General features: G+C 42.4%; 1 protein-coding gene across 6 annotated transcripts; it reads right to left on the reverse strand.

Moving 5' to 3' along the window:
* Positions 1-44649: 44649 nt before the first annotated feature.
* Positions 44650-115776, reverse strand: FGFR2 (fibroblast growth factor receptor 2; the record flags this gene model as incomplete). Of its 6 annotated transcripts, none has more annotated exons than XM_079536340.1 (17): positions 44650-44814; positions 48031-48136; positions 48977-49114; positions 50777-50847; positions 52076-52198; positions 55636-55826; positions 56578-56688; positions 57250-57371; positions 60319-60470; positions 68113-68309; positions 70330-70474; positions 72577-72767; positions 87156-87279; positions 93055-93224; positions 100477-100551; positions 101225-101491; positions 115602-115776. In XM_079536340.1, 17 exons carry the CDS (start codon positions 115774-115776, stop codon positions 44650-44652), a joined length of 2523 nt encoding a protein of 840 aa, XP_079392466.1. The 6 variants fall into 6 exon arrangements, with proteins under 6 accessions (XP_079392466.1, XP_079392465.1, XP_079392467.1 ...); XM_079536339.1 differs by lacking the exon at positions 70330-70474 and adding an exon at positions 71776-71923; XM_079536341.1 differs by lacking the exon at positions 101225-101491 and having other exon boundaries at positions 115602-115719.
* Between the last annotated feature and the right edge of the window lie 28403 nt (positions 115777-144179).

Consider the following 144179-nt stretch of genomic DNA (forward strand, 5'->3'; position numbering starts at 1 on the left):
TAGATACTGACTTGCTTTATGCATGAATTTGATCCATCCTAATCTGTGTATCTATTATATGCTCCTGCATATAATAGCTCTCATTCTATCACATCTAAAATAAACTTTTCTAATGAATTCAAGGGAATGAGAATATTTGCTTTGGCATCATGGGCATACACATTTCACAGACTTAGTCCATTCTGACATAATCAACAGCAGGAGAACACATTAACTTATCCTCAGTCTTCCTAACCTCAGCAAGCTTGACAGCCAAGCGAAAGTCAGGCAGTCCAGATAATTATTTAGAAAAACAAGAATCAAAGTCTCAAGAGAATCTTATAAGATTCTAATCTGTACAAAGAATAGTTAAATATGGATAATGTTTGATCTAGCAAAGCACTGGCCTAGGAAGAGTCCTTTCATCAATTTCTGTACTCATCGTATTTGCTTATCAAAGTAAGGACAAGTGATTAAGATTTCATAACAGCACAATGAAAAAAAGAAATAAAAAAAACTGGAAAAGACTTATAATTTGTGGCAAATATAATGTTCAGGTGCTGATGGTACAAATAATGCTGAAGAGTTTGTATGTTGGCATAGAGTGCACAGCAGCTTCATATTTTGGAAACTCAGATTTCTAGCAGCTGTTGATGACTGGACGATAGAATCATGTGAAATGCCTTATGCTTCGAGAGGTAAATTATCAGAAACATCTGTGTTAGGATCCACTTGAGGAGTTGAACCATCTAAATCCCAATGAAATGGATCTGAGCTGCAAATCATCTTTACAGTGCTTCCTGGATCTCCTACAAAAGGCAGCAAAGCAAAGTTGCAAGATCTCAGTGTATCTCACTCAAGCTGGAGTCTCCCTAAAAAACAATAATGCAGCAAATGAAAATATTAATTTAGATCTCCTTAGGTCTATAGGCACATAGTGCTTAATGAAATGCTTAATGAAGGCTTATTAAGAGTCTCATTAAGGATATTAAAACTCACTAGCAGTGCAGTACTACAGTGCTTTCTGATTTTCTGTAAGTTCACCTGGGGACAACTCAAAGTTGTCTGCGCTGGGATCTGTCCTCTTGGATGTCTATGACATGCTGAGTCACAAAGACACTTTTATATCCCTAGCATTCAGAATCTTGATGTTAACTGCGACATTAAGACATCACTTCTGTTCATTTTTTTTAATTATTTTCTTCTCCTGTATGAAAACTGTTAGAGGCAAAAATTTGGCTTGGAGCAACATGGTATTTTGTCTCTTCTGCTTGGTCTCTTTGATGCCAAGCAATTTGTTTTTGTGTCAAAGACCCAAGTGTCTCCCAGCATCAACAGAATTCCCTGCTACAGTTTTAGCCTTTGCCATTACATGGAAGCCCAGTCCATAACTTAGCACAGAATTCAGTTGCCTAAACATAAGCACCCTATGCTATGTAAGACATTCCAGAGCATGAGACACCTGCACAGAATGTGGAAATAAAACATAAGACATCTGGGAGACAAAGATCTTTAACAACTCAAAGCTAGAATACTCTAAAGTATCTCAAAAGGCAGTTTACGTCCACTTTAAGCAACTGAATCTACATTCGATCTGACAGAATATCAAGATGGGAGCATATTCTCAAACTTTTATTTTCATAACTATTGGTCAGATAAACTTTGACAAATATCAAGGATGGCACTCCTGGATTTAATATCAAATATGCAGTAACTCCTGATGAAGTATTTCTCTATTGTGGCACCTCCTTTCTCTTTTTCTCTCTTTTCAAGTTTTTAAAGTCTTCACTGTCACACATGGAAATACTATATTTGTGTCTCTTTGAAATCTCCTCTTCTTTGTCAAGTTTTTTATCCGGGTTTGTCTCAAACTTAAAAAGTATTTCACACTCAAACCTCTGATATGGCTTTAAATAGATACAACATAACACACACATAAAGCATCAAGACAGCTTGCTTAGATCATCAAAAGAAATTATTCCACAAAGAGGCCAGCATTAATTTAAGCCGAGATAGGGTCTTCAGCTATTCCTTCTTTACATTTGAATGAATTAGTAGTGGGGATTATTTCACTGCTGGTTTTCAATGGGGGGGGTTTCTGCTGCTATTTTCAGCAGTTGGTTGTCAAAAGTTTTTCTGGAAAGCATTGATGACAAAAGCAATCTACAAATCTAATCTGGTAGTAGCCTCGTCTTTAATTAAACTTAGTGTGTCTGCATATTGAGGAGTGTTTTCAGCCCTTGAATTCACATAGAAAGCCAAACTCAGGTTTTCCTGGAAACACTTCTCTGGGGAAAAATACCATATTTCAAGCAGTTGACACACAAGCAAATAAAAAGCTCAACTATTCTGGGAAGTACCATATAATGGATTTAAAAGATGAGCAAAATTTCAGTGTTTATTCAGTCTAATGGATAAAAAGGACAAACTCATTGCCTTATCACAGTGGTTGATTGTACAGGAAGCTGAAATTGGCTGTTTCTGACAGACACTGAAAAAGAAAAGCATTTGTGCCCATAAAAAAAAAAAAGTCAACTCAACTCATTTGGTATTCCATATGGAAAAGCCAGTATGAGGCCTCAGCCAAACTTACTTTTTCTTTTCTTTTCATCTCTAAACTATCTTGATTTATTCTTTATTTGAAGTTCTCAAAATGAAACTTTCAATCTCCTTCTCAATAAAAATAAACTTGCCTTTGTTAATTAGTAGGCAGCTGACAAAGAAAAATTGAGCATTCACTTGTTATGGGAAGGACCATCTGGGAGTGAATTTTTCACATAGCAGAAAGAAGATGTGAAGAGTCTGCAGATTATTACTAATAAATAAAGCTGATTTTTGAAATTGATTCCCCAAATCTGCCCACATTGAGAAAACTCAACGTTATTACTGGAAAAATTCTCACTTCATTTTATATATTCCTAGTTACTTATTAACACCTGAATGTCTCTATTCACCCTTTATAATAAAGCTTTCCCTTTCCACTGCAGTATTTCTTCTTTAAATTTAAATTGTACATTGTGAGAAACTCCAATAAAGCATGGGTTGTTTGCATAGTTATCTCAGTTTATTAATTTACTGTCATTCACGTACAGACACCTCTTGCCTGTGGGTAAGGACAGTATTTGCCTTTTAAACTATATGACCTATCCTCTACCAACTGAAATAATGTTTTAGCAGTTATTCTGTTAGCAGGATAGCTGTGGGCTGCATTATTTATCTGTTGCTAGTCTGTCAATGCATTCCTACTTTTCTCACTGGATAGGTGAGATCCTTCAAAATTTTCTGGAAGCAAAAATAGGGACTGTCATATCCCAGCATGAGGAATGTAGGATAGGGTTTGAAGTCTGGACTCCAGACTGAACAGAAGAGAATATAAAATATCTTTCCTCATTCCAAGCTTCAAAAAATAGTCCAAATTCTGTCAGAAATGGTTTTTGTTACCTGACTGCTCTGGGACTAGATGAACTCTTCCAGTCCTCATTTACTCTCAAGTTAGTAAGAATTTCCACAACAGAAATCCACTGCATAAATAAATGCATACAGCATTGCTAATTCAAACATCTTTTGCACAGTTGGTACTGGAGTCAGATTAGGGTAACCAATGCTCTCATGCCTGGATGTTGGTTCCTGAGCTACACATAAAGACATCCCTGAACTAGCGATGCACGTAACCTCTGCCTGGAAAGGCATTCATGATAATGAATTAATGACTTGCAGGGCAGAAGAAAGAAAGAAAGTTCAGAGGGTCATTCATAAGAGAAGAGACTCCCATCCCTCTGCTCCCGTGTTGAAAAGATCACACCTGAGCAACTACACGGACTTTACTTTGAAAGACAGTCTGTTCTAGAACAAAACCAATTCACTACTGTGCCATGTAACTATCCTCCTCCCAGATAATTGCTTTCTTCATATTTATCCTTCTGTCCCTTAATTTTTTAGTTTATTTTTCTTCCTTTTTTTTTTTTTTTAAAAAAAAGATCCTATCACAAACAAAAATTTGGAAAACAAATTCTTAATCTTGCCAACGTAATTCCTTTTGATTTATTTTAGCTTCATAGTAGTGTTTTGGGTTTGCATGATTGCCAGCTCTCACAATATAATATATTCTTTGCAATCAGATATATAACTTGCAAACATTTTCTGTATCTTAATCAATTTACTTTAGGATACACTCTTAATCCAAAAACTATTCAAGTTTGGAAGTGAAAAGTGAAAAGTTTGCAATCCATTGGATTATCCCTTGTACTTAAGCCTTGTCCTCACCACTCCCGCACACAGCTCCACAATCTTTGAAAGAGCCTCAAGGGACTATTTAGCTCAGAACTTCACAAGGCAGACTATGAGAAGGAAAGATAGAGAATTTAAGAGCAAATGTTCAAATAGTTCTGTGCAGCAGTTGCTTAAGTGTTAGCATGGACATTTTTAGACCAATAAAAATCAACAGCTGCTGAAAGTTCTTTAAGCCTCAGAACTGGGATAAATGCCCATTGCAAACTGCATCAGAGAAGGTGGAAGTTGCCTTGCTTTGAATGCATACTAAATTAAAAAACATAAGGAAACTATTGTGCTTGCATTCTGCAGAACCAAGTACGTGTTACAGAATATATTCTTCAATAATTCAAACTTTAAAAGATGCAGCATTTCAAACCTTAAAATAACAAAGTTATAACCTCTTGTAGGGGGTTATACCACACAGAGGTGTTCATTTCCCTTTGTCTTAGTTGCATAAACTCAAATCAACCCCATACAGTAAATGATGTCTGCCCTATTGTCTTATGTAAACACTCTTTTGTTATTCTTCAGTGAAAAGCCGTGTTTAAAGAAAGCTCTGTATGAATTCCAATAAAAAAACTAGTATAAGAAAACTGGATTCATAAAATGAATTAGAACAGCTCTACTGTTTCATCGACTGGTGCTGGAAAGCCGGCAAAGTCAGATAATATTTTATTTGGAGCTGAAATGAACTGTTGTGAACTCTGACAAAGTAGCACTTCAAAGCATTCTGAACATACTGCCACCAGCATACGGAAATTTATCGTGACTGAGAGACTGACTCTGACCCTGTTTACATCATCATTACTCTGCTGACTTCAGCTGGATGGAAGATCAGAATTAAGTCATTCTGTGCTATCTCTGTTCTCCATGATTAACGAAACATTAAAAAAAAGAAGGAAAGAAAGGAGATCACGCTTGATACATCTCTTCTTCTTTCAACAAAGACCAGTTTAGAAAAAAATCAGACACAATGCTAAGCTACACCAGGGAATCTTCACGGGTGGCCCATGCAGGAATCGAGTGAACTGATGAAAAGTAAGATGTCAGCTCTGGTGATATTGCTGAATCTTCAGAAATTCGTGCTTTCTGGGAACAGGATAGAGCCCACTGCAACGCAGTCCACGTGATCCCATTATTTTTACCGAGCCTTGAGAATACATCAACATAGCTACATAATAATAATAGTAAAAGTATTTTAAAACTTCAAGATATGTATTTTTACAACCTCGAGCTTACTATGAATTTCAAGGAGATGAACATGTAGCAATCTGACATTATTACAGCAATAATTCATTAATGATTTGTATGTGCTCCTTCTGGTTCTCTTGGGATGACATCAAGACTTATCTGTGCTATGTATTTCACAGACAAAGAAGAGGCTTTTTTGTCCTCACAAATCAACAGAATAACGCAATTGCTGAATGTACATAAAAGTCAACATATAAGAGGGTTGTTATACAGCAGGGTATAAATTGTATTGCTAGATATCCCTAAGCGTTCCCTTTATGTATACATCTTTTAATCTATCCTGTATGTAAGTCTTCAGACACAGAAAACATTTGAAAACTTGTGAAATTCCTCAATGGCGTACAAGTGAATTAATAGTAAATATAGCATAGCCACTGAGACGAATTCAAAGGGCTTTGATTCTTTAGATCTGGTGTATAATTTATCTGACACATGGCACGTGAAACTTAACGTAAAGTAATGCAAATTGGTTACAGAAATGCAATTCAGAAGTAAAAAGTGAAAGGGGAAAAAACACAGAGAGACTTAATAACACTGGACACCCAATAAAACAATCATAGAAACTGGCCTGCTGCCAGCACAGTACAAATATACATGTCCATGAAACTGAAAGAGCAAAAATCCCACCACCACTCCCCAGGGGAGTAGATTTAATGTTAGCCATAGCTATGATGTCATCAAAAGCTATTATTTCAATCCTGCTCCCCCCCCCCCCCCCCAAAAAAAAAAAAAGAACCCAGCCAAGCAAGACAAATGAGATTTCTCTCCCTGCAATAACACATGCCAAGAGTGTGTGGTGGCTGGAACACAGATTTAGGTGAAAACAATGCAATTTTTAGGAACGTATCAACATTTTGAACATTTCAACAGAATAATCCATTACAGTTTTGGGCAACCAATCAAGACTGGGGAGACCATCTTTGCTGTGTATTATCACATCATATTATCACATCATCCCTGTACAGAAGACAGCCATAAAGCCTATGTACTGCTCATCTCCTACTCATAATTATTTAAACGTGTACATAGTGATTAGTTTTATCTTTGATGCATTTCTTCAAGCCAGCATTACCTTCCCATCCCAGAAACTGGCAGGAAGAAAGAAGTGTGTGAAATTTTCTCTCTACAAAATTGTAACTTGTTGGAGTTAGTCATTCACTTAAAATATCTTTTTCAAATTGCCCTGAGGTTTATATTTTTTTAATCACTTCCAAGTCCCTTCAAATTCCATCAGATACTGTCTTTTAGTGGGATTTCACAAAATACCATTGTCTCTCTGCCATTTTGTGAATTTTCTCTGACAAAATACTTTATAATTTCTTGCAGTCCTCCTATCTTCTAAACATTCAGAACAGACTGTGACGCCAAAAACAGCAGAGACTTTTTCATTTGTACATCAATAAGAGATAACAGCTTAACCCTGCTTCTTTGCAATTAGAGCTTTGCAATGTGGCCGTTGCCTTGGTAGTGTAAAAGTTCCTTTCCCTGACATACTACAGCAAAGCAGTTTTGCAAATCTCTTGATGAATCCCAGGTCAGCAGAACTGTTCAATTACGGCTTTATCCTAACCCTAGTAGCTAAGCATTAACGTTAGCAGCCTCCCACATCCTAATCCTGTAACAGTTGACACTGACCCACTCAGTCCCAAATGATGTGTACATTAGCATAAAGCCAGGCAAACAACATATTAATCAGAAATGCACCACGAAAGTGAAAGACGTATAAGACAGCAGTAGCATTTGTTCCAGCAAAAAGAAAGATGCCACTCTCCCCAGACATAAAAATGGTTCTTAGAGGCTTAAATACAGCTGATGAGATTGCATAATAAAGTATGCAAATGTGTTGAATTTTTGCAAATCTTGTACCTAAGCCTATTAGAAGGTGTCTTGATCATGGCTTAAAACAAGAGGGAAATCTAGTCTGAGATCAGATTGAAAGAATTAGATGCAGACTTGGAAAATGGAAAGTCTTTTATGTGTGATAGACTCCCATCCTCTGTAATTCACTGCAGATTGGGTAAACGATTCCTTCAGATCTGCTGCTGACAGCTTAATATTCCCAATGATAATGTTGTCAGGTGATAACACAGAGCCAGCCCATGGGCTTTGATCTGAATGGAAAGTTTGCATTGACTGCACTAGTTGGAGAGAGATTCTGTTTGGAAAAGAATCACTGAAACGTTACCTAAGGAGCGTGCGATTGTGGATAGAAGTGCATCAACATCAAAAAGGTCCAGGCTGCCTTCCCTGAACAAATCTCAACCGTGACTGAAACTCCCTCTCCAAAACCTATTACTGAGGCAGCCAGAGGCACGCAAGAGCTATCCTAAAGAACATACTCTGTTTTTAAAATGAGTGCTGTTGTCAAATGTATTCTCTCAAATTTCAGGAACATGAATGCATGGATTGTACAAGTCCTCCTCTACACGTCTCTCTGTATCTTTCCTTAGCTAACCACAAAACCAAGGAAATTCCTCTAAGTTTCTGCATACATACATCTAAATATGCTTCCAATTATTTCCCTGGCATAGTTAAAGAAGAATTTTCATAGACTAAGGCCTTTATGTCAAGATAATAAAAATGTGTCTTTTCAAATGACATTGATACTATTCTGTTGCTGAGTGCCTGATTCAGTGACTGCAATAGTGAAAAGCTGGATTGTCCCTGTGGGTACTTAAGGGAGGGGAGGAGCAGCATTCCCCATCCTCCGCAGGCATTAAAGACCATCGTTCCCCATCTGCAGGCAAATAGCACAGAAAGAGAGAGGAGAATAAAGAGGTGTAGGGGTGTGATTCTTCTCTTCAACCACATACCAACCTTTGGAGGAGGTAACTCTGCCACCAGTGCAGGGAAACTTGCAGAATAGTTCTTAAGAGGGATGAAATTTCTCCATTATCTAGTGAGCTTTACTGTTTAATAGGAAAAGCCAAGGAGGAGTGGCCAGAGACTGAACCCAAAACCAACCTATTCATGTCTTCAGTAGCTCTCTTGTGATGAAGAAAAGCCTTGAAGGCTTTCAGTCCAGTGAAGCTTATTTAATCTGAATCAATAGCCAGGGATGTTGGCTAACAGGAAAGCGAGGAGAGGGTTTCTCCTCACCTCATCAGCCAATAGCTGATGCATATTCTGCACCAGGGACTGCAACCAAATAGACTTAACAGACTTCAGTGCCCGGAGAGGCAAAGAATTGCCAGTTGTTTTTGATATCCTGAATGTATTTGGCTTTACAATACCTTTTGTACCTGCGAAGTTCATTGCCATATCTGTTGTAAACCCGCTAGGCACAATGGTCTTGGACATCCCTAAGATCCCCTACAGTAAGACATAGCAAATATTACACGTGGAGTTCTGCAGACAGACCTGCTATGTCTTCAGGCTTCTGCTTCAAATACATATAGGTCAATCTGTTATCATATTCCAGATTCCCACATCACATTTCAGTTTCCAGTATGAGGTACACTCTGACAGCTTGCTCAGAAAATTATAACCTTATCAATACAGCACACTTAGAACATGAGGAAACAAGGATTTGAACTTGTGGGCAAAGTGGTACTAATGATTAAAAACCACCAACACCAACTGGAAATTGGATTTGGAAAATAACCTGATGGTTTTGGAGACTACTACACATTAGAACTCAGGAATTAACCTGAAAATTGCTATCAGATATTACGTTTACTATAATTGCTTTCCTACTTTGATTGAATTGCAGAGTTATTACCACCTACCACACGCAGTAGATAAGCTGTAACACTTGTAACTTGAGTATTATTCGTATCATATGGATTTCATTAAGAGCTTCCATGTGATACTGCTCTGTTTGCATGCACGCACACGTGCCCCATTGGTCTGTGTGTGTATCATCAAATTACTTTTTCTTATTTCAAAACTAAGGATGTCCTTCTGCTTAATACAGGGATACTGGAGCTATCACTGGACAAAGAGCAGTGCAAGAATAAGGGCAGCTAGGTCTCCTGACACTCAAGGTATGCTGGCAGTGATTTGTACATACTGCTACCACCGCTGTTTTCAGTATCTGCTTTTGGCAGTGTAAAAGAATACACTCCTTGTTAGACCATAACATCTTAACTGCAAGCCTAGTACACAAAACTGATGGTTTGTGTTGTTTAAGAACTGCAGCTTCATTCATTCAGGAAGGAGTGAAGAGTTGGTGCAGCTGGAGTCACGATTAACTTCCACATAGTATTCACCTTTAGAGTTCCAGAATAAAACAAGCAAAGTTTCTTCCACTCTTCTTAGATACCACGTTTTAGAGTATCTGACTGTACTGACCTCCATGGGCAGCAGGACTCAGCATGCAGAAAGGCAACAACAAGAACATAAAGTGGCAGCTGTCAACAAGTCCTGGTGGAAACCCTATCTGAAAGAGGCATTCAATCCATTCAGACTGCCCCGCAGATTGCCACTGCAATTCCTCATTACCTTCAGCTACTTTGCCTGGATGTATATTTGCTTTCATTTCTCCTGTCAGCTATACAAAGTTCTTGAAGTCCTGGAAAGCAGCATATTTTGTCTGATTTGACCCAGCAATGCCCTAAAGGTGGATGACTACACATTATTACCAGCCCACTGGGGAGTGCTACATAAAAGGCTACAAAGATAGAGCTATCAAGTCCACATGAACTTGGCTCAAACGTGTTTCTTTCATGTAAGAATGATAAAAGGTGTGTAGAGTGAGAGTAGGTCATGCATCACCAGAAAGAACAGATGAAAGTTGTCCTTTGCACAGTTCTCCCCTTTGGCAGTCCATTCTTTATCATAAGTACACTTCATGTCACTACCTATGTCACTGCCACTAACCTGCTTGTGTTAATATAAAACAGACTGACACAATGCTGTTCTCAGATTCATGGAGAAAACATCTACTGATTTCACAGTTGTCCCTGGCTGCTACAGTGCTGTTGGCTTAACTATTAACATACAAGTGCTGTGCTGCCACAGGTTGTTAGAATCTTCTCAAAGGAGTTTTTCCCCCACATGGTCTTCTCTTAAAATTCCTGGTGTACAAAGGCATTTTCCCAGCCCTTATTAAATTCCCATCTAACTCACTAAATGAAGTGATATCTGTGCCTTCTGAGCATCAGCAAATGTCACATGCCGTTACTAGGTGCTAGAAGTGCAGTAAAATGGAAAGCAAAGAAATCACTCTAGACAACAAGAAAAACCTTTCCTGCCTTCTCCCTGACTTTGCTTTTCTTTATAAATTCTATATTACCTAAAAAACAAATAAAAGCTCCTAAAAGTTACGTGCAGGTTTAATACACCTGTGTGTAACACACCATAAATGTTCATGCTAATGAATGATTAAAAAAAGGAAGACATCACTTTACATTTTCTAGTTAATATACTTAATTACTTGCTTTTATTTAGAAGTGTTTCTTAATTTATTCTTCTTATGGACTTCTGTTATGTGCATTGACATTACTGAGTGAAGCAGTGAGTAGTTTCTCTTACACAATAAGCTTTAACACTGGAATACCAATCATACATATAACCTGCACCTAAAACTGACAAATACAGACATGCAGTGCATGAGCTTCGATGCACATCATACTTGTGCAATCAGACAGATTAAAAAGAAAACAACACTTCTGAAGATACTCTCAATTTCAAGCCAGTTGCACTACTTCCTACTGTACCAGTATAAGAGTGAGAAATGCAGGGAAGAAAATTATTTTTCCTCAAACCAATTGTGCAACCTATTCTTGGAAATCCAACAACTCCTCCTGTCACTTCATTTCTTCTTTAAGGCCCGTGGATATTTGCCTTTCCCTTAAAACGTACCCACAGGGTTTTGGAAAAGTTTCTGTTCCTGGCAGAAATACCAATCTCTGGTGGCAACTTCTGCATGGGCACAGATCCCCTGCAGAGAAATGTCAACATTTCTCCTTTCCCAGAGTATTTTCTACCCTTACCGTTGTGCTCAGTGTGTGGTTCCTGGCCCAGAGAGATTTTCTCCCATGCGGCATAAGCTTGAGCTGTTTTCCTGCTAATCATGACATTAGTGTTAAAAATAATGTCAACATTCAGAATTTACAAAACAAAAGCCACAGAGATTAGGTCTTTTAATTAATCCTTCAAAGAGAGATACCATTTTTATTTAGGAAAAAACAAAACATTTAACTTTCCTGAATATTTCCAATAGCTAAAAGCTGAGTAGCTACAAAACCCCATGAAGCTTGAGGTCCCTTCCAACCCAAGCCATTGATTCTATGAACCTCCTGGTGCTCTTCAAGGCACTGACATTGCTATGGGTGTTGAAGCAGCAGCTGCTCAGGCCAACCCTAACTTTAATAACTAAGGTGCATCTTTCCATCCTGATACAGGGAGTTATGATAAGCACATGGTAAGCACCCCCCCAAATTCAGGAGATGAAGCACATCACACACAGGGGATGTTTCCCATGACCATGCCAGCTAGGTGCAGCTTGGAGTCTTTCTTCTTTTGTGAGGGTTGAAGTGGGTCTTTTTTTCACCTATAGCTTGATGACTTGCTATGAGTAAGAACATTACATCTTCCTTTAAGTGTATTCAGTCACTGTTGACTTTTCCAATATTAGTGCCAGCATTTCTCATCTCATTGGAAAAATTAAAAACACACAGAGAAGACCCAGGCGGTGCTAGAAAGGAGGTTTCATGGTTGTCAGAATCCTAAAACTATTGTGTGTTCCTCTAAAATATGTGCTTGGGAGTGCTAAAACACTGACTTCACCCACAAGTAGTTCAGCTTTTTACTGAGTTCCACTTCCCTGCCTTCAGGGGTTTTCTATCTTAAATTACAAAACCAATAGAAGTAAAAAGAGCAGAGCAGAAAAAAATATTAAAAATAGAAAAAAGGAAACTTCCATTGTTCCATTTTTGTCAGTAGTTGTAAACAACTTTTATTATGACAGTAAATTATCTAGCACAACTATGAAAGCACTGAAGAACTTCTCTCACAGGAGAAGGTCCAACTTTGACTTTCCGCATCATCTTCAGTGGGAGAGCTCAGCCCCACGGCTCTCTTATGATACAAATGGAACTGCTGCCCAGAAAGGCAGCAGCCCCAGCTTTCGACTCAGAATGGCTGACTGTAGAACTGGAAATGAACATGGGCATAAAAGTCAAAAAAAAAAAGCTGGGGAGTGCCATACAGCCCCAGTGCACTGCTAGACTGAAAGGGTTTTGCTCTTATCAAGATTAAGAATGCAAATAAATAACAACAGCTGTTTTCAAACTAATATTAAGAACAGCACTTTGCTGGATGAAGAGTATGGAAATCCCAAAGATCTTGTATTTGTTTCTTAAAATAAGAGCATTTATGAGGGTAAGCATAAAAAGTAGTGATGTGATTTTATTAGCAACTAGGAACGAGTTTTCTATTTAGAATGCATAGAAGATGTAAGTTGGGAAAAAAATGATTCAAAGGTTACAAAGGCAGAGTGTGGCAGTAACAACTCAGCACATCCAAACCTCAGTTCCTGGGAGAAGCCCAGCATTCAGACAGCAGATCTACTACTGTGGATAGCTGAGTATAAATGCCACAGTGGTCCAGGCAGGAGCCTGGGCTGTCCTTTGCTCTCTGACTCAGAACAGTAAGATTTGAGAGTATTTTTCCACTCCAAAAAAACACAGAATGACAACAGAGAGGCCCAACTTTCAAGTCAACTTATAAACACCAGCACTTGGTTTTGAAGCTCGTGGTCCTGAAAACCTTACATTTTATTTTCAAACAGCGTGCCCCCTGCCAAGTAGTTACATTTTTTCCCCTCTTTAAACAAGCAGCTAGGGTAATGGCATGATGAACAAATTTCACTTCTTTCTGCTACGTTTTTTCCATCTTTAATACAGCCTCCAGCAGGCCAGATGGCACCAATGCAATTGCTAGTAAGTCAATACATCTGGCTGCATTCCTGAAATGACAAATCTGATGGATAGAGCCCCGGCTCCTATACAAAGCCCCTTTTCAGAACGCTCTCCCTGGTACTTGTCTGCTCTAAACAAAACCTAATGTGTGAAAACAAAATAAAAATTGAGCTCTTCCACCACCCCACGCTAACGTTTCGTTCGCAGGGTTTTCCTCTGCCCTGCTCTGAGATCTCTGCCCTCAGCACCAGATGGGCTCTGCTGCCATCCTGTACTCTGCCTGTGCCAGAGCCACCAAAAGATCAATGCAGGTTTACAATAGATGCTCAGTGCTTTTCTCTTTAAAAGTAGTGAAATTGTTTCCTCAAAGAGGGGCATGTCCTCAAAGAGGGGCAAAGCAGAAATGAAGCAATTGCTTCTTTTGACCTCTGTAATCTCTCACTGGCAGATTATGCGTTGGAAATACACGTGACCTCTTCCCACTGTCAGAGCAGCAATTAGTCAGCACAGCACTGCACTAACATTGATGCCTCATAGGTAAAGCACCCACTTAAGGTGCCCCAGCCTCTACAACCTTGCATGGGATTGCTGAATTATTTACAAACTCCGCAATAATAATTTGCTAAGGGCAACTGGTCTGACCAGCAAAAGGATGGTGGTAGAGCTACAGGCTGCTGCATACCAAGTGCTAGCCAGCTCTAAAACAACAATTAGTATCAACAGTATTCTGTTTTAATATGAATTTGTGGAAGCAATCAGCACCAGATAAAACACGAAATTACAAAGTACGACGTCATTCCTGCTTTACTCCATAAATACTTTGCAAAATAGAGCACCACGTGAGGTGCCTCTCTCCTAGCTCATGCTGGGCCATGTTAACTCACCACTGATGCACAACAGAAAGTATTTCTATGGTCATACAATCACTGCCACAATAAATATCAAATAACTGACAGTTTCAAGTCGCTAAATCCAAGGTACTTAAGTGGCTGCAACTCTGCTCTCCAGGAGAGGCCCGTGAAGATTTCACCCTTTAAAAGGAGTGCTCTGCCTCCTGTATAAGCTGCTGTGGTCACAAAGAGAGTTCAAGGAGTGATGGTATTTCAAGAATCAAAAAGCAAAATAAAGAAACTAAATTCTGTAAATACGAATCAATAAGAGATACACAATATACACGATATCCAGGTGGTTAACGTGAAAGGGTCCTCCCCCAATTACAAATCATGCTTTTGATTCTCAGCAACCCCACCACAAGCATTTCTGTCTGCAACCTGTGCTGAGCACGGTCTCTAGCCAGAAAGTTATGAGTGCAGCAGACAAATTTCTGATTTATTTGGTACAGACTTTGGGCATAAAAACAAAGATGACGACAGCAAAACTTCTCCAACCTTCCTACCCTGCACCCTAACTGTGACTCCTTCAGAACTGGATTTTCTTCTTAAAGGGGCAAAGCAACCCAGGCTCAGCATTTCTAACACACCTGCTGCAACTCTGCTGTCCTGTCTGAGGAAAAGCATTGGGTATCCAGGGGCAGATCCTCTTTAAGTACCCCTTCTCTGTTCTGGTAAGCAGCATGCAGGATTTGTTCTGCTTCAGCTCGGTCCTACCTGGGGAATTAAGCTACTTGCACTAGAATTTTTTGCACAGTCCAGTATTATCAACATTAAAACTCTGCTCCAGTTGAGATCTCATTGCATCAAATTTTTCTACAAATAATAAAACCAAAAGTGATTGCAGTCAGGATCAAGTATGGAAATAGCATCCACCCCTTCAATCCTCCGACCACGGGTTGGCAAAAAGTATCACAGCATACCAGGTCCGTTTCTTGTATGGGGAGGATGGGAGCAGATTTGTTTGCTTTTTAATTTCCCACCAGATAATGCAAGTAGGTCCAAAGGATTCACATTTTTCACATTTCTCAGCAAGCAGTGAGAATAAGATCCTTGGCCTTATCAGTAATTTATGCGTAAACAACGAGCATTACTCTAAAAATGGCAGTGCAGAGAATACTTCAAATACTTCAAATATCTGCAGCTAGTAATAAAAAGAACCAAACATCTTTATTATACAAGCTGAAATACAAATACCTATATACAAATATACACGGGTAAACATCAAGTCAGTGGGTTGCTGGGCACTTTTTTTCAGATATTGAGAGGATATCATTAGAAGAGGAGCCACTGCAGACACTTCACTGCCCCATTTCCTGCAGTGAAGACTTCCAGAACCTTGTATGCTCACCTTTTTGGGTTCCACTCCCTGATCCTGACCTGACAAGGCTCCCACTTGGGCATTGCTGTCATATGCCTGCAGCAGGCTTCTAGCTTTCATCTCTTCAGTAGAGCTTATTAAAAGGTTACTGGGATTTTCTGCTGCTTGTGAAGCATCCAACAGTGCAACCAGTAAAAGTCACACCTGCACAACCTTCCCTTCTGACGAAGGAAGTACACTGCCTCTGTGATACAGTACTGTGCTGAGGTTATTCCAAATGCAAAGTAAAAAAGTATGATTATTCTCTGAATGCTTTGCAGTGATTAAGGAGAGCGTTTAGAAAAGGGAATAATCAGGAAGTACTATTGGAGAGAATCATAGATGAGATGATCTAGGAATGGAAGAATGAAACTACATTAAAAAAGCCTTATTTCTCATGACTTTGCACAACACATCTCACTATTTGTTGACCTCATTATTTCATCTTTACAGTCTATTATGATCATTAATTCCTCGACTTTTAGATTCCTTAAGTCTCTCCAGACTGCTACTCAGGAGATACGAAATGTGAATATATTTTCCCCCATTCATATCAAATTATGTTTTTCCTTGCTTTATTCTTCTACACAATTTTCACTTACTACTGTATTTGCTCTATACACTAAACCATGTAGCATTAGTGCACTCAAGAACAGCACTAATTATCTGTATAACTAAAAAAGAAAACATTTCTGAAATGTTTCAGTTATGAAGAGTCCAAATATACTCAATTAAATGGTGGATGTGTTGTATAACCAGGCAGCAATTTCTCAGCACCACCTTCACACTGCACTGCCTCACCATACGTTCTACTTTGATCTGAACTCAAAACTTCCCTGGCCTCATCAGCCCATTTAAACAACCCAGTGAAAACACATTGAGAAATTGCTTTGTTTTTGAATATTTATCTGTTGAGTCATGTGCTGAAGCTTAGAGAATAATGATGGACTCTCAATCAACAGATTGAGTCACCTTTCATGATTTGGCACAGATCAGGCAGAAAAGGACAGCACATTAGCTCCTTTGGTTTTTTGGGGGTTATTTTTTGAACCTCTTTCACAACAACAAAAGCCATCACAGTCTAAATAGCAAGATGAGCATGAAAATCAATGTTTTATAGGCACTTAAATCCCTTTAAAGCTTTCCTTAAATCTCTCCTTAAACATTAGGATGTTTGGAACTGTAAATCAGATGGTATCCAGCCCTTGGGGCTCTAGTTACTGGAAAATCAGCATAGCTGAAAATGATAAAATGGAGGTGAATGTTTACTGTACATTACAGATTGAACATTATTCAAAATAATAAACAATACATTGAAAAAGATTATTGTCTGATTAAGTAATTCAGCAGGAACTCAAGAGAGCATTGCTGCTCATTCCAGATCTAACACAGACACTTTTTGTTCCTTAGTTTGCTTAATATGCCAGGCACTACAGAGGGTGATGCAGCCCATCTCAGCTGGAACACTAATATTGCCATAACATTATTGTTGATAGAACAGAAATGAGCCTCAGCTATACCACCAACATATGAGTATCTGAACTTTGAACAGTTTGTAGTAGGATTTGATGCCATTGTGGAAAAAAAGCTTCACACTAATCCATTCCCAAGAAATTTAATTAGGTAGACTGATGTGCATGCTGATACTTCATGATTAGCATATCAGAGGGATTCAACATCATTAGGAAAGGTAATTACTATTTTGCCACACAAGATCTACTCGCTTCAAAAACTTCACATTCTGTTTGCTAGTCTGCACTGAGTTAGGAGAGTTCTGAGAGAGTGGATGTGACTTGGAAGTTAGCTTAATAAATGTTTGTAACTGTACTCAACCATACGCACAGATATCACTGGTGCAGATTTCTCTCTTTAAATCTCAAGTCTGACTCACTAGTCTTTATTTCAACAGAGGAAACGCTGCAGAAATCAGACTTTGGTTTGGTTGCTGGGCTGCTTTTCTTAAAGCCCTGGGCTTAAGGACTTCTATCCTTGCATTTCAGCAAGTAATGCAAGGCAGATAACTAGCTCTGACTCTCATAGAGGCTGATATTTTGATCATTTCTGAGCTCTTTGTGTAGCAAAACATAGTGAGCACAAGAATGTTATCTCTTGCTCCCTCTACACCTCCACATGCGCAGAGTAAGTGCCCTGGACTCAGATGTCCTCTTCCATGAAATGTGCTTCTTGCCACCTGAAACCCTTGGGTGTCTGCGTAATGGATATCTTGTTATCAGCCCTGCTCAGCATAAAGAGGTCCATTGTTTTTGGCATAAAGAAAGCATGTGTATGTGTGTATACATATATATAAAGAGGTTGTAAAAATAAATAGTAGTATATATGAGCATCATAACCAAGTATGTGGCCCATTATTTTGGGTTTTGTTTCAAGAAAAAAAACTGGAGATAATATCTAGACAAGAGCAACCTGTGGCAATTATAAAAAAGGGGCTTTTCAGGGTCCATTAAGCACTAATCATGCCTTAGAATAAGGGGAGAAGGGAGAACCACAGGGCTAAAATCATTTGAGGGGTAGATTTCATACCATTAAGAAATTTAAGACAGAGCCAGGTCAAGCTGAGTTTTATTTAATTTAAAAGATACTCATCTGTTAATTCTCAGTCAGAAGTCTCAGGGTACTGTGTGCCTTTCTTGTAACTGCACACAGGAAAGCGAGGGGGGGAAAAAACAACCAGGAGAAGCACAAGGAATACGGTCCCGATTAAGGCCTGGTTTCTTCCAATCACCTCCCAGCTCCCCTTCAAACCGTTAATTAATAATCAAATTCACAGGTTGCTCATCCAAAACACACAGTTGAGACACATTTAACCTCCCCTAACTTGCCAGTTGACTTATGTCAACAGACAAGACACACTGAGGAAGCATTTACTTGAAATATCTGTACTCTGGAAAGCCCTCCTGACTTAAACAGCACATCTTAATTCTGGCTCTTGGGGAAAGGCAGTGATGGTACAGTTTGCGTTAATGTTCTGTGCTAGCCCTCTGCAGAAGAAAGGCCCTTTTCTTCCTTGACTCTCCCCAGAGGGAAGAACTGTTACCCAAGTTCAGATTTATGAGAGACAAGTAGTTACGTTCATGTGCCTATGTGATGTTATACTGGGGCAATTTGTGCTGCTCTGCAATAGTATTTTTCTTACACATCAGCTCCCATAGCTCAGGCAGTGGCCATCTGCATAAGCAGATCAATGCGTACATATGTTACAGTGATCTGCTCCCCAAGGCATCCAGATATCAGATGCAACACTACATCACTGAAGCATTTCTTCCTACTGAAACCCTCCTACTACAGTACGCAGTTTCCAGTGAGTAAAATTTGAAATATTTTACAGTGCCAGAGCTCTTTTATCATATTTTCTCAATTAAGATGAGCAAGAAAAACATTAGCATCAGCAGGAAGGATCTAATGATTTAGGCTGGCAGCCTTTCCAGAGCAGCAGGTTACACAAGGGCTATGGGCCTCCCAAGCCAACTGGCACCCTTGTCCCAACCTCAGCACCAAGCATTGCCATAATCAGTCCTCTCACTTGGATACCAACCCACACCACCTCTGCCGTCATCAGAGTACTTCAGGGCCTGATCCAAACCCAAGCAGACTCACAGTCCTCTCTCCTCACTCCAACTATGCTTGACAGGCTCTGCTGCTGTGACACTTACCAACTCCCTCCTTCTCTGTAACAACCCCGCCGACACGTACCAGTGCTGGACAATTACAGCTTTCTGCTCTGTGGGCTGGTTGAAATTATCTCAGCACAAGGTCAGAGAAGAAAATGTCACCTCTGAAATGAGAGGAGGTTTCTGTAGCACATTATCACGTAATATAAACAACAATGACACCAGAGACAGCAAAAGTTTGCAGCTGTATTATAAACTTTCTTCCATCCCCCTCTGCCTAAGAATAAGTCATCCAAACAAGTCCTGGCACTTTTGACTGCTCAAGAAACTTTATGGCTGAGAGCTGCACAGATGATTTACTGCTAGGTCCCCATTTTCCCTTCAGCTTGCATTAAACTAGAAATTCACAATTGTTTAATGTACGACAGCATACTCGCCTTTTTACTCCCCTCCCCCTCCTCTCATGAGAAAACTTGTTTTATGGTGGCTTGTGAAAGAATTTGTGGTACCCGATTACAACACAGAGCTATAAATTCAAGTCTTAAAAAAAGGCTGTCTTTTTTTTTTTGAGCTCAGCAGTAACACACTCATTTTAATGAGCCAATCGTCTAGGTATGAGAACACACAACTGCCGGGAAAGAGAAGATAAGGCAAACCATGCTGCTGTATCCCCACTGTCTGTGATAGATGCTGCTCTAGCAAAGCACACAGCTGATGCTGAGCTGTTGCTAATCTTTGGGCGAGCTCATCTCTGCTCACCTTACCTTCTGTAGGTAGCCTGCACTACTACCTCACCACCTCCTCTGTAAAGAAAAAGAACAAACCACCTTTTTCTTATATGCAGTCTATACCCCCCTCTTTACATTTGAAACCATTTCCCCTTCTTCTATCAAGGAGGTACAAAATGTCAAGAACAGAAGTTCACTGCTTTCAGTAATGAGATTTAAGTTAAAAAAAATCTTGTAACATTTCTATAATCGCTCATTTAGTGAATATACAGGAAAAAAACCCACTTCTGTGCTGGCCTGAGTAGAAGGCAGCATCAGAGGAGACACAACTGTTACTTTTAGGGAAAAAGGCATAAAAAGTGACAAACAAGAGAGCACTAACAGCCACCTAAAAGGCAGATCTACAGTGTGCATGAACACCAGCAGGTATAGACTGTCACATTGGCAATCTTCTGCAGTGAGCACTGCCATGGAGACCAACAGACACCAGCAGCTCTACTGGATCACATAGAACCAAGCAAAGGAGTGGGACCAATATTTAACACCATCCACTACACACCTTAGCTTTCCTAATAATACTTCAATAAAAAAAAAAAAAAATCAGTCAAAATAATACTTAGCAATAAGAGTTGGAAGGGGAAAAGAAAACGTCTTCCTCCTCTGCCATACAAAAGAAAACCTGGAAACTGAATATTAAAGCTGTAGCTGCAATGGTAGAAGTCCATGAGTAGGGGAAACATCTACAACCCAAGGTTTTTTTTTGTTTTTTTTTTTTTTTTTTTTTTTTTTTTAAGTGCAATGAAATGAAGTACTACTTTCAACTTTTTATCAATATAGATTTATTTTAGTTACTTAGCCCACCCAATTGCCAGGAAACAGCATCAAAGTAGTGGTAGCCCCAGTCTAAAACTCTTCACAGATGTACATGATAGTGCACAGACAGGGGCATCCCACAGTCTTTCACATTTCCACTTTCAGAAATATGTATGTGTGAGAGTTATAAGTAGTAAAGGAATATGCTCAAAAAAAAAAAAAAAAAAAAAAAAAGAGATGGTCAAATGGAAGTTCTATGTCTTGCAAAGTGTTTTTCTGTGCCAGGACAGAAAGAAAATAAGAAAGAACTGCTGTACTCATAGCATACAGAGCTGCAGAAGGAAGAGATTGACCAACACCTAGAGATCTACTTGGGGAGTTTTTCCTTCATTTTCACTTAACAAAACACTTCAATTTCTGCTCAAAATATTTCAGCTCAGTTTCTAAGAACTGAACAACGTTATTATTCCCTATTATTCTTCTGGTTATGGCTTTCCCTCTTTCCTACTTCTTTCCCTGTCCAGAAAGGATGAGGGAAAATGAGAAATCAGAAATATAAGGGAAGCCATATTTTTCCCATAAGATTTTTAAGCTAGAACAAAAAGGGAAATATTAAATTAGCATAAAATTGATATTTAATAAAGCTATTTTTAACGCTTAATCTCTCAATTAGAGAGTATGGAGTGCTTTTTCTGTTTTACTTAAATTCAAGTACTCCTTGGCTACAAGCTACCTCTCAGAAAAATATAATCTCTATAGAAGAATAGCATTACCATAACAACAATCAAATGGATTAATCTAGTGAATGAATATTCCTTGCAGATCTAAATGGGACAGAGATCTTGGGGGATCTACTTGTTTATTCCTCCATTCATTGTAACAAATACTTGACTCCACCGCAGTTGTTGCTGTTAATATCAATTATTTACATTTCAGATACATATGCTGCTGCTTTAGGAACAGTGGGGCCAACCTTTCCAGTTGAAAACTATCAGTAAAATATTAATGTCTATTTACTCAGTAGAGAAACAGCCTTGACCCTACCTAGCTTCACTTTATATGGAGCAGGACATCAGCAGTTGTTCATACACAGCATTCAGCTTTAAGAAATGTAAGTGTAAATCAAAGTTTATGAGCTTTATTTGGAGGAAAAACTCCTTACACCATTTGTATGATATCTGTTAAACCAGAGGTCTTCCAAAAATCAGCTTTTCAATGGCATTTTTAGCAGCATCTGAATAGAGCTCCAAGAAAGTCTGCCTTCAAGCATCGACAAAAATCACAAGCTATTTCACTGTAACAGCATTAAGATTAAATCACAGTGACATTTGATGGGATTCTGAACTGAGGCTTCTTGCTTGGTGACTCTAAAATTCAGTTTGGTTCCTGCTGTCATGTGTACTAAGGAGGGATGTAAAACAACTGCATGAAATGCATGTTCATGCATTTTCAATCACTTTCATCACCACCTTGGCCCCGTGTAGCTTTGAAGAGCAGTGAGATGTTCAGAGCAGACAGTAAGCACCTCAGAGCTGGGAGGGGGAACACCCCCAGTGATAGCACCATAATAGGTTGCTGTCCTGTCACAGACGAACCATTGGAGGTCACATATACGTACAAGTTCGAATTCACATTCAGATTGGGTTTTGGCCACAGTACCCTGTATTTGCCACATGTAGCTGTGATGCACAGTGATGCTGTGTCTCATACCTGCAGCATCATCAGACATCATACTTTGCTTTTACAGTTTTATTCCTCATACACATGCACACATATATCCGGACTACTAATCTCCCAGCTGCGTATGAAGCCTTCTACATACAAAGTCTTTTAGCATTAGCTACAATAAAATCTAGGAGTTAAACCATTCTTCTCAAAACAATCTCAAAGAAAACAAGTATTTGAGGAAACAGAAATAGTCACTTTTAGAAATGTTAGAAAAGGAAGGAGAATTGTTGAGGGTTGGAACACACAGCATGCCTATTAGGAAGGAAAACCATTAAAGTAAATAAGATACTCTCATTACAAAAGTATTTGAACAATGGTTAGTTTCATTTTAGCTGCTGATTATAATGCTGATCATTTTAGCAGACTGGCTGTACTAACACAAGGTGTACCAGCCTTAAAAAGCCATCCATTAAACAAGGGAAGCTCAGCATTTTTGCATTTGCTAGTTGAGATTTTGTACTTCAGGCGCATGCTTTTGAATCCGAACGTCTCATAAATGTTTTTAGTCCACATATAATTTCCTGCATCCCACCACTACCATCCCCCACACCTCCTGCTTTCATAACATACACTTCTCTTTGACTTGCACAAATACACTGCAGCACACATTTCTGGCTCCCAAAGAAAACATTAGGGAGTGGGTGTGCTTCCTTAAGATTGTATTGTGCCTAAAGATAAGCCAAGCAGAAAACAAAGAACACATTATAAGCAACTGGAATAGTGGCTTCTGAGGTTTCCAACACTTAAAAATGTTTAAAGTAGAGTGGATATTGATGACAAACAGCCACCTTCTAGTCTGAGAACCATACCATTGCTTTTTAGTGGATGAATCAGCTGAGGACAGATATTGGATAACAATACATTTGGCCAAGGCTGTACTTACAATACTATGCAGAGAGGTCAAAGTCAGTGAGACTGTAATGCATGGCTGCTGTAGGAAATGCAACCCAGGATAGGGACATACAGGAACATTTAGCTTGGCAAAGGGGACACTGAGTATGTTACTTTTCAAAGCTCCACAAAGCCATCCATGAAGCAGGTCCATTGGGATGGAACAGTTGGTAGATGAGATGCTAGGCAGGATGCAGTCTAAGTGGGAGCCTGCCATTGAAATCATAAAGGAGCCTAACAAGCTATAAAAATAAGTAAAAACCTCTGGCATTTTCAAAGGTTTGACAGTTGTAACTCAGAGATGCTCTACGCCAAAAAGAACTTTCATCTCAAATTGTTTTCAGTTCACTTTGATATGAAATTTTAAAAATCCCAATTTCCTTCCTTGAGTCTGCCAAAATAACAATTAAATGCCAAAGTGGCTGATTAAAGCCCCAAAGGAACACAAATTTTGGTATGACTTCGACCCTAAGTGATAGACTTCGCTAGTTAAACCATTTGTTTTAAATTCCATTATCTGGAATAAATTGCCTAAGAATTGTTTGTAACACAGAGGACTCTGCACCTATTAAGACTACATTCAGATTTGCTGCTTGGGAAAAGCAAGAAGATACCTTGCAGTGCTAGAAAGACTCTTAGAACTTTGCTAAGAGGATACGTAGGAGAATACGTCATGTAAATATTCATACATTGCATGTAGACTCTATTTTGACCATATTACAGAGATAATATTATCACAAGAATGATTGAGAACAACTGACACGGGGTAATACATGGTTCTTTGCAGGCTGCTGATACTCAAAACTGGGAGAAAAAAATACATTCAGAATTAATGTTATATGAATATGACATGGTACAGAACATGGCTGGATTTGGTCGGGTTTCAAGCTTTCTATAACCCAATGAATTTCATTCTTTCACATCTGGAAATATTGTTTCTAACTTCATCCTTTTAGGTGACATCTCATACTCCTCATTCTAATCCATGTTTGGTATTTTCTTCCCCAGAATTTAAAGTGATCATAAAAGAACATTAGCCTATCTTAGAAGGTAGTTTTCTGCTGCATGCTCTTCCAAAAAGCTTCAAAAAAACACACATTGTAAAGATCCCAAATGCAGTTTTCAAGTATAATAAAAAGGATCTCAGACTTTAGTGTGTCTAGCACATAACTAAATATAGAGACAGGGAAGATGGAACAAACGTTTTATATACTCAGGTTGAACTACAGCAGTGAACTACAGGACTCATTTTGATCCTCAGAGCAAATAACATGACTGCCTTGCACATAATGCCACAACATCGTGTCATGGCAAAATAAATATTGCCCTTTCATAAGTACCCCTACTGGAAACACAGAAGAACTGAACTGACTGTAAAACAATTAGGTATTTAAATGTAGTGTTTTGGCATTGGACTTGTCAATAATAATTGCTCTGAGCTACTGGAAAATCTGGATTAGAAACCGGATATGGAAGGAAAAGTATTTCACGAACAGCAGCCAGGATGGGATTTGCCACAGCTTGAAACTAACTAAAATGTTTCCAAAACTCACCTTGAAAGAAAACTGAGATCCAACTGAGTAAAACTGTTGGCCTGCTTACTAAGCACAGCCCAAATACTCACTCTACTTCCCTTTATATTTTCCTGCAACAGAAACAGCAATGCAGACCCCAGACAGCACTGGGTAACAGTCATTCCCATTTCCCTTCAGTAGAGTTAGTTAGGGTCTTGCATCATCCAGGAGATCTACAGACAAGTTCCGGTCAGCTTCCTGAACAACCCTGGCCTGATTCAGCAGAGATTATAAAGGCATGGCATGTGTGCAACTCTTCTGCACAGAAAAAATTTGTTGCTCAAAGCTTGCTGCCTCTTCTTCCTCTCCTCAATTGCCTTTGAGTCGCTTTGAGTTATGGTGTATGTGTTCTTTGCTTGCTTCTTCCACTTTGTATCTGTATGGCTGTAAGCTACTCATCTAATAATGAGACCTGTATTAGAATGTGACATCTTGATTCCTGGTATCTATGGTCCTGCAATGCAAAGTATAGCTATAAGCATGCTACATTTGGTTTACAGCGTTGTCTTATTTCCTAGAACAAAAGCACTAAGAGCTTAGTATCCCTTTTTTTTTTTTTTGCCTTAATCTATGGGTTTCTTTTCACTATTTATTTCACATCCCAACATAACATGAACTGTTGAAAAGAAGATATTGCAATTTGAACCCATGTATGGAAAGGGAAGTTGGAAGCAAGATTGGCTCAGGTGATGCTCTCAGGAAGCACAACAAAATGATCAAAGTATGCAACTTCTTCAAGATTTGGTTTGTTAATCCTACCACATGTTTGTGAATGCAAGGTATTAAAAGGACATAACTCTTTTTAACATGTGAACAGATTCCAGGCAAAACTATCCCAACTGAGCCTCTGCACATAGCAGGCCTCACATCTTTAAAGCCTCTCCTTAACTGTCATTGCAATAATTTTTTATGGCTCACAGTGACAGAAGTCCCTATCCACATTTTCAGCTTTTCACAAAGTGAATTAGAGAGAATGACACTTCCAAATTTCCACTGCAGAAGAATTTTAGGAGTTTCTAACAAATATGTGTCCCAAGAAGTCTGACAGTTTAATTTGCCTCATCCATTGGGAAGGGAAAGGAAAAGGGGAAAGGTCCCAGATGTTTCAGAGGTCTCAACAGCTCCTGAGCTTTCCAAAAACACTAGACGTGAAAGACACGGATTACAGAAATAGCTCACATACTTTATTTGCCTACACTAACTACAGACCACAGGAGCAAGTTGAAACCCTGCTTTTTCTTTGCCCAATTATTGAAGCGAAGCAAAAATTCTCTCTGCAAGGTGAATAAACTTAAGCCATAAGTAAAGTCCTGCTTAAATATTGACATAGAACAGTATATTCTCTACTACCCACTGTTTAGTTAGCAATTAAAGTATTAGATAACAAGGCACATGTACACAGCTGGATGAAGAAACCTCAAATTTCTGAGCTGTGTTCCAGATTCAAGTGTCGGCATAGAGTCAAAATGACTTCTATCTTGCCAGTGTTAACAAATTTAGATTAAGTATACAGATACCAAATTTCTTGCATGATTTATTGACTATGTAATGCTAATTTTTGTACCCATACAATTTGTAAAGTCTCATTTTACTAGGTACTGTATAAAGAAACACGTCAAGCATATGACAATACTAGATATGAAAAGGGATGTTGGTTTATTCCTTATTTCTCCCAAGCCCCAGAAGTAACCTGTGTTTTGCCCAGTTGCCATGGCATTCACCTTGCAGACTAGATAGGCAGGGGACCTGACCAAGACATTGCCTAATATTGCTTAAGACTGAGGTCTTGGTCCCCAGGTATCTGCAAAGATCAAAGCCCTTTCAAAAGGATTCAACACACACAAACCTTCCCTACACTCCTGTTCACTGCTCATCACTTACACTGCTGCAGCAACATATGATATAAACTATCAGCTGTGCTTCTCAGTGATAAGTTACAAACAAGAAAAAGGTGGAAGTATTGTATAGAGTTTTCAGTAGAATAGAATTCTCAGAGAACCCTGACAGGACAGAGGTGATTCTGCATTACTCAAATGCAAAAGGAGCCATTTGTCAGCTGACCCGATGCCTCATTACAGTGTAAGAACTTTCATTTCAGAATAGATCACCCAACCCTCTCAGCCTTGCAATATTTGAGAATGAACATTAGACTACAAATACTGAAACTCTATTTCATGGGGTATTATTATATTTCATGGGATATTACTCAAAGAACGACAGCAAAGCTTAGTTAAAAATGACATATTTAACCATGTTCACATTGATTAGGACAGAGAGCCATAAACAATATTTATGCCCTGTCAAAAGTGAAGTTCTTGCAGTTCAATTGAGAAGGCTTTCTTGCTAGCTTGCCACTTGGAACATACTGTGTCTCCAACTCATTCCTGTGAAAACTCAGAATGTTATTTTAAAAATTAACCAAACACAGGTTTGTATAAAAGAAATCATTGAACTATACATTTCACTGAGTACAGCTGTGAGGTCAGACAGTCCCACTCACTTCCCTGGCTAGGTATTGAAAATATTATTAGCAAATTACACAGTGAACCAAGCACGTAAGATAACTGATAACTGTTGAGCATTGCAACAGATCTATTAGGTTTAATAGGACCACACAAGTTTCACAATACAACGAGAAGCTGAGAGATGAGCTCGACATGGTGGCATGGTACGCATCCCTCCAATCTAAGGGATGGATTTAGGGGACAAGATGACCAACGGCATGGGTCTTGTTGTCTGCCAGAAAAGCATCTGGTCCTAAGGAGAACATGAATTTGTTTCTGCAACTTTCACATCCATTTGTCACTGCAAAAAGTGAACACAGGTTCCTTCAAGTGCAGTTCAAAGTTACGTGGACCAATTAGAGTGTAGAGGAGTCATTATTTTAATTCTCTGAACTCCATGTTCACTTAGATAATTTGTGAGGAAGATCCATCACAAAACAAGTTAGGGTTTATGGCCCTATTTCACAGCATGTCTTCCTTCACTTAGGATGCATTTCACAAAGCAGCACTTAAATGCAATCAATAAACAGATTAAAGAGAGCAGGATCAAAACCAGGGTTCTTCAGGAAGGAATTAAATTCTTAGTTCTGATGCATCTCACAGAAAGCGTGAACTGAAGAGAGCGTCCCACAGGGACAGCAGAAGCACCTCTCATAGGCACTACGGACATATTTTGGACCTGCCCCACTAGTAGCCCTGGAGCTCAGGGGCAGCTCTTGCATGGCTTGATCACCCTTAATCATCCTTCAACGTGGCAGCAGTGCTTATTACATTTAATTAAAATCACCTACAAGCTCTGTGTGTAGTCAGAGAAGATTTTTCAAAGCTCTGCGTGAGTTCCTTTTTGGCAAAACCCTCAGGGCCAAATGATATGTTGGCCTGTAGCTCCTCACAAGAGGACAACTCTGAGAGCAGTGTTGCTCCCTTGCCTCCATGACAAGGACCTGTGCCTTCTGAGCACTACCTACAAGCAAAACTGGCTCAATTAAGCCATCCTGCACATGCCTGAGTAGCAGCACTACCCTGCTCACAGTATTCCACCAACACTGTTTGCAGATAGGTACCAGATACATCCCCAGTCCTCCCTGCCCCTTGTACCTCTTTTTTCTAGCCAGCCCAGCACAGGAGCTGAAATAGGAACACAATTGGAAAGCAACAGTAAAGTCAGGATCAGGCTGGCAGAACACAAGCACAAGAGAAATAAAGTCTAACATGACTCTTTTTACACATGCATGGCACTCATGTCTGGATGCTCTGACCTGTGAAAACAAGTATTTGTATGTATTCTTAGAAAGCTCATCACAGAAATAGTCATAAGCTTATAACAGAATGCAGCATAAATTAAAGAGACTGGTAGAAATCTGACTCAGCAAACAAGTCCAACCAATGCCTCCTAACTTGTGAGCGCTAACTAGCTGGAGAGATGCAGCAATATTAACATCCACAGGTCCATTCCTCAGAAACAGATCAAATGAACTGTCCTGTAGGGAGCCAGAATACTTTGGTGACACTGCAGGAGCACACAGCTGCCACAGTGCCCAGCCCTCAGTTTTTCATCAGCTTAAGTTAAAGGAACAAACCGATACACACTTAGAAATGCAACTCTACTGCATTGCAACAGAAGATCTATATTTATATAGCTTTCATAAGAAAATCATACATAAGTTTTCATCACAGAGAAAGAACTGGCAGGAGAGGGTTCAGTCACTTCACCATTAGAAGAAGTTATCAGCTGTTACAATTTTTACCGTCCACAGCCCAAAGTGCATATTTTTACCATCCACAGCCCAGGGCCTCAGCACTATCTCGCACTTCACAGAAACAAACACTTCTGCACAACACTTCAAAGGTCCTTCCCAACAGGCGCCATGAAACCCAGCTGCACGGTGCCCCAAACACAGCCACTGCCAGCGCCTGCCTGGTGCCAACAGAGCAACATGGGATAAAAAAACATCACAGCGCTGGGCCGGCAGCCAGCACAAGGAGCACCCTATGCAAACACTGACCGAGCTCTCAAGAGCTGAAGCACTGCCCCGACAATGCAGAGACTGACAGCACGTTCACACAGGGGTCCGTGGAGCCGTGGGCACTCACCTCAGGGCAGGTGGATGTGGCACAGTGTGAAGCAGCTCCCCCACCCTGCTGCTCTGCTCCCATCCCCATCAACAGGCAGCCAGCACGTGCCTGACCTTCCAGACCACAAGGGCAAGTCTGTTCTTCTGTTAAAGAGAAGAGATAATAATAACAACAAAAATGGCAACAGAGACAAATCAGCTCATGGAGAAAGAACAAGGCTGGAGTGACTGCAGGAAATGGAGGCCCTTGCTGTTAGCATGGGCCAACAGCCACAGCCCATGCTACATGCACTGCCACAGCACATACCCCTTGCTCAGCCCCTTTCCTTCTTCACCACATCGCAGTGCAGTTGCAGTGGCCTAACATATATTGCAGCATCCTAGCACATACTGCAGCATCATCCTCAGAGTGAGGAACACAGCCATGCACACCTTCCAGCCCATGAGGATGTACACCCAGCTTACACAGCTGCTTCTGATGCACTTCTCACACTGTAGGTTCACACAGCAAGAGCAGGCAGAAAAGCAGAACTGCAACCAAAAAAGAAGAGCCAGCCGCTTCAGGAAAACAGAGGTTTTCCTACTCTTCCTCATAGCATTTCTCCAGGCAAACAATTCAACAGAAGCCCCTCCTGGTGTGGACCTGGGTGCAGCCTTACCTGCTCCCTTGCTAGGCTGCATCTCTGGAAACCTCACACAGCCTCAGCCGAAGACACATCTCACACTCACCAATATTCCCCAGAAATGCTGCAACTACACTTTACTTGGTGTATTCCCACACCATAGTGAAGTAATCCCACCATGGAGGCCCCCTGAGCCAGCAGCAACCCAGCTGCAGCCCCTCTACAATTACCAAACCACTCAACTCCTTGCACCTGCTGAACCTGATCACCGAAATGCATAGCAAGAGGTGGCTGCTTTCTGCAGGGGTTCTTCATAACCCCCAGATTCCATAAGCATTTCAGCCTTCAGAGTATTGCTTTGGAAATCTCACTATCATTGGGAAATATCAAAGAATTGGGATGACCATGAAGTTAAATGGAGTGTGAGATATACTGTTAGTCCTTATAGAGCCACACTAACTTCTGTAACTGTTAAATGAGATGTTTTAAATATCCTTTGTCTTCTTCATCTTATGATTGTTAAGAAAACAGCAAAGGAAATGCTCCCCCTGAATAAGAAATGAAGTAAAAGCAGATTTCTCTGTTGCTCTCTGGCATTTCAAGTTCCTCACAGGAAAGTATTTCTACTCAAAAAAAGAACTTACCAACCCCTAAACAGCGATAATTACACAAGAGACTCTACTAAAGACACTAAGCACAAACATCCGCCCTAAAATCCACCTAATCCTACCTCCATCAAATACTTTTGGTGTTTGTGTTGCTTTGGAGCAGCATACTGAGCAGGTGTTTCTCATCTGACTTACAGTAATTAAGATAACACTTTTAGCATGGGAAAGACATGCAAATGGGAGAAAAATCTAATAACAAGGATAAATAAAGGGGTATGGCAAGGAGGTCACAGAATCATTTGTAACAGTGGTTTAATGCTTGTAGGAAATATTATCAACTGCTACAGCATACCATAAACTCAATGACTACTGCTATAGCCCTTGAGTTTACAGTATTGCTTTGGAGAATATTGACTCAAATGGCACTTGAAACCTGTAATACCTCCTAGAAAACATCAGTAGATTGGCACTTTTAGCTTTTTTATTCCTAATTAGACATATCCAGAAAAGACATTAACGTCATTTTGCTCACATAATCATAGATGCCAGGAAGACTTCACATGTAGCCCAGAACTGGTAGGTGTTGAGCAGTTCCTCAAACACTACACTTCCAAAAGTTAATTTAAAAATAGCTCTAAAAGCAATAATCTTGCCTCTCCTGAGCTATTGCATAACATACATGCCCCCTACTATGCTGTCTTCCAACATCCATTAGAGCAGATTTTAGAACCTGTTATGCTAAAGGCTATACTCAGAATGATGAAATGGAGGTTTGCTGATTACTTGATACCTTCACAACAGAGGAAAGCTCTGAACACCAAATACACCATTTGTGTTAAAGACTGCTTTTGTTAGAACAGAGTTAGTTTGTAATCAAATAGCCACAACCAGAAACCATAACAGCAACTTAATCCTGCTTTAGAAACACGATGTAGGAAGGTTCCACTGGTACAGAATGAAGTCCAATTCACAGACTCTCTGTGTGTGTATGGATGCAAACATCCTCACTATTAGCTTATATTACTATGTTCATTGACACTTGCTGATGCTCTCATTTATCTTGCCAATGCAAACACATTACTTGGTCAGGTCCTTCTGAGGCCCCTTCCAACCCCAGCTACTCTGAGAGTCCTTACTCTAACATTTAATACAACCTCAAGAAAAAACTCCGTGCCTTGAACGTATCATGGCTGATCAACCCAATGATGACATGGCACCTGAATCCCAAAAACAGTTTGTTCATTAGCCTTAAGATATATGTGGTAAAATATTTTTTTTTCCCAATTTCTGTCCTGGGGAAGATAAACCATCTCTGGGACTGTGAATCTGGCTACTCCAGAAGGATAAAGGAAAGCAGGTTTACCAGACTTCATTGGGAGCTCACCTTTCAACAATTTGACAGTTAACTAGATCTCAAAACTGTGAGTGTCTGTCTGTTGCTTTATGTGCTTATTTAGGATTTGAATAAACTCCCTGATTGCCCTAACTAACATCTAATATAATATTTGACAGATTTAGTTCAGCTGAATGCAGAGAATCCACAGACATATTACATCCCAACTAGATGCTGCTGTTATTAAACACAGGCCAGGACTTCTGTCCTGACATTCTCCTTTCTCCCTTTCATTCACCATTCAAATGCTCAGAGAACTGCTGGATGCCCTGTGCTAAAGCCACATCATCTGACACCTATTAATAAATACATAGCTGCTCCTCACCCCACTTCCCCAAGGGTATTTCCATCCTGCTACCACATCTTTTGCCCCATTCAGACCAAAACTTCACATTCAGCAAAAGGAAGACCAACTGTATTTCCCTATACCTTTTTTCTTCCTAAAATTAAGCTTACACTATGCTTATGAGATAGAATTATCAACATTAACTCTATAGTCATTAACATTGCTACAGTCAACCAGAAGCACCGCACTTGCTTTTTCCCTCTCTTCCTTTCAGAGACCTGGCATAGCAATTGGACAGATTAATATGATGGGAAAAGCATTACAACAGAGATGTGATGACAAAAAGCCTGGCACAATAAGAACGTACTATAAAGGAAGGGAAGGTGATTGCTCACCTGTACCAGAAGATTCTAGGTTCACATGAGAAAGCTTCACCAAGGAGGGATCTCCAGAAAGAGAACCTTCCCCAGTGGCAGTCAGCCCTTAAATAGGGTCTAAGAGAGGTGCAGCCAGGCTCCAGCCCTTCTGGTCACACAGCTGAATTGCTTTCACCTGTGCTCCCAGGGCTGACCAGGTCCTTTCCCCAGCTGCTCAATCAGTGGTTCAGACTCAGCAGTTACCATCCACCTGGGCAAGCACCTCTGATGCAAACAAAGAAAACACAGAATGTAGCTTCTGCTGAAGCCAATGATTTTAAAGGTTGTTTTTCTAAATGTCCAGAGATAGTAAGAATTCAGGACTCATCATGCGAGAGCACCAAAGAAGAGAGAATGAGGCCAAAGTGAATTCTGTTCAAAATCCAAACAAATATTCAAATATTTTGGTAAATACTTGCCAGAATCTCTACAGTCCAGTTCATATCTACATTTGACTTGTGACCCTCTCATACGGCCAAATGAATGAGAGACTCCTGCTGTCCTCAGCACTGTCCAGAAAGGCAACTTCTCAATACAGAGTTTGGAAGCTGGATGAACCTGCTTTGGCAGGGGGGTTGGACTCAGTGATCTCTAGAGGTCCCTTCCAACCCCTACAATTCTGTGATTCTGTGAAAAAAAAAAAAAGAAAAAAAAAAGTTAATAGTTGCCAGCTATTAAAATGGACTTGTTTATATTTGCTATGGAGTTTCTCCTCCTCTGGGCAACTTTGGCCCTAGCAAAGGTGATCAGTGGTAGGCAGTGCAGAGTTCTGGGATGTCCTACTTGCACCAGACATGCTCCTGTCTGTGAGGGGACAGCTGCTTTGTCACTGTGAGCTGATCTTGCTTGACATGAAGCAGTCAAGACACCTAAAACCCCTTCCCCACAGGTCATCGCCATCTCCATCCACTTACAAAACACTGCAATAATACCATTGGTAAAGAATAAGCAAAAGCAATACATATAAAGAGAGCATGAGTTATACTCTAATAAACTATTTATGGCATTGTAAAGGTGTAGTGGCCCAGAGTGACAGGAGATATCCTTTCCCCTTCTGCTTTAAAACATTCTGCCTCCAGTTCTCCTTATTCTCATAGCAGTAATTGTCTTAAAATAATTATGTGGTTCTGTAGTAGTTCAAGCAAGGACAATTCCTTCAAGCTGAAAGTCTGCTTTATATCCTTAACCATTTACACTGCTTTGCAATCACAGTCAGCTGGTTAGGACCACCTGATCTCAGTTTTCATGCCACGTTATCAAAAACCAAAATAAAACAAAAGACCTGTCAGCAGCATTAAGATTGCAGTCATGGCTAAATGCCTTTTGATGCCTTTTTAAACTTCCAAAGCACTCAGTAGATTTGCTGCATTGCTGCTGGTAGGGCTGAGCCCTCCTCCAGAAGCAGGGACTGCCTCCTTTCTGACCCATGAGGCTGCTGATATTCTCGCTGTGTGATGAGCTAAGTTTGTATCTTTGTATCTGTAATTTTGGAAAATGCCATACACGTCCCAACAGCTTGCTTGTTGTAACCTAAAAGCAAACATCCAAATTGAAGAATTTATCCAAAAGCTGCTCCGATGCATTTGCATTAATTTAAGGATATTCTTTTTTCCCACATGTCCCTCCTACAGCATCAGTGTTGAAACTACATTTTTCATAAATTTGTTCTCCTCTTTATCTGAACCAAAATGTTCTGATCAAATTGAAGAGCCAGTGTTTCCAACTATAAACAAGATGCTGCTATGCGGCATGTAAATATTCACTCTCCTGGGCAATGGCAATGCCTCCAGGCATTTAATTCCATCCTTATCAATTTGTTCTTGAGGTGGAAGGAATTTTATCTAGCAGAAATTGAACAGGGAACTGGTTCTGAAAACTTACAGCATTTTGCCAGTTGAACTCATAGCAGGAATATCACTGTGAATATACAGGATTTGAAACCGTTTGGATAACTGACCTAGTGTAAATAAAACACAGCACAAATTGTCTAGGAAGTTCATGAATGTTTATATTAATTTAATTAGATCTCAGTTTTAGGGCGAAACTAAGAGCCAGACAAGATAAAGGATAAATACAACTCCTCCAATTAACAAGTTATCCATAATCTTTTTTTTACATCATACCTTCTAGTAAGTCTCATTAGAGGTGCTGAGAAGAAATTAACTACTTTACTAAAGTCATTATTCAGAGCTGGCAGTAACGATGTTTTGGCACATGTTCATGAGCACCCTTTGTGGAGCTTAGGAAAAGATACAGCCTTTTATTTGTGCTCTCTGGCTATCTGCAAATCTAAGTGACAGATGTGACAGCAGCATACGATAATGGTCAAAGAAGGCTGAACCCAAGTGGGTGCTTTGCATTGCCTGCCAAAATGCAGCAGCCTTGAAACGTTCCTGTAGGAAGAGGAAGATTTAGAAGTGTCTCTCTGATTCCTGCTGTTCCAGCTGTGTCTCAGACTTATGGCTTCAAACTACAATCCAGCTGCTGGTGTTTTCATTCCAATTAAGTTTTGAGTGTTTTTTAAACAAAATATTTTCGTAGAGTGACTATTAAGAGATTTCATCATGGTTTGATTTCAAGCAGCAAATGTGTACTGAATCACCAAGGCTGAATCTGAGAGATGAAGAAACGTGTGTTTGGAGATTATAAAAATGCTAAAGGCTTTAACTTGGCAAGCAGAATCCAGAGAGCTAAATTTGACTCAAGGGATGCCAAAGTATTGAGGGCTGTGATAAACAGTAACCCAGACCTCCTCTGTAAGCTGTCCATTAATATGGGACCTGAGGGACGCATTATAAAATTAATAATTGGCAAAATCAAAACACATCCAAAATCTAGAGTGCAGTGTCCAGGTTATACAGTCAGTGCAGTAGCTGTCTCTAGGAGATCATATTGCAGAAGCTCTGGAAGGTGGTTATTTGTTCTAAAGCAAAATTGAGATTCATTTTTAAGGAGGTCAAGTGGCAGCCAAAGCAGCCAGGATGAAAGCTGCTTGCTCCTGCAGCCAGCAGTGTTGACGTGGATCAGGTACACGTGATCTGCAGAGCTTCAGCAAAGATGGGGGGCCCTTCTGGGGAAGAAAGCAAACGGGGAAGAATGCACTTTTACCCCATATGCTGCTGCTTCTTCTGATAGTGCTGTTGTAGGAAGAGCAGCCTGGAGAGCAGAGAAGGTGACTCTCATACAGCATTCTTCTCAGGGACTTAGTTTTGGACTTACAGTGCCTTTTCTCCAAAGCAGCCCTTCAGTGGAGAGGCAGTAGACGTGCTCACCATGTCTTCCCAGCTTCCCAGCTTCCACAAGATTCTGGGGGGAAACCAACATTTTTCTGTTAGATCTGGGAAGCAATGATCACTGCAGCAAGGCAGCTCCAATTGGTAACTGCTGACTGCCAGGCCCATGGCCACATGAGATAGGAAATAGCACACCTGCCAGAGTATCTGCCATGCAGCTGTGGTTCTGTATGGCTGGCTGGTGGTTTAGAAGAAGTAAACACATTCCTTTTATGTGAAGCTTCTCTCTAGCAAATTATTGTAATGAAATGGCCAAGTACATGGACAATAAGTACACAGTAGTAGTCCCCTTCAGATTGCAGAATCACAGAATCACCAAGGTTGGAAAAGGCCTTCAAGATCATCCAGTCCAACCATCCACCTGTCACCAACAGTACTCGCTAAACCATGTCCCTCAACACAAAATCCAACTGATGGCCTCAGCATTCAAAATGCTGGCACTTACTTAGACATACACGGACAGCCCTACTTCAGCAGAAGCTTACTAGTCAGTGATGCACATTTCTCAAAATGGTATGCTAAAAACAAGCATTGCACCTTTCAATATTTGCCTCTTAAACAACAGCTCAGAGCAGCGATTTATAGAAGGAGGCAACTTCCTCACTGCACTGCTCTGACACCATGAGAAACTTAACCACAACATTAGTAGCAAAAGGATGGTTCTCAGTGGCAGCAAACGCACCAAGACTTTGCTGAGGACCCTTGTTACTACTCAAAGTTGAGCCTTAGTTGCTGGCTCCATAGTAGAGTCAAAACAGAAGTTCAGATAAAGATAGCAGTATAATTTATAATAAATTTATGACAATTATTACTGCCCTTTCATAACTATTAACCACAGAACTAGGGCACGTAGGTGCCAGGAATACCAAAAGATTTAAGTGACTTAACACATGGACAAAGCAAAAAGAGAAACCTGTGGGGTTTTTTTGCTTGTTTGTTTAACTTGTTTATCTCTTTGGAAGTTGAGTCTCATCTTTCATCATCAGAAAAATGTTGGGTTATTTCCACTGGGTTAAAATATGCCGGGACATCCTCCTCCACTGAGTGCAGGAATATACTCTTCATCCCCAAATGAGAATCAACTCAATATGTAGCCAGCATAAGGAGCACAGGCACTAATATTTCAGCATCTTTCCCTTTTGCAACTAAATGAGGAGCACATTTTAATCATACATGCTTCTAGCAGCAACAGATATAGCAACAACATTATTGCCACTGCATTTGTCAATGCGCCTAACCTCAAGGAATACCAAGCGTTTCTTTCTCAAAAGATATAAAATGGATGGAAGACGAAAACCTCAAAATGTCTGGGACTCATTACACAGCTATTGCCCTCAATTTGAGGAAAAACAATTGCATTCAGTAGTAATAATAGTTACTTATACTGCTTGCTATTTTTCTGGAAGTCAGTTGCTGGGGTATGGGTGTGCTGAGAAACAACGTGGAGAAGAAGAAACCCAAAGGTATTTAAGAAAGTGTTTACAAATTCAGCATGCAGCTTGGCTATGTTGGGATCATATCTTTGCTATGAATTAACTAAGTGGGAATGTTCCCCCCAATAGGAACATGTCATTCATGCCTGCTGCTCCACTTGGACTGAAAGTAGACATCGTGCCTGCAGAAACCAAAAAAACCCTCTGACTTCCCACTCTGTCATTCGGTGTTCCTTTTGCTCCTACTTCTGCCCCACAGGTGAAAGCAAAGCCCTAAGTCTGAAATGGCAAAGGGACTCCCAGGTCCTTACTGCTTACAAAAATGCTTTCAGAACATTTGGTGGCTTTTTTAAAGCGACTTAAAAAGAATCAGGAAAACCTTTCATCCTTTGTTTTCACTCCATGCTTGTCGAAGCCTCAGCTCGAGTGATGTTTGCAAAAGATTTCACTAGCAGTATCTGGCAACTCCAGCTGAACTGAGCGATTGCGTTTAATTGCATTTTGGTTTCATAAACTTGATGTCATAAATCTACCGACTGTCAAACAGAGGGGGTTGATTAATGGAGCAATGGCTGTCCTCAGTTGAGTTACAAAGAAATCGGAACAAACGCGCACATCTTTGAGGCCGTATGCTGTCTAACCAGCGATGTGACGTGTGCTCCAGGCCATGGGTGTGAGGGCAGGAGATGTGGGAAGCTTCAGCAGGAGCAGCAGTGGAGCCAGGCCATGGAAAGCAGCTCTCACTTCTCGTCTGCCAGCAACCAGGGAAAGAAGGCATAAGGAAACCCAGAGTAGATTCTGTCTTCTTGTTTATTGTCCTATCACGAAACTGCAGAGACAGCAGAAAAATAAGGATTGTAGGCTTTAGATGGGCCCAGAAAGTGATGATTTCTGCAAGTTTGGATCCAAGTTGGATCCTTCATCTTTGGGACAGTTGGGTCAGAAAGGCAGACTGGGCATGAAATTCTTGGGGTGATTTTAAGACTTGCTGGAACCACCCTGGATGTGATTGTTGTTTCCCAATTGCTGAACCAGATGAGAATCTGCAGAGTATTTGTGAACAATGAAGCAAAAAGTCAAATGAGAGGATCGAGCAAGCACTGCCAAATACTGAGGGAAAAGCTGCTTTTTACTTACATAATAAAAACATTTCTCCCTTAGAATTTCTTCTGGTTTGTAACAGTTTTATTGAATCTTCCAAAACTCTGTCATGACTACATCTATTATATGACTACTGAACATTTATATGACATTAGCCTCAGGATTTAGCAATTCGTAGGGCTGGACCTACAAGAATTCTTGTACAGATCCAATCTTTACAGATAATGAGAGATAAACATTTTATTTTTACTGAAAAATCACCCCCAAAAGGCTACTGAGCATTAACAAACCAGTGGATCATAATTCACTGACTGCTAATAAGTAGAATATTACATCTCCTCTCCTGTGAATTGTGTCTTGGATTACATCAGCTGAAGAAGCCCATCATTTGGCACAAAAGCTGTCAGGAATAAGAACTGTGGAAATTTTAAATGATAGGAAAAAGTTTACATTTAGATTTTTTTTTTTATTTATTTACAACTCCCTAGCACTATACTTGGTTTATTTCCCTAAAATCTGTGATCTGAAAAATGCAAATTCTTCTTCAAATATCTTAATGAAAGTAAATAAGAATAGCTAAGGAAGCTGGTAAGGAGAGGGAGTGTTCATGAAGGAAAATGCTTCAGAAAAGCTGGATGCAGCAGGCATGTTGCATGACGGCTGTTTTATTCCAAGCCTATTGGCAGCTCCTGAGGAGATGAGCACACACACACGTCTTCAGAAGCTGGTGGCTTCCTGGAGCTGGTGAGGAGAAAATGAGCAGTTTCCCAAGGAAACGCTTTGAATTAAGAGCCAGTACCAGCTGGGAAGGATCCTCCCCTCCAATTTATTGCTTGGATCATCACTCTCCATTCAGCTGAAGCCCTCTGTATGAATCTTCTGCACCACCAGCAGGAAGGCAGCCCCCAAAATCCTTCATCTGTGAACTAGCTGCGCATAGGTGGACCTTGCACACTGCAAGCCTTGTCCTGTCCTCTGCAAAACTGGCAGTACCCCTCTTAACTGTGGTGGGAGGAGCAGGCGGCTGTAATGGAGAAAGCTGCTACAGAAAGCTTAGATGGAACAACTTTACTAGAAGTCAATGAATGCGTTATGTGTGAAGTTCTGTCCACTGTCAAGGAGAGCAAGGAACAACAATGTGCTCATGCCACCACACTTGGTGGCTCGCCAGAAAACCCCACTGCAGGCCACAGGCCTTGGCCAGGGCTTCCCCAGGTGCATGGGCACGGGGACTCTGCAGCAACAAGCTGCTCCCAAGCACAGCTGGTACTTGAGCCTTAGCACATCACACCTGGGCTCCTTCTGAAGGATCATCAGAAATGATGCAAGAAGATGCAATGCCATTTTCTCCAGCCATGTCACAGCTGCTCTTACAGACCAGGACACAGCCTGCTGTTCTGCACGCTCCCCAGCACCGCTCCCATCTCAGATCCCTCATCTACTGAATTTAGCAGTATTGAGCTTTCAGTTTGTGCATCGCTGTGGCAGCAAGCTTTTGGAAAAGAAAGGGATGCATGCTACTGAATACACTTAAAATTATAGCTGTGCCAGGGAAACGTGCCTTGGCACAACACTGCACCTTGGCTACTTTCTTCTTTGAGATGTGTTAAAAATCAGGGATTTTTAACAAATCAGGGACTGCCAGGGACTGTTCTATTTTCCATAAATTTTAATTCATTTGGGTTCCAGTATATCAAATCAGAGATTTCTCTATAAAGCACCAGGGCTTTCATTCACTGTCCTGTGCCTTCAGTCTCTCCTTGTTGCCTCAGACAATGCTAAGGCATGATACCATAGCAGAGGAGATGAGTTCCTCCACTGCCACTGGCAAATATTAGTCCTCCTTTGGAATCCTGTGAGGCTTTGGAACAGTTTGTCCCATCCTTTAGCTCTGTCAGACTCCTCAGAATCCCAGTCGCCAGCCCTGCCTTCGCTCACGGCAGCCTGGGCAGGGGCAGTGGGCTTTGTGCCACAGCTGGTTCATCAGAAATTTCATCAAGAAATTCTTGGAAAATCAAACAAACAAACAAAACAAAACCTGATTTTCAATCTGAACTGAAAAGAAAGCATTTTAAAAATGAAACTATTTGCAGGACTTTTGAGCTTGCAGGACTTTGTGCCACTTTGAGTTAGGCTAATCGTTCTGTTTGGACAAAAATCAACGTATTCCATTTTGACTTTATATATTATCTCCCACTATGAAATAAACTCAACGTAAAATGACTTCATTTCCTTCTGACAAGATAACTCTGATAGGGTCACGCCACTCTGATAAGGTCAAAATACTTTATCTTCTGCAAGGCACTCGTGCTTTAGAGTTTTTTGACAAAACAGGGCTTTTCACTGCATAATTATTCAAAGTCAGAAAGGCTTTGGCAGCCATAATAATCAGAGGCAAGCCAGGACCTGGTTCTTAAAATCCAAATGTCTTAATAGAGAGGAATCTGTCTCGTTAAATGCATCACTGAACTGAATTTACTGAACAATACATCCCACTGACAAATTTAACATGAGCCAGCTTCCCTTTGGCCAATAATGCAGATTTGCAGGATCATAGAAATTGTCAGCTGGAAAGGACCCTGGAGATGATCTTGGCCAGCCTTGTGTTGAAGTAGGGCCTCAGATGAGGATACCAAACACTGCCAAGCCAAGTCTTGACTATCTACAGTGAGACAGACTCCAGTGTTTCTCCAGGCAGCTTATCCTAATGTCATGTTGCTCTCACTGTCAATCATTTGTTGTTTTTTTTCTATGCAGATAGAAATTCCCTGAAACAACTGATGGCTCTCATCCTTATTCTGGTGCTCTTTTCTGGAAATCCTTTCAACAGACACAGAAAGTACTTTCTGCAGTTTTGCTCACGTTATTGCTGAAATAAGATTAGTAAACCTACTCATCCTTGGACAACTGTGAAATGCACAACGCAATTCAATGCTTCCATTTTGTAAAAGCATAACAGAACAGATACCAAATGACATCAACAGATAAAATGACAAAAGTTATCTTCTTGTCTGCTGTATAAAGCCCACACTACTTGCTGAATTACATTAAATTTTGAAAAACAAAATATGCAACATCTTATTCATGTATTTCAGCCACAGTAACCTGGCTTCTACATCCGTGTTTTCTCACACACTGCAGAGTTGATTTGAATCAATACTTCAATGGAAGACAAGACAATTAGATGCTGCAGGAAACAGTGATTATACACAGAGCATAAATCTCATTACTCACATCAATATAAATTCGTTTTCTGGCATAGGGCTACTCTTCATTATTGCTCCTACTTTATCAATGGTGATTTTATTTTCAGATGAGATAGCAATTTAAATTCCTAACCCCTCCTTCTCATTGTAAGAGCCCAAGGTACTGTGTCAATAAAGGACATGCCCTCTTTGAACAAATTCTAGGCTTTATTTCCTGCTCTCTAGTCTCCTCTTGCAATTCCACATGCACTTTTCTGCCTTTCCACCAAAAACGGAGTGCTTCTGTGTCCTACTCTATATAAACAGTATACTCGAAGAAAAGAAAATCTTCAGACAACAGAAAATAATAAAACCTTAATCCAGGAGGCACACTATAAAACTGGGAAAAGGAAAGTGGCACAATCTACTCCAGTTTGTAAAGTTGTGCTCCATCTCCAACGTCCAGATCTTTATCTTTGTGAGTTAAAAGAGATAAATGAACACAGAAATGGCCAAAAAACCACAACAACCTAGAACAAAAACATATTAAATACACAATCCTACATTCTTAAATGGCTCCTTTCCATTATATTGATCAGGCTTGACACACTTCTGTAGTATGTGGAAAAGACCCTTCTCTGAGTAAGCTGCAAGAGTAGCATGACCGGAATGTTCCCTCACTCAAGTGGCGTGAGCTACTTTAGTCAATCTTCCTTTTATTCATTTTCAAGAAAAAAAGAAAGGAAAATATATATATATATATTCTTTCCACGAGGACTGTCTTTCCATCAGTTGTTACTTTTTTTGTTTAAATCTCCCAGAGAAACCATCCACCAAGCTCTCCCATATGAATGACTCACTAGATAAAAGATACAGACTGAATAAATGAAAAAAAGGAATATATTTTGCCTACACTACGGACACTTCAAACCATTTTCCAGCATAGCATCTCATCCCACAAACAGCAGAGGTTGTTTGTGTATCTACTCAAATGAGCCACGTTATTCATGAGCCAATATTCTACAAGGCAGAAGCAAAAATACTATTCCTGAAGGAACTGCTTGGGGATGCAGTATTCTGTGATAAGGGCAGAAGGAAGTGCTTCTGGATGCGTTCCATCACTTGATGTTCAGGAAACCATTTTGTATGACACAAAGGATTAGGAAAAATAAGCTGCATGACATTTATTTTGTAATTTTAACATTAATATCTGTAGAAACATTTTATTGTCAGTACAAAAGTTAACAGATTTTAATACTTCTTTTACCCAATTTAAAAAAAAAAACACACACACATAGAACAGTGTAATTTGCATTCATATTGCATGGCCGTATCAGTGTGAGGGTTCTGAAAGTACAAACACGAGACTTCCGTACAAAGATACAAACAACAGTGATATTTTAGCAGAGGCCAGTGCTATACCTACTGTTATGGAATGAATCAGAAGGAAATACTGGAGTCAGCATGAATTAATCCTTTAAAAAGATGCTGATATTCCTATGGCAAACTGTCATTATAAACAACCTCTCTCTTTTGAAACTTAAGTTACAATAGAGGGATAGTCTGAAAGGCAAAAGATCCAGGCCAAAAGATCTGGAACCTATTACCCAACCCAGTGTAGAGAAATCTATTTAATCTGTTGCATGTGCAACCCGGGGTAGAAGCTCAGCTCCTTTTAGAGCAGTATGTCCTGCTATGGTTAGAGACAAGGTAATGACTTGCCTTACTTTAGGAATCCATTCTAATTTTTTCTTTCTTTCTTTCTTGGTGGAATGATTGGTTTTCCACCATGGGAAACATTGCCTCAAGAGTTCAGTTGTTCAAGTGACAAGTATTGAGAATAAAAGGCATTCTTGTTAAAGGATTTGGTTTTGATAAGAATAATCATCTGACACTGCAGTTTTCAAACACAAATAAATCAAAAGTTTAATTCCCCCAAATTAGTTATATACTGTAAATATTTCTTTTTAAAAAAAAAGATCTGAAAACTAGTAAAGTCTGAGCAATATATCTACTAGTTCTCTGTGCTGCCTGCATAGAAATGCCATTTAAATTACAAAAACACAACAACCCTATAAACGATTAATTGTTTTGTACATTACCAATTAGTTAATAAATTAATGATATACCATTTTCCCTGAAAGCAAAGTATTTTCCACCCGTGGATGGTGAAAATTAAGAAATTCTGTGTAAGAACAGCATTTAGCAAATAGCTGTTAAAAAAGAGACTAATTTGCTAGGTGGATTGGGACATCCATTTTTAAAATCAATACAAAAAATAATTCATTGTAAATATATATAATATATATTTATACATATTTTGAATATATTTACATACATCCAGCACCTATATACTGCATTTGTGCTCTGTAAGTGTGTGCCAACATATATTTTCTCCAAATATTACAAAATAAACAAGAAAGGCAGACCCAGAGTTTGCCTCAAGTCCAACTGGTCCATTGTACAAACAAAGTCTGTCGCAGCTGAGGGTAAGCCAGAAAACTGATAGTGATGGGTATCTGGACACAGCTCATAAACATTCTTCTTCGTTGGAAAATTTAATAAAAGTTGCACATTATGAGATCTTTAATGTACGATCTGACTGCTTTCCTCCAAGTTTTCTTTTTTTTTTTTTTCCCCCTTTTTTTTTTTTTTTCCTCCCATATTTCATATGTACAAGCAGAATCTTTAGGGTCCTGGAGAAACCATGTTGTTTTGTATGCTGTAGGTAGCTTGATGTTCTTGCTTCTTTTCATGTTTTAACGCTTCCATTCATGTGTTGGTACTTGGGAAGACAAGGTTCATAAGGCATTGGATCAGGAGAAAAAACAGAGTCATCACCTGAAGAACACGAACTCCTGGTGTCAGGGTAGCTAGGTGAATACTGCTCCAGAGGTCCGCTGAGGTCCAGATACTCCTGTGACAAAAGAAATAGACTGAGTTTTTAACCAGCGAGTAAAACTGGCAATAGCATGTTCCAACTGCTCTGATTTGGCTCAATCATGCAGTGGGTAAAAGAACAGTTTAAAAACAACACTCATTTCCCTAATGCAATTGCATTCTAAACTGCCTGTAGCTCAAATATCTCATAAAACAAGGAGCCTGAATAAAGAAAGGAAAGCCAAGCCAATAACACAGTACTTTTGTGAAGTCCAACAGCATCCACATTAGCCGTGTCAGTGGAAATAAACATGCCAACCACATCAAAAGAGGACTTTTCACTTACAATGATAAAAATGAAATTTCATCCTAAATAGAACCATTTTTCTTCAGCACGTGGTAATGATTTGGAGAGGGAAAGATACTTCCAACTTTGTATTCCTTCGGTCAATTTAGATGTCTGTTTTATATTCTGTGATATTAACTTTGTGTTTAAACATGCAGTGGCAGACATACGTGCAAAAAAACAACTGAAAGAAAATTAAATTCACTTGATTGGGTTCTTTATACTACATTTTCTTCTCTGTGTGTCTGTGCTCATGCCTGCATGCCCCAGAGTAGCCATGACCAAAGCAGTCATTAAAAAAGGAAATAATATCTGCTGAATCCAAGTTTTGGGTTAAGGCTCTTTTGCTAGAAACAACAGTTTTGGCAGGAGAAGAAAGTTATTTTCTCCCTTGAAATGTTCCTTCTCTTTCAACTTCTAAAGGCAGCTGCATTCATTTAAATGCAATCTCTTCATTTGCTAAACCACAAGTTATGATCACACTGACGAGACAAGTCCTCCACCTCAGTCAGTGCTTTATGCTGCTGTGCTTTGGGTTGGGGTAATTTCATTCTTTGGTTGACTTTTTTTTTTTTCCTAAGCCAGAAATCTGATCGTTGCCATGTTATTGCTTAAAAAATGGTCACCATTTTAAAAAGGAGGAAAATATAAGCTTTTAAATAGGCAGCAAGGGGATGCAGTTTGGATCAATGATTACTTTCTATCTTACTCCCTAGGTGTTCAGAAGATCCACAGGGACAATCCTGGCATGTAATTTATGTATAAGCAATACAGCCCTACGTGACCAGAAACGATCAAGCACTTTCTAGACAAATGAGAAAAGTCTTCCAGCATTTGAAGCTTTCTTGTGGAACTGCAGACGCAGCTTGTCATATTGAAAGCTTGATATAATTCAGCTATGAGCCCAGAACTGAAGGTGGGATTCTTATCTCTTCTCCAGTCTCTTTGCTCAGCATAAAGGGCCACAGTCATGTAGGGGCATAAAGTCTCCAGCACTGGGATTTCAATGAATAAAAAAAAAAGAGGGTGGCTTAGGCAAAAATAATCACTTACACAAATGCAGAACATATTGTTGGCTGGTCAATTTTGGAGCTGCTGGGCAAAGCAGGTTGACCCTTTATCAACAGTTGCATGTGTGAGAAAGCCAAGGTACCAGGGTGGAGTGGATGAGCAAAAGTACGGTCAGACTGAAGCATGGAGGAGCTGTGCTTCAGCAAAACTGCACAGCTTACTTGAAATCAGGTCTTGAAACCACATGCAGTGTCAGAAGATGGGACACATGACCTCATAGACAAGAGAAGTAACTTGCTTTCTTAAGATACTGCTTTTGCCCTGGATTAAGCTGAAGGCTTAGATATTAGGAAAAGCCTTCAAGAGCTAAAGGTAACAAAACAGAGCAATGGGTTGTTGTGGGGCAATGTAGAAATGCAGCAGTGGAGACCTTCAAGGACAAAGTTACACAAACACATCAGGCATCATAAATGTACAGTAGATCCTGCTGCAGGCTGATCAGATTGACTGGATGTGTTCCTGAGGTTTTTCCAGGCTTTTTTCCCTACAATTTGAACCTAAAGTCATTTACATAACCCTAAAGGCCTTTTCAGGTTACCTTTGAGATCCTTCCAGGCCCATGAGCGCTACACAACTGGAAGGCAAGATGCTTAAACATACAAGAAGAGAAAGAAATATCCTCTTCCAGGCTTAGAATTACAGCCCAGAGTTTCCCTCTAGACTTTGCAAATGCAGATGCAATCCAAGCCACCAAGCACTCTGTGATGGCAGCCAGCCTGCCGCCAACCACCCTTGTGAAATCGTGTGCAAATGATGCACGAAAGGATTCAGTTAGTGTTGGATGGGGGGGAAACTGTAATGGTACACAGAGCTATGCTGCTGGCTTAGTTGGGAGCACACATTCCTGCCCCATTCCCAAACCATTCCTGAAGGTGCCATGTTTTGGAGAAGAGTAATTCAGATAAATTTATAGCTGCTACTGAAGCCAAAGAATCTTCTCAACTGGAAATGTAAACCTACTCTACTAGACAAATGGTGTCCGTAAAAAAAATAGCATTTCTTGCTTAAGAAAAATAAATCTGAGAATTCTGAAAAATTAGAAAGTAATGGTGACACATATAACACGATCCAAACCTTTTTTCTACATTTTCTCTCAAAGTTTCCACCAAAAGAACCAATATTTCCATTACTCATGATCTTCCTCTAAAGTACATGTGATAAGTAAGAACTGATTCCTGTGTGGATACACTAATCAGTGTGTTTCTTGCTAGAACTAATCATATTTCAGTCCTCTGAAAGAATGCTGTTCAAATGAAACCCTTTTGCATTCATATAGCCCAACCTGAAGCAGTGGTAGGCAGGACCTTTGGATAATTGGATGGCTGCTCACGTGCTCCCAGTGGGCCCTTCTTCCCTCCACTGAGAGCTACTTCAGTGAACCTAATTCACTCTCAGACACAATCTGAAATCTACTATTGACAATTTCTCCTTTTCTGACCTAGATATCATGGCTGGAAATCAAACTGAGCTGATAAATGAAAAACATCATGAACTCTCCTACACTCCTCTACACGAAACTCATGCTGAAATATAAACATTGCCTCTCAGTTTGCCATGTGTATTTTCTCAGTAACACTATGCTAAAAACATAAAAAAAATACGAAGGGAAATTAACAAAAACATTTTAAAAATGTGTTTGTTTTGTTACATAAACCAAGACATAATGACAAGAAACCGAGGATTTCATAGGATACATAGTTAAGCTGCTTCTAACTTCAGAGGATGGTGACAAACATAATGAGAACTTGAATAGGATTTCATAACTGTATAATTTCCATCTGCTTCCTGAACCATTCATCCTGATTGGTAGCTTATGGAAGTAAACAATCTACCTACCTCATTAGTTGTGAGAATAAGGATCCGATCCAAGTCTTCTACCAACTGTTTAAAAGTTGGTCTTTGTGAAGGCACAGCCTGCCAGCAATCTCTCATCATCATATAGCTGTAAGAAATGCACGTTTTCCTGGGTTAATTAAAATCACACATCCTTCTGATAAGCCTTTTCATACACAGCCAATATTCTTCATCACAAATAAAGCAGTGAGCACTCCAAAGCTTTATACGTGGACCAATGTTGTTGCCCAAACCATAAAATGCTGTCACTTCCCTCAAAGGTTCATTTCTATTTCTGTATCTCTGCTTGCCCAGCATCTAAATTTCCTCTTTGTGGACCTGAGTCTGCATTCTTCTGTGGCATTTCAGCAGTATTAAATTACATGTGCTTAAACATTTTATCATGTAAGAGACTGCAGCCTTTGTGAAGAAATTAAAATGGGGGATAAAAGCAAAAAAGTATCAAGAGCAATACTGAAGCATCAGAAAGGGAAAGCACTGTTCCACTATCACTGGTAGATAATGCTGTGTTAATGCAAAAGTTCCCAAATACACTTTTTTGTGTACAAAACCAGCTGGGTGTAGCTTATACAGGATAAGAGCCTGTGTGTGGTATGGCTATGTGTGCCATTTATGAATTTTCATGTTTAATGGACCAAAACTGAGAAAATAAGGGTGTAAAAGCACTGACAAAGACTGGTCTACAGATGATCTCATCCATTTTCAAAGGGATCACAGCAGGGTGTGTAAAGTGTCCTCCACCAAACATTTCCTGGAGACCTTTCCATAGCGTTTCCATACGCATCTATATGCATACACATCCACTATTTTAGAGCCAACAATTCTGAAAATGCTACATTCTGCTGGGGTAGCATTAACCATGCGATGGGCCCCTTCCAAGTTGGGATATTCTATGATTCCAATGCAGTTTGCAGCCCTCGGTCCTTACAGTTCATTGGTGCAGTTGGCAGGTTTATCCATTCGGTGCCCTTCTTTAAGCAGCTTAAAAAGTTCCTCCACTGGGATTCCTGGGTAGGGAGATCCTCCTAAGGTGAAGATCTCCCACATTAGCACACCAAACGACCATCTGCAAAACAAAGAGAAAGCTGCATTAGTAAAATTGCCTTACTGCTGTGAACAGAGATGTTTTTGCAGGTGGATGCACACCAGAGCCATTACAAAATAAAACTAATTTTAAATGAACTAATGAAATGAAACTAATCTTCACAGTTTAGTTATTTACAGAACATCCACACCACTGAGCTGGCTTGCAAGTATATGGGGGGATATTTTGGAAGCAAAAAGAAAGGCTGTTCAAAACAAAAATAGTTTGAATCATTCTGCTCCTTTTGGTATCTTTTTTTTTAATTATTATTTTTTTTGTAAGGAAATGAAGGAGGGAAAACTTCAGCCAGTTTTCCTGCCTGCTCCCCACTTCCAGAGCTGCCTTGCCACGTCCCGCTGGCAGCCACAGGCCCACTGCCAGGCTGCTCTGCCAGGTGAGCAACAGCACAGAGCCTGCCCTGGCCCCGAGCTGCTCTGCAGTTCTGCTAGCTTTGCAGCAATGTATTTTAGTAAACTGTTTGCACAAACTTATAATAATATTATCCAAAGGCACCACGGGGCCAAAAAGCCTCCCAGTTCCAACACTGAAATGCCTGTGCTCCGTGCTTGTCGGGAGCTCACAATGACTTCCAGCTCTAAACCAGCCAAGCCATTTACTTCACATTCACTTAAATATTTTGTCAAGATGTTATTTTAAAGCAAAAGTTGGCTCCACCCTTAACCTGTGTATATAATTTCCTTCATAAATAACATAAAGATGGCAGGAAAGGCCTCAGTAAATGCTTTTCTTACGGAGAGAACAACTTGGGGTGAGCATCCAAGTTAAAGGAGGAGGAGGCACCTCTTAATTTTCTCCACCCTGCTCCTTTCTATTTTAACTCTGCACTGTCATGCGTAAGCTTTTACACCTGTGCTGGGAAGCATCCAGCCTTTTAAGGCTAACATCTTCTCTTGGAGAAATAAAAAACATAAGATCTCCATCTGCACGGAGTAAAAAATACACATCTACTTCGAGCTCAATGCATGCGAGCGCTGAAGATCTTTACACAGGGAACTTTAATAGGAAGCAGAATTATGGGAGCTGTTGCATCAGCCAGCTACACCACGCACATTACAAGATCCTCAAGTGCCAGAGTCCAATGATTTCCTTCTGTATGTGAAACACTGCTGGGAAGCAACAATATCTCTAAAATCAGGGAAAACACCTCTGGTATATCCAGGCTATATTTTATTGTACATAACCACAGCACAAACTTTGACAAGGTTCTTTTTTTTTTTTTTTTTTCGTTCTTCTTCTTTCCTTCTTTCTTTTCACTGTTGTTTTTTTTTTTAAACGTGAAGGAAGTGCAGAGTATGTGGAAAGCCAAGCACATTAGATAGACTCTTTGTAGCTGCACATCCGTAAATAAGTTCAAGGGGGGAAACTTCCGCACTGACAGAAGGAGGTTAGCATTTTCCACCTTTCATGTGCTTTGAAGCCAGGCAGATTAGTAACAGAGCGCTGGTTAGCAGTCTACCATAAAATCCTCACTTTCTAAGGGCAAGTCCTGTTCCATCTATTAATACGTGAAACAAACTGAAAACGCTTAAAGGGAAAGGACAGCAGGAAAATACATTTCAAAGTATCCCAAACTTTAAGGAAGGTGAACCAGTTTCCAGATTACACAAAAATAAAGTCACTTACACATCGCTTTGGTGTGTGTAAACTCTGTCAAACAGAGCTTCTGGAGCCATCCACTTTACTGGAAGCCGTCCCTGTATATTTGGGGGGGAAGGAAAGAGAAATGAAAATGGAAGACATTGGCTGGATGATTTGAATACTGATTTTTGCTTCAAGTAAATCCGTTCTCAGAGATCAGTCCTATAATGCAAACACGTAGTTTATTTTGAAAACTTTCATTAAAAAAATATTAATAAAATGGATGAAAGGAGGAAGGTTATTAAGAAAAAATAGATATGAACACTGAAGATAAAATTTAAAATGTGTAGGGCTCCAAAAAAAATGCTGCTTGTAAGTACACGTAGGGTAAGCAAATCTAAGTGGAAAAAGATTATTTCACTTCAGGTTTTTAAAGAGTAGAAATAAGAAACAAAAAAAATTTCTTAAAATCGGGTCTGCTTGCACAGAGTTCATCACTGACAGGAATTTTGTTTTCCTTTCCCCAGAGCTTGCAGCCACAACTGCCTGTAGCTTTACACAAAAGCTCTGCTTTGCTCGAGCCAAGGAGTTGTACCAAATTTGATATGAAATGTGTTCAGATCCCCTCCAGTGCCAACAAATCCCCACCTGGCTGCTCTGCCTTTTGGAACTATGCAGAACTCTGATAATTACTGTTCAAATGCCATTCATCACTCAGTGCTTTATTTTTGTAAATGAGCCAGGCAGTGTGATTAATTAATATTTTGTATGAATCTATTTAGTATTAACAGAGTCTGAAGAACTGAAAGAATTCTGCAAAGTTCCCATCTTGATTCAGGACAGCTTTAACAGCAAAACAACAACAGGTACAGAAAATCCATTTTCTCAAGCTCAGTCTAACTTCAATACTACAGTTATTTACATCCGAGCAAAGGCAAAATGCATAATCCTGTATTGTGGCACTACCTCACAAACAGGATTTTTATTATGGTTACTGCTATCACTGTTTATGCAGTGTTTTTTGTGATCTTAATACTGGTTCAAAACGAGCTAGAATCAAGTTTCCATGTATTTCAAATGATTGGAGTCAAGGACACACAACATGGATAGTTATATTGTAGCAGTTATAATAAATCATAAAAAATAGAGCCTATTTGTTTATCTTTTTAAACTAAATGTCAGTGTAAGAGGGGGAAAGAATTGCTTATGTCCTTGATGTCTGTTTTCTGTCTGATTAAAAGCAAGTCTCCTGGACAAGAAGCCTGTTAAGATTATAACCATAGTTTTGAAGTGAAACATTGAAAGAAACACTTGTTTCCAGAGATAAGAAAACCATCCACTTACATTAGTAGTCTTTTTATAATAATCTATATTGTTGATGTCTCTGGCTAAACCGAAGTCTGCTATTTTCATGACATTATTTTCAGTTACCAAAACATTTCTTGCAGCTAGGTCTCGGTGGATACACTGGAGAGAAAGACAAGACAAAAACACCCACTGAAATACACCGTTGCAAAAAAATGGAATTATTTCTAACCATACTTAAGTCTCCTTTAAAGACTTTAACCCAAATCCTTAGGTTGTAAAGCCACAGGTTTACTCCGAGTCCGTGCAGTAAGATTGCTGTAGTTACCCTGTTGCAACCTATTCAGGTCCAGCCAGGTGCTTCCAGGTTGAACAGCTGCCCAAAAGTCCCTTTGAAAAGCCTCCCTTTGAAGCCTTGTATTTTGCCAAGGATGAGAACTCAAACGTTCTAAGATGTTTGTGACCCACTCTTTGTTACACAAACCCCAGATACAGGTAACACAACATTTTCATTGCAAATGTCTGTTAACGAGTGTCACTGTGTTGCTTCTCTTACATTAAGTTGGATCAACTGGACTAAAACCTGACAGTCCGGATCAGTGCAACCTTCTTTAGTATAAAAGGTCTTCTTAAGAGATGCATCTCTAGTAAATCATTTTTAGCCAGATGTCTAGGGTGTGTATGTTTACTTCAACCATGAGACTACAGCAATTTCACTTTGGAAAAAAAAGGCAATTTGGGCTCGGCTGTTTGCTTTTCAAACAGCTCTGATACTGAAACTCCAACCAGTATTTCCTCAGACTTTTTCTTTCTTCATGCAGCATTATCCTGAAAACTTGGAGTTGATATTCCTGACACTGAAAGGAAGTTGTGGCAGCTCTGGATATTATTCCTACATTTAAGGAACATTTTTGGGGTTTATACAGAGTGGCAGTAGGGTCATGGTATTCAGTGTTGCATTTAGAGTCCTCCCAGGATATTCAACTACTTCTTAAGTCAACTAGTTGTGTTTCTTCTTCTTTTCCTGCTCAATTTCAGTTTACTTTGTGTTGTCCACCTTATTTCAGCCTGTGCATGGACATGCTGGACAGAACCACTACAAAACAATTAGTAAGGGCCCACATCTTTTCTTGCATCATAATTTGTCCCAGCGGTTTTCTGAGATCTCTCATCCTGCACGTGCAAAATGAGTTTACGAAGTTTCTGCTCCTCACAGGGTCAACTATGGGGAGCTGCAAGGAAAAACTGCACCAGCAGTGCCTTCACACAGATGAGACTAGACAAGAGTACACCTTCATAGTCAAATCAGGCTTCTAACTCAGCATCAGCAATGCCACAGTAGCAGAAATAACATAGGCAGCCTTCCTACCCTGCCCTTGTCCTCGAACCCTACAAGAACCTGCTACGATGAGACAGAACTCAAGGCACTTGCCCAAGTACACATTGCTAATGTTCACTGATAAGGCAAGGTGCCTTAATGACTGTGGCACAGGATCTAGAGCAGATGTTTCTGCCATTCTAGAACAGCAAGCCAGTGGGCAGAACATTTCAAACAGCAGGCAGCACCTCCAGGTGAATCCAGCAAGTGAATAAAATCCCACTACCTTCTCTCAGGGTTTTTCTGCTCTCGCATACCCTGCAATTTTGCTATTTCAAAGTGGTGCCATGACTCACAGCCATGTCTGCCAGGCTTCACAGCCAGCTCTCTGGCCCCAGTGATTTGCTGTCCCTTTGAAGTGACTGGGGCTACCCCCTGCAGCTCTTGTGCTATACTGGCACATCAGAGAGAGGACACATCAACAGAATTCTTAAAAGTATTTATCCAGCTTGGAACCAAAGTACAATTGCTTGTAAGGCAAAAACTAAAACTGATACCCGAGTACCTTCCTTACTTATTAAAATCATATTCTATATATATTCCATTAAGTCTCTGTGAGCCATTTATTAGACTGAAATAACAAGAATACTGGCTCTCTCACAGTGCCTGCATGGTGAAAATACCATGAGAAGACTAGATCTCTTATTATTCCAGCTCAGTAAAGGGATCCCAAAGGGGAAAAGAATTGGAGAAATACAAACAGAAATGGTGGGATGTCTGAAGAATGGGAATGTACAGTTTTTACTATGTGCTGACTTTGTTTTTCTTCTTCCCTGTGCCTCATGCAATGCTTTGCATTCAGTCAAGTTCAGCACAGCACTGATAAGTGTTTTTGCAAAGGAACTGGACCACAGAAGAAACGATGCTGCTGTGTACATCTGTGTGAGTGCACACTTTCTTGCAGTATCCTGCAGCAGCGTATCAGAGCTTTTCAAGATTTGCCAACCAAAAGATTTATTTTTTTCCTTTCACAATGGTCCTTTTTTTCTTGGGCTGTGGCTCATTGCCAGGCAAATGTTTCATTAATCTTACAAAAGGGATATTCTAAGGTGCTTTACCTAATACAATACTCATGCTCACTCTATAGATTTCGTCCTACTGTCATGCGTGTCTCCCTGTCTACTCTACTGAACTAAGAATTACTATTTTCAAACAAAAGAATAAATGCAAAATTAGACTTCAATTCCTGCTCCCCTCCCCTCTCTCTACAATTGCAGAGAAGCAATAAAATCCCGTAACTCTATACAATAGGACTGGAGGTTCAAACTCAGCTCTGAACTTTGGTTAAAACCAGCTCCATAGTTGGGAGTGGTCTGAACTGGAAATTGGTATAAATCCCACTAAGCACTCCATGCTTTCCTGGGGGTACTCAGCATCAGTATCTGGTGCTCTGGTTTAGACACTGGGTCTAAAGAGTGCCCAGAATACCCATGATTGCCTTCATATTAAGGCACAACATGTTTACGGAGTCCACTATACAGGGCTAGTTAAGGTTCCATAACTGTAATTTAACTGAGGTACAGCCTGAGAAAATCTGTCCAAAGAAAAGCTGAAGAAATAAGAGTCTAGAGACATCCCATGATGCATAACTTATTTCAACATGCTTGTTGGTCTACCAAAGGCAAGTTTCAAGCACAGTACTTAATTTACAGTGACTAGTGAACTCCATTTACCTTTATTTTTAACTCTTTTGTTCACAATTTCTGCCCTTGTGATGTTCTCCACACTACCCTTTCAGTAACTGAATTCATTTATTTTACATCACTGTCACAGAATCATTAAGGTTGGAAATGACCTCTAAGATCATTTAGTTCAACCATCCACCTACCACCAATAGTGTCCACTAAACCATATCCCTAAGTGCATCTACTCTTTCCTTAAATACCTACAGGGACAGTGACTCCATCACTTTCCTGCGCAACCTGTTCCAATGCCTAACCACTCCTTCTGAGAAGAAATTCTCCCTAATATCCAATACCTGAACCAATTTTGGTAAGACTGACTAGAAACAGAAGGCAAATGATGACTTGCTGTCTCGTGGGTGAAATAATGAGACTTGTATAATCACGTGATCACCTGTGCTTATTCAAAGTACAGATAGGTGTGCAGAAAAGCCATTCTCCCAATGCATTATTGACCATAAATAACACAAGAACCAAACATAACCTACAACCAAATATGTACCAAACGCTTTGTGTAGTATTTGCTGAGTTCTACCTACTTTTTGTGAAGCCAAGTACTCCATGCCTCTTGCCAACTGGTACGTGCAAGATACCAAGTCCTTGAATGTCATCTGTTCCTCTGGGACTCTGTTAATATCAAAGGAGTACTCCATCCCAGGAGGCCGGCGCGCTCGCAGGTACTCACGCAGGTTTCCTTTGGAAGCATATTCTACAATCACATACAGTGGACCTTGGGATAAACAGAAGTGTGTCAAAACTGGAGTAAAGTCAAAAGGTAAAATGATTTTCTGTAGAGAACCTTCTGGTGCTCTACAATAAACAAACTGGATTAATAAATGTTTAAGTGTGAATCCACTAAGCACAACTTGAACAAAAAGGAGGACTGGGCTTCGCTAAGTGGCTGGCCAAGGCTGCATTAGAAGGATAGTGGCAGAGCTGCATTAGCAACTGAAAGTACCTAAATCCTATTCCTTCCAGACCATGCCATGTACTGAAACACTGACATTTTCAGACCCAAAATGTCACAAGATCTAAAGAAATACTTTTGCTGTGTTTGATAGATTTTCTAATTTCCAGAATTTGTATGTCTTTCTGCATAACTTTTAATATATAATTATCTTTAAAAAAAAACATCATTGTCTTTAAATAATAAAACTGCTCATTTCAAATTCAAAGGGCACAAGTTTTGCGAAAACAAGACTGACCATTCAGAATGACAGATGTGAGTAAAGTCACTATAAAATGTCATTTTTCCTTACGGCTAGGGATTCGATTTTTCACACGATGTAGTACCCTTTCTCATATTAAAGCTGCAAATATAATGAGACACGGGAGTTAAAATATCGCTGCTAAGCTAAGGAAATATCTAGAAATCCCATCACAGCATGACAGTTTCCTTAAAAACTCTTGAAAAACGATGATTAATGAGAGTTCTGGAGACCCGTGTGAAAGTCCTGGCTTAGTTTCTTTTCTCTACTCACCATCCTGGGTACAGGCTCCAAGAAGATTGATGATATTTTTATGTTTCCCAATCATCTTCATCATCTCCATCTCTGACACCAGGTCGGATAGATCCTTTTCTGTAGCATCATCTGCACAAGACACAAGTTCAGTTCCTACTTTCTGCTGTGCCAGCTTGAGCATCTCTATGGCTCACCAGCATGTGGTTTGAAATGTAGAACATGGGGTTGGTTTTCTCGCATACGCTGCACATTGTACACTGTACAAAGCCATGTGTTATGTCCTAATAAAGATTAGTCTCAGCCTCTTTGACAGACTGACTGCTTCTTCAATCACACGTTAACCAATACAAAGCATTAAAATCCTGTCCTTAACTATCAACCTTTAAAAACCATGTCTTTCCTAAAAGTTGACTTCATAATAAAATTCAAAACGAACAGGCACTAACCACCTGGGCTAGGATCTGCATGCAGACAGCTGCTGCTATGAACTCGCACAACACCAACACGTCCAAATACTTGTGGCTGAAGATAAACAGGCTGTCAAGAGCCCAGATTTACACCACAAACCACCGAAGGCTGAGGTCAGCTATGTGCACTCTGACCCCCCCACAACGACAGAGCTCAGACACTGCAAGGGAAACTTTTCATTGCTAAAAGCAGGCTGAAACCTTGCTCAGCCCATCTTCTTACCTTTCAGCATCTTCACTGCCACAGTCACTGCTTCTTTGGGCCGGTCTTTGTCAATCCCCACCGCTTCGGCCATCACCACTTGCCCAAAGCAACCTTCCCCCAGGGGTTTACCCAGCGTCAGCCTGGAGGTGTTAAACAGGGGATTAACACACAGCATCTGGGGCAGGGGCACAGCCAGCACAATTCCAGAACTAAATATAAAAGGCTTTCAACAACTTACTGCAGCACTAAGCAATTATCATATGGAACTAATGAAATGCACGGCATGTGTCGGTTTTCACGCACACCACGGTTTGTTTTCTCAGTGACACCATAGTGAACCAGTATACCAGCAGATATAGACAGATATAAGTAATACCAGCAGATCAGTTGCTAAACCCAGCTTTTAAGCTGCCCTTCTGCCTCTAACAGGAGAGGCTGCACTCCATGGTGCATGGGCTGAACTTGCAGAGCATCTGGGTGCAACTGAAGTTCAGAGTGCAGGAATGAAAGGCACAGTCTGGCTTCTTGTGGTGGTTGGTGTGGCACATCTTCTGCTTCTTCATGCAGACTGTGAGGAGATGGAAGAAAGGTTTCTTTGTGCACGTCATCATTTGTTCAACTTCAGGCAGCTGATGGCTTGTGTGGTTAAGGGTGGTATCAAAACCAGGTGGGTGTTTTCAGGATCACTAACCCTGAGATATACCAGCATAGAGAGGGAGCAGTCAAACATACAGTCAGCCTAACTTTTGCTCAGAATTCCTATTTTTGCTTTCTGCCTGTGGATGTGGGTCATGAATGTTTGCCTAATGATCTCTTGCACCTAAGGGATCAGCCAGGACAGAGAACAGCGCAGCAGAGGCTGTGCTTGAGCTCAGCTGTGGGTGGTTATCAGCCCCGTTATCACCCCTGTCCTCCTCCCTGCAGCTGAGGAAGCAGCCAGACAGCCGTCTTCTTACAAGGAAAGGGGCGGGAGGACAAAGATGAGGGGGAGCCAGGGGGATGCTCGTGTGCCTTGAGCCACTGCCAGCTCTGCTCTGCAGTTCCACTGCCCCAGGGCCTCGATTCCCCAGCCACACGACCAGCAACAAAAGGCAGCACCTTCTTCAGGACAAAGCACTTGGCAGGGCTTGGTGCACCCTGCACGCCGCTCTCTCCACAACCTCCTGTCCACAGCAAGATCACTCTTCTTACATCTTCACACATTCCCCCAGTGCTTTGATCCTTTGAAGGGGTGAGACGGGAGCCTTTATCCACCCACAGGCTGGTTTTTGGCTACAGGCTTACTGCTGCCACAGATGTCATGAATGAGGGCAGCAGAAGATGCTTCTCTTCCTGCAGCATCCATGCTGAGCTCAGAGTAGGAAGCAGAGACTGGGGAAACTGAAGCCCCATTCACATCACAGCAGCAGTGTAAAGAACCTTGTGAGAAGAACAGTCGCTATCTGGATCAGCTGCATATGCCACTCTGTAATGGTTGCTAAACCAGCTCAGCTGTAATAGGCACAGAGGCTTCCATCTCAACTTGAGGAGGATAAAAAAATAAAATACAACAAACTTCAAAGCCTCTGAGCCAAATCTTTTGGGTTCCAGCACAGAGCTCATGGGCCAGATTCTGTCTTCTTCACCCACAGATAATGCTGTTGAACTGCAGAGCAACGCTGCAGCAGATGTCATGAAGGATGTTTGATGAACTTGTAGTAGCCAGCATTATCCAATGCGTTGGCCAGCTTTTGGCAAACATTTTCATAACCAAGCTGCTATAGTTGTGGCTTTCCATGGCCACAAGCAGGACTCACGGATATAATGTAGGTAAAGCTGGTTGTGAAAATCATGGCCTTATATTTTCCCACACTGCCATGCACCAACAGAAGGCTCTTAGACTGGGGCAAGTGGCTTGCAAACCCCACTTGCTTATCTGCTCAGGCATAAAGGAGAGGTGAAGGGCACTTCCTCCCCAGAGCAATCCGTGGACGCTGTGTCAAGTACAATCTTAGCCGTGGTGAGAACTCCTCAATCTGTTTTGGACTGGTTTCTAAAGCAAACGCTGGCTTAAAAAGGTGCAAAGACTGAAGGGCAGCAAATGCTATGCTGAGGTCATCCTGCACTTTATCCAGAACTGAATTTGAATTTAGGATCTTGGCAGAGAACAAACATTTGCATTGGAAACTGATTAATTTATGTGCTATTGCCCTGCTAGGACTAATGTAACAAACCCCTCATTGTGTGCCTGCTGCCCCCCAGCTTAATAAACTGCCTCTAAATAGCTTCCTTTCATTGGAAATCCACTCCACCTACACTTGTGCTGAATGCCAGTTTTAAATGTTTAGCACACTAAAATTTTCCGCATTTAGTGTATCCCCCAAGGGTATGGAGTATGTATACAGGCCCCCCTGTTGACTAGAATACTGCAGGTGGCAATTACTGTGTTTTCCACTAGTTTTCAGCTGCATAATTAAAAGTAATTTCCAGAACAGTTGTCAGAAGGTTCAAAATTGCAGCTCTACTATCCAAAAGGCATAGCACTGAACTTTCAAAGAACACTAGGGCAGAAGATGTCAGTTTCTCAAAGCCTCCTGAAAACTTCTTAAAGTTAGTATCAACTTCAGTATAACATCATGGCCCTCACCTGTGTTAATACCATCTCTTTTACATGTCCATTTCACATTAAGAAATGTGGTTATGCCTCTGCTCATTCAGCAGCTCATTTTGCATGTTTGTCTAACACCATTTTCTAGACTGCCATCTCCTGTTTTATACCGTATCACATCTTTAATAAACATTGATCAATTGTGCACTAAACTACTGAGAAATATGGTTTAGCACACAGAGGTATTGCTTGGGCTTCTCTCAACTGCTCGTTTGCAGTGAAAACAAACCCGAACAACATGCAGAGAAAATTCCATTTCTGTTGAAAAATTAAAACGTAGATAATTGAATACATCTTGATCTTCAGGGAAGGTTCAAGTAATCGAGATTTTCTTTTAACAAAAGCAGCCATGGTAAACATTCAGCAAGAGGCTTCCTCTCATACCATGTCATGTTTTACAGATGCACGTTAGGTGGTGGTAAGGAAAAAAGGCAACTTACTTATCTCTTGGAAACTCCCATTTTGGGTCCTCTGGTAGTTCATATTCCGAGACCCCTGCCAGCATTGGGGCATCAGCAGTGGAGGAGAGGCGAGTAGTTATCCTCACCAGAGGCGTGTTGGAGTTCATGGAGGAGCTCGAGTCAGCCGACACCTGTTATTGCAATGCAAGATGCAAAAAACAGAAAGGCAGAGATGTAATCTTGGCCCAATATCTGAAAAGCAGTGACATATAAGAACCAAGCCAGCTAAGAACAGTGGTGCTAGGGAGAAGAGTGGCTGAATCTGAACTCATGTGTAAAGCACTATCCTACATTAATCCTCATACGTTAGCACAACACTGACTCCAATTGCTGCCCCAAATATAGGTCTGTCTCAGAGTTTCAAACCCACAGATGCAGAGTTCTAAAAGCATTCACTCCGAATGGAATTTGTATAAATATTTCTCCCAATTTACTGGATTATTTTTTTTTTTTAATCAAGTGAGTATTTAAATCACCAACCTTAGGTATCTAGGTGGCAGCCTATACCATGAGCAGAAATTACCAATCAGTATCTTCCATTCACTTCTTGTTTCCCTTGTCACCACTTGTTTTCTGAAATCAGTACACAATCTAGTATTTCTAGGTGTTGCTATTAAACCAAAATTTTCATTTTTTAATTGGCAAATGGCATTTTCAAAAAAGTTCCCTTATTTAATCCACTAGCATCAATGACCAAGGTCACAGGCATGTGTAAGAAATGTAGGCTCCTCTCGTATGTTTCCTAAATGTTGAATATTGAAACTATCAAAAAGCTATCACAATGGTAAGGGGGTACAAAAGAATTTAGTTCATTTAAAACTGAAGTAAAGATTCTGCAGCCAAGGCAGAAAAGAATTCGTTAAAAAACAAAACACTTCACATCCAATGCTTCAAAATACAATTCACTCTAGAATTCATCATTGGCTTCAAAAACTTTTTCTCAGAGCACCACTTAATTGTAAAGTACTCTAAAAATGGAGGCACCAGCTGCTCCACCCAAGTAACAAAAATTGTGTTGGTGAAAATGGCACATCTTCCATAAGGTGCATCTTCCCTTACACCAGCAAACAACCCGCTGTCTTAAAAATGGCAGAAATACATCCAAAATTGCTTGCATAACCACTCTGTCCTCTCCTTGAAACATGAATCCTCCACCTCTCTTCAGGCCAAGCCCAAAGCTGGCAACCATGGTGGGGCAAAGACTGTGTTGCAATGCCATCTCTGGCACCCATCCTCACATCAGGTGGTAGAAGACACATCTTGGGCAGCAGCATCGGTGGCAGCTCAGAGCTACAACCATCGCTCTTGGCCTTTCTCCTTATCACCTGGAATCAACTCTAGCATCAGGTTTGCTTATGTAAAGCATCACTGGGCCACAGTTTTGTGCCAGAGGTCTTATAGCTAGATAAAAAAGCTCTTATAAGCAAACAGATCCTGTCAGCGATACACAGTGATACGAACACAAAATCCCCTTGTTTCAATGACACCTGATAAGTGCTCAATTATATTAAGTCCAACTAACAATTACAGTCACTGCCCACTGAATGACTCAAGCTCCTCAGAGCATGGCTGAAAGGCTTCTGTGACCATGACACACTCTTGCACAACGTATTTTGACAAGACAAGGTTAAAGCTCTCAAATTTCTCATGATGACCTTGTTACATTTTTTGGTTTAGATGCCTTTTTGCAGGTAGGCAACTTCAAGACCATCCCATCAAACAGGTTTGGGCTCTTGACAAGTTTTTGTCACAGATCAAAGACTAAGCCTGGAAAAGGGTTTCATGAGGAAGAAAGCATTAAGGGTTGCTTTCAAAAGATTAACTTTGGTAACTGGTTTTGAAGCTGACTGATAGAACCTTCCTTGAGATCAGAAACTCCAGCTTCTACTCCTGAGATACGCCCAGGAACAAGAAGTACAGCTGCACAAATAAAGCTGCCATTCAGCCAGGGAAGGTGGACCTCCTCCCCCCATCCATCCCACCAACGTTAGCCTTAGTATTTATTCTCAGCAAATAAAAGTACCTGGCACATTCCTCTAGAATAATAAATACAGTGACCACTTGGGATCCAAACAGAAAACTGCTATTAATGCGGACTGCGGAGCTGTAAATAAATCAGTAAATGAATACTGAACAGTGCCCTTGGAGAGGGATGCTGCCATGCCCAGCCCACAGCAGGAACACACCTGCTGAAGCTGAACTGCTCATTCAGATCCGCATGGCAAGTCAGCTGTAGAACCAGCACCAGAAATAGACTTCTACTCATTTTCATGATTTCACTACAGTTCAAAAGTGGTGCTCCACGGAATGAATCAGCTCAGCACTAAGAAATGTGCAAATCTCCATCAACAGCAGGTCTTCACCTGCACTTCAGTTTTCTCCCATTTCATTCATCTTTTCATCTCTCTCACTGGAAACCTACTACTAAATTCCCTACGACCACTTCCCTCCATACTTTCAAAATCCACCCCCTGTTCTCCAGCCATTCTACCATTATATTTATTCAAGTCCTGACGTTTATATATATCCAACGTCTTTCCATGGGACAACATAAAGGCAAATTTAGATGGTGCCCTTGTGCATCAGAAATTGGCCAAAAATGCTCCAGGGTCATTTTCCTCATAATAGAGTATTTTTTACTGACACTGTTTAGATCTCTGCAAAAGCTCCGTCTTTTCTCTAACTCTAACACTCACAATTCAGCAGCCTTACAGTAGTAAAAACTGTGAAATGTAAACTTGCAATAAACTGAAATACCCTGGTGAGACATTTCAAACACAGACATTAAATAATAACAATAATACTATAGAAAAATAGATGAATGACAGTCGATTTCCCATTCAACAAAACTGAACATGTTTACTTTGCACAATAAATAAAAGATTGACTGGAGATGCTGTAGATAAACAAAGTACACTCACTTGGAATGATGAGAAATCCAGAGGAACCCTTCAAGTGTTTGGGAGAAAAATGGACTGCACTCCCAGGGAACGTTCTTCTGATTGACTGGGCTGGAGCACACCAAGACTTATAGGAGCTGAAGGGCTATAAAAGCCTGCTCCAGAAAAAGCTCAGCCAACCTAGGCTTCAGTTAAAAGAGATTTTCTGTTTTAAAACAGTCTTTTCCCTTTCACACAATAGTAAGTAATTAACCTTCGAACACATCTCTTAGCATCTCTTCTCACTGCTTCAGAGTACACTATAAAACAATGAGGAAAGTCTTACATACTCGAAGCTCAGTAGGCATGGTCAATTTTAGTCTACGTGGGTATGCTTAAGTAAGAGGATGTAGGAAGCCTTTTTCCAGCCTGCTGCTTCCCCCTGTTCACACAGGTTAGAGAACCACTGGTGATCCTGCCACGATCCCCACACCTCGGGGTGCAGAGCTGCTTTCTCCTTAGTTCCATGTACTCTTTTTGCTTTCAGTTATGCAACAATTCAAAGCAACAAAGGGGTATCATAGGCCATATTCAGTTTTCCCAACAAGCTTGCAATTATATTTGGGTACAGATCCAAAGCCACCTCTAGGTCCACTGGGTGCTACAAAGCAGAAGGCAGACATCTGTCCAAAATGCTCAACCTTCTTGGCCAACCACTCAGCCCACGAAGAGGTGTTTCTCTCTTAGCACATCGCTGGTCAGGAGGAATGAAGCAAGGGGCACTTGATAGAGGTGAATGAGACATCTCCAATGCCTACTCACCACATTTATATGCCTGTTTTGAGTGGTTACATTACCCTGAAGAGTTATTTGGGTGCTTGATTAAAGAAAGGAAGGCAGAAGTCCACTCGCCACAAGCAGAACACTGGAAGGACTACTGTGCTGTATGTTAATCTCAAGAGGAAGGCAGTCCTCCACCACAACATGTTTCCTGTGTGCCTTCTGCTCTTAGGAGGACAGAACCAAGCAGAATATCAGCCTCAGACACATCTCAAATCCCATTCCTGCACTTCAGAAGGAGAAAAGCCCACTGTCTCCAAACCTTGTACTTAGCATCATTATATCCCCATTTTAACTAAATATTTGTCTCTCAGCCAACATGCTGCATTTAATCAGCTTTGAGATAAATACTTCACAAGCATTTTTAAGCAGAGCAGCATTTAAAACTTAAATGAATCTTCAGATGCTATGTGGAAAAATCAGCTGCAGAGCAGTGTGTAATTGTCTGTAATTGATTATGAAGGGTATTTTCCTCCACTGATGATTTATGCTATATCCTGAAGCCTGTATCTGTCAGCTCTGGCACTCACACTGTGAGATTTTAGCAGCCATGCAGAGACTTCCTATAATCGTCAGTCTTTTTTGAAGGCTCTGCTGTAGAAATTAATTTGAAGCCATCTGCATACACGTATATAATTGGTAAGTAGTGCAGTTAAAACTAGTCCATCTGAGTGCCTGGATCTAGCAAAATAAGGTAAATTTGCTACAGGAGCCTGAGGATTCCTAAGGTAAGCACAGGCATGGCACAACTCCTTCAGGAACAGATTTCAAAACGCACAGCAACAAACTAACAAAGGATACAAGTAGGCAATAGTTTCCATATAGAGAAACCGAAGGATAAAGCAAGAAACTAAAGAATGTAAGGCAGTAAATTCCTTGGAACGTATCTTACTACAAGTTATGTATCTATCTTTGCATTTCGGAGTCCATTCCATGAAGTGAATTAAACTTCCACAGCTCAATCTTACATGCAATACTGTGTTACTTTACTTGATCCAGATTTCTCTTTGGCTCCAGCTGCCAACATCATTTTGAACACAGCCATTTTGCCTGGTGAGCTGAAGTCTTGCTCTCGATCAGCCTTTGCTCATCACAAATGTATGCACCATACCTTTATACAGGATTAGAACCACCAACCTCTGTACGTGTAAATTAACATCAACGTAATTAAGATACAGTAAAAAAAAAATCGTTCTTCCTCCTAAGGCACGCACACACACAAGCACACAACTGAGAGGTCTAAAAGCTTTACAAAATAACTGCACCTCCTACCAATGCCTGCACTTTGCCCATCAGTTCAGGGAATCTATCAGCTGCAGCCTCTGCTGCAGATTGGTGTGTGAGCTCAGTCCTGCAGTGCTTCTTCCCACTGCCTGGTGAGCTGGCACTCCCAAGCAAACACGGCCAATACCAGTGGAGTGCTGCAGCTCTCTGCAACTGCTTGCTACGTTTCCCTGTGAGCAGTTTCTGTCTTGAAAAGCAAGAACCAGAGCTGAGTGAGGGGTAGGACTGCAGGGGGAGGGAACTGATAATTCCCAACTTCATCATGATCCTTCCTATGAATGTGAAGAGAATCGTGTTTTGGCAGGAAAAGAATGCCTGCATGTAAGAAGTGATAAAATCCCATAGTAGCTCAGACTAAATAGCCAATGTATGAGAATCCAGGCCTGCAAATCAAACCACATGTTAGCAAGCAAGACTCCTAAACGAGATGGCATCACAGCCAAGCAAATGCCTCCTTTTGAACCAGTATTCTTTTCATACCCACATCCTTGGGGAGCCTGACCTCACAGCAGAGAGCTTCCAAGACAATATCATGAATTCCCCAAACCATGGCCTCATTTCCCTGGAATCCCACCAAATCATCCAGTGGCCAGGCTCTCTGCTGCGCTCACACCACCTACCTGTCACAAGCACTTCCCCCTGCTCACTCACACTTATCGTCTCAGCTTTTTGGCCATTCCTCTGTCCCTCTCCTGCAGAGCACAGCACACAGGCAAAGGAAAGCCTGCTGCACCCATGTCTGAGGAATATTCACGGCAGACAAGCAAGCCACCAGGGACTGCTCGCCTTATCCTGCTCTCTTAACCTGCTACAATTAGTGAGCTGATCAGTGAAATCATCAGAACAAAGATGCAGATTTCTTCTCAACATTTACAGTAGCTCTTTTCCTCTGGGAAGACGTGCTTGGAGAGAGCCCTTGAATGAGAAGCTCCTCTTAGTGAGGGAGTAATCCGGAGAATTGAGAGCACAGGAATTTCTGCAGAGGGTTTGCTTAGGGGTTCCCACTTTCAAACGTACTGTTCTTCAAATATATTCTCCCACTTTTAAAAGCAAAATGCCATTTTTTGCTATGGCTGAGGAAAAGCAAGTGAAATGACAGACTTGACAAGCATGTTTTATGACAAGGATGTTGTCCTCTGTGAGAACAATAGCTTTGGAGAAGTTCCACATTGCATCATTTAATGATAAACAGCAAAGCTGAGGGCAGTGATTGGCACCGGTGTCACACACAGTGAAATAACACTCTCCCATCGAGGAACCATTTGCAACTGACACAACTGAGCTCACACCAAACCTCGAGCAGTTTTTATGCCATCCATTCATCTCTGGGTTATTATGATACTCTTATATTCAAGCAGAAGTCTAATAAATGTCTTTTCTCTAAGCAGCTGATATTTATCATTCTCTGCCTAGTTAAGTGTACAGCTTCTGAGAAGCCCTCATTATCCACAAAACTACACTGAGTTTTAGCTACAGAGGCATAAATTGAGCATAAATTGAAGCTTCTCATCTCTCCTTGGGATATACTCACAGGCCAATGTACCTCTCTTCTCTGGTGATTTTCAAGCAAATGACTAAAACTTTTTTTTTTTTTTTTTTTTTTTTTTAAGTGGCAAAGCCAGCCAGAGAAAATAAGAATGATCATTTTTGCTTATAAAACAAACCAACTGTTTTTCAGATTGGATAACAGTCACGTCCCTCACACCAAGACTTTGTTAGACACTGCAACATAAGGGACAATCTTCAACACTTTAACATAGGGATTTCGCTGCCATATTTCTAGCCATGCATTTGAAATCCCAAGACCAAGATCCCCCACGTGTGCATCCAAACTATCAAACACCTACAGTGAAGAGGGAAGGGATATTGCTATGATAGTGAAAACATCCCAGGTTGGCTGCAAGAACCACATGCAGAAATTCAACCCAACCCATGAGGTTGCAGATGGACCTGAACTAAACCCTCAGATCCACACTGCCCTGGCCAGACCTGGATCCAAAGTCTTTAGGAGGCCATACTTTGTAGAATAGAGGCTGTTCAGGCAGGTGATGGCCTACGACAAAGCCAAAGGCATGTTACCTGCTCAGCTGGGTTGCTGCTCACAGTGTTGCCCTCTCCAGCAATGCTCACCGCCAGCAACAAGCAATTGCAAATTATGCTTCGTGCAATTCTGTTGTGTGCATTTCACATCTGACTTTCGCTTTTGTTTCTCACTCAGAAACACCAGCAGCTTAATCAGCTGCCTGAGATCTGATTTAATATTGCCCCTGTTTTTACTTCATTGCAGATTTTCCATTTTGAGGTGTTCCCTGGGTGCTTGGCTATGAAATTTCCTCCTCTTCCTGAAAAATACCTCTCTGTATCTGATACCTGGTTACTACAATAGAAGTCACCTTAGAAACATCATAAATACACAATTAAACAGGATTCTGTTCCAAAGTCAGCAAAAAGTTTTCCATTGACTTCAACAAGCTGTGGGGTCAGGCCCCAAATTACTTGCAATACATTTTTTTTCCATCTATAGGACTGCTAATACAGAATATACTCCATCTTTCACATTTGAGCTCCAACATCCCTGACTTTCTTGCCTTTGAGATTGCTGCAGCAAGATGCACTTTCTTCCCATGCCAGTCTCCTTGGTGCCAAACCCGACCCAGTTACAGTTTCCTTTCACACGCCCTTATTCCTCCTTCCAACGTTCCTACTAAAGGATGTGCTGGCTTTGGGTATTGATAAAAGTTCTTCAAACTCTTTATCTACTTTCTGTTACCTGTCTGCGCAGAGGGATTCGCTTTGTCAGCTTGTGGACAGCGGGCTGGCTGCTGAAGTCAGGCTTCTTGGTGGTGTTCTTCATGCGGCACAGGATGACCGTCAGCACCATGCAGGCAATCAGGAAGACCCCTATGCAGTAAATTGCTATTTCCAGGTAGTCTGGAGATGTTGGATATTCCTTTTCCTTTTCAGGAGCTGGATTGCAGGATTTCGGGAGGGAATAATCATGCCGCAGAGTTAGCACACAGTACAAGCACAGCTCAGCACATGGAACAACATGAAACAGTTCAAACATCAGCAGTTCTAGCAGTGACTTTGCGACATATAGATCGCTGTGGATAGTTAGGCCATCTTGAAATCTGAGGGCTGCTCCTCTCTAAAAATCACCATTTTAACATCTCAGCCACAGTGTGTGTGCTCGTAAATAGACCTATATAGGCATACACTTGTGTCTGCCTCTGAGGAGACACATTCACCAAAATATCAAATTATCCCCTATTATTTTAGGGGAGCAGAAGGAATTGAGTGCTCAAACTAGGTACGTGTTCCTTGTATTGCTCAAGTCAACCTTCAAAAGCACTGTACTTCTTTTTAACCACATAAGGGCATATTTAAAGACACAAAAAAGAAAAGAATTTGCTAGTCTAAAAGTATTTTATCACAATGTGCAAATAGAAGTTGGAGCTTGAGTCTGCATTGCTTGTTTATCCAAAATTCTCACTGGGCTCTTATAATACAGAAGGATAAATTGGTCCCTCACCATACTTTTAAATTCAATTGAACTGCTAGCAATATGCCTTTGTGAGTCCTCCTTTGTCAGCCACACTAAAGCTGCATATTTAAGGAATGTGGTTGCTAGTCTATGAGATTGGTTGCAGAGGGAGGGGTTCTACCTAGATGTTACCCTGACAAACAACTTTGAAACCATCTTCAGGATACTTATATGTACAAACACAGTCCCTAATCCCTTATCTGGGGTTCATCCCCCAGGCAGGCAGCATTCCACAGCAATCAGCAGTCACTCCACAAGCAATGCACGTTCAAGCCAAAATTTTCTTGTGCCTTGTTCTAGGCCAACAAAATATTTCATTCAAGAAAATTGCTTAAAATACGCTGTTCAAGCACTTGCAAAATGCAAACACTGCTAGCAGAAGCAAGATTTACACAGGCACTGCCTGTCTGCTTGGTGGCAGACCACGCAGGCTTGGTGTTCGTGTCAGAATGACATGTAATAACATTGCGCCATTCAGTACATTTTTATAACGGTTAATATCTGCAGAAAATTTCACTCGTGTACCATGAATCTCAGCATTATGTACATGCAGGCTTTGTACCTCTTACTCAGGATTAACAATTAATAAATGGTAAGCACAAGATGACCCAGCAAACCTCAGGTGGTTCACATTTTTTCAAAGGAACTCCTAAGGCAGCTGCCAACAGCTATAAACAAGAACATTTGACTAACGTCAAAACCAACTATGGTTACATCTTCTAACAGCTGATAACAATTTTCAGGCAATAAAGCACGTTGATGTTTGTTTCTTTTCAGAACAGAAACATCATCAACCCCAGAACAGCAAGACATGCTTTGCAGTAAAAGCAAATGACTACTCGTTTTCTTAGAGCATGCGATGTTCAAAGATGCATGGAGCTGATTCCCAAGAGATGAAGGGCACTGCTTCTGTACACAATCCATGGGCATCAAAATCAGAATTTTCATAAAAGGTTTGGATGATAAGTAACAGTGAATTAAGCATCCTGAATAGCTTGTGTATTCAGATGAACCATTAGATGATTATGGCCAAATCAGTCCCCAAGTTTCTTAGGATAACTTTGAATTTCCTTCTCTTGAAGTTTACAATGATTTATGTGCTGATTTTCAGTTATCCCACTGAAGTGAGAAAGAAATGCAGTTCCTCAACATTTCTGATGAACTTCTAACAGATGTAAACATAATTTAAGTGCAATAGAAGTTGTCTGGATTTTGGTTTGTTTTTTTTTTTAAAGGGATTTGGACTTGCAGACTAGAATGTGTCACAAGACAATCCACTGGCTTGCGACAAGTGTGACTGTACATACAATCATTGTATAATCACCATAAAAATGTTGAGGAAGCCCAAAGTCATTTTCTGAGACAGAAGCTGTGCTAATTCTGCAGCACTCAACAAGGGGGAAAAAAAAAGAGGAAAAACCACTGAAAGAAAGCAGTGTATACCTGGCAGAACTGTCAACCATGCAGTGTGAAAGGATATCCCAATAGAATTACCCGCCAAGCATGTATACTCCCCAGCATCCTCAAAAGTTACATTCCGTATATAGAGAACCTCAATTTCTTTGTCCGTAGTGTTAACACCGGCAGCCTAGAAAAAAAAAAAGAGGGAAGCAAGAGAAAAAGCTAGACACTGAGAGAACTCTTGTGGATAGGGAGATGGAGCCACAGGGCTTTGCGCTTCGGAAAGGCAGAGGTAGAGAGATGCAAAGCTCCTTCCCCATCCACAATCCCTCTTCCAAAAGGCGTTTACCAACAGGTCCCAGCTCACCTCAGAAAGTAATCAACACCCTTCACCAGACCAAAACTCACCACCTAGACATGCATGCAATCATATGACATGGAAAAATTAACCCACAAATGTTTTGGTTTTTTTTTACTTCTCCCTTGTTTTCAATAAAGGAGTGTTGAAAGAAAAGCAAAGAGAAAACAGACACAGAATGTGGTATCCTTTATATGTAGTTACCCGCATCAGAAGAATTAGTTTACAAATATATATGTATATATTTATTGAAAAGTCAAGAGGGTAAATTCTGCTCCAAATGACACCACTTGGCAGAAGTCTCATGCAGCCGATGGTCCCTGCATCATCTGCTGCAGTGAAGTTAAATCAAGAAGCACTGTTAGGTCATTACGCACCAAACCTATCAGGGATTCAGTGCTTCTCCAATCTTTTACAAGTAGACAGAATTCAAAACCCAGAGACTCTTAGACATGGAACTCTCTAGATGTCCCAAGATGAGTACATCAAGAATCCATGCCAAATCTTCTGTTCTTGAGATTTAGAGAAATCATTTTAAATAGAGACGGTTGTTGTTTATCTTTATTCCACCCAAAAACATTACTTTGAAGTATGTGATGATAGAATAAAAGTATTTTTACAAGACCATTTCTGAGTAAATTTAGTTGTGAGTTGCAGTCACACTGTTGCCAATCTTTATTGCTCATGATGGGTTATTACCCCACCAGGAATGGATGAATGGAGGCCATAAGTGCTTCAATGGGCACTTATGTGAACATTTCATAAGTGCATGCACACATGTGTATGTGTGTGCATGTGATAGACTGTAATTACATCATCCATCAAGTACCTTAGATGAGAACTGCAAAGTACACAGGATTAACAACAAAACTGAACATAAATGAACACACAGACACCAGACACAAGAGAGAATAAAGACCAACGTCAGAAACCACTGAGTATAGCACACAGAATATTGTGGGAATTTTTCCATGGCTGCTGGTGTAATACCAGTTGCAACACCAAAGGAGGATTACAAATATACCACAAGGCCAAGGAGTTATCCTACAAGCTGCCTGCAGTCTCCCAAAGCACCATTATTTTTTTTTTTCCAGCTTCTACATCCAGCTTTCTTTAAAAAACATTGTTACCTTGTAAACTCGGCAGAACAGAGAGCCAGGCAGACTGGTTGGCCTCCCCTATATAATTGGAGACCTTACAAATATATTCTCCAGCGTCCGCCTCTGTCACATTGTACAGTGTCAGCACTTCAGCATTGGAACTATTTATCCCCGAATGCTAGAATAGACCAATAACACAGGAGAACAATGTAACTGCTGTCCAAAAAGGACACAAATCTGTCTAAGGTCCCACCACCAACACCTCACACGAATACGATTTCCACTTCATGCAAGCATCATGGGCAAAACATTTAGGGTCTGAGTTTTGTTTGCTTGGTTTTTTTTTTAATCCGAAGCATCGCCAACCAGCTTGGAAAACTCCACGGTGCAGAACAACCCGGTGCCACCGATATGCCACATCACACTGGGGACAAATGGACATCCTCACAGGCTCAGCATCCAGAAAACCCAACCCTCCGACAAACTTTTGGCAACAGGTGTCATGTGTCTAAACAGTCTTTGAAACAAACAGGGTGAGGGAACATCAGTGAAGTTATTTAAGAGGGTTTTCGTTCTTTTCTGAACGAGCCGTGCCTGAAATGTTTAGAGATAAAGGACTTCAAGGAAGTTTAAAAAAAAAAAAAAAGAAATCAAAAGCATCTATAAGCTGCATAATTAGCATTCAGGCTACCAAAGGTTTATCTAACTTTTCATTTGTAACAAACACTTCCAATTTCAAAAGAAGTTCCGATCTCAAAATCCTTGGATTTACATCAAATACATTTTTTAAAGAAGCTGTCACCAGCAGTAGCAGCATCTGCAATGCCTCACCTTTAAAACCTGAAGGTAAGGCAGTCCATCTGGTCCGTATTTACTGCCATTCTTCTCTACGTGTTTTATCCACTGAATGTGGGGTTGAGCATCACTGTAGACTTTGCAGACAAACTCGACATCGCCTCCGACTACAGCTGAGGCATTTGCTGGAAGGCCGGCTTGGAGGATGGGCCGGTGCGGTGATCGCTCTGTTCCAGTGGGGAGGGTGAGGAGCAAGAGAAAGAGAGAGAAATAAAGATGCATAAATAAGCAGCGCTGCCAAGAAAACTGTAAGTGAACTCGAGCCAAAAAGCCCTGTAAGCCTGTTGGCTGACTCCTCCGAAATAACACTGCAGCCAAAACGTATAACGAAAACTACAGTTCAAAGGAGATGACTTGAGCACTACACTTGTAATGTAAAGAATAGTTATTTGGGGGGAGGGGACAAGCCTTGACTAAAAGCTTTGTGCATTTTTTGTAGCGCAGACAAGCAAGGAAAATATCTTCTTTTTCAAGAGTTACTCTGACGAAGTACCTCTGAGTTTCGAAACACTGTAACTGGACTAAACCTCCACCAATTTGGGGCAAACGATCAGGTTTGTTTTTTTTTTAACTGAACCAATAAGGTATTACAGTAAACCAAAAGATATTTCCCAAATGCAGCAGCAAAACTCTCAGCACCAGAATGCACCATACACGACACATCCCAGACAGCTTCAGTTTTTAGAACACTCTGATCAATACTACAGCAACACTCTACTCAGATTGAGAAGCAGAAATACCAATTTGGTATCCAGAGCAGGACTCAAACCAATACCGAGCTATTTAGAATAAATAAATAAATAAAAATAATATACCTAATGTGAGCCAATGTAGTTTATCATTTATTTGCTAGCCTAAGCATTTCATAAATGCTGTTCATTGAGCTGGCATCACTGAATACATTCTTCATCTGGGCATCCAGAGAGGCATTGCAGCCAGCGTTCCAAGCCTGGATTTGTGGATGTTTCTTAGCAAAGCATCGATGGGAGCCTTCTCCTTAGTTACGAGGTGAGGCAATTTCCCACCACTGCCACCAAGCCCAACCTGAATGCTGCTCAAATCTCCCTGGTGATGATCTGGGCATGAGCCTGGACACAGCAACCCTTCAGCCAACTGCAGCTCTTAATCCATCTGTAAGTGGGAACTCATTTCCTCATCACAGAATCACAGAATCACCAAGGTTGGAAGGAACCTACAAGACCATCCAATTCAACCATCTGCCCATCACCAACAGTTCTCACTAAACCATGTCCCTGTACACAACCTCCAGGGTTGGTGACTCCACCACGTCCCTGGGCAGCCTATATGAAAGCTTAACTCTACGCATATCTTTTCATGAGTATAAAGTTAATACTGACCCATACACAGGTTCAGTCTATGAATCAGAAGTGAAGAGCCCATTGCTCATCAGTGTCTGAGATTCAGTGCTCCAGGAATTTTTTTTCCGAAGATCAGCAAAAAAGGAGCAAATCTAAATATTTATTTTTAGAGGCTGTGCGCTGCGAAAGCTTTGGCGTTAAGAGCCAAATCAACTGAATTTCAAATCAAGTGCTCCTTCTTAAACACACTAGTTTCCAATAAACTGTTTCACAAGCAAACATTGCGAGTGTAACAGCAAATAATGATGCCCATGGAACAATGGGATCTTTCATACCGTCCAATATATTTGGCATGCGGCAAACATCTACTGGGAATTTATTCACTGAGGCTATGCTGGCAGCACACTACAAAGCAGCACTCTTATTTGACTTGTGGCAAAAGCGCATTTGTATTGCAGTTATTAAATTATTCCATGGCTATGTATGTCGTTTTCAAAAGACCTAGGAACGGTTTAACTTTGTGTTTTTACTTGTGAATTACAGTAGATTGTACAAATTACTATTCTACCCGTTCTAGAGAAAACTTTTGAAGTTTCTCACCTTATCCTAAATAAGCTCTAATTCCATCTCCCTCACCCCTTCATTTGGGTACAAAAACAGCAAGCAAGATCTCTCTTTAATAGAAACCTTACACCATCTTCCAAAACTTATTACAGCTGCCTTCGGTATAAAATGAAACCTTAGAGAATGTTATTTAAAATGTTTTTTAGAAGTCAGTAGGCCTCATGTTTCATTTCTCCACATCAGGGTTTGATTTCCTTTGTGACCTTACTCGCTGCCCTTAAGCAAACCAGAGAACGAGGCCTGAAACATCTTGGAAAAGTTCCCACTATGGCAGCACCAACACACGAAATGTGTTTAGTTTATCCTGATAGCCATCAGTGATTTAATCTTTTATCAATGACTGTCAAACGTCTCCTCTACCAAAATAGAAAAGGCCAAGCAGAGAAGCAAAAGCAAAGTTCTTACATTCTTATCCCAAATTCCTTAAACAATTAAAGAGGGTATGCGTATGTATAGGGAAAACGTTTGTGAAATTTCTGCTCTGAGGGTATGTGTGCTGAAAAAGAAACTTCAGTTACCCTCCAACATGCAGAGCCATGTCTAGTGTTCATTCAGCTCCCCTGCCTCAGTAGAAGGGAGTGCTCCTGTCTGCGCACAAGAAACACAGAGGACCATAAATATCACAATGCTCCTGCAGAGGGCTTTCATGTCAATCCTGGAATCCGTGGGCCATAAGAAATGATACGTGTGCTGGGGAAAGTAACAAAATGCAGACGGAATTTCCACTAATGACTAAATTCTGTACAGTATCATTGCTTGGAAACTGTCACCCCAGGATGTTATCCTGTCTTTGCTATTTCTCACCAAACTGCATACATGTAGGGATTTTGCTTAGGTACTGTCACAAACCGCATTCATAAATCTCACATCACTTTTCCACATTTAAAATACAAGCCTTACATTTGTAAGCAGTTATCACCACTCAAACAACTGGCTATGCTACTACTATATGGAATATCGTATTTTCCTTTTTATTAAATACTAGTATAAGAGTTAAAGATGCTTTCTCAAATATCTTACAAGCTGCTGAATGTGATGTTACATAATGTACTAATTACAGTTAGGACCATCGCTAAACTATAGTGACTCTGTATACCCCTAGTTATTTCACTCAAACAACATTTTCATATTGAATAAGCTGGCAATCAAGCTTGCAAGTCTGATACCCTACTGGTCTCAATATGGCCCTTCGTTCATTGTTGTTGAATTGAACCTCAAGAAATAAATCTTTGCCATCTGGCTACTTAAAATTTAGTGTTCCATTCTCACTGCTAACACAACCTTTCAAAAACAGCTTATGCTATAGTACAGAAGATTGCCCCCAAAGATTAGCTGTCTTCAAGCACACTAAACACTACATTATGAAGACCATAAAAAGTAGTAGATACAAGTTCTGCTACCATAAATATTAGTTACTTAGTCAACTACATATAGATCTACAAGTTTTTTCATGGATACGCCCTGCTTGCTTGAGTAGACTTTTCTGGTTATACTAAAACACAATGGAAGTTTAAAAATGAAGAATACTTTTTGTATGTTGATCTGAAAGCAAGCCAAACTAAATCACTGTGTATAGATCTCTGTAGGTTATCTTTCATATACTCATAGAATGGCTTGGGCTGGAAATGACCTAGAGAGAAAGATTGCTTAAAAAGAAGACACCAGTTTGTTTTCCCCAATTTGCAGTTTTGCTTCAAAATAAGAACGGCTCCATTTGGGGAGACAATTATCTACAGACAGCAGTGAAACTGGCTGATCGTGTAAGGAATGTCAAATTCAAGGCTACAAGCATTTAAGTGAAGTCTACACCACCATAAAAGCATCCAGGGCTTAAATATTTCTGCTCAAAATTGCTTGAACAGTTCTGATAGCTTATCTATCGGCAAACAGTTTGCTATCAGAAAAGACAACGGACAAAGAGAGCTGCCCAATGGCTCAGAAGAAACTCTCATTTAGTCTGTTAATGTTAAAACTTTAGAATGCCTTTCTCCAAGACAGGAAACTGTAAAGAATGCAAGGCAGCTGGAAAATTCCAAGTTTCCTAAAAATGGGCACAAATGGACACCAGGAGATGGGTGGCAAGGAGCAAATCCTGCCACCAGCAATGCAGGGAAGCCAGCCTGGAAGCTACTACTGGAGCCTGCATGCTTCCCAAAGAGCTCCTGAGAACTGGCCTTTTCAGCAGTTTAAAGCCCTTGGGCAGGTGGTTCCTACAGAAGGTCACCTGTCTCCAATGTTTGGCTTCATCTCCACCAGTATTTTTGCTGACCCACAGCAACTAACGGAGAGGGAAATCTAAGAGATGAGAGGCAGGAACATCATGATGCAAGGACATGAGATGAAGATGCCAAGAGATGGAGGCGGTCAACAGGGGCCAGAAGATCTGATCTTACCACTGGTCTTGGCATCTTGGAGGTGCAGGAATGAAAAAACACAGAAGAGAGGCTGCTCGCTGAGCATGCCAGCTGAAGAAAGATGTAGGACAGGGCTTGCTGCTGCCAGAACCAAGAGAGAGCCTATTGTGACTGAAAAAGTGACACTGCCGCTCCTGGAGTGTGCTGGCAGGGAAAGGAGACAATAACCCCGGAAGCAATGAGCTCCAGGTCCCATCTAAAGGCCAAGTCTCCTTAGCAACCTGGCTGTATCGAGGGCTGAGAAGAGCTCTGGCAATTGTCTATCCAAGCCTCCCTGCCATCCCAGGACAGACAGTTCAGGACCTTTCATGGGAGCTAAAAGCCAGAACCAAAGCCCATTGAAGTCAGGGGAAGAGCTCACATGGAATTCAATGGGCTTTGGATAAGGCATTTGATTCATTTCAGAAAGAAAAAAAAAAAATGGAAACTATTTATTTTTTCCTTTTGAATGTGCTTGTTTCCTCTCCTTGCAAGCATGTGATTTAAGTGCAAGCTAAGAAAATAAAAGCTGAATAGCAAATGCAAGAGTTCTGGGGACAATGGAGAGATTCTCAATTAAAAGGGGAAAATAAAACTAGAAGTAAGCTTTTCATTAGACAAACACATTTACCAGAGCCTTTATCATCAGTCTTGAAATACTACCAAATCCTAAGGAATCATCTTGACAGTTGATGCTGTGAAGCTACAGAGAGCTCCAGTAATGCCTCTAAGCGTGGCATCAGTAACCATTCTGGATCCAGAGACCTCAGTAGAGATTCTGTACACTCAATCACTGTGCAACATCTGTTGCTTTGAAAAGCATTCATGATCTGTAAATTACAGGTGTCTAAAAGCATCCTAAAGTCTTTCAGGCTAGGCAGTAATCATGTGCCCTTGCCATGGCTTTCACTTTGCACCTCAAACTTGCAGGACTGACTCTTTAGCCTTAAAAAAAAAAAAAGAAAAAACAAACAAACAAAAAAAACCACAAGCACAGCTTTTTCCATTCATATACTTGGATTGAAATATTTCAGTGTGTAAGGACATTTACTGGGCTGACCACAGTCTGCAATCACTACCAGTTTGGGCTAAATATCAACCATTAAGAGATGAATGCCTAATCCCTCACATTAAATGAGGAAAGCTCTACCAGTAGAGCAGCCTACTCTGGCTGACAATCAATGAACTGGTTTGGAAGGAGAGACACAACAGTCAGTGTCCTTCACAAAAAATCCCACCTACACAAACTGCTAATCTGGCCCCAGTCCACAAGCACTCAGAGGCTGGATTAATTATTGCTCTCTGAATTAGAGAGCCCCATTGAGGAGATTTCCAGAGGCAGCCAAGGCATGAGGAACTGCCACTCAGGTTTCCCTATAAACAGTCTTATCCAAGGATCTGCCTTGAAATTGCACTTGCTTTCCATACCCCTAGGTGGAGTGGCATAGGAGGGGTCTAACCAAACAGATGTCAGAGCCCCCAGAGGAATTTTCTCCTTCAAGGTAGCTTGCTACATATGGGCCAAGCCAAACCTTCACTTCCCTTCTTAGAAATAAGCAATTGCTTAGGGGGTCTGTACTCTATGAAAGGCTGGAGGGCAAACACTGCTAAGCCCACTATTTGTTCAGTGGTGTGTAGGAGTAAGGCTGGGTGCTGGCTGCTCTTGCAGAAGATCAGAAACAACTGAGCAGGTGCAGGCAAAATGCCTTTGCTAATTAATGTCATACACGGTATATACGTGAGCCAGGAGCTGAGCAGCTTCTACCAGCTGTATGTCAGTTTGGTTTCCCTTCTGCCTAGTATGAAGCCCTGCGTGTTGTTTATAGCCAATTCAGTAGTGCTGCTGAACTGTCATGTTCCATTTACAGGTGCATACATACACACCCCTCAAACCACCACCTCTGAGGCAATATATGCACACCAAGGTATCATCCACGGCACATCAGGGACGATGCTCCCTTCTCAAGCTCTCCGCAAAACCATGAGAAGCTTTAAGGCTATAAGGAGTAACAGATCACTGTCATTAAATGTTGAGAGATAACAACCATCCCTGGCAAGAGCATTTGATAAAGAGCAGGAGCCTTCAGACCGACAAGCAGAACAGCCTGCAGATCAGACCAGCATTACCGGTGCTGATGAAATCATGCCTTGCAAATTTTGGCACCTTTTACCAATAGGTACTAGCCAGCAAGTTCTCGTCCAACATTCCTGTGCAGCATGAGTCTCCATATATCAGCATTTCCCATGCTCCAGAGAGGTGGTCTCAGTGGCCAGGAGCTCTGAGGGGCGTCAGGGCTCCTGGCCATCACATAGAAACCTGCAAGGCCTAGAGCAGCATGGGGCCACGGGGAGGGCAGTGAGGTAGCTGACATCCACAACTACATTCTAACCTCTCCTTTAATTCAGGAATCTTTTATATAAACGTGAGGTATTTCTTTCTGCAGACATTTTGTCACAAGCATCAAAAGCAGGCAGCCTCCTACTCAAAGCAAAATATTTACCATTCTACCCAATCTTCCCCTGCCATCAAAACCCTCCTGCTAAACAACATCAGCAGAGTACGAGGCAGTGCCTTTTTAAAACTTTGCAGAAATGAATCAGATGTATTCAAACTCTTTGCCCTTGGCTTCATCACCTTCACCTCCAATTGGAAGTAATGGCACTGTTATTACAGCAGGCAAAGTTCCCACTTATGTTCTCCCATCTGTCTCTTTGGACAGCCTATGGTAGAGCTTTAGCTTGTGGTCTTATACACATCCTAGCTAAAATTCATCTTTGCCTACCACCTTTATAGCATCAGTTCATCTGCACACCTCTTCTCACATGGCAGCAAGCCAAGGAAGAAAAAGCTGCAATAAGATTGAATGAGTTGCTCAACACAAATCCTGTTCTTGTCAATGAGAACAGCAGAAAAATCACAATCAGAACTAGCTAAAACTACCCACTAAGCCAATTTGTATACTGGGGGATTAAATGAGACAGAGAAACGTCCAGAAAGCCAAGGTCTATGGCAGACAACACGAATGTTATTGCTGTAAAACACAAAAACCACCAACAGGGCTTTAGGAGCAGTTTGTCCTTAAAGCAAAATTGTCAGGATCACATCATGTGTGTTTCACTGGCATCATGGAGCAAAAGCAGCCATAGCACAGTGATGTTCAGCGCTAACCCTGAAACTTGCAATACCTCTGACACAGCACACGCATAAGCAAAATCTTCATGCATGTCTAAACAAAGAGAGGAGAGGTCTTACTTTGGTGTGAGAAAAACATAAACAGAACAAAGAATAGCTGAAATATTCTTTCCACCGTGCCCTAAAAAAAAAGGCTACAAGAGATAATGAAAACCAACTTGCAGCTTCTCACAGGCAAGTGGTAATATCTTATTGCTCTGTCCATTTCCAGAAACTGCATTAAGTTTTACATGCAGAGACATCATTCTTTCCACTGTTCACAGCACTCAGCTGTTTCACCAAGCCACAGAGACAACACCGGGATCCAGCAAACAGGGCTTCCCACCAGGTTCTACCCGAGGTTTGCCATCCAAATACCATCTCTCCCACATAAGACCCCGATTACAGATGTGCCATCATATTTCTAGTAATTCAGGTTTACCTGGATTACCAGGTAAAGTTTTCCAGACACGCCTGGCCATGCATGGACATAAAGTCTGTGCTCCAAAACCAGAAATCTTTTATCTCTCGTTTTCTACAGTTATTAGTCACACTTCTACAACTGTTTTTCTGATTGGGATTATACATAACCTAATGGAGAGCTTCCTTCAAGTGTAAAATCAGCACAGCTATTTCCTCCCACTTGACCATCTATCAGATGTTTACAGTGAACAAATAGACATGCATTAACTTGTTAATACAGAATACATGAGCTAATTACAATCTATTGCTTTGATCACCTACTTTACAATGGTGATTGTAAACTAAAAAAAAATAAATACACATTTTAAACTTTCATAAGCATCTTATAAAAATGGTAAAAACTGGTCAACTTTGAGTTCATTATTCAAACTCTGCCGGTATCTGTGTTTTTCCTTCCATGAACGCAGTCAAATTTCAGCATATTCATGAAACCTTTTAAATAGTAATATGAAATAATAATCATAACATTTTACATTTACAGAGTAGTTTAACATCCAAAAGTACTTAACAAACTGCTATTTTTAATGAGGCTTTTACATCATAATTAAATCATATATCACTTTGTTTTTATGTTTAAATGGAGTAACTGCTGCTGAAGCTGCACCACGGGAATGGGAGTAATTCAACAATGACCAAATTAATTTAAATCCAGAAAACTCATAAAATACAGCCACCTCTGGATTCCAAGTTACACAGCGGTTGGCACAGCAGTTAGAAGACACCCACATCAAAGCTGTCATGATAACCTTTTCTCTAATAGCCACAGAATGCCACATCTCACTGATTTGTCCACACTTCAGTACTCCTAGATCTCTCACCCTCTTACCTGTCCCTCAAGATCTTTACTTTCCTGCACTGTAAGCCTCTCAAAAGACCCCACACCCTTACACTGCAGCATCTTCCCAGCCCCGCTGCCCTCAACCTCACCTTGCTACAGCCACAAACAACCCTTGACATCTAACCACTCCAGCCTGCTGTTCAGCTCCATCCCTGTCCGCTTCCACCAACTCTACATCTCTTTCAATCCTACTCTGACCTCCAAAACCTATGATGCTTGTGTCCCTGGAAAACATCCCCAAGGGCGAGCATCCCAGCTAAAATCTGTGGCTGTGAGATTTACCTGCAGGCACAGACATGGCTCTCAACACGTGCCAACTGCGGGCTGAACAACACAACAGTCTGCTTAGCATCTTCGGGCAACTCCTGCAAATTCCTGCTTATATTTCCACAAGTGTGATACTGCATGAATTAGGAGGCATGATTAAAAATGATAATAAAAGGGCTTGAAACAATATCCTGTTCCTCATTCATCAGAAGAAAGAGAAATGCCTGCCTAGGGGCTGTAATAAGACAGAAAGTGGGACAGGGAGGCCAGTCCTCCCCCAGCAGGCTCTGTAGGAAGCACTCCAAACATGACAAATGCAGCGTTCACCCAGCAGATGAAGTAATGACACCAGTATTTGTTCATAAAATGTAATTTAGCCAGACTACCCCAATGAAATCAGAAGCTTCAGTGCTATAAAACTCGGGTTTGGGAATGTCTTTGCCTTATTAAGAAAGAAGAGAGGGACCCCTAAGCCTTCCTTTTCCTTCAGCTAAACCATCACACTGTGGCCTTTGTTTTTGGGAGCAAACTGCACAGCCTCCAGCGCTGAACAATCTATGTAATTTCTTCTCAGGTGTGCACACCTTGCCAAAAGCCAAGTGCCAGGTGTAAAGTCCACGCTCAGCCTTATCAGTACATGAAATAAAGTCTTCTTCCCTCTTGGTCTAACCCAACACCTGAGGGCAGGCATCAGCAGGGATACCTGCATGTTTGCAGCCCGTCTCATCATGCCACAGGCCGCAGGCAGCTGGGTGAGGATGTCAAGCCAAAGCTTGTCCCCACAAGGAGCATCAACAACTGCAAATCCAGCTGCCAGAAGCACAAGTTTGGGCTTGGTTGCAATACCTACATTTAACTCCTGCCAGGCAAGAGTGATGCAAGGCACGAGGCACGCGTTGAGTTCAGCTGCTGTCAGTTCTTTTCGCATGTAACCTGGCTGCTAAAAATAATCCTTTGGAAATTAAGGAACATTTTGTTGCTCTGTCAAACTAATCCTGAATTTCACTTTGACAAAACAAGCCTTGGTGAAAACAAATAACAATGCATATGTTTTTACGAATTCAGGAACGGCAAAGTGGAAACATGTCGTTAAAAAAAACATGCCCATTCCATGCTCACAGCCAGAGACTGTAAGAGCACAGGAAAACCCAAAAATAAAGCTGACTAGAAACAAAAGAGAAGGTTTTGTTTTTTTTTTTCTTGTGCCTAAACAAAAGGAAATATAAACAATGAACAAGTATCAAGAGCAAAAAGAAGATTCCATTTTAATGAGATTTTGTTTGTTTAATAACACGCTGTAAAAAGCATGAGTAAAATTCACCCCAACACCCTCTAAACCTCCAAGAGTTCAGAATACAAGCACTTTTCTGCACAACCATCGGTAAAAGCACTCATAAGCAGAATTTCTGGGGCACGAGGCGTAAGCCGAGAGCCATCTGAAATGCCTCTAGACCTCATTCCTTAATGATGTGAGCCAAAGGCGTGGCTAGCATGCAAACTAGAAGCTCAAGGTAAAGTTAAACTTGTGGCAAAAGGACTTTTAAATATATATATATATATGCACATTTGTGACAAGTTATGTTCACTTTCATAGTAAACAGCAGGGTCTTCTTACTCCACATTCTTGGGAGATGTGTCGTGCCATGGCAGCTGCTCGTAAGACCGCGTAAATGAGGTAATGTGCAGAACTTCATCTGAAACCAAAACGAGGCTCGTTTCCCTGGATGATGACATTAAATAGGACAGAAATGGCTACCTGCACTATGCACGGAACAGACCAAGCCTTTTTTGCTGTTAAAATATAAATTCAATTAGTTACTTCCACGCTTAAGCAGAACTGCCGCTGCTGAAATTGTACTCCAACGATAATTGCAATCCAACAGTGATCTAATTATGTACAAGTCTCAGTGGCTGCATTCCCACGTTGCTTTCTACAACCCGGATTCACTACAATACAACTCATAAGTGAAAACCAGAGTTTTCAAGCACTCTCCCTTAAGACCGTGTGACTTTATGTATGTTTAATGAGAATGGAGTCAGTCGATTAGCAAGCTTACTATAAAACTGTGAGTTTGAGTTTCTACCTGCTATTAAACACAAAAGAATAGAAAGGCACTCGAGTTTCATGTAGAGAGCAGCTGATGGGCTGAATTGTACAAGGGCAAGTACATTCTTTTAATTAAGGTGTTGGAGGAGGATTCGAGTACCTGCCTTCATTTTTTGCTCTGCCACCAGCTTCCTGTGTGACCCAGGGCAAGAAATTTCATTGCTCCACAGCTGGTTTTCACATCTATAAAACAGACAGTGACATTCCCTTCTCCCAGTCTCTGCATTTAGGTTGTAAGCAATTACTACATGCTGGCATGCTGCTTTGGGCAACAAATAGCTGATATTAATTGAAGCCTCTGGGTTGCACTCCAATAAATAGCTGGAGACTGCTCCTCTTCCTTTCCAACAGCATTTTGCACGGTCACCATTAGCCACTGATGCCATCAGCACAGCTGCAGCCCTGAGACCCTGCCTGGAGACAGGAAGGGCGAGGAGCAGGGGCCCTTGAGGGTGTCCCAAACACTTCAAGAATGACCTCGTTCAGCACAGAACATTCTGCCCAACTTCACTGCATGGTTTCCCCCTAATGTTGTCAATGTGGACAAGTATTTGGTGTTGCACAGAGAGGCTGCTGACAATTCGCTGCTTTATTTTTCAGTATTTTCTAACTCGCATTGTAAAAAAATCCAGTAGAAGTGCTTTGCCAAGTTTGTAAATTTGAACAAGACCATCTGAGCAGAGCTGACTGTTTTAAAAGGGTTCTTGCAAGTAATTACAAGGTAAAAACGAGAATAATTCACACCTACATTTGCACTGAAAAACTTCTCAGCCCTGCTGGCTCCAGGCTTTTAATTGTTGAAAGAGTTCAAGGTTTGGAAAATTATTGGCATCAAGTCATACTGGATATTCCTAACTAGCATTGTGTCATTACTTGGCAGGATTTTTGCTGGGATACTTCCCAAATCTGTGACATAATCAGAGGGTTCTCCACATTACTCCATATAGTCAGACTCTTGTGTTCATATAATACATTACCATGTTTAATACCATTTGCTATTACTTACACTTAATCAACTCTGGAATCAGTTAAACCATGTAGGAAAAGCAATTTCAGAGGCTTTCAACTGACAGTTTTCCACACACAACCTGGCCTAAAATTATGACCTGAAGCTTGTAAGATGTTGTCTACATGTGCAATAGCCTCTAAACAAACACCCATAACTCTCTACAGCTCTATGGGAATGGAAAACTCATATAAAGGAAAAAAGAGAGGGAAAAAAGGGGAAAAAATTAATAATAATCCAGAAAATTAACTTCTGTATAACCGTCTTAACTAGAAAACTGTCAAAATTTCCCCTTCTGGCCTGCTGTAATTTACTGCTTCAATGGTTTCTTGCCCAACCTCCACAATTATCACAAGCTTTCAGCACCACAGAAATGGCTGAGCTCTCTAGCATCAATGCCCCTTTCAGCTTAAAGCCCCAGTGCAGAATCTCTTGAGAGGCTCTCAGTATATTCAACACACAGTATTAGTTATCTTAGGGTATACAATCCTATAAGTATGCTTTCAAATTAAACTAACAATGATACCCTTTCACACACCAAAACAAATGCAAAAAGGGAGTGAAACGATGAAGCGTGCTGAGTTCCATAATGCTGACTGTGATCTGCAGAAGTGGCTTTGGCTTTCCCATCTCCTAGGGCCCAAGTATCACAAAAAGGTGAATTTACCCCCAGGGAAAATCAAGTGTCCTTTGGGTGCCACGAGCTGTGTACTCCAGCACCCCAGGTCAGCAGTCACTTTTGAAGAACTTGACCTCACTATTTACGTTTCTGCCTCTCTATAGGAAAAGGAATAGACATTTCACTAAGTGACATCATCTTTATTGCCATTCCACTCATTCACACAAGTCACTATAATTTATTGCCAGGAAAAATAGACGTCTACACAATGTTCCTCAATGTAAGCCATTCAAAAAGCTCAAAGGGAGAGAGGAGATGAGAGGACTTCTGACAAATATTTGCTCAAGTGACCGCATCAACCATGAACACATTTGCTAGAAAGAAATGGGTGAAGAAATCTATAGTCACCTTGAAACATGCCAGGCTGGGACTGGGGCAGCAATGAGGAAAAGGACCAGGGGAAGAAGGGGAAATTTTGATCAGTTTCTCTTGAGCAAAGAAAATTCCACTATTGCAAAAGAGGCTTCTTTCCTTCTATGCAGCTTTAAGCAAAAACAGAGTTGAACAAATCTAGATTCCCTAAATGATTAAGAAAATAGCTAAATAATTTCTACAGAACTTCCAAAAGTCCCTGGGTGCTCATCCTCCCCCGTAAGGCCAGGCAGGTCAAGCAGCAGCAGGGAACCATGCACTGCCTGCACCAGCAGCCACCGCTGCTGCACCCTCAGCAAATTGTGTCTAAACAAACGTTCAGGCAAATATGGCTTTGTCAGCCACTTGGCTCACTATATAGAAGCTGTGCTGTGGCTTCAGACTGAGGGCGTCCTCATCAGAAAATTCCCTTCTTCCTCTCCTACTGCATGAAGGCTAAACCTTCAAATTTGGGGAGTTTCCGCAGATTTAAGTGGTCCTAAACCTAAAAGGGATGCACTTTTATTCATGTGAAAAAAACCAGCAGACAGGGAAATGAAAACTTTGTCTTGCTCTGACCAAATACATTGAAAGTTACATTAAGATTCACTCTAGAAAACAAGTTGGGCTGCCAGTCACCAGCCAGAAATAGCTTACAATAATAACATTCATTTTTAATTTCAGTCTGTACTGAAATTAATTCATTCCCAGAGCTTACAACACTCAGATGGTCCCACAAGCTGAGGAGAGCAAAGCCCACTCAGACATACTTCAGAAACAGCAGTTCAGACCTCCAAAGGTACCACTACCAAGTCCTGTTATAACAGCCAAACTGATTATTTTGAATAGAAACCTCTGAAGATTCAATACAACTATTCCACACCCTATCCAACTATTCCACACTATATCCAAGGCTGATCACCAAGGGTATATCAGGACAAAATCTGTGCCAATATGAGTTGTACCAGCAAAAATTAAGCTGTAACACTAATACTTAAAACTGCATTAGTATTTATTATTTGCTCTTTACAGTAAGCTTGTAAGTGTACTGCAGCAACATGCAATTACCAAGAGCTTCCTTGCACAGACACTACAGCTTTGCCAAGATATAGGTAGATCAGTCCTATAGACACTATGAAAACAGATAATATATTAAGTTATGCAGGAGTTGTTTATGCAGCGAATTCTTTTCTTCCAAATACCATGAAATTGTCGTCAAATTTAAGTAAAATCTATCAGCTTAGTTCTAAATGCTTTTATAAAGAAACTTGGCCATTAACTAACAGCATCCCCATGTGTTTGACAGAGCATCTTACCGACAACATCGAGATGGTAAGTGTGGTTGATGGAGCCATACTGGTTTTCCACAATGCACGTGTAATTTCCTTTGTCAGATGGGACTACGCTCTCCATGATGAGACTCCAGTGCTGGTTGCGGACCTGGAGGGTTATAAACAGAAACTGAGAACTTCCCCAGTACAGCATCCCCTCTCCCCATCCAAAACAGCTGTTCAGCAATCTTTTGTAGTCCGTGTTCGAAATTAATCTCTCCTGTGTTCATCAGGACTTTGAAATACTTCACGCCTGATCAGGTACAGCATGGCTGCAGCAGTGGAAGCTTTCATACACTCAGTTATGAACGTACCCCCAGCCCTAATTTGAGCACTTCAGCCTTCAGTGCACATCCAGTTCGATCAGGCTTAAAACAGCAGCACCAATTAGCAGCAGTTGTCTTACCAGGCTTACCTCTCAATCTACTCCAACGCGAATTCACACCCTCCAGATATTACCCATCTGTCTCCAAACAATCATCTGATAATATTAGCTACGCACGAGCAATATGGGATGGATCTGATCCCATAACATCCAGGTCTGTGTTGTGCTCTGATAGCTCAATTACACAGCCCGCCTTTTGGAGAAACAAAGTGCAGAAGGGCAGTGCCTGGGCTGCCTCCCAGGGACACAAGGAATCACATCTAATGCTATGGGATACCACAGCTGGAAGAAATGGTGGCACCTCCCCAAAGAAATGCCTGAAAAGAAAACCCTTGCTGAAACAGAATATAAGGATATGCACTTATTCCACACATTCCTTGGGTGTGATGCATTAAAGGTGCTGGTTCTGCTCCCATTTGAATTCTAAAGGAGTGTTGGCAATGGTCTCACAGAAAATAGGATCCAGCCCAATATCGGAAGGATAAAGAGCAATCTCATTCATATATATATTCTCTGCATCATAAATGAAGGCCCAACATGACCTCTTGCTTGCTATCCAACACTTCCTTATTTCAGAATTACCCTTTTGACAAGGTGCTCACAAACCTTAACATCACACAGCTGTAATGTACAGTTTTTAAACCACAAAGTACACGTTTTAGAATAGAATAAAACACAGTCTAGTACAGTAATTTTAATCATCTGAATTGAAAGTAGTAATTCAGCGCAGTACACCAGAAAAATTTATTGACCATCAGCAGCACTTCCAGTAACTATACGTTCTTGAAAGATCATTACAACTGCAGGTCTGAAATCCTGCTCCTTGCTCTGCTGTTCTATATGTCCACATCCAGCAGAAAGGGGCTGCTCAGGGCTGCTGCCAACAGCGTAAGTAAAAATCCCTTCAGTCCAAAGCTTAGGAGTCCTGACTGGCCATGTGGGCTTGGAGTAGGAAATAAAATGCAGGTGATCCCCCAGCATCTGGTGGAGGGCATGAATGCTAACCATTGCACTGCCAGGTGTGTGACAACAAGACCCCAAGACCTCCAGCCCCAAATCACAGCCCCTCTCCCCCTTTTGGGGCTGTGCATCAAAACAATACATTGGTGTTTGTTTTTTGTGGGTTTTTTTTCCCACAACATCAGGAGCTTAGAAATAAGTTTAACAAGATAGAATCAGTTCAATGTTTTAATAAGGAGATAACAGAACACTAAGTCAGCATTTGCTCAAAGAATTACTCTAGAACAGTGGTAAATCAATATTTTACTAATTTATGAGTTGTTTTGGGTAAGACTTGAACAAAGTTAACTGATTTTTTTTTTTTTTTTTTTTTTTTTTGCCATTACAAACTTATAAATTCAGAATTAGAATAAGAGTTTTTAACTTCTTTGATCACAAAACAGAAAGGACAGAACAGAGTTCCTGAAAAGTTAAAACAAAAAAGGTAACAAGCTGTGAGTAATTAACTGATAGAACACAAGAAGTTGAGTAGCATTCAATAAGAAAGTATCTTACTTGTAGTAAGTGCATATATTACATGGAAATATTAGAATCTGTTTGTGTAATTTCGCTTCTTGCAATGCCAGTAAGTAGTAATTCAGCAAATCCAATGAGTTGCAAGTGATGTTTTTATATAAAAAACTAATGTCTCTTTAGTTTAAGCTAAACAACTGCTATGACAGCACAAAGCAGATGTGACAGATTATCATACTACTGGATTTATGTTGTGAATCTGGATTCAGCAGGATTCGGCTTCAGCTGACTGCTTTCTGTTTACAAGTGTAGCACTGCAAAGCCCAGCTGAATGCATTTGCCAGGGATGAGGGCAGCTTCTCCCAACAAAGGCTCCCAAACTGAAGCCCTCATTCTGAGTCATACAATGACTTGTGTTGGAAGATAGACTAAAGCCCACCCTATTCCAACCCTGTGCCATAGGGGCAGCTCAAGCAGGCCAGTGCCCCATCCATAGCCTTGGGCACCTCCAGGGATGGGACACCCACACCTCTCTGCACAGCCTGATCACTACCAGACTGTAAAATGCCTATCTCCTGTTTATAAACTCCCTTTAAGTACTGAAAGAACACCACCATTCAGTTCTGAATACCTGAAAATCGGGTATTGACACTTCTAGCAAATCACTGAGATGCTTTTTTGGGCAATCTTCTCCATGACATTTTTAACCAATCCTTTCAGATAGTCTCTCCAAATAACCTAATTTTTAAACCAAATCACCAATGTGAAATATATACAGCTATCTCTGAAGCATAACTTGGTGGTGAGCAAACCTAACTGGAATCAAAATGCAATGGATAAGGAGATTGTCATAGAAATACTTCTCTTTTTACATATGCAATAATTGTGGACATTTAATTTTAATAATAAAATAATCTCATAGATACATGATTAAAAGTTTTCATCTAGCAAAAAAACAAAAATAGTATGAATGGGTCAATATTAAATGAATTTCAAAGCAAAAAGCTCAGAAACTAAAATCCATTTCCCCACAAAGTCTGCACAGTTCAGTCAAACAAGTATTGCTCAGGGAATTAGATGAAGTACAGAATATCCACAGAAAAGCCACAGGTTTCTGTAGTTCCTAAGAAGCCAGCATTCTTTCCTTTACTCCATATGTATATGGCTGAATTTAAATGCGGAAAAGACCACCGTAGAGATGAAGCTTATCAAGAGACATATGTGAAAACACACACCTGTTAATACTTAAACAGCGTCCACTGATAGAAGTACATTTACTTTCCGGGTGGTGTATAGAAAAGTGAAGGCTGCTGTATTCTCACAAGGAGGGTTTAGAGCATTCACTCTAAAATAACTTCATAAAATACCTTAAAACGTATGAGCAAGAATCACTACTTGAGGAGGCATTAAAAAAAGGTGCTTAGAAATTCAATAACCAATCCTCCTTGCTGCAGGTATGCTCTGAAAAACAGAATCTTGAATTTCACCACCCACAATTAGTCACGATGGAGGAATTTCGCACTGGGAGCTATCTTGGCCAGTGCATACACCCTTCTGCTAGCCTGCCTGAATGTAAATTGACTCAAGACATTCCCCAGTTGGAGGGACAAAGTGCTACAGGCTGCTATCTGATTGCGATATGGAGTATACAACGCAGAGATATCGTGGCTCAAAGCAGCAGGGGAGAGGTGGCTGGAGGATTACTGGAGAACTTCACTTCTTCCTTGCCTTTCTTTGTTCTTAAAGCCCCTTCCAAAAGGAAGCATTGAGTCTGGTCATGGCAGATATGGCCAAACTTGGTTCATGCTATTTGCTCAGAGTATTTTGTGTATGAAGATCTATGGCGGAAGCACTTCATATGTTGCAATGCCCAGGCTTAAGACAAGCTGGTGTACAAGAAATATTATGGGCTGCTGTTAACGCTGGCTGCACGTGGGCCAGTACAGGAAGACTGACTCTTCTCTGAGTTTTCCTTTGCAGAAAACGCAGCATAAAGCTGCCGAGAAGACACAATTCTCTTTATTCCCCAGTCATTTTGAGCAAGCCTGCTGTGACCTCAGCCTCTCCAACAAATAAAGAACACAGTGTCCAGTAGCTCTAGAGACCTCATTTTTGAGGAGTCACCCATTGATAACGTTTCCACCTTAAAAGCACAGTTACTCAAAACACCAAAAGAATCTGGAATATACTTGGACTTGGTAAGCAAAATGACAATGATAAGTAAATGCTTCCAGATCATTTTAAAGCTGATGTATTTATGAGCAAGAAGAAAGCCTAAAACCTACAGCTGCATGCCCTCCTTTTTTCCTTTCTACTGGAGATGTAAGAAGTTTTTATGATTTAGAATTATAGGTATATACTTCACTTATCCAGCTGGCTTTAGAAATAGGCATCTGTAGTTTCTTTCCAAAGCACATACGTACCTAGGAAATTGTACACATTTAATATACATGACCAAAAATTTAATTTGTGCTGCTTTATGTATGTCTACTGTAGAGCAGGAATGAGCTCACCCAGGTCTCTCACCCAGGCCAACAGCAGCAGCAGGGATTCAGCCCTTTACAGACCACTCTTCCAAAGCAGACAGGTATCTGACAAGACACCATCTTTCCTTCATGGTTTTCAAGTGTGATATCTGCATTTCTCCTTTGTGAGATGCAGAGTGTACAGACAACATCTCAGTCTGTACTGAAGTGGTTACTATTATTTTCCAAGACAGGATTAAAAGTTTTTTTAATTGAATTTTTTTTTTTTTTTAAATAAGCACTGTGAGAAAGGTGAAAACCACTGAATTGTAGCCAATTCGTTAACACTCCATAGCATTATGAAAGGCAGAAGGTGCTGCCAGGTGTACACTCATAAGCAACAGCAATTTATGGTGTAAGCAAATAGATGGAAAAGTCTACTTGGATAATTAGCGTTCGTGCAGGGAGATTTACTGGGCTTCACTCTCTGCTAACACAAACGTTGGAAAAACTGACACTTTCTACAGTAAATGTAGTTAGAGAGGAAAGGAGGCTACGGCTTGTCCTCCTCTGCACTGGAAAACATTTTTTGTAATGAGCAGAATCTGAGTCAACAGCACACAACGCGACATCCACGCTCATTCCATCCACACACTGCAAAGCTCGGCGCCTGGAGCATGAAGCGATGGCTGCAGGTTGCTCTGGGCTCCTCAGCAGTACATTGCAGCTTACAACCAACTTGACAAAATAAGACAAACTCAGAAACTTCTCATCTCGTACCTCATACCAGGGACACAATCAGAAAGCCCATAATAGAGATTAGGGTGGCTCAGAAATCTGGCGTAGGACGGCACAGCGCACGCACAAACTCAACCTGGCATCCAAGCCTTCAGCTCCCATTCCCTGGGATAAGATGACCCCATTCTGACTTCTGACCTGACCTAGGCAGATACCTGGAGGTTAAAGGTCCATGCACTAAGCCAGAGAACAAGCTGGCCTTCCCAAACCACTCTCATAATAAGTAACCACCAGCTTTGAGTGAGACATCTAATCTGAACCTATTTAAAATTCAAACAAACCCTTCTAAGTAATTATTGCTTTCCCTCAAATTCTGCTTCCCATTTCAGTTTCACAGACCATAAACTGTATAGAAAATAATAACTTTTTACTTCCAACCCTTCTGTTATTAAACTGCCTATAATCACCACTGAGGATGGTCATGGCTTTAACAATGCAGGTGAAAATGAATGAAGAAAAATCTTCAGATCTTACTGCATTTTGCAGCGTCAGTCTTTAGTTTTCCAAATAAGTCTTTATAAACAAACTTTAGTTGCACTGGTATTGAATATTAGCAAAAAAAAATCAGAATTAAAGCTCAGTAGCAGCCAAAGAAACCACCCTCAGAAGAAAACAATTTTTTTTTTTTTTGCTTCTAAATTTGATCCAAGCCCATTTAAAGACTTTCCGTTGACCTCAGCAAGTTGTTGTTGTGGGTTTTTGTATTTTTTTCAGCATTGGTCAAGATCAGAAATTGCAAAATAACTTAATGAGATCTTCTTACCTTATAGCCACCAATACGATGTTCTTGTTTAAACTCTTTCCCATTTTTCAGCCATCTCATGGTTGGTGTTGGGTTTCCCATAGCTGGGCAACGAAACTTGACAGTGTTTGCTGCTGGCACTGCGTGTAACCTTTTCTCCATTTTGTCTGTGTGTGTCCAATAAGGCGCCCCTGTTGCAAGGAGAAACATCCAGAAACATCAGTGCTTGGCACCCAACCTCCCTTTCCAGCCCCTTCCATGGATGGAAGCTGCATGTGTTTTAGTGGGGACAGTGTGTTCCGGGAAGGGTACAGGACTGAAAATCATCTGCAGCAAGAGTTTTGTAAGCAGCTCAGTCTGCAGCCTTGAATACACGATTTAGGAGAGAATTCCAATAATTAACCACAGATATTCCTCTCTTTGTGGATGTTGAGTAAGACAGAGGGACCAAGCTTTCAACAGATTCCAGTGATCAGGATCCCCATTTGAGTTAGAGCAAGTACTCAGCAAAGCCCAGTTGTGAAGCTGGACAAAGGCAGAACCATTTGAAGTCTCAGCCTTAATCTTCTCCCCATCTGAAGGGAGACAAGCACAACTACCTGCCGAAAGCCTGCTAACGCTTGCAGAGCAACACGGCAAAGCTGATTGCGCTGTTGAGATGCCATTAAAATCTATCTGCAAATGGAATATATTGCCAAAAAACTTAACCAAAGAGGAGAGAGGATCAGCAAAACTCAGCAAGTTTGTCATTTAGTGCCCACCAGCACAGAGAAGCATGGAAAATGCCTCTATTGTCTGAAACATCAATCCTCTGTCATGCACTAGAATGACAAACACAGCACAACAGAACATGTCTACCCATCTTCCTTTACCCAATACATTTTTACCCAAAACATCGAGGACCAGCCCATGCTCTGAACCCATATGCCACTTTGGCTACATTGCACAGTGCTTTCCTGACATCACTTTGGTTATATCCCCATTACAGCTGAAAAAAAAAGTTAAGTATTCAAGATCTGTTTAACACTAGGAAACATTAATTTATTTTACAATGGCATTTTCCCGAAGCAAATCAGATTACTGCGGAATTTTGAGGACTAGAGGGGTCCAGAAAAAGAACTCTATTTCTCTCAGCCCTGTTTCATTTCCTTCATTAGCAGCCTTACACTCCACTATAAATAAACTCTTCCGTTCCTCAAATATTTATAGCAGCTCTTACAATCAGTGTAAACTCAGAAATCCTGCTGCCCCCCTCCCTAAATAAAAATACAGCTGGATAGAAAATACAGGAATAAATTCTTTAACAACATCTCTTTCTGTATAAAGAAAACATTCCAAAAGCAAGTCTTAAAATGATGCTAAGAACGATAAGTGATTTTATTTTTTTTTGCCTGAAGTGGCAATTAGAGTTAAAACTAATGAAGTAGAAAAGCAAAGCAAATTTGTGCATGCAATCAAAACAGAAAATCAGGTAACTATTGGAAATTTAACTAGCACACTAAGAAATTGTTACACAGACTAAAGTGAATTAGAAATGCAAGGAAAATTACTGCTAATGTTATTTGCTGAAACCAGGATCACATTAAACCAACAGAAGAGTTTAAACAAAGCCAACCAAAGGAATTACATACTACACTCAAAGACCAAATTACATTAGGTCTGTATGCGGCGAGGGCAGAATTACAGGCTGGTGGTGATATGTCACAAGGATATTTTCCCTGGATGTGTAGATGCATCTCACAGGGCAACGTAAGATGACCAATACCAAACTGTAGCACGTCAGACCTTCAACCACCCTAACCGGTTGTATTGCCATCTCAGAGCCCAGGAAAAGATGTGGAGCTGATGAAAAGGGTCCAGAGGAGGCCATGAGGCTGATCAGAGGGCTGGAGCACCTCTCCTACAGAGAAAGGTTGAGGGAGCTGGGCTTGTTCAGCCTGCAGCATGACATTATTGTGGCTTTCCAGCACCTAAAGGGGTCTACAGGAAACAGGGGGAGGGACTCTTCAGCAGCTCGTGTAGTGACAGGACATGGGGTAACGAATTTAAACTAAAACAGGGTAGATTTAGGGAAGCAGTGGATGTCCTATCCCTGGAGGTGTTCAAGACCAGGCTGGATAAGGCTTTGGACAGCCTGGTGGGAGGTGTCCCTGCCCTGCAGGTGGCCTTTAAAGCCCCTCCAACCCAAACTATTAATTGACTCTATGCTCCAAATAGGCTCCTCTGACTCCAAAGCTCTGCAGCAATCATTGCCCCTCCTCATCACATCTATCTCACGCATTTGCACGTGTCCAAAGCACTGATGGCTCAGGAAGAACCAATGGGCAAGCAGGAGCTCTAAGCTCAGTCTCCACAACCCCTCCAAGGCAGCAATGCTCTGCAGCCTGCACCCAGCTCAGTGGGAAGCTCTCCATGGGACCCAACTGAGGATCAAGGCATGTGAGTAGGTCAGTATTCGAATGCCTCATTCAGCCAAGTTCTTATAAAAACGTTCTATACAAATACTAGATTGTATTGCATTACAGTGCAGCTCATCCTATGGTTGTCTTGCACAATATTCCCTTGTTCACCCATCCTTGAAAAGTCTCCTGTAAAGAAGTGCCCAGATAATTCTCACATACAAGAAATACACAGCGAAGAAACAATTTACTCCATGGAAAATGTGGGAGCAGAGAACAGGCTGGGAGGATGCTGGCAGGAATAAAGAAAAGCAGCCACAGAGGGAAGGAGGGAGGGATGGAGAGAGGGAGGGAAACTCCAGGCTAGAAGCAAGGGCTGTACTTGGAAAGCTTTCCCTCACACAAGCTTCACATCAGAATACCCTCTAGAGTTCCTGAATTACAGGGGAACTCTGAGAAAAACATGCAGACATCACATGCTGAAACCACTGTCTGAGATCAGTAGGATACTCTGCCATTTTTCACTAGGTACCAGCAATGCATATTGGCAGCTCACCAGCACGTTTAAGGAAAACGAGAAAGGCAGCAATATCCCTAAACTGTGCCACTCACACTCCTTTTGTGGTTTCTTACAGCGATGCATGGCCTTTCTCTTCATAGAGAAACTTAACAAAACCAAAAAGCATATTTCTGCTTTTGTTTTGAGAGCAAATCCATCTTAAAAAGAAGAATAAATGTAGTGTACCAGCACGGGCTGACCCCTTGCAGATTGCCTCTGTGACATGCCACCCTGCTTATGGGATGAAGGACACATCTCTGGAGAAGCTCCCGCTAACAACCAGTGCCAGCCCCATAAGCAGCAGCAGCAAGCAGCAGGGGAAGGAGTGGGAATTCCTGATCGCTTTTAGAGCTCTCATTAGCAAAGAAAATATCCTGCTGACCCTCACTGCACTCTGCTGCAAATACATTACATCTAATCAGGCAAATCTCCTGCATGTGAAATTGAAATTAGACGGCCCAGGGGACCAGTTCAGAATTTCTTGATTATTTTTTTTTTCTCTGAACACACCTAATACAAAGAAATAAAGAAGAAGTCCATTCCAAACTCGCCCGAGGAGCACCTTGAGCCACTCAGTGCACCTGGAATGACCACACCAAGTTATCCCGAGCTTTTCAGTGCAATTGTATTTGACCTTTAATTAAAAAACACTTCTAGGCAGCATCCAATTTTTGCTGCTCCCTTAAGCGGGTTTCCACTCTGCAGGATCTGATGAATTTGAATCTTGTTTTATCCTTTCCGAAACTCTTCAAGGCATGAAAAGCACAGCATGTGGATTACATTTAGATACTTTTTGTTCTTAGTGCCAATTTACCATTGCTTGGCCCAGAAGAATTTGCTTAAAGGATGATAAGGAAGAAAGAAAAAAAAAGCTATAAACTTCCCATCACCCGATCAGAGTTGAAGGCAGACCAGAAGCATCCTCAGTGCTACCCCGTGTTACCCAGCAAACGACTGCTGGCTGGCCTTGGTGCAACCCCAATGTCAGTGCAACCTCATCAGGACTATAGGAACTCTTGAAGTTAGGGTTATCTCTCAAAATCCCAGTGATGACAAGGCAACAAGCACCAACAAAGAGCCACTACCAGTAAGAACTGATGGAGAACAGCCCTTAGCTTTGTGATAGGAAGTCTAGGCCTATGCCTAGAGATGGCCCTCCGGCAGCAGGCTGAGGCACCTCACTAGGAGCAGAACTGAGCATCCAACACAGCCGTTTTGTGGACAGTGAGGACTGGTTTTGCAATGCAACAGCCCTGCACCTTCCCTGTGAGCGCTAATCATTTCAACAAAAGCTGGAAGTAATAAAAAGCTATTCAGGATGCAGTCTGGAACAAATCTACCACATTGTTGTGTGTTTTTTTTTTTCAGACAGTTAAGATATCTGTCAGGCTAGGAGGACACCAAACGCAGTGTGAAATCTGCTATGCATGCCTTTTACTTAAAAATACACACGGGCCAAATGGCTGAATGAATGCACACGTGTGCAACACGAGTGCCCTCATCTCCTGAGAGCAAGCTGCTGCTCGGGCTCCTGAGCACCCACACCTCAGTCCTCCAGGAGCAGTTGTGTTTTCAGGGCAGCCTTGGAGCGCAGGATTTCCTCCTCAATCCCTTCGCCTGCATTTGAAAACCTTGGCCTCAGTAAATACATTTGTAACAGAGGCAAAGAAAAATTCTCAAAAAGCTTAAAGGAGTACTTGAACTAGTAAATAGAACAGTTCTAAAAGGCTCGCTTTGGGTTTAAATATGCAGGAATGAGGATGCCAAGGTTCAGCTTCCCTGAAAGGCACTGCAGCCATTTCCTGCCTCATCACATTATAATTAACATGCCAAGACAGCTGGACTTTATCAGAATTGTTTCATCAAAAAGCAACAACCTTTGAAGACCATGGCCTTTTGTTTCCATCACTAAAGGCATAACCAGGCCAATTTCCATTGCTTATCCTTAATGATCACAGCTGTAATTTGCATGTAAATTATCAGTTAAATGGTTTTAGATCTGCAGTGCTCAAACTCTGATTCAGGAAACACTTAAGGAGCTCCTCTTAAGGAGCAGCAACCAGCGACTGGTGGGATCCCGACTTCTGCAGGCTCTGCCCAACAGCAGGAAGGTGAGCAAGGGAGTTTGAGCATTGCACAGCACTGCCTCTCCCATGGCACTCTCAGCGTAGACTTAAACTACTCTTCAACTCCACGTTCACTTTTCAATGAGTCTTACAACTCCATTTCTTAATTTAGATGTGGCCTTTCGGGTGCAACACAAAATCTATAAGAGTAGTACAAGAGTAATGGCCAAGAATGCTGATGGGAAGGCTCACAAGGTATCAGATAGGCAAGCTTCAGTGGTTTTCAAAAGGATCAAATTGAGTCCCACTCCTAACTTTCAGGCAGCTCTGATCATGCCAAATCACAATCATCTTTCAGCAAAGTTGTATTAAACCAACTGAGTTACTATGATGCAACTTTTCATTGAAAACAGACTGTTTGCAGGAATGCTGTGCCACAATCCTTTTTCTGGCTCCCACACTTGCTGTTGAATGCTCATACAGGAGAAGGAAGGCTAGGCTGCACCCTGTGCCCACCTGCAGCTCACAAGGGGACCAGCAGCCTGTGGGTACCTTGTGAAAGGCACTCTTATGAGCCTTTGTCTGGGAAATGCTCTGCTTGGGTGCCATCTACCCAGCTGGTGTTGCCTCAGTTCCACTCTGCAGAAGTTGCATGCTCCCCACCACCTGAGAAGCCTGAAGAGTCACGCTTCAGAGGCAGCTTTCATTCTGAGCAGGGAAAGCGTGGCTGACCCCTGCTAAAGCACTCAGCCCATCCCCAGCAAGCAGAAGCTGTCAGCGCCCTTCCAACAGCTCCTGAATAAAGATGCATTCACAGTGGCTCAAAATGATGCTGGTATTACCACAGTATCAGCAGCGTTACTGGAGATACCACAGTGTAGCTAACCCCATTCAATGAAAGGTGAGGAATGGCTACCACATCAACCAGCTGCCTTGAAATCAGGTCCTTGCCTTTCTCTTGCTGCACGCGCTTCCAAAATCCATTTCTTCCCAGTTCATCTCCAAAGCTCCTAAGAACAACTGTGCTCTGAAAATCTTGCAAGCCATTTTCTGACAGGCACCAATAAAACCCTGAAGTGACAACAGATACAGGGATGTTTCCTAAAAAGAATTCCTCCCTACAAGCCCTTTTCAGGGGAATACTAACACTGCCTGGGCTTGGAGGCTTTGCCCATACAATTTCTTTTAAAAGCAATGTCTCCTATCCAAACTCACCAATTATCTCTGCCACTGCATTCTTTTGTCTGAACAGCCTACATCTGCTTAACTCCAGCCACTTCAAGCTGCACCTGTGCATCAGACTGGGGTAATGCACTAACAGATGGCAGGGACCAAGCCGGCAGCTAACTGCTTATATCACTTTAAATAGCATCTAATGTTTCACAGCTTCAGAACAGGGTAGTTGTATACAGTAGTAACTAACTAGGGTAGCTGAAATAAGGCACGTGCTCCTTCATCCCAACAAGTGCTTCAAGTATTTAGTGTCACTGCCACGTGCTAACACGTCCACGGAGCAAACGCACTGCTGGCTACTGCTTCTGCAACCAGCTGACATCTCTAATGGAGGACTTCTGTGTTTGCTGTGTTATTGACTTTCCAAAGCATGAGTAGTAGCGAAATACCAGCCACCCAATGGGCTTTTGCAGTGGTGCATGGGAACATAAGGAACCAATATGTATTTTACTTTCCTTCTTTTCTTAGCGGCTGTTCTATTTAGAGTCTATTAATAGCTGTCCAAATTCTCCAAAGGGATTGAAGTTGAACATCCAGCTAGGTTTAAGATTCTTTTAGCCTTATTTTCACCATGCGTAAGTAACACAAAATGTGGTTTTGGTGAGAGATTGCCTTATTTGTGACAAACCTTGAGGTCCTTTGCAGACAAAAAAAAAAAACAAAAAACAAAAAAAGCAACAACAAAACCAAATCCATTGCATCCAAATCCCTTCTTTCCCATGATATTTCTGCCCTGGTTAAGGACTGAGGGGTTTGCCTCAGAAAGCCTCAATTACATTTTTAAGGCTTCCACACTACCACCTTTTAACAACGTGAGTTGGATCTTTGCTTTTTCTAGATTTCAGCCCAGGTACAGAGAAACGTAAGATTCTCAAAGATTAACTAAAACAGATAAAGACCAAATTGCAATTTAAGAAGACAGGAAACTTCAGAAATGCAAGCAAGAAGGGAGACAGAAAGTACAGACCAGGAAAGCGTGTTTAAAATTATATTAGTTTATTTTATCTTTTTGCTCCAAATGACGAACCAGGAGAAACAGAAAATGGAAGAGGACAAAAGATACTATTTGATAGCACATGCAGTTAACAGTCGAGGAGCTCTGAAGGCAGGAGTGCAAGAAACTGGATGCTATTTTCCATGTGAAGCTTATCTTGCCAGGCACCTCCGGCAGCGTGCTGTTACTTACTCATCTGGTTGCTGTCATTCACAAAGTCCTCAGACCCATCATTGTCATCTTCATCATCCCCAGAAGAAAGAGCATCTGCACATTAAAAACAACCAAGGCTTTAAAAGAGAGTATTTTATAGACAAATAAACCAATATGCTACATCTTATATTATCTACCAAGAAGAGAAGTTATGTTAGTTGTGCAGAAACTATAGAAAATGCACAAATGAGTGTTCTTACAAAATCCTAACAAAACTAGCTAATAAACCTTAAACACTACAGAAGCTTCCAAAGAGACCCCGTTAACTCCAAAAATCTTTGGACTGAAAAAGCTTTGCTTCTCTTTGAGACATTCAGCTGACCAGAACTGAGTGCCTGGAGAGTGATTTGTCTCTAAACAAAGCCATGTAAAAGGATGTAGGACAGCCTTTTTTCCTCTTTGGACTGGGGGGAAAAAACCTCATATTCATTTTACTGGTTTTATCATCATCATAACAGCAACTCTGTACAATTTAAACCTGTCACGGAGGCATAAAACAGAGGGCTACTCAGCAGCTATTAGTACAGACCCCACGAAGCAGAAGTTGTATATACAAACCAATGCCATTTTAGAATCAGGACAAAGGGGAAAATACCCAAAACACCTCAACTGCAGAACTCAGCTAAACTTTCTGTGCCCAACTGGACTGTTTCAAGTTATATTATTATATATTTTTATATGACATTTTACAGCTTCTACATGCAAAACCTATGTTTAGCTCACTCACCTGTAACATTTACAATGAAGTACAGAGTATCACTGTCTAGGGTCCTAATAGCAGTGCAAGCATAGAGGCCCGAATCTCTGGGTGAAGCATCTTTAATTTGTAAGTACTCCCCAATAATCACTGTCCTATTGTCGGGCCCCAAAGGGACCCCATCCTTAGTCCAACTGATCATGACGGCGTCTTTCAATTGACAGCGCAACTCAAGTGGTTCTCCTGGAAGTGCTGAGTGTACATCTGGCTGAGAGATTTGGTATTTGGTTGGCGGCTCTGCGAAGGTTGAAGGGAAGGAGGAAAAAGAAGAAAGAAGGAAAGGAGAGAATTTCCAACACAAGTCAGTGAAGGCCCTTTTTATCCACAGAAATCACGTTCAATAAAAAGTTTCATCCAGATTAGCCCAGCAACCTGCCTTGTAAAACTGAATCACATGAAGATACAGATAAGCTGTATTTTCCAAAAAAAAAAAAAAATGACCACACAGAAAGCTCATTCCCCTTTGATAGGTCCCTTGTCATGCCCTTTATCTCAGCTGCCACAGAGTCAGAATCCACCCCACAGCCACACCATGCCAACCCCAGCGAGATGAGAACTGAACCTAAGGGCACAAGAGAGCTTGGAGGAGGCAGGAAGAGCTTGAAACAAAAACTTCAGTTCCATATCACAGCTTTTTTGTCCATAATTCAACATTTATCCGTCCTCATCTGATTTTAGATTTCAGGTTCTTTTTAAACCTGAAGAGAGCTATTTTGGAGAAAAATAGCCGAGAAAACCACAGTAAGCTAGTAAACACAAAGTTCCATACACAGCCTATACGGTGCCCTTTAGTTTTCACCTTTTCCAAAGCTTCAACATTTGCTCTCTACACTGCCAGCTCTGCTCCAAGCAACACTAACTTTTCCTTTTTTTATTTTTTCCTCTCCATTCCCTACTTTACAACCTCTCTGAGCAGAGCACAGCAGACACCTAGAAACACAAAACTTCTGAAGGCATGTTTTTCCCAGCCATTCAGAGCAAACCTGCTCATCCATCAGTTCCCTTTTGTAACAAAACATTGAGCGCATCAAACCACAGTCTTAAAAAAAAAATCCTTGCAAAATGACATCTGCCTGTAGTTACTACAGGTGCATCATTCCCATGGGGCAGCGGTATAGGGTGGAGGGACCCCTCCAAGCCACCACTACGAAGCACCCCAACAGTGCCATGCATTAGGGACTGCTTTTGTCACTGGTTTCACCTCACAGCCACAGCATCCCTCTCCCACCACCTCCTTTCCCTCGTCAAGATAAAATAGCAAATATGGGAGAAAAACGTGAACACATTTTCTGCTTGCTCCGGATGGTCACGTCTCCCAGCTGGCTGCTGCTCTCATCCTGACACGTGTCCTACACAGACACCAACTGTGCTCCCATGGGTGTGCAAATAAGCACAACACATGCTGCTTTCTGTTTGCTGGGAGCCACCCCTTTTAATATTCCCTCAGTGTCCACCCTTGCTTCTAAGAATACCATGCCCTGAAAACCACATTCCTCCCATGTGCTCATTTCTCACATTGCCTTCATCACCTTCAACAGAGAAGGCTGAAACAAGCGCCAGGTCCAAGCTAGCCATTAGGTTTATGCTTGGTCATGCTGAAGCTCTGTCAGAACCCCAGTGGGACACTTGGGCATTTCAATCTTTTGTTCTACTTGAAAGCAGTGAGCCCAGTTTGCCCTCCCGCTCATTCGGAAACCGCACAATTTCAGGGAGCTGGATGGTAGTTTGCCTGATGCAAAAAGAGACCAGATCCAAGGACGAGCCCCTGCAAAGCCAGCAAAGCTCTTCCCATCTCTTCCCCTAAGGCAAGTGTGTTTTTCAGACAGCAGAAGTGGCACACGTCACAGCAGGGCAGTGGCTGGGAGAACCATTTTAGCAAAACCTGAGCGAGACCGTTTATGGGCACTATAACATTTCACAGATTTAGATCTTATAACTGGGTCTCTGCATTTCCCAGAGTGCAAAACTCCATCTCGAAGCCTACAACAAGCTACAACTCAGCTTCACATTTTACAAACTCAGTCTTGCTGATGCAGCCAGGAATCCATGGGTCTGCAGTGCAGGTGTTTCACTGAGCACAGCACTGTGCTGCTCAAAATCTCATTTCCAGAAGAAGCATGGGCTGTTGCTGCACATACATCTGTAATAAATACATTTGAGTATACAGGAGAATATTTGTAATACAGAATCCAGTGTCAAAATAAGCTTAAAAAAAAAAAATAGCTGACACTGGCTTGCTAATTTACTTTGACGTTTACAAGACGTCTTTGTATGCACTCCACCTGCAAAGTACATTTCTTTTACAGAGTTTACACTGCGCTGAAAACATACCCAGAGTCTTTTAAAAGGTCTTTGTTAAAGCCACCGTGGGTGAGGACAGCTCAGCCCTCCCCCAAGTGCCTGTGAGGCTGTGCTGAGCAGCACTGGGACACTTGCAGGATGCTCACACAGGTTGCAAATATAATCATTTTCTACTTCTCATCCTTGTTTTCTAAAGTGACTATCTCCAATTTAGTTCAACTCTTCCAACACAAATCCAAACTCAAATACAGTTTTAAAAGTAAAGCTAACAGCAAAACATAAAAATAATACAAAAAAAAAAAAAAAAGAGGAGGTATTAAGGAATTAGAGTTTAGTAAATGCTATCTTGCTGCATGTCTCTCTCATCAGAGTATCAGAGAAGATCCATCACCAAGCGTTGTCATGAAGTAATGAAGTCATGTTTGGAAATAGTGAGCTCTTTCAGGTGAGCCTTTGTGTTGCCAAACTAGAATGTAGCAGCACTTAAGACTGTCACTTTTTATAATGTTTGCCTATAAACTTTTCCAGTGTGGGTTTGAAATGGTGCCCAAATGCAAACAGAGAACAGGTGGGATTCAGAGGCATTATTAGCCTGTCCAATAGCTTCACAATGAAAATCGACGGGTTCAAACTGTTAACAAATTCCCAGCAGTGCATAAACAGCCGTACCCTGCAAAGTCAACTCCCCCAGGACACTGCACCCCTTCAGAAGCCATTTGTACACTGCTCTAAGATATAGGGACACATTTGCACACTGTATAACAATCACAGCAACGCAGCCCCTGAGGATTACACGAGGATTATTTCCCCACTTGCACATCTTTGCAGCGTACCAAAGAAATGAGCCATGCTCAGCCTTCACTCACACCCATCCTCTGGTGTTTGGGGCAGCGTCCTCTGCAGATCTCCCAAACATAAAGATCCTAAGCAAAAAGAACCAGCTATGTCTCAGGCAGGAGGAAGGAGGAGATGGCCCAGCAGAGCACAAGCTGCCAAGCAAGGCTCGATGACCTGGCATCACATCTGATGACTCGATAATGCGTTTATGCTCCTCCTGCCTAAAACTGTATCCCTGAGCCATCCCCATAAGCTGCTAGTCATCACCCGACACTTCATTTGGTGAGAATTGCACAGCCCAGGATTCCTCTCTTAGGGACTTCACCTGCAAATCCTATAATTGTGGCATCAGATCCCACTGCAAAGGTGCTTTAACACCTGACTGTCACCCTTAAAAAACAAACAAACAAAAGGCATGTGTAACATTTCTGTTGACATTCTAAAGCACTGGAGGACAAGGCAAGGAACACTGCTTCTGCTATTGTTTACTCCCAGCTACATCCTTATTTGTAATAGTGCTGCAATCAACGTAAGCATATTGAAACTTTATAGGTGGAGCCACTGAACAGCACCCCATGGAAAACTAAGTCCCTGATAAATAAACACATGATGGGAACTTTTTGTTCACCTGCTCACACGTGGTCACAGCATGGTTAACGCAACCCAGCCATCAAATGGAGTAAATACTGTTTGTATGAAAGCTGCGACCACAATGGAGGACTGAGAACATTCTGAAAGCCCCATTAAATATTATTATGAGGTGCAGAATTATATTCCAAGTCACATTTCTATTCAAGACTGGTCACTGAAACGAGAGATTTATACTTCCTTAGATTTTAAATAATTATTAATTGTCTCCATTTATTAAAACGTTAACAAAGAGCTGCTTATCTTAAAGCTCAAGGCATTTAGTTACTTAGTTACAGAGCCAAATAATTAAACAATCAGCTAATAGCTAACCCCAGCAAAGATTCTCACACAACTCTCCATAACACAAAAGCCTCAGATCCCATCAAGCCACTTTCGCTTCAAAAGGCTTTAGTAAATAACTAAACACTCACTACAGCATGCCCAGAAGGGTCAACAGACCTGACCTGTCACAAATCCAAGAGGTTCATTGCAAAATTGAATGTCCCCATGGGAGATGCCAGGCTGGCAAACACTCCTCCCGCTGCTTCTCCTGCCCTGCTGTTTTTCTGAGAATTGCAGAAGATCCAAAACCACTCTGGGTGAGCTTCATGGAATGGAAACACTGAACTAAACTATGCCTGAAGCAGAATAGCCACAGACCCCAGGGACTGAGACAAACACCAAAACTTCCTGTTTCTCTGCAGGAGATCGCCTAGGGAGCTAACGAAAGCCCAGGCATCAACCAGCTTTGCAACCTTCTCATCTCCCTGGTACAAGCCTACAGTACAAGGTGCCAGCCTAATGTTAAGAGCAGCTCCATGTCTTCTTCTCATAGGATGATGGACAGCAAACTCAGCTTACAAAAGCAATGGCCACTGGTTCAAAAATGCAGAGTGGCTCCTGGCAGCTGTGACTAACTGCTGTTAGCCAACAGGGAACCAAAGTCACCAAGGCTGAGCACGTCTCCTTACACAAAGGATGACAACACAGTGTTTGCAATTCATCCATCTGTTTCTCCGAAGTCACTGGATTCCCTGCTGTCCTATTTGTGCCGTGCTTATGCCAGCTAGCTGCCAGCTATGCCAGGCTCTGCCTTGGCCAGGAAATCAGGAAGTCTCTGTGCTCTGATAAAATACTTTCCTTTCAGAGCTACTCATCTTCCTTTCATAATTTTAAAACATGAAAACACCCCTTGTCATTATGAACAGCACTCTAAAGAGCGCAAATCATTTTTTCTCCCCTTTACTGTTTAAAAATAGTAATTGTTCAAATCTTATAGAAACCATAAAGGCCTTATAGAAACCTTCACCAAACCCACACAACAAGCAGGGGATACATGTGACAGCTACAAACATTAAAAAGTGGCAGAGCCTAAGTCTTCCCTTCTTGCTTTAAAACAAGCTCCTGGGACGTTCTATTTGAAAACACAGCAACTTCCAAAAACATCATGCAGCAGACTCCAAAATAAACTGAGGTGTTTCTCCTGGCATCTTCTTTAACCCTATTATCTCTGCTCTATAAGGATCGAGTCATCTGATGGTTGCATGGGAGATAAAACCAGGCAAAAGGTGGGTTGAGGTGAAGATGTGAAGTACAGAAAGAATCCTTTTGCTCTGGAAGTGAAGACTTGCAAAATGAAGCAAGTATTGCCACGTTACACATGCAGGGTACCCCAGCAAGCGTAGAGCTTCCAGCCACCCTGGTCTGCTCTGAGCCCACAGCACTGTGCCAATATCCTACTGAGGGTTGCATATACCAAGATAATTAAGAAAAATGAAATAAAAGAATTGGCTCCAATTGAAATACTTGCCAATGTCATCACTGCTAAGGGAAAATATTACGTGGCCCTAACTTGTTTTCCTAAGCTTTGAAGACTTAGAAAAATAAATAATTCTGGTGATCAGCAGAGTTCCATCACTTGCAGATCGCTGGGCCAAGAGCAAAGATGCACCAAAAAGTTATCAACAGCTGAATACATCTATCTGCTATGCATCGTGTTCTGTAGCATGCCAGCAGTTTCAGAACTGCAGCACCCCAGGGGTGATCGAACCACAAGGGCCTGAGTCAGGCCCAGCTGGGCTGAGCTGCGGGGGCAAACTGGACCTCAGCCCCATTCTCCTGTGGTGCCCAAGGTTCTTGAGCCCAGCTGTCATGGCTGCAAAGCAGTCATACTGACACCTCACACCCCATACCCGTGTTTAAAGCAAGCAGACTGCTCCTCAGAAGCAGAAAGAAAAAAATCTGTACGTGTCCAGGCTTTGTACAGAGATTAAGATTCCTATAACTTGTAGCCTGCTTGCTCCTACCTGTCTTTATGGCTGTGATCGTTGAGTTACGGCTGCACAACCACATAACACACATCAAAAATGCCAACTATCACATGCTCATGGGCTTGGCTGTGTGCTTCATGTTTCTGGAAGCCAAGCCAGGGAAGACATGGAGCATGCCAAGTTCAAAGTAAACAGCAGAGAGACCAGCAAGGCCACCTCCTGCTGCTGGGAACGGCCCTGTGATTTCTTCCTGTTTGTCCCAGTTCTTCACGGTCTGCTCCTTACAGGATGAAGGCTTCTTTATACAATAGCCAGCGTAAGACATGGTTCCAGACAAGGGACAGACTAGGAGGCAGTAAAACATCAGCATGTCTTCTGCACAAAGACTTGATAACAAGGGAGAGAGAAATTACCCCCAAGCTTGAATCGCCACACCAAAAACCCTAAAATGATTACAGTGCCTTTCAATATGTCACTGATGTGATGAGAAGCTACAGGTCGCCTCCAGGATTTGAACCTTTGGTTCCATGCATCAAATTTCACTTCAAGACAAAAACTCCATTAGATGCACAAAGCAACAGAGTTCTGGTCCCTAAGCTAACTGAGAGTACTGGGAAATACAATATGAATGTAACATATCTGTAACGCAATCTCAAAAATAATTAACTAATGAAGAGTCATTACAGAAGAATCTTCTCATGTAATCTATTATACAGTACAAAGGGGAAGGAAACGTATCACCTTTTTCCAGAATCTCAAATGAAGAACGGTAAAAAAAAAAAAAAAAAAGAAATTTCTATATCATTAAGGTAAAATTCAGGAAGAGGCTGGGATCATTTGCTCGGTGTTTTTACTTTCAGCAACAGCAGGATGTGAAATCTTCCTGACCATATTCTACATACAACCAAGTAGCAAAGCAATTTAACGAACTTCATTGTCCAGCTTAGTGCTAGAGTTTGCTTGGGAAAAGCTCTGTTTATTACAGACAGCCTAGGCAAAAGGTATGAGCATATATATTTAGTTGAATAGGGTTTTACTGTTTTCCATATTTTCTTGCATCCATTCCCATCTACAGCTTTTCTCCAGGTCCCTTATTTGCATTGCAAGAGCAGCATAAAAACAAAACAGAACACGGCATAAATCCAGACAATAAAAACACAACCCTACTTCTTTTCCAGGTTTGCCAAAGGCTGTGCTTGGGACTATTACTATTCAACATGTAAAAGTAGTAAATTACAACCGAGAGGTTAAAAATTGCACAATTTCACCTTCGAGCACTAGTTCTGGAGGCTGAGAACATCTATTCAGATTGCCTATAAGCAAGTCGGCAGTTGTTTCTTTTGTACATGGTCCCATTTTTACTTGACTATACAAATCCTCTTTAATTTCAGCAGCTCGTCTGGAAGTCTCATCTTGCTTATTCCCCACTCTGCCTCTGAAATTCATCTTCCCCACTTCCTAAGGTGGGATTTGGAAGAAAGAAAAAAAAAAAAGAAAAAAAGAAAAAAAAAAAGACTTTTAACTGATTGTAGTATTTAATCAGCAGGTAGTGGAGCTCTGCAGTGTGAGGACCACATACCTGGCAGCAAGGAGGAGCACTGAGCAAGCCCCAGAGTTAAAGCCAGGCTGGAGGGCTGCCCTTCCAGGCGTCCCACAAAGGGTTATTCTGAACTTGCAGACACCAGGGTCACTCGTTATTGTAGCAGCCACTCCTGGGCACTATGCCATACTAATGGAAGATAGTTCGAATGTTTCTGAATTGTTAGTAGAAGGGCTATTAGCAAGCAGCCACGCACGGCAGATTTATTACAATGCCTCCGTGCTAATCCCGCCCGGCTGAAATACCTGTGCTCCCCGGCTGAGTAAACAACATCAGCTGAATCTGGGTACTTCAACACCATAGGATCTAAGCACAGCTATTTTTTTGTGATTAAACAATGCTCAACACAACCAAGCTCAGAAACTGCTCAACATTTAAACTTTTTTTTTTTTTCTTTAATTATTAAAAACAGCTGGGTGGCCTAAAGCAGCCTTCACAATTATAAATGTTGCTTTTCTTGAAACAAATTAAACATTGCAACACAGACACTGAGCAGGGCACTTTGCAAACTGGCAGAGCTGGTTGGATGCCCGGCTGTCCCGTCCTGCCAGCTGCTCACCTCAGCCCAGGCCATCCTAAAGAATATAGTGAACCTTATGTAGTTATAGTTTCCTTTATATACCACATCATTTTATTACGTGCGAGAACTGAGTCGTAGCACGGTGTTCTGATCCACTTCTCTTCCACCCAACCATGATTTAACCTCCTACAGACACATCCTGCATAGCACAGACTGCTACAGCACGCCTGGCCGCAGCATCCAGCCCCGAATCCCATTCAAAGTTGGCCACAATTTAGACAAGCCCCCCGGGAGAAAGTCCGAGGTGATAACTCCGATGTCACAGAACCCTGTTCCAAACAAAACTCAGGAAAACTAAGAGGGAGAGAAAACAGTGGGGAAAAAAAGAAACACCACAGTTTTCTCCTCCTCAACCAATATCTCATCCTCTCCCTTTCCTCCTCACCAGTCCCCCAGCACACGACACTGCCTACCCCACTGAACTTTCCAAAACGAAGGCTGTTTTCCCCTTGTACAAACTGACTTTCCTTTCCTCTCAGCTTGTGAGGCGAGGCAGCTCGAAATCAGTCAATGTCCCAAACTGATGAGCCAGTTCTTTTGTGGGGGAGGAAAAGCAATAATTACACAGAACTTGCAATGGCATGTGAGGAAGGGAATTAAAGTAGGTCACATCTCCGAGCTCCTCAGCTTCTCTGAGGTTCACCAAATGCTTTCAGTACAGTAATTTTAAAAATACAATTAAAATAAAAATAGCATGGCAGCCGAAGGAAGCTGCACAGTAGAATTCTGCCAGCACCGAGCTTGCCCTTCTGTCCCTCTCCTTGACATGGATAATGTCATGTGAGGGGCAACAAGCAGTGCAAGGACAAACTGAAATCCATGGGGCACATCTCTGTGCTAGGTGCTGGATGCTCTGATGCTCTAAAACAGGAAGCCAGCGCTCTGTGTTCCTACGAAACGGGTTCATCTTACAAAGACACCTTTCACAATAGCTAAGAGATGAGACAGGACACACTGAAGATGAGCATTACTCACTAAGTTTACCCCACAGGCTCTGTGCTGAGCACTGCCCTGCTCCCCACAGCCATCCCAAGCACAAATTACCACACTCTGACCAAAAAACACTCATATCTGACCAGGTCTGGGCAAAAAACAGGGAATAAGGTCACACTGCTGCAACACGTCTCATCTTTTCAGACTTGCTTGGGGTTTCTGGCAAATTTTCAGCACAGGTTTTGCATTTAGCTGCACTGAAATAAGCTCTCTCTTTTAGTTAAGCCAGGTGTGCTACTGCAAGTAGACAAGATGCAACTTGCCTAAGTGAATGATGGTTCTCTTGAAAAAATATGGATTTGTATCACTAAAGAGTGCTGCTTCCAAAAGGGAAAGTCTCTGCTCTCACTGTAAAGCTTCAATCATAAGGGCTCACAAAACGCTTCACAGATTAAAATCTGACAGTTAAGGGTTGCTGTGTGTTCTTCATTTCCACATTTCCATCTCTACCTAAATTCGATATTCACACTAAGAAAAAAAAAAAGGTCTTTGAACTTATTTCCTAAAAGGCAAGCAATCATTCGTGCTGAAGCTGGATATAGCCATACACTCATTAAGGGCTATGCGACAGTTGTTATTGCAACACCACAATAGTCCATCATCTCATGCATACACAACCTTGCATAACCAGGGCTGTCAGCATTTCCATTGTAAACGCTGCTCTCAAAGGCTTGCAACTTGCCTGTAAAAAGTTACGATAGCCTGAAATTCACTGCACATCCTCTGCCAAGGAACAACTATTTCAAAATTAAAAACTGTGTTGCCATTGGAGTCAGTCAAAAGAGGGGAAAAAAAAAAAAGAAAAAAAAAAAAAAGCTCAGCATGTTTGAAAACCTTCTGGCTCCAAAAAAACACTGAAGGAATCAAATTCCAGAAAATTAGCCCTCCCCCCTACGAAAACACGCACCAAAAAAATATGATTTTTAAATTGGCAGTTTAGTTTGAAATATCCAATTATTTGTGCTGCTCTGCAAAACAGTTGCCATGCTGACCCATTACCAGTTTGCAATGCCTACCAACACCAAACATAAACAGCAGCCATGCCTGCAGTCCATCTGCCTGCAGCTCCAGGCTGTGGTGCTGCTGATGGAGAGTGGGTTTTCAGAGCAGAATGGATGCATTAAAACCAATTAAATCTGATTACCTGTCCGATTCCCCAAAATCTCAGCTAGCAATTCCTGCCCTGGGCCAAAACTTATGGAATTGGATCTCTAAAAGGACATCCAATCCACCTGAATCCGTAGGGATGGCACATTCCTCTGTAATGGTGTGCAGTAATTGCCCTCGGATTTAACTAATCAGTTTGAAGTGTTAATCTCAACTTACAGGCACCCATCTTCTGAAAATTGCAACATTGCAAGGCAATTCTGGTTGGATGCTTTTGCTTTATTTTCCCTACCTGACCCAGAGGTGCATCCAGGCCTTAGAGCCCACAGCATAGAGAGCCAGGTGCACCAAGAGTGCACACTGCTCCGGGTGACAGCAGACATCCCATTGCCATGCAGCCTTCCTTCCATCTGCTGCATGGTCATAGAATCATCTTAGAATGGTTCCTGAGACACCTTGCAGGACCCCATGACCTCATCAGGTGGGGCACAACGCTTAATGAAGCAACCCCCATCAGCTCACCACGCTGTGACCACCTGCAACATTACCCTTCAAGCCTGCAGATAAAGCAGTGTGCTTACAAAAAGCTCCATACTCCTCTGGGTACCACATTGAACGTGTTTGTATGTTGTTCAGTGCCCATGAACTGAGATAGAGCTCAGGTGACAAATCTTTGGTCACTCTGGAGTCCACAGAAAGCCTCGCTCACCACAGCTCCTAGCAGATACCCAAACAAGCATTCAGGGCCATTTTAAACTATGATGTTTTTGTGGGACACAGAATTAGGCTCTCCCTTGTGGAAAGCTTAAATTGGTCCTTTGAAATTTGACCTAAATCAAAAGAACTGAAACATGTTGTTATTGCACCAGGCGAAGGCTCCGAGCGGGCACTCCAAGGCTAGCATCACTGCATGGGGAAGAGGCTAAATTAGCTGCCCAGCAGAACGATAACACACAGCCTGGGCAAGGAAAGGTCAAGGGAGAGCTTGCTATTTATCAAATTTACGTCTAAACTAATTATTCAGTTCACAAAGTAACCCTTCAAGCCATGTGTGCGGTCAAAGCCCTTTTGTAACGTTGGCTGTCAAAGGCCTTCACGGGCTGGGTACACAGAAAGAGAATGGCTCCTTTATGCATGCTGGGGCAGACTCATTTCTAAATATTTAGAAGCAGAAAGTCTTTGTGCTCCCCGGGATAAAAAAACATATCTGTAAACACTTGATACAAGGCAGAAATCGATTGCTGACAGTCTCCAAACCAGCTCCTACGGGTCATGCTTCTGCTTACACCACCTCAGCCTTGTTCTTGCCATCACAGAATAAGAAAGGAAGCACTGCAACCAATGATAAAGAGACCCAGGACCCAGTCCTTAGTGGGTATCCATGATAACAATATTGACACTATAGTTTACTATGGCTCAAGATACCCTCTTCAGCATGAGCATCTTTTCGTGTCCCAGAGTAACAGCAAACAGGCACAGATCAGATCCAGAGCCTGATGCTGTATGAAAGCAGCTCAGAGAAGGGTGCTACCAAAGGGATCAGATATACTGCAGGTAACAAAGCAAAGCACCTCAGTGCACGTGTACACACAGCCATGCAGATGAATCCCCCGAGAGATGAATACTGCTTGTGCTAAAGCACGTATTTAACTACAGACCCTGAAGAAAGTGGTTGCAATGTCCTTAAAGTTGTGTTTACTGTATTTCAACCAGGGGTTATTTATTACAGCCAAAAGAACAAAAGCCACAATCTCAATTCCTGTGAACATTGCATGCAGCTTCTTGAATATTCTGAGTCACTAAGACAATAAAGAACAACAATACAAGCACTTAGCACCAAAAAAAAGACAAAATCCAGGGCATGTCCATGAAGGAAGACTAAGGAATAGATCAAAGTATGTCACAAAAGGTCACAGCCCTGGCGACCTTCTCAGCTGGTCCAAAATGTCACTGCTCTAACGACTGCTCAGTCAGCAACCCAACCAAAAGCATATGTTTTTGGAGCACCTGACTGCCTCAAATTAGCTGTGACCAAAATGTTTGGCATTCACTAAATTAAAAAAATAATAACAATAAAAGTCAGCTTTGTCTTTGAAGAGATTTTTTTAAAAGAGCGTTTTGTTCTCCTTTCAGCACGGAGAGCTTGTGGGTGGCAGCAGTGGAACCAATGAAGGTGATTCAGTAAAGAGAGGGTATTTTTTTTTTTTAGAGAAGGGTTTAACAAAGTATATAAAAGAGGTTTTATTTCCCAAATCTCAGATATAAATCCCACACAATTGCCTGTATTCTACAGCATAAAAGCTCTTATTATACCATTAATATTATACCATTAACTGAGAAGCTCCATTTCCCCCTTTCTGGTAATGATTCAAGTTCTTACGTCTAAGATTATCTCATGTAAGTTAACACTCCGGCCCAGGGAAGAAGTTTTCAGTAGTTTTTAGCAATTTACACTTTGATTCTCACCCGCTGGGTATTCCTCATGGAAAAAACATTTTTTAAAAGAAAACTGTTAAGGCACAAGTCAAAAGTGTTAACCCTTCTCCCTGCATGATTCATGCAGTCACATTCTTCCCCATTTACCCCTAAAACTAGTGGACTTCCCTATAAACAGCTCATCTGAAATCAGGATTATCCCTATTTTGTCTCTCCTCTGAAAAGCCAAAAAAGGCACCAGATGTGCAATTAACAAATCATACAGTAAGTGCTGATGAGAGTTGAGCTTTCTCAAATTCTCATGTTACCTTCAAAAGGGGAGGGGATGACCAAAGAGGCTTTGCTATCAACAGTCCCTGTCCGTGACAGATGACAATATTGCTACACTGCATTAATTTTTTTTTTCAGGAATGCTTGCTAGGGAGGAGGGCTCATCGTCTCTAAATAATTTTTCCCCTGCCATCAATAAAAATGTACTTGGAAGAGATTCTAGAAATGCGTTAGCTGGTGACGTCTATTTTTAGAGGCAGTGGATAGAAACAAATACGTTTTGCATGAAAGTGGATTAAATAAAAACAAGGCTGTATCCCTGGACATGGGTAGCAGGACACGGATAGGCCAAATTCCCCCCGGAAAGCTTGCCTGACGAAATATGGTTTATGGGTTATTACATTGTTTTGACAGTTAATAGAAGTGCAATCAGCCCTCCAAATGACAAATAAAACTCTAAGAAGGAAGCCTTGCTTTTCTCCAGGGTGTTCAGTGGGCAGAAACGATCCTATGCTCTCATAAGATCACAATACAATCGGCTCAGGGCAAGAAGAAAAGCAGCCCTTCCTTAGCTCCATAAAGAAAAACACTTTGGGAAGTTTGAGGGTGGGATAACCTACAAGAACATACCAACAGGTGCAGGCTCAAGGCAAGAGATTTTATCGGAACGTCTCTTTCAATGCAAAGGTTTCAATTAGTTTTTGCTTTCACAGCAATAATCTCTCCTTGCTATTCAGATCTCCTCATGTGCACTTCCATACCCTGCGATCCAGACAGCGTACTGATTGTTCTCGGACATTAACAACAATAGGGAAATTTATAGCAACCAGCCACACACACCAATAGGGCTGTGACACCTGCCTTTGCAGAGCGCCCTGCAAAGCTAAACAATCAGGGCGCGTGATTAAAAACAACTGGCGTTTCTTTTTCCTCCCAGCTTTCCAGGTAGCTCAAATCACAGTGACGTACAGCTACCCAGCAGTGTCCTTTCTTGAGCAATACATAACAGGTACATAAGCGCAGCAGGTTTCCTTAAAGACCCATTCCTGAAAGCTTTCAGCTGTACACTGTGATTATACAACGCGATGACAGTCCCAAGTGAAATCATTGACACCACTGCTTGCACAAGATTAAATAAACGCATGCTTGCATGAACGCAGTCTGCGTGTGAATAGGGAAAGTTGGAAAACATAACTCTTGAGGGCAAATCTGTTACTTGCCTTCTATTTACCAACGCACATAAAGCTGTTGACTTCAATTTCAGATGTTGACGTATTTAAACTTAACGCCTTTTGCAGAATTAAGTACTCTAGAATGATTTACCTTCGGGTTCCAAAGTGGCATCTTCAACAACTAAGTTAAATGACGGTCGAGCCAGGGAAAGTCCAGCCATGGTGACCACCACCAGGCAGATAAGGCAACCCAAATCCCAGCTGACCATCTTTTTAGAGTAAGTTCCTGGTCCGTTTCCATATCTCCATGTGGACTTTAATCCCATCTGAGCACCTCTACAGGAGCATGGACAGAACACAGTGCCTTCGGCCAGGGCAATCCCTCCTCACCGGGAACGGCAGCGGCTGCAGGGAGAGAGATTAAATGCTGTCAGCAAAACCATCCTGCATGCAAACCGAAAAACCCCACAAAGCCCCAAACAGAGCTGAGGAGAAGAGGGAAGGAGGAGGAGGAGGATGGGAAAAATACTTTTCCAGCTTCAAGTATATGTGAAAAGTGAGTGACTTTTCATTTTCTGTTAGCAGTTTCCATCATCACCCGAGGTGTAACCAAGTCCTCCTTGTTTTCACAAAATCACTTCTCAGCACGTATTTAGAGAGCTATTTTACTGACAGAAAAAATATACAGTTTAAAACAAATAATAAAGGCGCACACATGTACAGACACATAACCTGTAATGCTGCAAAATTACCACAATTACACAAATTATATTCTTGTTATTGTTTGAAGGTTTATGTAAGTTTTCTCATTCCCTCACCGAGGCAGCTCTGCAGGCAGCTGAACTTTCAATAATTCAGTAGTTTTCCACTATAATAACAGTTGAAAAACACTCCGTAGGCTCAGACAGCCCATAAAACCTCACTTTGCCTCAACAATTCCAGCTCTCCTATAGGTGTACTCTCTTCCACCTCAGTTCAGTGCCTTTTAATATCTGAGCGCCCCATGCAGGTAACAGGGACCCATCTTCACAGAGGTACTGGTTAACTACGCTGCGTTCCAGCAACTAAAAGACATATAAACCTGGGCAGGAATTGCACACAAGACCTCCCCAGCATCACTTCTACATGCTCAACTGTACAGCACGCACACGCATGAACACAAGCATCCTCTTTTCAATGGTCCTCATTAATACATGTTTCAGATAGAAGTTCATTTCATTCCCCGTAAAATTAATTGCAATAGATGGAGCTGAGTGTTTTGTTAGCACTGCCATGGGCTGATGGAAGAGAGATGAGAAGCAGTGCCAAAGAAACTTTAGGGGACCTCACAAGCACCACACTGAGATCATCCTCACAGGGTGACCCCACAGCTCACCCTGACAACTATACACTGCATTCTCCCCCCCCAAAAAATACAAGTTGGTACACCACTGTCAATGGATAAACCAAGCAAGCTGTTCAAATCAGCCAACAATTCGTCTTAGAAGTAATGAGACACAACTGAAGCTTAGAGAACACTGGTCTTGGGGAAAGAATAGCATAAAACCTCTTTTGTCCCCTCCTGCCCCCATCCTTAAATAGAGACGGAAAAAAGAAGCCTGAGCTGCAGTACCACAGCATGCAGAACTCAGCAAAATGAACAAACCTTCTCCCTTTATGGAGTCCACCAGTAAGGAGTGAATTCAGACTTCTTCAACCTCTCGCTCAGGACTGGAACCCAACCCCGGCTCCCAGCACTGAGGCCAGGCATTCTGCAGGGCACTCCTGGAACTCCCAGGGTCAGCAGAAGCAGATTTTAGAAGAGATCAAGTTGGGGAAAAGGTTCATACACAGCATTTCAGGTGAACCTCTGGGGATGGGATCTTTTCCCATCCCAGCTCAATGCTCTGCTGCTTCTTCAGAGATGGAAGCAGAGCATGAGACCACAAGTGCGCAACTGCTCTACCTCCAGCAGAACCACCACCAGACCACTTCACAGACACTGGAGAAGAGCCCACAGAGCACCTTCCTATGAGAGGGCAATGCAGGTGTGGAGCCAAAGTTCTGCCCCCAGGACGGGTCTCAGCCTCTGACTCACAGCCCCACGGCCCCAGCTCTGCAGCTCAGTTTATCCAGCTGTAAAGCGGGTATAAATCCTAATTAACAGGCTGGAGGTAAAGCTAATTTAATTTCCATAAATCATCCTGTAAAGCCTGATTAAAGGCCATGTATATAAATGCAAAGCTTAACCATATTTTTGCAAAAAGAAAACATACCAGAACGCTAGCATATATTCCCAGACTCTTTTCTAAACAGCGTTAATCCCACCTACAATTCAGCAGCACAGGACTCTCAGGCTGCACCCAATGCCGTTTAGAGTCTGTGCCTGCTCCTGCCCCAGCGCCCATCCCGAATGGCAGCCCAAGGCCACTTGACAGCACTGCTCACCTGGAAGGGGATGAAAGCTCTTGCACTGAGCATCCAAAAGCAGCACGGAGGGACTCTTCCTCCGCAGGGCAACACTAAATTCAAAGCAGAGGCTCAAAAAGGTGCAGCAAAGCAACGGTCGGAGCCCTGGGTCCATCCACAGAACCCAACTCTACAATCACAGTTCGAGTGCTTCCTGTTCCCAAATCGAGCGGAGTCCAACGAAGACAAAACGAACCCAAATTCTTCTCATAGTTTGATAGCCACAGTCACCAGGGGATGGCTCCCTGGAAGGACCTCCTGCACTGGGTAATTATGTACCTCTATCTCAATGTTTGGAACACAGCCCCAGTATGCTTTTTGGCCTCCACAATTCTGGCTTCCTGACTACAATACCATAATCCCTCCTGGAGTCTCAGACTCAGTGAAAGCCACACGTAGTGTTTATTTTTCCCCTTGAAAGGGAACTCTGTCTCTCCTCTCAGCCTACACTTCGGGGAGGAGTTGTCAGCCCCCAATGATTGATGGCTCTCCTCGCCACTCGCTCATCAAGTCAATTTTCACCTCGTCACATACCTGCCCAAATTTCTGTGCCAAACTGACGAGCATGGGAACGCAGACTGGTTTGGGAGCCCAACCAAATTCCTCCGAGCTCTCCTCCACTTCGAGCACACTCGCGCACAAACAAGTAGTTCTTGTTCAGCAGTGGCATTAATTAAATTCAACGCTCAGCGTTCTTTTTAATCTACTCCCATTGTTGTTTATAAGATGTTTATCACTCCCCAGGGAGAGTCCAATTTGTAGAGCACGTTAACCAAATCAATACGCTGCTCATCGGGCAGCTCTTAGCAGTGCTCCCTATTAGGTGGGGAACAGCGAAATCTGAATGAAATACGGACCTTCCCCCAGTGCCAGCACCCAGCAGCCTTCCCCACAACCATCCAGGCACACCGAGCTCCCCAGCGAGCACAGATGCGTTCAAATACCGACACCTATTTATACAGAGATGCAGCCATACGTACGCACGCGTCTCCGAGCAAATCTGAGCATCACAGCTATTAAACATTAATTCTGGACGACTAATGGGAACCGGCTGGCAGCCTCCGTACTTTCGCATTGTTTGAACTTCTTTCATTCGCTTTCCAAGACTGTCCTGTTTTTCTCAAGTCTTTTACCACTAAGAGTTGAGGAGGGGGAAAGGAAAGAAAAAAAAAAAAATCTGCATTTTAATTGACATTCCAGAGAGAGAGAGAGAAGTCCAGAGGCTGTTGATTGCTGTCTATTCAGCCCAAACAGGCTTTTCAGATGAAAATGAGTAAAGGCTAGTGGAAGATTTACAGGGATTTGGTACAAAGGAGACAATGAAGTTTTAAATGTTGATAGCGTTTCACACCGACCGCATAATGGCTCACTGTTTGAACGCGCCGTTTTGCATTTAAACCTATATATCACCGAGGATTTCTTTTTTTTTTTTTTCTTTCCCGGTGCGGGACGGGGGCGGTTCCGCCGAGCATCGCTCCGTGGGGAGCTCCCGTGAGGGCCGCTGCCCTCAGCCCCGCTGTCACCGTCCCCTAAAGGTTTCGCCGCACCGGACGGGACCGCAGTCCGAGCCGCGGGGGGAGCGCAGCATCCCGAGCCTCCCCGTCCCGTCCGGGGCGCCGCGAGCCCTCGCCTCCTCGCCTTCACCCCCATCTCCCGCTCCTCCCCACCGCCGGCCGTGCCATTACCTGCAGCCGAAGGGCTCCGCGGGAAGGCTCCGCCGAGGCGAGGCGCCGAGCGGCGGCTCCGCGGCACGGAAGGGGGGGACGAAGCGCTCCGCGGCCGCGCTCACTCGGCGGGCAGCCCCGGCGGGGCGGGCTGGGGGCCCCGCAGGGCAGCGCGGCGCATCCCCCGCGGGGCGCGGGGCTGGCGGCGGCGGGGCGGCGAGGCAGGAGCCCGCCCGGCGTCCCGTCCCCTCGCTGCGCTGCGGCGCTACCGCCTCACAGGGGCGAGCCCGCCGTGCCCGGCGCCAGCAGCCTCCTCCCCCGCGCGGGCATCGCCGCGGGTCCCGCTCCGCTCCATCCAGCCGCCCTCCCCGTGCCGCCGCAGCTTTGTCAAGTCGACAACCCCCCTCCTTTTTTTTTTCTTTTTTTTTTTCCCCTCTTTTTCCTCCTCCCTCTCTCTCTCTCCCTCTCTCTCACTCTACACGCTCCTCCGACTCCTTCCTCCCTCCTCCCCTGGTCACTCCCCCTGCTGCAACCCGAGCCGTTTCCTGGACGGCGCTGCTCGGCTCTGCCAATCGCTGCGGCCGCGGTACGGAGCCCCTGCCCCCGTCGCCCAACCCGGCCCGCAGCGCTGCGCCCTCGGTCCCGGCTCCTGCCCCGCTCCGGTCGCTGCTCGGCCCGGCGGGGAGGGCGAGGCGGCCGCCCCCAGCCCGCACGCAGTCCTCACGCCCTGCCGGCATCCGCTCCCGGTACCACCGCCGCCACCTGACTGCGAGGGTGGTACCCGGCAGGGTTTGGGGGTCCTGAGGGGTTACTGGTGACACCCAGCAAACACCGCCCGTATGCACAGCGTGGGGTCGGCTGTGCGTGTGGGTGATGTTTGAGAGCAGCGGCGGTGCCCGAAGAAGGACGGCAGTCGGGTAGTACTGCACAAGCTCATTTAAGGCGGTGCATAACATCGGTATCTAAAATTGAGCATGACTTAATAAAGCTTTTACTTTAGATACCATTAACTAAAAGGCTGCGAGCGCAGTCCGTGCAGTGCTTGCTCTGTCGAATCAGCCTGACAACTGAATCGATAAGCGGTGCTCGCCTCAAATTAAATCAGTGCTGATCAATGCAACGTTACGTTATGTGAGCTCAGCTCTGCCGTGCATCCGATCTGTTCTGTGCAATATTGATTGGAGGCTCTCAAGGACTGCGGCCGCACAGCAGTGGTGCTCCGTATTTACACACTTTCAAGCACCTAAAGCTGAAAACAAGTTCTGTGTGCACCGTGTGCCTACCTCCCAAATAGTGCCTTTCCCACTGCCACCAGCAGCAGCGAGGGGCAGCAGACGAATTTGTAGCCGATCAGAAGCGCAGCTTTCATTCTTACTTTGTTGCTGCTGTTCCTAAAGCAAGAGACGTTTCAATGTTCTAATTGAGGAGCTGCGATGTCACAGTCCTTTTTTTGTTTTTTTTTTTTTTTTTCCCAGCTCCAGGCATGTCCACTGCACTTTGAAAACACCCTTTAATGCATTCTCACATAAATTATTGGCCGACACAGGAAGCTGCAATACCTTTCCCCATTCATCGGTATCTTTGCACGCTCTGAAAGAAAAGGAAGCATTCCTCTAAAAATGACAAATCAGAACACCTATCCTCAGTGTCTGGAAGCACTTGTCAGAATTTATTCTTTTTTGGGATGAAAAGATAGCAGTCTATCAATGGCACCCTATTCTCTCCAAGGAGCCTCATTCTCCTAAAGTGGCCCACAGCGGCCCGAGTCCTCCATCTGAGAAAAGCAGAAGCATGTTTGGAATTAAAAGGGGGGGGGGGGGGGGTAGGGGGGCAGGGTGGGAGCAGGGGGATCAATTCTGTCATCATATTTAGGCTTCAAGAGATCTCAGTGGGCCCAGGGAGCCTTTCACAGCAGCGAGGCCGCTGAATGAGGGCATAATCTCTTTACAGTTTTTTCCTCCTCCTCTCAAAGTGGCTGGGATCTTTTTGTGAGCCCTCCTGCACGTGAATGGTGTGGCTAATAAGCCTATTAATGAGGTTCCACAGAGGAGTGTGAATAGGTAAATAAGCCCCAATCTGTTGAGGTTCAGGAGCAAGGGCAGTAAAGCCATCACGAACTAAAGGTGACAGTTTGAACTGGAATAGGAACAACAGCTCCAGGTTTCAGGCGAAAGAAAGGACAGACAAGGCGCGCATTCAGGCTCCTTCTACCCCCTACCGAGCTCTATTTTCTTTCCCATTCTTCCTCCTTTATAAAATGTCTTGAGTAGTCACCCCTTTTTTCAAAAGCTCTTGAGACGTCCTTTTTCATCCTGGCAATGATACATCAATAGGGAGGAAGGAAAATGAGGACACCAATGCTCCTTTGCGCCGCTACTTTCAAAAGCGCCAGCGGTGCCGTCCCCGCGCACACGGAGGCGGAGAGGGGGGGGGGGGAGGAGAAAGCAAGTTAAATTGAATCTTTCAGCGCTGCCAGCCCTTTGTCACCGCTGTCAGCTGGGCCGCGGGTCCCATCCGAAGGCAGCGGCGGTGCGGGGCTGCGCGGTGCTCCCAGCTTCGGGGCACGGCAGGGCCCGGAGAGCCGGGGATGCTCCCACACAGTGCGGTCCCGCATTGGGAACGTGCCGGACTCCGTGCTGCCGAAGCCCAACTCTAGAATGGAACCGAAGCAGAAAACAAAGCACTTGTGTCTGTCCAGAGGTGAGGCAGGCGGCTAATTCCGTGGAGCAACGTGGGAAAAGCCACCTTAGAAAGAACCGCGAGGCAAAGCTGCTGAGAGCTCCTCTGCTCGGCTCTTCGCAGCCTCTTTGAGAGGTGAAATCAGGAGCTGCAGCGAAGCGCAAGGCACGGCTCCGCACAGCGCACGGAGCGCTCCTCCAATACCAGCCCGCCCTCCAGGCTCCCTAACGTGCCACGTCTCTATCGGATGGAAATAGAAATAGAACAGAGAACAAAGAAAAAGGGAATTAAAAAGAAAGAAGGAAGGAAGACGAATAAAGAAGTAAAAAAAAAAGAAAGAAGAAAAGCCTACACATTAAAGCTCTAGGGGACTACAGGGAAAAATCACCTGCATCCTAATGGAGCCATGCATATGACCGAGGGCTCAGCTACTCCTCAGAGGACAATGGGAAAGCAACACTTCTTCCCTGTTATTTTGGTCCACTCTAAAATTTCTTCTTGACCCTGCTGGATACAAGTAAATATTTGTCCAAGATGTATTTTCTTTGAAGTTCTTCTACAGCTAAGTGCCCAAACCCAAACTTTGGCAGCTAAAATATTTACCTGGTTTACAAAGTATTTCACAGACTCACTGAATGGCTTGGGTTGGAACCCCAAGGTTCACCAAGTTCCAAACCCCTGCCACACGCAGGGCCATCAACCTCCATATCTTACACTAGACCAGGTTGTCCAAGGCCCCATCCAACCTGTCCTTGAACACCTCTAGGGATGGGACATCCACAGCTTCTCTGGGCCCTTCCCTGGTAGCAGCAAACAGTTTCTTAGGATGCCAAAACAAACCACTTCTGAAAACCTGGGCTCGGTAGCTCACATTCCTTTCAAAGGTAGGCAAAGTTGCTCCACATGTTTGTCAGAGACTTGGGAGAAAATAATTTCATGTTGATGTAAAAATGAGTCCATTCTAATTTTAAAAACTGCCACTTCCATCACCAATCCTCGCTGTGTTACTTCAAGATGCTGCTAAAATGAAACAACAAAAATGTATTTAAAGTGAATAAATAGATCCAGTAATTACCCATGGAAGTGTAAACCATTGGCTACCAAGTTCTTTTGCAACAAAACATGTATGGGAACAGAGTATTCATAAAGGAACTTTTTTGCAACAACCAAACTCACTTTGGTTTGATCTCTCTCTCCATTGTGCACATCAGAATCTAAGAGAGTAATGCCAGGCAGATGGAGAAAAGAAATCTTCACTACTGTGCACTTGAGTACTAGCACTGCCTCCAGATTGTTATGCCTTGTAGCCATATAACTTCTTCAATACTCCTCATTTTTTACATCCTAAGGTAAAAAAGTCAAAAAATAATAGTTGTCATTACTCAGTGCTGTGAGATATATTGAAACAGGAAACGTACCATGTTTTGGTCAGGGTATTACCCTGGGTAGTGGGCATTTGGTGCTTTCTGCCTTTCTACATCAGCTCTCCTATACAACCCCCAGGAAAGTCACTTAATTTGCTTATGTCCAAACTTTCCAGCTATGAAATGAGGATAATGGCTATTTCCTGCCTCCCACCCTTTATTCATCTCATCTATTTAGATGGTAAGCTCCTCATCTCAGACAACGCTTTTATGCGTGGCTTAGAACAATAAGACACTGAGCTCAGCTGGAACCTCCAGGCACTTCCATAATGCAGATATTGAACACTGAATTATCAAAATAAAAGAAAATCCTCAATTTATTATGTGTTCCCTCATAAAGAATCTGTTACACGGTGTCCTACAAAGCACCTCTGGCTACTGGGGAACAGCATCTCTTCTAAAACAGAGGAAAGGAGCACCCATTGGTGAATGTCTTTGAGCAGTGAATCCTCCGAGCAGAAACAAAATGAATAAAAATCTCAGTGCTGAGCAAGACAGCAAGACAGAGGCAGACTTATGAAAACAAGAAGACAAAGGCTGCCAAGACCATTTGTCATTCCATTGCAGCTCTTAAATCTTTGCTGGCCAGCACGCTTTTCATTTCTGTTGCCAGTTGATCAATAGGTGCAAGTTTGTTTCACTAAAACTCTGCAGTCCAACCAGACAGACCTGTGGTCATGGGCTTGGGGATCTCAGAAGTCTTTTCTTAATGATTCTATCTCCAGCTTCACCATGGAGGCCCACCTGCAGACATCAGCCAGGCTTAGTGGCTGAAACACTTACCAAAGCAAGATAAAGTCATTTTTTAACTTTTTATAACCCTGGAGAATACTTTGGTAATAAAGTATTAAATGTCTACAATTAACATCCTTTCTCATTCTTCTCAGCCCTCAAGCTCCTGCAAGCCCTTCACACTACATGTACTCCCCACCTTTTGCACACTAGTAGAGTTCTCACAGGATTTTGATTTATGTCTCTCCCAGTGAAAGTCATGCCCTTACCCCCACCTGTCCCCAGGTGGGAGGGGAAGACCTCCTTGCCCACTTTGCCAGGTGACTGAGGTGCCCACAACTGCATTTGAGAAGCTGGATTGCCCTGGAGTGAAGCCAGTTCTGCCTCCATGTAAACAGAGGTGCCTCAAGGTTTAACAGCCCATGTTGGTTGACTCTGTAACTGCATTTGCAAGCTGCCATCCGTAACTGGGACTAAAAGGTAATTGTCCAACAGACAAAGGCCAAGCACAAACAGAACTGTTTGTTACATATACATGAAGTTCCTTAAGCAAAGGCCGTAGGTTTTATCACAGAAAAATTTCCCATGCCACTACAAGCCCACCCCACCCTCACACAGACCCAGACATGCACCTTTTCTCTTCACATTCCAGTATTTTAAAGGGAGGGTTGCAGGACAGCTCAGTTTGCATGAAATCCAGAACTGGATTGCTGAATATTCATGCCCAAAGCAATGGGCATGCATATATGTATGAACATACAGCAGCATTTCAGGGCTTCTGAGAAGGCCTGCTTTTGATTTAGATGGCCAAGGTGAGGTCCTAAAGATCCTTTCCATCCCTTACCAGTTAGAGCAGTTTGCATCAGTGCTTTCTGGGTGAGGAAACCCAAAAACAATCAAACATGGCTCTTCTGGGGCCAGCTGAGCAGAGAAACAGACACAGAGGGAGACTTTCTGGGCTGCTAAATGCAATCGATCAGGAAATGTTTTACATTGTGGATGGAAGCGAGGAGGACAGAAACTTGATTACAGGGGAGACTTAGTTAAATATTCACTGGGATTCATTATGTGAAAACCACTAGAAAGGAACGTGTTTCTACAGGCAGGGTTGGGCTGTTTTATCCTAGCTTCTGTTGTAAAATGCTGCTGAAAGCTGCATAGAAGAGCTGCCGTCCTCTAGTGGAAGGAATATGGCAGGTCTGGCAGATGTGCAGAAACTCTTCTGCTCGCTCTTCTTGTCTGTTAGGGTTAATTTATCAAATGGAGCCTTGCAGAGCCAAAGGGGCTTGATTATTTGATGACCTTGCGTTTGACAATCAGGCAACCCGAGCATTTTAGGCAAAAGGAATGTCAGAGACAAGGTGCCTAAAGTCTTAGGTCTGTTGCTCACTCGATCTGAAATAATCAATGAGAGCAAGCTGGACAAAAGCTCTAAGGCTGAGAAAGTCACACAGCCTTCTCCCCCAGCCCGGCCATGGCAAGGTGGTGGCTGGGTCACAGCTCATCTGGCTCCTGCTTCTCCCACCTTGCAGCACGCGCTTTCCCCTTGGCTGGGAGGTGTTGAGTGAAGAGTGAGCACCAAGGGACCTCACTGCATGCTGCCTTCCAGCTGGCCCTGTAAGGCAGAAGCAGCGCTTCCTGACCCTGTGCTGCTTGGGAAGAGCAGGACCTGAGAGCACAGACAGACAGAGGCAAAGCATCTGCCCGATCCCCCACAGCGCTTCCTTTGCAGAGCTGGACAATTGCTGCACACTCAGTTTCAGAAAGTGTCAGTGCTAACAGCAGCTTTGTGTGGCATGCAAAGGGTGGAATGCTGTGCTGGCCAACAAAGTGTCTGCACAGTAAAAACACACAAGGCAAGTGCTCTCCTTTAAATGTTATTCCCTGAAGCTTTATGTTCGGCAATCTATTTTCTGAAGGGGGGCTGAGGGGAAGACTCTTAGTCTTACCCTGCTCAGCATGTAGCAACAGGCTCCCAATCAAAGTCTGGAAAACAGAGAGGCTGAAATGTTTTAAATAGAAACTACTGTGATCTGCACAGTACAACGAAGAGGGAGTGGGGAGGGGGAAAGCAAACAGTGAAAAATTAAACCAAAAGCAAAGGAGCTGCATTCGGAATTGTGCTCAACGGGGAAAACTTTACTCACAGATAAGGAATAATGCACTGTTCAATCCTGCCTCCTCAAAAAGACAACAGTAACTACAAGCAATAGTTGGCATTAAGATTCATGTGAACTTAAAATTACGTGCATGGAAACAGCATGGTATAGCAATGCCAGTAACTGCCTAGGCAGGTTAATGTCCAGAAGGGTTTTAATTTCATGCAGGGTAGAAGTGCAGGTTTGGATCTTGTTTAAGAAGGAAAACAGAGCTTTTAAGAGTCACAAGTGATGGTTCCTATAGCAGTCAAAAGGACAGTGACAAAAAGTTCACCAGGAATGAGAATGTGTCCTTCAGCTCTTCTAAAGCAGAGGATGTTCTGTTATCCCTTTGGTTAACCCCATCTGCTGCAGGTAATGGCTTGCAAAAGATCCCAGAGGAAAATCATGTTGTGATTCCATCACACGAGGGAGATCCAAATGATAGAATCACTAAGGTTGGAAAAGACAACTAAGATCATCAAATCCAGCCATCAACTCATTCTCACCTTGCCCATTAACCATCTCCTTCAGTGCCATATCTCCGTGGTTCTTCAACACCTGTAGGGACGGTAACTCCACCACTCCCTGGGCAGCAGTGCCAATGCATTGCCAATCTTCCTCAGAAGAGATTGGTATCCACCTGAATGGCTGCTTTGTCCTCTAGGAGATCTGCCCACTCCTCAGATGTTACATCAATGTTTCAGTAATGAGATGCTGAGACGGTCACCAAGCAGATCCAGGAGAAAGCTCCCTATGGCTTGACAAGACCTGACAAAGCTGTTAGGCATTTGGAGTTCTCCTATTAATGGTGACAGAAGGAAATTAAAGTCAATATAGAAAAAAAGAATCTTCGAGAAGCTTGTTCTTGCTTGCTGCACAGAACTCCAGCAATGGGAAATGTTCATAGCCAGAAGCAGTTCTGGGTCTTTCAGAGGCGTGTAGGACTATTGTTAGTTTTTAAATATGTCACTTAAGCAGCAAATGGACACTGCAGAAAAGGCTTTGGGACATGTGGTGCAAGTCAGATTTGTCCGTCTGTTTACACCCAGGAAGGTGCTGGCTGGCAAGCCAAAGTGTTTGGAGACACTTAGCAGAAAGTGCATGGTTGGCAGAACATCCTTCTGCTTCATGCAGCAGAGATGCCTAACAGTGTGCTTCTTGTTGAGGAGAGGCAGCACAGACTGCTGCCACCTCCCATGGAGGGGGCTGTGCTCACTGGGTGCCAGGGGTGGTCTGCTGGGGCTGAAGGCAGAGCTGTGGGGAGAAGCAGCTGTGTGCATGATGCGTATCTTGTGGATAAATAAACACCATTGTCAGCGCTGCCACTCTCTAAACACAGATAGAGACATGCATGCACTCAAATCATTCAGAAAATAAGCAGGAGTGCTGCTCAGCTGAGCCCTCCTCCAGCCCAAGACCAGCATAGTAAAGCTGTCACCCTTCAGTAAGGTCTTATCAGCCCCCTCCAAATTTCTATTCTCACGGAGGGCTCTGTCTCCATTTGTTAATGCATAGACCTCAAACATTCAGGGGATTCAAAAAACAATGTGCATTCTCCTGCACATACAGGGAGGCAGGAGGGAAAGAACAGTTAAATGCAGCAGGATTGAAAATTAGCTTAAAACGTCACAGGCTGTAATTCAGATGGATTACAAGATAACCTCAGTAGTTTCAAGAATGTAACAAGAACAGCCCTAAGCCCTCATAAACAGACCTGCTTGGCCATCTCCATCTGAAGATTGATATCTGATACATTTTTTTCTGCTGAGCTGTGGCAGTGAACCATCCATCGCTTTTTGGGAGGGATCTGTGGACCCCAGGACAGGGAACCCACAGCCATGTGGGCACAAAACATCTGCAGCTCACTTCCCCTCCTTGCCCTGTGTAAGGCAGCACATGGTGCCTCAGCCTGTGGGACACTGTGACGTGCCCCACGCTGTAGCCCTTCTCATGCAGCACCCTCAGCAAAGTGACACCTCAGGAGGCAGCCCTTCATTCTGGGATGGATTCTGGGGATTTCTCAGTACTCAGAAAAACAAAACAAAACCCAGGCACCTGTGGCCTCTGGGTAGATTGCTGCTTTGCGGCCGCATGCAAGCTGCCCGGGAGACACACCTTGTCTCACTGGAGTACAGATAAGCTCCCGAGGACTTCAAAGGGATTGCTGAGCCAGATTGCAATAGATTTCTGTAGAAACATAATGCGCAGCATATGTCTGAGGAGCTGGAGAAGAGCCGGGATGGTTTAGATTAGATAGTGCTGTTTGGCTTTTGAGGGGCTCGAGGAAGTGAAGGACACGTAATTGTCTTTTAAAGTGTAATATTTGACTTCAGCTCATCCATACTGCAGAGGGGCTCACAGATAAGCAATGGAAATTATTTCCTTGTGAGGGCAGAGTGTCTGATCTCCCTGAGATCAGTTTTCCATTCAAAATATCACACGCAGGAAGGAGGGCTCGGTTACGTGCTTTTGTTTTGGCCTCTTCCTACTGAGTGGACCCTGCTGCTGTGGACCCCCTCAGAACCATGACTTCCTTTACTCATACAGCACCAGTGCAAGGCAGAGTATTCAGCAGCAGCATCAATGCATGGGAGGTTATATGTGACAAGCTCTTCATCACAAAGGAGCTCGTATCCCAAGAGGTCACACCTGGTGGATGTTCCAGTTGATGACCTTCCTTGCCATCTCTGGCAAAAACAATCAATGTGACTTTGAGTCTAATGCCAGAGCCACAGCTCTCTACAGTGCCATATCTGGACTGGGGACACTAAAGACTACTTTGAGATAGGGCTATCTCTAACAGTGTTGGCACGTATCCAGCATCCAGGCCCTCTGCATCTTACAAAAACACCAAAAGAAGCCATCGGTCGGCAGCCATTTGGCAATAAATCTTCTGTGCCCTTGTTGAGGGTTTCTTGCCATTGCACGCACCTTATCACCTGGAAGTTAAATGATTGCCTTAATTGTTAAAAACATAAGTTGGAAACATACAGATATTTGTCAGGTCTACTGTGTGCTCTTCTCCTTATCAAGAGTATTTTCGTTTTGTTTAAAAGTCAATAAAATATTTCCAGACTCAAACACAAGGATAAGTTTCTTAACCTGAGAGAATGTGCAAAAAAATCCCCATCCCTCATTCAGTTTCTCTTTAGGTGAATATTCCCCTTTTGATACAAAGGGGAAAAAAATTCCCTGAAGAAATTCCTTGAAGAAATATGTCAGACCATGACAAAAATGTGAAACATTACTGAGAACTTGTCAGCAGAAAGATTCGCTCTGGAGTGAAGTCTGAAGAACAAAGAGCCAAAGTCAAGGTTGGGACAATAAGGATCAACTGTTTGTTTGTTCCATTAAATAATTACTGACCAAGCAGCAGAGTCTGTCTCATGCCAATTTGGAAACATCTGCCCAGCAAAGATGGATCTATGTGAAGTTCTCAATTCAATGTTTTGAACTTCATGGTGTAAATCAATGCCTTGCATGTCTTCAGGGTTTTCTCCCAAATTAGCATGTGCCTCCAGGTGAGCTACAACCTTTAAAAGCCATCCTGCTGCTCTCTGTTGATGAAAGACACAGAGACAGAACATAAGGATGTTCCCAGCTGCCAGCCTGGAGCTCCAGCCAGAGATCCCAACCAGCAGAGCTCCCAGGTCTGTACTTCTGTTACTTTCAATGAATGTTGGACAATAAGCTTTAAAAACCCATATGAATTCGTGAAGTTGCATTATATGTAATGAAGAATAATTTAGTACAGGCAAAATGATGGCTCCTGACTTTCACTTTATTAAAAAAAAAAAAAATCAAAGAATAATTTTCCAGTGTCTAAACCCTTGAGCATTACCTGCTTTTCATAAGACATCACCTGAAGTAAACAGCTAACTCACTTCTCTAATTCTGAACTGTTTACAGTAAAAGACTTTTAAAACAATCCACATTAATTAGAATTGTTCCCTAACGTACAACAGGAGTCTGGTAGAGCTGCAGTGACATGGTTTGAGTGCTAGTCCAGCCAGCCAACGGAATAAATTTCAAATGTAAAATCATGGGACATATTCAAACAACTGCATAGATTTCACCTGATTTACGTACTAATTGTAGAGTGTTAACAAAAGACTCCTCAATTTACATACAAGACAATCGAGTTTTGCAGTCCCCAGCTCCTGCATGTGCTCATTCACCGCTATCTTAGTGACAGAGAAGAGTCAAATAAACCATGCAAATGGGCCTATCTTCTTTTTCTTCAGGCTTCTCATGAGGGAGCAGCTAAAATAATCACAGACATCCTGAGTTGGAAAGCAAGGACCGAGCCCAACCCCTGGCTCCATACAGCACCACCCAAACCCAGTGTCTGAGAGCAGCATCCCAACAGTCCTTGAGCTCTGGCACAGAGCAAAACAACCCCTTCCCTCACCCCAGTGGCAGTGCTGGGCATGGTGAATGCCAGGGTATGGCTGGCCCTATTGGCTGTCAGGGCACACTGCCAGCTCAGATTCAACTTGCTGTCTGTCAACCAGAACGCCCAGATCCCATTCTACAGGGCTGTTTTCCAGCTTCTTGTCCCCCGGTCTGTACTTCTAGCCAGGGCTGCCCCACCCCAAGTGCAGAATCCAGCACCAGCTCCTGTGAAACTTACTGCAGTTGGCAATTGCCCACCCCTCCAGCCTTTCAAGACCCCTCTGCGAGGCCCCTCTACCTGTAGGGGGGTCAGCAGCTCCTCCTACTTTAGTATTATCAGTAATAGCACAAGGGTTCATCTAGATCATCACTATCAAATTAATTTAGCAGATCTGTACAGTACCAAGAGTATGCAGAGTAGCCATGGGTTGCAGGTGATGCTCCTGTGGGGTTATAACAAAGACCATGTTCTCTCTCTCCTCTTCCTTCTTTCTCATCAAAAATCCAATGCTAACCATTCAGCACAGCTGTGGTACAGACACTGCTCACTCCTGACCCTGCCCCAAGGCATTTCCAGTAGCCTCCAGTTGTGGCCATACTAGTCCTGGCTAAGCTGCAGTCAATCATGGATACAAGGAACTGCTGGGGCAGGAGTCTAAACACAGCTACAACTGCTCTGTGGGGAGCTGGGAGGAGAAAGGACAGCGAAGGAGATGTTCAAGACCTGCCTGGGTGCCTACCTGTGCGACCTGCTGTAGGGAACCTGCTTTGGCAGGGGGGTTGGACTCGATGATCCCTGGAGGTCCCTTCCAACCCCTACAATTCTGTGATTCTGTGATTCTGTGAAGCTGGCCCAAGGAGCAGCACTGGGGCCAGGGAGTTCTGAGCCACACCAGACACAAGGGCTTTTGTGAAGCTCCCTTCTGTGCAGTGGTACGCTAAGGGAAGAGTACAAAAATATACTTCTTAATGGCTCAAAGTCATTACCATTACTTTATTTTGCATTCCTGAAATACTTAAACACATGGATTGTTTTTGCAGGAAAATGAGTAGAAAGAAGACTGCTGTACTGTGCAGTTCATTGCTTGGCCTGGGGTATTTCCTGGTAAATTATCCCTTTGCTCTGGTGTTCTACCAGGTAGGCAATATCCCATTCCCCAAGACAAGGAAAGGAGTCTGAAAGCTGTTACAAAGGTGATCCAGTGACTTTTAGATCAAACACATTAAAATGTCAATGCAGTTACTGGAGAAATAGGCAAAGAAGAAGTAAAAATGCGTCCCACATGAAAATTCAGACAATGTCATTCTTTCTCTTTCCCTCCTTTCCCCCCATCCCCCTTCTTAAAAGAGAGGTCGAGTTAGCTAAGATACAAAACACTAAGGTAAGCAGTGCTTTAATACACCATTCTAATGTTGCATTTCACCCAAGTGGAGGCTTGCAGGGTCTAGTCTGAGCTCTTATGTTGCCTGGGTCATATACTTGCTCCCAGTAGCTCCGGCACCAAGACGATAACTTCTGGTTGAACCAGATTGGTTAGAAAAAAATAACCCCATCTTAATTTAAGTTTTCAAAGAGAGAATTCATCATGTCCCTAGGCAAATTTTTTCAGATATTAAATTCTCCAGTGGCCAAAAATGCACACCTTATTACTGGCCTGAATTCTTCAGCTTCAGCTTTCAGCCACAGAACCTCATAATAACATTGATTCATTAAGCAGCCCTTTCCCCACACAGGTAGCATTGAACAAATGATGTGTCCACATAGAGAAAATTGGGGTGACACTCAAGCTGACATATTGCACAGAATGAGACGTAATATAAGTTTGCTACAGAGTGATTTCCCAAGTAACCAAAATGACGGTCAGCTCTTTTCTTTAGACCAAGTTGATATTTGGAAGAAACTAACCCATGGTTAGTGGGGTAAGCATGCTCCCAGCACATACCAGATATTCCACCTGACCGACAGCAGGTACAACACAGCCCCAAATCTGCTGGTGGCTCCAGGCTTGCACTCCCAAGTGGGAGCAGCACTGTAGCCCCTCACCCCACACAGAGCAGTGCTGACCGAGCCCTTGTTCTCAAAGGTTACCTCCATACACTGTAATCCTCTCCATCTCCCCCAGCAAAACCGTGAGTTGAATCACAGAATCGCTCAGGTTGGAAAAGACCTTAAAGATCATCAAATCCAACCACAGCCTAACCATGCTACCCTAACTTTAACAAACCTCTGCTAAATCACTGAGCACCACATCCAAACAGTTTTTAAACACACCCAGGGATGGTGACTCAACCACCTCCCTGTGAAGCCGTTCCAGTGCTTAACAACCCTTTCTGTACAAAAGTGTTTCCTGATATCCAACCTAAACTTACCCTGGTGCAACTTGAGGCCATTTCCCCTCGTCCTGTCACCGAACCAGCATAGCATTACTGCAGCAATTTTCTTTTTTAATTAAACAGCCCAGTGGGTTTAGGAGGGAGATGATTTGCAGCAAACGGTTACAGAAGCAGACACAAAGTAGTACCAACAGCATGCAGAGGGAAGTTGTGTTCCAGCAGCTCCCTGCACCAACACTATGCTAGGACTATCAGCAACAGCCCCTGCAAGAGCCCCCATCCCACCTTCCAACAGGCTACATCACACCAAACACTACTAAGCAAGATGAAAGCGATGCTGAAGCCCCACAGCACACAGGTACGGAACTGCTGTCTTCACCATGGACCCAAAGTGCACAGAGACAGAGCCAAGCGTAGTCACAGACCAGCAGGAAAACACACTGTGAGCAGGGCTGATTCTGTGACCACCTCTGCTTCACAGCATGGGGAATGCTTATTGTGCTTGGCACAGAAAATCTGAAAATAAACAACACAGTACCTGATCGTTATTTTCCATTCAATATTTGAGCACTAAGGCAATGAGAGGTGAAAGGGGAGGCGAAGAGGTGTGCCTGGGTGCCTCCTGCGTGTTGCAGCTCGACGTTGGGTAGCAGCCATGCAGAGCAGCTGCCTTGCAACTCTGAGTGAGAGCACACCACAGAGTTAACTCCCCGTGTGTCCCTTGACACGCTGTGCAGGGTGAAATAGCGATGGGTACAACAACATCAGCACACTCTCATTCCTTCCTCACGTTGTGACACTCAAAGACGCTGCAGAGGTCTGTGATTCATCACCACTTGAGAGCCACGTGCTGGTAACAAGCAGCTGTGTGGTGAGATACTGAGTTTGGACCATCACAGACAGCAAGCCTGTGCTTTAGTTAAGGGAAGGTATCTGAGGTACTGGCGAGATCCTGATGATTATTATGCCTTTAGCTATAATTCTTATAATCCCAACATTTTTGTGAAAGATGCAATTTATTTTCCACACTCAGCTCATGATTATTAAGGCTGACAACAAGCAAATGTGTTTGGCTCTCAGACAGCTGTGGATCCAAGAGTTCTGCATTTTCTAATCATTTTCATATTAAGAAGATGTACTTCTTGGCGTTGCACTACAGAGACTGCTTCTCATGTGTCAAAGAGTGGAAGAGGATTGCAACATATTTCAGCCACCTCCAGGCACTATAAAACACTGGCCTTACTGGTTGGGTATGAGCTGTTGCCTTACCTAAGTCATGTCCCCACTCTCCCCATTCAGCCAGTTCCTGACCATTCTCAGTCATTTTTAAGCAGAGAAGTCTTACTTATTTTTCTCATTTCTACAGCGAGAGACTACACTTCACTCTGGAAATGGGGACTTTTCAGTGCTTTTTCATATTCTTTCAGTACTATGTGAAATAAATGAATCGCAGTAACTCAGAACTTGCCCACTCTAAATCCAGTGACCAACCCTCACTGCCTTTCTGTAGGCTGCTCAGTAATTGGGGGTAAAAGAATGCTGTGCTTGAACAAACCAGGACTTGCACCCCGGGCACAGGTGGCCTTCACCATCTTTTGGACAGAAGAACAGGCAGAGTCCAGCAGAGAGGCACAGGTAAGTTGAGATAGCACCTGAGCCTGGAAGCAAGCTGTCAGCACGGAGTCAAAAAGGAGAGCCCCCAGAAGCTTGCTTTTCAGTTCCCACCCCGGCTGCAGAGCCAGATCTACACACCAAGGGCTGCAGCAGGCAGCTGGGAGAGCTGGTGGGTTCAGCAGGAACTTTGAACTGCAGCCACTCATATCTGCTGCACGCATCAGTCACCATCAAACAGGTTTATTTAACAGGAGCACCCACTCCCTCCACCACCATTTTATTTATTTATTTTTTAGGATTGCCACTATAGTCAAGCTGAACAATCTACTTCTATATATACACTGTTATTCGCAAAATATTTTTACAGCCCTGTTCAAAGCAGAGCTTGCTCCAGACTGCAACATCTTCTATCCTAGCAGCTACAACCTTCCTCATCCTCAGCAGCTGCCTGAACAGACTTTCCTCCTCCAACAAGTCATAATGTATACGAAACACTCTCATAGCAAACACACCACATACTTCAGAAGGAAAAGGCAAGGTACACCAGGGCACAAGCTTCTGAAGTTTCTGCAGTAGGGGTAGATGAAAGGAGAAGCCATCTGTAACAAGATGGTGTGGCAGGCACTGAGCAAACCAAGGGAAGGACAGTAAGAGTGAAGCTGGGGTGTGAGTAAAACCAGGAACGCACTTTGGGACGCTCTCACTTCTAAGCAAGTTCTTACTACACAGGAAGGCTCCATTGCTCCTCTAAGCATTAAGATGTTTCCAGCAAAACCTGGGTTAGAAATAGAGATATTTGCAATGCTTTTATTACCATTATAGTTCATCCAAGATGATGTGTCTGGTTTGAAAGTCACAAAAAAAAAAAAAAAAAAAAAAAACACCATATTCTTGTTAAAAATGCTGCCAAAAATCTAAATGAAAACAGCCCGCTGCTGAATCCTGTGTTTGCAGCGTTACCAGTGGGTTTTTTCAAGGGTGTTTATATAGACTGAGTTTCATTTAACAAGGCAAAAGCCGGAGCTCTCACATACTCCATTATTTCTCTGCAGGTCCTTCTCACCAGGGTTAAGTCTTTACACCACTTCCAAGCAAAGCAGCCAAGAAAAAGAAGAAACAAACGCTACTACTACCGAGCACAGAGGCCTCCTTTGCAAGAAATGTGATTTATGGAATGAAGTTCCTGGCATGTCTGCTGCGGGCTGTCACAACGTGTGCCTAAAATCTGAAGCTGAAATACGATCCCCGTTCCTTCCAAGGCACATCGTGGCTTCTAGCATGTTCTTCTGAAGGCACAAGCAACCCTTTGCTCAGGAGCCAGGCTCTCCTCTGCCTGGTGCTCACTCTTGATAACCAGGCTTTGCCTATGAGAGCTGCTTGGAGCAGGGTTCCTACAAAGCTGGTGCTGGCCAGCTTTATTCAAATTTCTGAAAACTGGGGGAAAAAAGGTTTCATATAGTTTGTGGAATTGGGTGCTCAGAGAGACACAGAGCAAAGCATGCCCCGGCACCCAAGGTTGGGCTCTATGTTCATACAATCTTCAGCTCCCACTGTCCACATTGGTAGGTTAGACACCTGATTGCCACCAACTGAAGTACTGGGCTTCAGAAATGCCAGAAAAACTAGGCGTTTTTTCTATACGTTGCCAAAATGGTAAGCAGACAATAGCAGCCTGAAGGCCTTCTGGTGTTGGCTGACCCTAAGCTGTCAATGTAGAAGACATTTTCAGCCCCTTCCTGCAGCCCTTTAGGAGTTCTTTGTTTCCTACATAAAGCAAACTAACCAGCATTAAGCATTTCCTCGACTACATCTCAAACCTAGAAATTTTGTTAATTATAATTCCTTCCTGATTAGCTGCTGGCCCTACAGCCAGTGAGATGTCAGCATCCCAGGGAGGTGGTGGAGACTCCTTCTCTGGAGATGTTCAAGACCTGCCTGGACGCCTACCTGTGCGACCTGGTGTAGGGAACCTGCTTTGGCAGGGGGGTTGGACATGATGATCCCTGGAGGTCCCTTCCAACCCCTACAATTCTGTGATTCTGTGATCCACGTACCACCGCAGCCCGTCTCACAGTGATGAAGACCTTGCCACTGCAAGAGCCCTTTTTGCCAGCTGTCCCCACACTGCGAGGTGACCCAGCCTTGGCCACAGATGTCACACCACATGCTGGCTACCAACAAGAATCTCCAAGCTGGGCATGCCAGAGAGCAGAGATCACGGGGCTGGCTCTTATGGACTTCATCAGCACGGACTGCAAATGCACAAATATCCTCTGTGCTACAATTTTGTGTAAGAGCCAGCGTATCTGTTACACAAAGCATAAGAAAGGAGAAGTGCTGGTGAGGCATTAATCAACCTGATGAACAGGTATTTTCCAGCAGTAGCAGCTAGTGAGCTGACAAACCTTTCCAGGCAACAAAGGCAGACAGGAGCGAGTCAAAGCCAGCCTGACCGTTGCCTCTGTGTTTGCTTCAGCAGGTTTTGGCGCTGCTCCCACTCGAGCCACAAAGTTTTGAAATTCATGCGTTTCTCCATTCTCATCTTTCAGTTTTACAGTAGACTTTTTTTCCCACCAATGTCTCCGAGGCCATGTGGGATGTGGTCCAGCTCCCATTAAGGTCAGCGGGAGTTGTGCCATTGGCTTCCCTGTGGGTCTCGGCCCTCTCCCATTGTATTACATTTCCATTACATTGCAATTGAAGACAGCTTATTTCAATTTTTTTCCTCTCCTAGTGCCCACAATGGGCAAAGTATTTTGCAAACAGAAAAGAAGGTCCCACTCAGTGTCCCTAAGTTCTATAGAGATACTGGAAAAAATCATAATTAAATGCATTTGGCACATGAGATCACAACTGTTCTTTAATAACGAGGAGTTGGTGGTTTGGTTTTTTGTTGCCTTCTTTTTTTTTTCTTCCGAGCTTCTCCCCCATGTAGCATTGTCCTGCTGTCAAACAGCAGAGATTAAATCCTGATCCTGCTGAACATTATGGGAGCTTTCCCAATTTGCCTCATTGGGGCCATATTACTTTTCGCTGTCCCCACCTTTAATGCCTGCTGATCTGCTGCTGAATATTCCCTGGCAGAACCTGATGATAGAGTTGAGGGTCCATTTGTCACTGCCAGTTACATATTTGCTGACAGATAATCAAAATGCATCAAAAAAAGATCTGTAGAAGGAATGGAAGTGTGTGAAAACTGCAGCTATCTTCAGACAAACAGCAGTATCATGCAGAATTAGGCAGAGATGAGGAGCAATGCATGCAGCCTGGCAGCAGCATTGGCAGGGCTGCTCTCTGCTCATATACAGAGTGGAAACATCACTCCAAAAGCTGTCAGAAATCCCACACTGATGGAATGAGAGGGCTGAGAATTGCTTGGAAGTGGAAACATTGAACATAGTTCTGCTTACAGAAGTCTTTGACCTCACATGAATGCTTGCTTGGACGACCTGTTAATCTCAAAAAAAAAAGTGAAGTTTCCCCAGACAGCAAACTAATAAAGAATAAAATGTTAGATTTTAGTTACTGTGTCTGATGTGAAGCTTTCTGAAAGCTGCTACTAGCAGCTATTAACCTTGAAGCTGTCCATGAGAAAAAGAGACTTGAAGACACCACAAACATCCCTAAGTGGTAGTTTCATGAGGGAAACACGAATTTACAGTGATGACAAGGAATTTCTGTGCACAAAGTTTGCAATCTCTTTTCCATAGCAAATTGATTAAGGAGAAAAATATATTTGGGACAGAATGTGGTTAGTCAGGAATATCCGAGTGGTGGCTGCCAGCCATTAGAAAAACAACTGAGTGACTGAGAAGCCCCACTCTGCTGCGTGCTACAGGGATCTGCAACATCAGGCTCTCGTTCCTGAAACCAACTCTACTATGTGCTGTATTCATAATACAGGCAAGAGACCCTTTATAGATCATAGAATCATTAAGGACAAGAAAGAAGAAAGACCTCCAAGATCATCTAGTCCAATCATCCACACATCACCAATGCTGCTCACTAAGCCATGCCCCTAAGTACTACAACTACCCTTTCCTTAGAGTTCCTAGCCAAGCTGCTGCTTCCAGAATTAGCAGATCAGGCATGGATTGATTGTTACTGAGCACACGCTACAGTGCCACGGATGAATTGCATCACCTAACAGCGTGGTTTAACCACTGGCACACTGCACTCCATCTGCCCTTTTCATTGGTTTCCCCTATTGGCATACTGAGACTTAGCATTTGGCAGCCTGGCAGGGCTCTGTGCCCATCCCAGCCTGTCCCTCCATGGAAGATCCTGCTTGACGTGCTGCTCTATCCAATGGCATCGATACAGCCTTGTTTGCTTGTGAAACATAAGGACCAGACTGTGGTTGCCAGTAGCTGCTTGGCTTCCAGCCTCCCAAAGTCATGAACTCTGTGCTTGCATCAAGCTTACACATACCCTCACACTGTGTTTACCGAGGGAAAGTAAGCTGCACACAAATTCTTTATTTACCAGAAAAATATCCCTGTTTCGGTGGCACGAACCCAAATTCGGAGCTCTGAAACCACTTCCTGCTGCTGCTGGAAAGAGACAGAGCCAGGATGTCTTGGGCCACACTGGTCTTGGCTGAACTTGTTGCTGCTGTGTGTGACTTTGAGCATCCTATGCACCATGGTGAGTGGGGAATTGAGGAACAAAGAGTGCCAGTGCCCCAGGAGAGAGCTGCTCATGATCCCTTGCCCAAGCAGTGACCTGCCAGGCCCTCCTAGCTGAGTCAAAGCAGCATCAAGCAGCTGGGAGGATCTGCCCTGCTTTCTATGGTCTGCCGTTTTTCACAGCTGTGGGAAGAGATGCCTCCTTGATTAATTTACTGGAACATTAGCAAGAGAGAGAGAGTTTGCATTCTTAGCCTATATGACATTGGTCTGCCCTCATTTCAGGCAGACCCCATATGCTTGGTGGCTTCTCAGCAATACCATTGAAACGCTGCTTCATACCAGAGTTTGTACTGAGACCAGGAGATAGCCCATCCTTGGTGTGAAGGTATCTTAACTCAGGGAGATGGCAGATCTTTTAACGAGCACCACACTTCCATGCAATGACAGTAGGCATCTCCAGGGAACCCAAGAGTAATGACCCAACTTTGGCTATTTCTCTGCCATTTTCAAGCATGGATAATGCTGCTTTGAAGACAGGGTAGCTTTATTTGTACCTATCAGGATAAGCTGGACAAATACAATTATCCATAATTTAGAAACCACAGCTGGAGCCCCAGTTCAACCAAACGCTTATTGTATGTTGTCACCGAACACGTGCAAGCCCTACTGAAGCCAATAAAACATAAATAGACACCTATATTATTTGTTCAATGGGGATCAGCTCAGTGTTGTACTTAGAAAAATTTCAGGATTCAAGGAACTGAGTTCAATTCAAGGCACTGAGTTCCTGCTCCCTGTCCTGTTCTCCCTACTTCTGTACCCATCAGCAAAGTTCTCTGTATTTTCTCCACCATCTGTTCAAGTAATGGCTCTCTACAGCAACAGCTGTAGGCAAGATTCCTCTCCCATTAGAGGGTACATAATGCTTACTTATTGTGGGAAATATAAACAAATTCATTTGTGTAAGACAAGCATGGATTTTCCTAGTATTGTTTCCATATCTAAGAAAACCTGCACTTTTTCAAATAACCAAAAAGTGGAAAAATCAAGCATATGTGACCAAAAATGATTACATACTTAAGCTTATTAAAAGTGAATATTGCTGCTCGTGAACATCCTGACTGAATTTCTCTAGTTTCCATAGAGAAGCTTGGGCTGGCATTGCTTTAGACAATGCCAAGCCATTATTCCCCTGGCTGCAGTTGAAACCAGACAAACTGGACATCTAATAACAAGCCTTGTTCACTTGATAATGGCAGCTATGGAAATACGCCTGATTTTATATATTATTATTTGCACAATCCAAAAAAGACATTAAAAAATAAAATCCATGAGCACTGCTTTTTTTCCCCCTTTTTAAACTGAGCAACATACAAGCTATCTGACCAACAAAACAAATAAAATTAAATAAGATTTTCAGTTAAAATGCCATCATAATTCAGCTTTCCCTCTTCTAAATTGTCATTCATATAAGTAAGCCTCTCTCACTAATAGAAGCTGGAGATATATATGGGAATCAGCATTACTAAAACTTGTAATGAGAGCTAACTGTTCTGGGCTAATTTGTGAAGGCAATACAACACGCTCTATATGCAGTGCCAAAATAAAGAACACAGTTTATAGTTTGCTTCATATGTTAATATTTCTTTAATATTTAAACGTTTGAGTGTGTACGTGTCTTCAGACCGCCTTTTAAACGCAGTTACAAGAACACATTGTGGGGATGGCTCATTAATTCCCCTTCTCTTTGGGTACTGAGAGTTGGGCACTTTGCACAGAGAAGCTGGGAGAAAGGCACACTGCCCCCATTTCCTTCAGAAATCGGCTTAAGGCATTCCTGGCACAGCTGGGGATGGCTCCAGAACCAGACCCTCAAAATGAGCAACCCAGTGCCCTGAATAACCCTGTGCATTAGTCTATTTGTATTCCCAAATTCCTAACTGCTAAATATTTACCCTAGCAAACATCACCCAGCCTATGGAGCCCAGCTGCAAGCGACATCATGCTTCCCTCTGAGTGGATGGGCTGAAGGCTTTATCTAAGGGTGTCCAAAGCACTAAGACCTGCTTTCCTCCAAAACAGCTTCTTATCATAGGAACTCTCACTCAGCAAAGGGAATACACGTGCAAACAAAGCTATTAGCAGTTTGCAAAATAAACTCCTGCGCTCAGCCAGCAGGACTGCAGCATGCCACATATGCACTGCACAGCAACACTTGCTGACATGTCAGCTGAGCAGCTGTGCTGAGCTGTGAGCCAAGCAAGCACTCTCAATCTGACCACAGAAATGCTACCTTAATTACTTATTTTGATATTGTAAGATTAACGGTATTAAAGATAAGCACAGGGAGATCAAGAGAAGGATTTTCATGTGCCAGCCCACTTCTTTGCTGCTTTCTCCAATTAATGCTCATTCCAAACTAGCATCACCTAGCATTGCAAACTAGATAACCTAGAGCATCACCTAGAACAAGGCTCCCCTGGAAGAACATATTTGTGAGAGGATGTGCACAGAAATCACAAGAGAACCATCTGTGCCACAAATGTGTCAGAGGAGGCACAGCAGCCAGAAAGAGGACACTGGCAGTAAAAGCAAGTGTTCTGATTCAAGGTATGGCAAGAACACATGAGTCAGCTCTAATAAAGTTTTCCCCAGTCACTGGTTTCTTTACCAAGCTCCCAGTAACCCCGTGAGGCCCAAACCTGCAAATACAGACCCTTCCAAAGGTGGGATTGTTCTCCTGCTCAAAACCTTCCAGCCATGCTGTATAGTTATAGCCAGTTATATATAGTTACATAAGGTGTATCAACACGCTGTCCTGACTGAGGCTCTCTCTGAATCTCCTACCTTCGCATCGTGCAGCCCGTGGAGCAGGAAGCACATCTCCCATCTTTCCCAGCAAGAAGCTGGGAAAGCTCCTGATGCGTTCTGGCAGCATCAGAAATAGGCAAAGACCAACCTGAAAGCAAGCATTTGAAGCACTGAAGGGGGAATTCAGTCATTTATGGTGACAGGTACCAACGGGGCAAGCAGATGTGTAGAGGCTGCAGGTTGTACTTACCTGATAGGTTAACATCTGATGAGACTTAACTCCCAGCTAATTAGCCTCGAAAAGTAATTTCCACGTGCCACCGCCTTCATTTACTCCCAAAGGAGAAGCAAAGTATCTGGCAATTGCCACAATCTCAGCTCAGGGCCAGCAGATAATCCTGTTTTATTGCCCTCATTAGCCAGATCGGTGCATCTTGCCCAAGCTGCTCCTCTCCCTGCTCTGCAGCCTCCACAGCTCCACGTAGCAGACTCCATTTCGCAGCCCACAGAGGTGACCATCACCAGGTTCACCTGCCTTCCATTAGAGGCACCTGGTAACCCTGCGATCCTGAGGTACCTCCTGGGGCTGCCCCACAGCTGGGCTTAGTTCTGAGGACACATCCCCTCTCCTGGAGCTGAATGTGACCATTTCTCCCCCAAATCAGTTCCCCTGACACCAAATTTTTACCTGCCCCGTGCTCAGAGAAGCTACGGTCAAGAACTCAGTGGAAGGGTCTGAGCTGGCTAAAATTAAAATTAAAATTAAAAAAAAAAAAAAGTACTTAAAAAAAATAATCTTTGAAAGATGTAAAATACAAACAAAATACAAACAACATTGCAGGCTCAGGGGCTATGGAGAGCTGTAATGCCAGAGAGGCGACAACGCGCAAAGATCCATGCCAGGAAGCAGAGCTGGGGAGAATAATCCACCAACATTCAAAGTTCAGCTCATTTCAGGGAGAAGTGAGAGAATAAATGAAAGCTGTTGTCAGAGCCCTGTGTGAAACTGCTGGCAGATTTTATTTATTTAACGTCGGCAGATCCTTGGGCTTCTTTTTTTTCCATGCGGCGTGTGCTTTTTCATTAAAAAATAAAGGCAGCAAAGCATAGCTTTGAAGAATATTCCCCAATACTCAAGTTCTTTTACCTGCGTGGCAGGAACAGACAGGCTTTCTTCCAACCCTCAGAAGGAGACAAAGAACAGCCTCACACCTGTGTCCCAGTAAGTAAATAAACGTCCTGTGAGTTATGGGATGTTCATTCTCTCAGCTGCATTTGCTTGTTTGCTTGCCTAACTCCTTTTCTTTGTGGCAATGAGCCATTTTAAAAATCCTTTATCTGCTACTATTTACATTAAGATTTCTGTTTTACAAAGTATGTCACCCAGAGAACAAACCAACCTCTCCGAGCCCAGCTGCCCAGCACTGGGTTCCTTAGTGCATGCTCACTTTCTCCTCCCTGGAAGCATTCACGCCAGGCTGGATGGGACTGTGAGCAACCTGGTCTAGAGGGAGGTGTCCCTGCCTGTAGCAGGAGTTGGAACTACACGATCTTAAAGGTCCCTTCCATCCAAACCATTCTATGATTCTATCCCAAGCAGAGTGACCCAGTTTCTCGGGGTCTTGCCTCTACCTCTCCTCCACTGTGAATGCCCCAGGCCAGCCACCCATTTTCTGGTGCTTTCAAGGACAGCCCAACCTGCTTGAAGCAAGCAGAGAATTTCTGGCTCTATCGATCAGCACAGTGACTGCTGGAGCGGCGGCACCAGGAATCGTCATGTTGTTGCCTGATAGCTGAGAATAACAAGATGAAAGGAGATGAGGAGTGAGTCAGGGAGGAGGGAACGTGGCAGAAAA

This window comes from Tetrao urogallus (genome assembly GCF_951394365.1).
Source record: "Tetrao urogallus genome assembly, chromosome: 5".
Classification (NCBI taxonomy): Eukaryota; Metazoa; Chordata; class Aves; order Galliformes; family Phasianidae; genus Tetrao; species Tetrao urogallus.